At 38.8% G+C, this 143,349-nt stretch overlaps 8 protein-coding genes across 25 annotated transcripts in view; 5 read left to right on the top strand and 3 right to left on the bottom strand.

Moving 5' to 3' along the window:
* Positions 1-1,200: 1,200 nt before the first annotated feature.
* LOC146315651 (uncharacterized) lies at positions 1,201-6,061 on the bottom strand. Of its 3 annotated transcripts, none has more exons than XM_084735872.1 (6): positions 5,725-6,061; positions 5,057-5,251; positions 4,199-4,365; positions 3,886-4,035; positions 1,858-2,030; positions 1,201-1,779 (listed from the first exon to the last, which is right to left on the bottom strand). In XM_084735872.1, the coding sequence occupies exons 1-6, from the start codon at positions 5,908-5,910 to the stop codon at positions 1,328-1,330; spliced, it is 1,323 nt and encodes a 440-aa protein (XP_084591998.1). In that variant the 5' UTR covers positions 5,911-6,061; the 3' UTR covers positions 1,201-1,327. The 3 variants fall into 3 exon arrangements, with proteins under 3 accessions (XP_084591998.1, XP_084591997.1, XP_084591996.1); XM_084735871.1 differs by having other exon boundaries at positions 1,201-1,776; positions 4,199-4,368; positions 5,725-6,055; XM_084735870.1 differs by having other exon boundaries at positions 4,199-4,368; positions 5,725-6,055.
* A 9,640-nt stretch (positions 6,062-15,701) lies between these two features.
* On the top strand, positions 15,702-22,212 carry thumpd2 (THUMP domain containing 2). The gene is given in 11 exon segments (XM_084736587.1): positions 15,702-15,934; positions 16,474-16,612; positions 16,946-17,506; positions 17,632-17,765; positions 18,045-18,122; positions 18,627-18,679; positions 18,819-18,906; positions 19,318-19,389; positions 19,792-19,906; positions 20,914-21,034; positions 21,319-22,212. Coding segments are annotated over 11 exon segments (1,860 nt in total). The 5' UTR covers positions 15,702-15,823; the 3' UTR covers positions 21,707-22,212.
* Positions 22,213-23,810: 1,598 nt separating this feature from the next.
* LOC146315653 (mitogen-activated protein kinase kinase kinase kinase 3-like) lies at positions 23,811-74,054 on the top strand. Of its 12 annotated transcripts, none has more exons than XM_084736649.1 (36): positions 23,811-24,048; positions 41,069-41,126; positions 41,734-41,824; positions 42,083-42,147; positions 42,307-42,362; positions 43,184-43,231; positions 44,196-44,238; positions 44,491-44,563; positions 45,466-45,597; positions 46,045-46,107; positions 46,334-46,415; positions 46,813-46,929; positions 47,399-47,473; positions 50,015-50,093; positions 50,260-50,318; positions 53,797-53,859; positions 56,820-56,872; positions 57,303-57,341; positions 59,924-59,998; positions 63,188-63,239; positions 63,414-63,792; positions 65,737-65,843; positions 66,874-66,915; positions 67,154-67,238; positions 67,393-67,472; positions 67,621-67,681; positions 67,813-67,930; positions 68,106-68,164; positions 68,415-68,518; positions 68,914-69,085; positions 69,206-69,274; positions 69,408-69,500; positions 69,710-69,780; positions 70,329-70,384; positions 70,495-70,548; positions 72,204-74,054. In XM_084736649.1, the coding sequence occupies exons 1-36, from the start codon at positions 23,950-23,952 to the stop codon at positions 72,289-72,291; spliced, it is 3,060 nt and encodes a 1,019-aa protein (XP_084592775.1). In that variant the 5' UTR covers positions 23,811-23,949; the 3' UTR covers positions 72,292-74,054. The 12 variants fall into 12 exon arrangements, with proteins under 12 accessions (XP_084592775.1, XP_084592784.1, XP_084592776.1 ...); XM_084736658.1 differs by having other exon boundaries at positions 63,414-63,615; XM_084736650.1 differs by lacking the exon at positions 70,495-70,548.
* Positions 74,055-79,102: 5,048 nt separating this feature from the next.
* On the bottom strand, positions 79,103-98,505 carry arhgef33 (Rho guanine nucleotide exchange factor (GEF) 33). 2 transcript variants are annotated; one of them, XM_084736624.1, is made up of 17 exons: positions 98,314-98,505; positions 94,218-94,261; positions 91,270-91,434; positions 89,685-89,806; positions 89,216-89,361; positions 88,864-88,986; positions 87,476-87,602; positions 86,067-86,199; positions 83,736-83,843; positions 83,467-83,559; positions 83,069-83,217; positions 82,854-82,943; positions 82,564-82,742; positions 81,106-81,566; positions 80,788-81,012; positions 80,273-80,415; positions 79,103-79,659 (listed from the first exon to the last, which is right to left on the bottom strand). In XM_084736624.1, exons 1-17 carry the CDS (start codon positions 98,363-98,365, stop codon positions 79,530-79,532), a joined length of 2,490 nt encoding a protein of 829 aa, XP_084592750.1. In that variant the 5' UTR covers positions 98,366-98,505; the 3' UTR covers positions 79,103-79,529. The 2 variants fall into 2 exon arrangements, with proteins under 2 accessions (XP_084592750.1, XP_084592748.1); XM_084736622.1 differs by having other exon boundaries at positions 91,270-91,476.
* Positions 98,506-103,302: 4,797 nt separating this feature from the next.
* slc17a5 (solute carrier family 17 member 5) lies at positions 103,303-116,006 on the top strand. 2 transcript variants are annotated; one of them, XM_084736441.1, is made up of 11 exons: positions 103,303-103,510; positions 105,780-105,976; positions 107,693-107,926; positions 108,134-108,221; positions 109,009-109,095; positions 109,498-109,616; positions 112,317-112,478; positions 112,865-112,997; positions 113,107-113,254; positions 114,109-114,199; positions 115,555-116,006. In XM_084736441.1, exons 1-11 carry the CDS (start codon positions 103,426-103,428, stop codon positions 115,690-115,692), a joined length of 1,482 nt encoding a protein of 493 aa, XP_084592567.1. In that variant the 5' UTR covers positions 103,303-103,425; the 3' UTR covers positions 115,693-116,006. The 2 variants fall into 2 exon arrangements, with proteins under 2 accessions (XP_084592567.1, XP_084592568.1); XM_084736442.1 differs by having other exon boundaries at positions 103,440-103,562.
* Positions 116,007-119,203: 3,197 nt separating this feature from the next.
* On the top strand, positions 119,204-124,750 carry eef1a1a (eukaryotic translation elongation factor 1 alpha 1a). 2 transcript variants are annotated; one of them, XM_084736726.1, is made up of 8 exons: positions 119,204-119,451; positions 120,781-120,964; positions 121,094-121,273; positions 122,173-122,469; positions 123,234-123,384; positions 123,547-123,803; positions 124,124-124,358; positions 124,466-124,750. In XM_084736726.1, the coding sequence occupies exons 2-8, from the start codon at positions 120,821-120,823 to the stop codon at positions 124,588-124,590; spliced, it is 1,389 nt and encodes a 462-aa protein (XP_084592852.1). In that variant the 5' UTR covers positions 119,204-119,451; positions 120,781-120,820; the 3' UTR covers positions 124,591-124,750. The 2 variants fall into 2 exon arrangements, with proteins under 2 accessions (XP_084592852.1, XP_084592853.1); XM_084736727.1 differs by having other exon boundaries at positions 120,784-120,964.
* A 2-nt stretch (positions 124,751-124,752) lies between these two features.
* On the top strand, positions 124,753-129,780 carry cgasa (cyclic GMP-AMP synthase a). The gene is made up of 5 exons (XM_084736725.1): positions 124,753-126,750; positions 126,909-127,122; positions 127,369-127,626; positions 128,671-128,770; positions 129,333-129,780. The coding sequence occupies exons 1-5, from the start codon at positions 125,701-125,703 to the stop codon at positions 129,661-129,663; spliced, it is 1,953 nt and encodes a 650-aa protein (XP_084592851.1). The 5' UTR covers positions 124,753-125,700; the 3' UTR covers positions 129,664-129,780.
* Positions 129,781-131,891: 2,111 nt separating this feature from the next.
* Positions 131,892-143,349, bottom strand: part of ddx43 (DEAD (Asp-Glu-Ala-Asp) box polypeptide 43) — a 15,034-nt gene continuing 3,576 nt past the window's right edge. The window contains exons 4-16 of one of the 2 annotated variants that reach the window (XM_084736729.1): positions 142,652-142,747; positions 142,095-142,176; positions 141,176-141,335; positions 136,107-136,225; positions 135,840-135,950; positions 135,596-135,737; positions 135,262-135,362; positions 134,499-134,586; positions 133,890-134,017; positions 133,615-133,724; positions 133,224-133,362; positions 133,030-133,117; positions 131,892-132,591 (exon numbers count right to left, since the gene is read on the bottom strand). In XM_084736729.1, the coding sequence (XP_084592855.1) occupies positions 132,397-132,591; positions 133,030-133,117; positions 133,224-133,362; positions 133,615-133,724; positions 133,890-134,017; positions 134,499-134,586; positions 135,262-135,362; positions 135,596-135,737; positions 135,840-135,950; positions 136,107-136,225; positions 141,176-141,335; positions 142,095-142,176; positions 142,652-142,747 (1,559 nt within the window). In that variant the 3' untranslated portion in view covers positions 131,892-132,396. Of the gene's footprint in view, positions 132,592-133,029; positions 133,118-133,223; positions 133,363-133,614; positions 133,725-133,889; positions 134,018-134,498; positions 134,587-135,261; positions 135,363-135,595; positions 135,738-135,839; positions 135,951-136,106; positions 136,226-141,175; positions 141,336-142,094; positions 142,177-142,651; positions 142,823-143,349 lie in introns of both variants that reach the window. The other variant, XM_084736728.1, reaches the window with a different exon arrangement.

Raw genomic sequence — 143,349 nt, forward strand, 5'->3', positions numbered from 1 at the left:
GTTACCTATCAGCCTGGTCTCTGACTACAAGTAAGAGTGAACTTTTACCTAACATGTCTCTCGGTGTGAGTTTCTCTACTGGGCCATTACAACATGATGATCAGTGCCGAATTAAACATTTTAAAATAATAGGTGTTATGCTCCTGAGATTTCATGTTTACTTGTCAAACATTTCTTCTATTTTGGTATTGGGCAAATATAAAAATAGAGAAAATGTATACAGCTGAAAATAGGTGACACACGCAGGGGTGTAGCACAAAATTCTGGGCCATTCACATAATCTGTGAGCTGCTTTCCTCTCATGTTTATCATGCATCTTTTTTTGTTTTTGTTTGAGCCAACATAACATGGATCTGTAGTAGATGTTAATGTACGTGTGAATTGTTCATATCAAATTAATCAAGTTGTAATAAAAATGTGGGATTTAAGCTTAAATTTGTCACACATTTGACATTTAAGTCACACCACATTTCAGTCCTCCTCAACATATTGTAACCATGGTAAAAGTATAACACAGTAATTGTAATACTGTGAGTACTGTGTCATACTTTTACTATGGTTGAGCTTTGCTTGCAGTGGTATGTTTAGGGGATCATTATTTTCTTATGTCTGTGTTTATCTTAAGATAAAAGACAAAGCTAAAAATATACTGTATTAGTTTTCTGACACCTACGTTGAAGAAATGCTTCATATACTGCATGATAAACTGAACAAGACTTCACAAGAGTCGTGTTTTATTAGAAGAAGACAAAAAAGATCTGCTTTCAAATAAGTGCTCACCTACGGCCTACACTGCAGTCTATGTAAAGTTTCAGTACAGTTTTATCCATCTTAAAATTCAAGCTGCGTCTAGAGACAAATCCTAGTGCAGCGGCAGACTAATCATTTTGCACTTTTTGTGAGAGGTGAGAGCCTATTTTACTTTATACAAATGTCAGTATAAATTCAGTACAAATTTCAAACGACACTCTTATACACACAGATTTTGAGTCTATAGCTTTATAGGCAACCAAAGACTTTCCTTACAACTTTTAAACATGATATTGACTAGTAAATATGTGTCAGTATAATGTCCAAGTTTGAAAAGCCTGTGTCAAACACACTGAATAGAAATAACATTAAGAGGCAAATGTCATATTTGGCCAAGGCTGATGTTCCTGTTGTAGTACACAGCACTGCAGACAAATCAGTAAAGCAGCCATCCAGTGACCAGTTTTAATAAATTACAAACAAGATTTCAAAAAGCCTTCATATTTCTGAGTTTAGTTTAAAGTCACTCTTCATAATCGCTTGGCATCCTGTGATTGCTGCTGTCTGGTCATGGCTTTCATGTGCTTGTCGCGCCGTGAAGATTGTGATCGAGGCTCTCATCCGGCTGCGTCTCTACAATACTCAGTTTCAGTCTTTCATCTCTCTGCTCAGGTTCCTCTGCTTCTTCTCTTCTTCCTGTCCTCTCCGTCTCACTCTCATTAGTACCTTTTCCCGTGTTCACTCTTCGTTCTCCATTTATGGCTTGTGGTCCGTCTTTAAGACGCGCTCCATCACTTTGTTCCGTCCCATCTCTCTCCCTCGTCTTGTTTTTACATGGCAGAGTTCTTAGTGTTCTCAGATTGTCACTAGCCTGGATGAAGTAGTTCTGCAGCTCTGCAACAGGTCCCTTATCAGAGAAGAAGTGCTCTAGGTAAGCCTGGGCGTACTGATCTGAGGTGATCAGGTCCAGGTTAATGGAGGAGGACGCAGAGGTGGTATCAGGCCCAGAGACTTTCCCTCTTCTCCCTGCTAACATCAGTTTAGTTTGGTTAAATGCAATTCGATTGAGAAATTTGCAATTTTCTTGGTTACTTTATGAAAGTCTACCTGTCTCTGTCTCCAGGGTGGACAGAGGGATGGTCACACTCTTTCCAGTCTCTCTGTCTGTCACAGTGAGTCCCGTCATGGATCCCTCCTCTGGCGCCTCATTAGAGGGGTCACATGATGCCACAAGACCCCCATGACACTTCACGACACACACTGTTTTAGACTTATAACGCCTTGAATGAAGAGATTTGAGGTTGACAGGATGGGCGGAAGAACAGAAAACAGAAAAGTTTAATCAATTATTTTATCATTTAATTCAAAACTGACTAATTTATTTGTGGATATGTCACTGTATGAAACACTTTGTGTTCAACATCTTTCATAAGAAGAGCTTGATAGAACTCTATTGTTCTATGAAAAATATAAGTTCTGGAGAAACCCTATTGTGAAGTTTGTGGATGACGCCACCATTATTGGGCAGATTTCAAACAATGAGACTTCGTAACAGGAAGAAATCAAATGTCTTGCTGATGGTGCACAGAAAACAACCTACTGCTCAACATTTGCTCTACATCAGAGGAGAAGGCAAACTTCCCATGACATACTCTTGCTAACTTGTTCAGATGAGCAATAGAAATGATCCTGACTGGAAGCAATACAAACTGGCATAAGATGTGCACCGCCCAGGACAGGAGGACTCTGCAGTGACTCATTAAAACTGCCCAGAACAGCATTGGTGTTCATCTACTGAGCATCAGTGATATCGGGGAGGTGAGGTGCCTATACAGAGCCCAAAGTCCAGCCCAGCCACAGCCCGTTCACCCTGCTGCATGAGCCAGCTAAATTAACATGTCAGAGTTGTTTATCCACAATTATACAGTACATGTACTGAAAACATTTGTGATGCAGTCATGCACTCACATTTTGTATTCACATAATGTTATTGATTGAAAATATTTTAAAGGAATCCAATACCAACTGAGTAGCTTGTGTGATGTATCGATTGTGCAGAATTGATCCACCCTACCTACAGTGATGAGATGTTGTAAGCTTAATGGGTGAGGGGCTGTCTGATGGTCACCTGATTTAAAAATCCATTGCTGGAAAAAAAAAAAAAGTACTATGTTTTGACTTCCATGTTTTTTCCCATTTACTCACATGCTGTTGATCATGTCATGATTGCAGCCAGTGCCTGTCAGACTGAATATTTTACCGTAAGCAGACGGTCTAAATGTAGGCTGAAAGTTAGCGGCCAGACTTTTCTGACAGTCTGATAGCTTTTTTGTGTTTTTGCTGTCAGAGTCAGAGCAGGCTAGAGAGCTTGTCTCTCCAGTAGACAGCCGGGCCCTGTGTGGCTGTGGTTTCCACTGTCAGTGTGCTTTATTAGGCTCCTGCCTCCACTGAAGTGCTGTGTGTTTGCTGTCTGACAACATGCTCTCAGAAATTCTTCAGTGTTTGTATTTGGACCGTATGCTGCTGTGTAGTACACTTCCAGCACAGGCTGTCCACCTACAGTCTCCAGCTGCTCCAATACATCATCAGTGAAAAGTAGACTCCATGGCAGTGTGACCGGCTTATGCAACTTGACCTGTTGCAGGCCAAACATGTTTTATTTAAAAAAAGAAGTAAACGAAAATTTTTAATTTTCTGAGATTATATCTAAATTGTGTGCAGTTTTAAGTATATTTTTCTGAGGAAACTGTTATGCTTGTATGTTTAGTCACTGGTGCTATGTACTCTAGAGTATTATTGTACTCTATGTCAGAAAAAATTAATTAGAAACAATGTCCAAGCATTTTCAAACCCCAAGTCATTGCCAATATACAGCACAAACTCACTGTCTAAAATTGCAATTTTAGACAGCAGCATCCCAGCCAAATTGCAAGTGTCAGCCAATCATGGGTCAGAAATGAGCTGACAATTGGCCAAACATGTAAATTAAAAAAAAAAAGATACAACAATGACAAGATAAGCACATACTCGTGGCATATGGAGCCAAAATCCTACAAACCCATTGCGGCACCATGTAAACATGCTGGCTGGGAAGCTATTGATGCAAAAATGTTGATAATTTGATTGTTGTATTACCTGTAAGCAGGTATGATCTGTGCCAGGTCTTCCTTGTATTGCTCCAGTGCAGCCCTCGCAGCCAGAGGTTCAGCCTTACCCTCGAAACAAGCCAGGTGCACCAACATCTGGGTGTTAAATGCTGCTCCACTGGCCCAGTGCCTCAGAGACCTGGAGGACCAGACCGTGTAAGAATTAAACTACTACTCCACAGTGGTCTACTGCATTTGACTGTATAGCACTTTTCTCTCCTCCGTGAAACTATTTTGCCTCACGTGCTGCATTCTTCCATTCCCTCATATGCTGATACCATCCTCTATATCACTGTCCTCACCTGGAATCACAGTCTCCCCCCAGCAGACATGTCTTCAGCTGGGTGAGGGTGAAGCTGAGCTGGGCTTCAAGTCTGATGGAGTCCTGGATCAGCTTGCTCTTGTCGTTCAGGTTGATCCTACAGCGCTTCAGGTACTCCTCCATCACCTCCTGGAGCTCCCAGACTCTCTGCTGGAGGTACAAATTCATGCACAGAAATTTTAAATTCAGATATTCTGTGTATCAGTGTATCAATAAATATCTGCAGGCAAACACTCAGGCTGGGCTGCACAAACAAGGATGAACTTTTAAATTGGATTAAATTATGGTTTAACTTTTAATTCTGTGGCACCAAACTTATTTGGCCATATTTGGACAAGTATTTCTTAAAGGAGAAGTTTCTAACTAGGCTAACTATTTTGTTAGCAAACTAGCAAACAGTGTTGTTTTGTTAATTTTTTTTAGCTTGCTAGAAAACCATGTAATATTTCATTAACTTTTTAGCTAGCTAGCAGACAATGTAATATTTTGCTAACTCTTCAGCTAACTAGCAAACTAATGTTTTGTTAACTTTTAGCTACGTAATAAACTGTAACATCTTAACTTTTTAGCTAGCTAGCAAACAATATGATGTTTGTTTAAAGGTGGAATAAATAATTGCTGTGTGTAAAGGCACCAGAAAGACAGTTGATTGGCTAGCATCATTCCTAGGATGTCAAATACCAACATTTTAGGTTGGTAAAGCCTTGCGAGCACAACAAAATAATGAGGAGATAATAAAGTACGGGCGGAAGGATTTTGCTAAACTCTTAAGCAAAATCATTTTTTTGGTGCAACCCAGCCTAAGTACTGTCAGTCCCTGCATTATTCTGTACATTACCTGGCATGATGATGACCCCGCTGACTTCCCTTTCACACCTGATGACTTTTTTGATGAAGTGTAGGCCATATCCATCACCATGGTAACCACTAATCCCACCAGGCCGGCCAGACGGGGCTCGTCCGAGAAGGTCGACAATCGACCGATCAGATCCCTCAGGTAGGTGGGCGCCCTGTTCCCAATGTCACCCTGCAGCTGGGTGAGAAGAAATAAATGGCAACTGTTTCTCATCATCTGTCTCAATAAAAACGCCAAGTGAGTAGATTGCTCTCCCTTGTTTTTAAGAAGCGTGAGGAGCATTTTATCATCATCATATTGCTCCTTGTTGGCAACTGTATTGATTTGTAAACTCTTTACAACCCCCAACAGGACCACATTTCTAATACTGAGTGGTGCTTCATTTTGCACAATCGCTCTTTCTTAACTGTATCAAGGCAACAACATCTTTTCCCTCCTGTTCATCTCCATCTCCACTTCATGACTGAATGGATTTGAAAATGGGATGGAAGGGGAAATCAATGAGTAGTTCACCCACTCAGTGTATTTGTGAAGGAACAGATCACCTAATGTTTTGTGGTCAGTCTCCTCAGCGTTTTGCTCATATACAGTATCATCATCATCATCATCACTCATATATACTGTCACGCTCTCTTTTAAATCTTAATAACCTGTTGCAGTTGTTCCTGGAGGCCGGCCCGGGACTCAAAGCTCTCATTGTGATTGGCTAGAAGAAGAGGGTGGACGACTTTGAGGTCAGGTACAGCTCCGCCTTCCACCATGGCATCGTAGAGGATGGAACCAAGTGCATCCTTCACTTGAGAGAGCTCTTCTTCTGATGACACCAGCTGACCCATAATGATATTTGTATGTGTAATGACAAACCAGAAAACTTTCTTAATTTATGGCAGCATCTGAGGAAGAACAGAAAAGAGGGAAAATACTATTTGTATCTGCATCCAGGTACAGATAGGCACACAGCAGCTTTTTGGCTATTTACACCCAATCCCCTTATTTTAACTATAAAAGCAACAAATTCACTGTTCTCAACAGGCTGCAATGATTAACTGATTATTATTTTCAGTTTTCAGTCACAGTTTGGTCAGGTTTAGGCAACTACTACTACTTGGCTAAGTTATGAAACAAACAACTAGGTTAGGATTAGGACACAAAACTACTTTGTTAGGGTATGGAACAAAACTACACAATTAGTAGGTCTGGTTTTCTGTCACAGTTTGGTTAATTTTAGGGAGCAAAACTACTTGGCTAGGCCATGAAATTAAACTAATTGGTTAGGTTAAGGACACAAAACTGCTTTGTTAGGTTTAGGCAACGAAACTACTCAGTTAGGTAACGAAACAAAGCCACTTAGGAGTCAGGTTCAGGAAAACATGCTAGATGCTATTTGCATCTGTGCTGGAATAGTCAATGCGGCTATTTACGCCAAAGTGTACATAGCCAACAATGCTTCCTAATCCTAACAATTTTTAATAACTTAACCATGTGGTTTTGTTGCCTAAACCTAACCAAACTGCGACTGAAAACTGAAAATAATAATTAAAAAGTAACAGCTACAGCTGATATGTGTCTTCACACAGTTTGTACACAGGTACAGAAAGAGACTTTTACAACCCAGGTGCAAATAGCCACATCGGCTACTCCAACCTGGGTGCAAATAACATGCTAAATACTAAACTGCAGGTAGCACAGCACAAATACAAACCTTTAACACAGAATATCTAGTGCTAATATAGTGAACCACATACCCAAATGACATAACAGCCAATCTACAGTCTGTGTTTTCTTATTTACTTTTTATAAACGTCATATACTGTAACGTTAAGGGTTTCAACACAAACTCTGAATATTTGTAGTCTTCAGGACACAAGTAAAATATATTTAACTCATCATACCAGCAGCTGGATGTAATATTTCCCAAATACCTCCAGAATAGCAGCCTAACATTTCAGTCAGTGAGTTGTGTTTTGGGCAGCCGGCCTTTTCTGTCTCCTCACCTCCCTTCTTCCTCCTCTGTGCCCCTGCTGCAATGAAGAGATAAACCAAGACAACACAGCGGCAGAGTGTAGCTCAGCAGTAAACCTACACCTCCCCCTAGCTGCACTGACTGGGAACTGCAACCGCTGCAAATGTTGGAGAGTTTGTCATGCCTTCAAGGCCAAGGACGCCAGCCTGTCAGGGTTTTGTCCAAGTAATCTGAGATGTCCCCACCCTGTCTGCTGTTGGTGCACGGAGAATCAAAACCCCTGAGATTAGTTTTTTTGCACCCTTTCTTGTGGTGCTATCTAAAAGTGAATGTATGATAGTGAAATTAAACTAATCCTCCTTGTGCTGGGGGACTCCCTGGAAGTAGCCGGAGGTCCTTGGGAATGAAAGTAATAGCTAAAACTCTTTATGGCTGTGTTGAACATCGGAAAAATAGGCCAAGGGCTTTCAGCTTTTCTATTTAGCTAAATGGAACAGTGGCCTTGGTGGTGGTGTGATGTTGACTTTTTTTACTTGATAAAATATGGGACAAGGGGATTTGGGATTTTATGTAGTGTGAAAGATGTTCTTTGTTAACTGGGACAAGGGCTTGTTCACTGTCAGGCCTCAGAGTTTTGTGTGTAGCCGAATGAAATGTCCCACACAGTGTTGTGGACTGTAGACCAGGTTAGGGTGGATTTCTTGACTGTTAATTAGATTAAATGTGCTAGACCTTCCTCCTCATACTGTAACCTTTTTCTTCTCAACCAATCATATTTGATGTAATTTTGCACTAGATTTTATTTTGTGTGCTGACTTAAAAAAAAAAAGAAGGGTGGAAGCGACATCCTGCAACACTATTTTGTCATATCATTTAGGTACAACCAGTGGTGGACTCAGGTTATCTGAGGGACATGGGCAGAAAAAAATAAAAAGGGCCCAGCTGTATGTGGTGTGGCACCAGCACAATGAAAGTCAGGATGTGCTGTATCACAGGGAGGGCATCCAAGAGGGCAGAACATTAGTTTACTAGACCCAACATGCTGGGTAAATAAACAACCCAGCGCTGGATTACTTTTACTCAGCATGTTGGCTTGAACAATCTCCCCAACATGCAAAAATAGGGATGGATCAAAACCACTTTTTCATGTCTGATGATAATGCAACTTTCAGTTTCTGCCAATACAGATACCAATTCAATGCCGTCTTTTTCCTCCTAAACAACTACGCTTGGTTGTACAACCCTACTCGTTGGGTCAAGTAACCTAACCTAACTTTTCTTTGAACCCCACGCTGGAGTTGTACGATCAACATGTTGGAGTGATTGTACAGCCCAAAATGCTGGATCCTGGGTCAAATTAACCCAATGCTGTTGGGTCATATAATTATCCCAACCCAGTGTGCTGAATAGTTATTCTTTGCTGGATAAAGGTAACCCATAGTTTGAGTCATGTATTTTAAAAGACTATAATGTTACTGCATTTTTTCATACTCATATACTCATATGTATATTACTTTATTGCTGACCAAGATCCTACATTTCCCTTTCCCTACATTCTAGGCTTGCCATTTATTTCAATGTATAGGACAATATTCAGCTTGCAGATTGTCTAAAAGCATGACCAGAATAGTTTAAGTATATTCTCAAATGATCAGCATGCTTTCATTTTCCACAAAAAAGTACAGCATTGTCCATGTAAGCATACCTCTAATTTATGTCCTGATCACACTTAATTTAACTCTAATTAGCACATTAATGCAGGTTTATTCAAGCAAAGTTCTCAAAGAAGGTCACATCGAGTTGTTGGCAAAGGTGTGGAGAGGCCATAACCATACCCTCATACTGTTGTTCCTGTCAGTTTTTACAAGATCATTGGACTGAAGGTAAACATCAAGATATTGTATTTCAATACATACTCTCTTCAGGGCCAGAACACTTATTTCTGGATAGAGCAGCTCAGTTGCTCTCTCACCAGTCTCATAAGCACCTCTTTAGAAGAGAAGAAACACTTAAGGAGATAGAAAACAGCAGAAAACAACAGGTGTGAATCATAAAATTAATTAAAAACTGGTTTTACCTTTGCTGCCTCATTGTCACACAGTCATGGTTCACTGAAAAGAACAGAAGCATCATTAATGTTATTAGTGACACCTGTGTTTTTCCTGCTGATAAGTCAAAACACTTCCAGCTGTGAAAAAACCTAAGGAGGGAGATGATTATTGAAAATAACAAATGGAGATGATAAATCATTGGATTAGGAGTTACGTTAATTTGTTTAATTAAGATGAACTTAGATAAGAAAAGAAGACATATTAAGAATTTGGTGTGCACATCGGAGGTCAGTTTTGTAATGAATAATAAATGTAAGTAATTAATATATATTTTGAAAAACAACACTGGTGAGATAGAGACAACTTAGTGTGCTGACTTGTTTACGGGGGGAGACTGGGGATGGTTGCAACAATTTTGCTTTTTAATTTTTTGCTTTGTTATTCAGATACTATTTGGGCTACATAAACCAGATTTTTAGACATTAAACTTACATATATCTGTTAATTATCTGTACCATTTAAAGATGATTACATATGACACATCATTCACAATATTAATTTGAAAGGAAGAGGTCAGATGATGCAACTGACCCCAATCCTGGAGATAGCTGCTGCATGTTAAACATACATTAAATTTCACCAATTAGCTTTTGCTTTTTTGTAAAAAAGCATAGTCTCAAAATATGCATTGGTTTACAATAATAGTGTCATTTCTTTATATAGTAATATTTTAGAATTGTTTTATTTATTTATTTCTTTATTGTACAGAATTGCATCTGTTTGAAAAACTGACTTTTATCACATTCCAGGGTGTGAACTGTCTGATACAATTTATTTACCTCCCAGTAACTGTTTATGTTGAAGAAAGCAATACACATTCATATTTGACTGTTATCCTTTTATTGTTCCAACAATGACGTGTTTATTTTGAAAAATACTCATGTGTGGTCTGAAGGTCAGTCATGACGAGTAATCACGTCACTTAGACATTAATGAAACAAAGATTCAAATAAGTACATTTTGATTTATATCAAAAAGACAGTCAAAACAGTTTGACAAAAATATCACTCATGAAAAAATTACTTTCATACCAAGAATATATCAATAAATTAATCAGTAATGCAGCAGCAGGCGTTTAATATGTCTTCTGTCTTTCCGGTAAGGAGAGAGTCGAAACTGAGCATGTCATCATCAGCATGTCTCTGATTGGTGGAATAAGACCTTTTGCAATCTTCCCCTGTTGCAACCGTCCCCAGTCTACCCCTAAGTATATACAGTAAGTGTCACAGTGAATCTGACATTGAAATGTTGATGTTTTAAACATTGAAGACAGTGGCCCTTTAAGTCACCCACAGCAGGCACCAAACAAACCACATGCCCCACTTTGTCCTCCTCTTCCTCCTCTTCCTCCTCCTCATCTCCATACATCTCTCTCTCCTCCTCCAGTCTGCTCTCCATCCTCCTGCTCTTCCCTCTTCCTCATGTTATTGTTGACTTTGTTAGCTTCTGTCAGTTTGATGCTCTGTTTACTTGCTGAGCTTTGCCACTGGGACTGTGTGTGTGTGTGTGTGTGTGTGTGTGTGTGTGTGTGTGTGTGTGTGTGTGTGTGTCCATGGGTGCTTGCCCTGTTGATACACTTCACACTCCTCTGAGAGCAGTAAATATTTAAATGTGCTCACGTCACACACATTTACACACACATCAGCACTCAGAAATGTTCATGGATGCACAAATATACATAAATGGTTAAGTGGTAAAAATTCAGCCCTTCCTCTCTGGCGCACGTTTTTGCTCAGATGTCTTTGTAAAAGGTCTCATTTCCATCTGAGCGTGAAGTGGAGATGAAAGGAAATAAAGTATAGGGCAGCAGAGGACAGGAAAGAGACGATGACCGAAGAATAGAAGAAGAAGAAGACAGAGGGAAAGCAAAAGAAAGGGAATGAAAAAAATAAGGTAAAGGTGGTGTTGATAGAAGAAAGGGAGCTGGAGGAAAAAATGACAGATGGACTCAACCTACTCTACACAAACACACACACTCACACACACGGTCACACAAATAGTCTGGCCTTTTAAAAGACAGCTCTCTTGAAAAATCACTGAATATTAATCATCACAGACGGATTGTGAAATTTTATGTGATAATGTCACTCAAAAACCCGAGATTAATTTGCTATTACTGAAAAGATAATGAACTGGCGACTTGTCCAGGGTGTAGCCCGCCTCTCGCCCAATGTCAGCTGTGATAGGCTCCAGCAGCCCGTGACCCTTACGGAATAAGCGGTTACAGAAAATGAATGAATGACTGAATGAAAAGATAATTCAGGGAGTGGACCTATGACATTTGCATCTGTGTGAGTGTGAGTTTAAGTGTCTGTATACACTGTATGTGTGTGTATGTCAGCAAAGACAAAGGGAGGTTACTGTATGTGTGTCCTTAGCTCCATGACACAAATCCTTGTCAAATTCCACTGACAAAAGACTCTACTTTGTCACTGCAATTTTGATTTGTTGTGATGTCTTTATAGATCTGTGGGAAATTGTAGAGAATATTTTTGTGTACCATGTGTGATATATTTTGTGATTGTGTGACCAAACTTCATTCCTTGTCATTAAAATTCACAAGTTAACTGACTTGCATGGATGGAGTGGCCTAGTTTCCATGGTGGTTTAGTTCGTTATTGTATGATGTAAGTTATGTAATTTGGTCACATGATAACAGATAACTTTTTGCTGTGACACTGAGAAATTTGTTTACAACAAGGCTGGACATTCTATAACAATTATCCCTAAACACATTATTACTAAATTGTGAATATAAGAAAAAGCCTTTGACTTTCATGACAAATATTATAAATATAATTGTTAATTTTTAGGGTAGGGTTGGGGTTAAAATTCTTCAAGTCCCTCATAACTTTTTTTGGTGAATTCATTTTGTAAACAAATACCTTGTCTGTCATGACAAACAAAACTGTTTTCTGTAGTCCCTGATCAATATTGCTGTCCTTGTTTATTTTAAGCTTAGATGTTTTATGTTTATTTTTGACTTAACTCCTTTTGCTCCTTGCTGCATGTGTAACTCATTATTCTGAAGTAATTTTGCTCTTGACACACAGTGGTATGTCACTGTAATCTGAGGTGAGAACAATTTTCATTTTTTTCAGGCTTGAAAGTAAAAGAAAAAAAAATGCTCTATTTATGTAATAAGACTGATAAGTAAGTGTGTTGAATTATATTTTTTTTTTCACAGAATAGATAAGAGAAAATGTGTATTTTGATATCTAAACCAAAGAGCTACCTTGTGATATAGCTAGCAAAAGCACAGATATCACTGGGGCAACTTGTCTCAGTGCTTTCAGGGCAAATGGTCCCATGTGACATGTGAGCACAAAAAGTGTGACAAAATGCCCCAGTCTCCCCTACACTACATAACTTCCGTGCTGGTACTTCTGCTGCTACTCCAAACTGAGGGCGGGCTGACTGTAGGTAATACACTGACTATGGATAAGTACCTCATACAACCCCACTTCAGAACATATGAACTATACCTTTAAGGTCAAACGTGTGCTGTAAGTCTGCTTCTGTGTGTCTTCATCCATGCTCAGCTTTAAATCTGTACTTTTATCTTGCTGTGTTTGCAGTTTTACCGACACTGTTTACATTATTGTCCCTTTAAAAACTCATCAGCCTTGAGCTCTAATAAACACTTTACAGCCAACGCTGCACTAATTAGTCCAGCATGATGAAGTTGTAACACAAAACTACTTTGTCTTCTCGCTGCCCACTGTTCATGTATTTATTATTTTCCTCTCCATTTCTTTTTTTCTCTACTCTGTGCCTCTTTCCTCTCATCATCATTTCTCCTCTTCCCTTCTCCTCCATCCTCCATTTTCTGTCTGCTTTATCACCCTCCCTCGCTGCGATCATTTATGGGGTGTGGAGGAGAATAAAAACAAGTTTAATGTACAGTAATACATCACGCCATGGCCGGTGTGCCAGGCGGCATCCATTTTGTGGAGCTGCTGTGTTCACTTAGCAGCAGTGGGGCTAATTATTGCAAATGGCAGCTGCTGAAAGGAGTATTAATGTCTCCTTTCTACATGGATACATCCAATATTATGGGCTGATGAAAGTAGTCACTGGATAAACTTGAAAGAGAATGAGAGTGACAAAAGGGGAAACCTGAATTTTATCTTGTTGGGTAAGAGCCCCATAAATCCAACTTTATCCATTTTAATTAAAGCTGTCACTGCCTGTAATAAGCACCTTTCTTGCAGCCTATAAAGTTTATATCAGGGCATCTGACTGTGGGTGGCTGGATGGTAAATATGTGACAATGTGTCCAGTATTTTTGACAGAAAAGAAGCAAACAGGAAAATTGTTAAGAAATCTATTTTATATTCCAAAGATGAAAAAAGTCACTTTCGGTGCTTTGCTAGATAAAACATTACGTGCCAAATGGATGATGGAAGGCATTCGTCAAATAAATGTAATGTAGCGGAAAAAATAAAACAAATCCATTGTCAGAGTGGGGATTCTAATGACACAGTCATGAAACATCACCCATGTTTGCTGAAAACTACAAAACTGAAAACAATTTCTGTCTGCTGGTCCAGTTTGATCCAGACTGAAGTATCTCATCAACATCCACTGGATGAATTGTCTTGAAATTTTGTAGATATTCAGCGTACTCTCTGATTGCATGACTTTTCATCTCTTAAAATATCTCAGCTTTCACAAGATGGATTGGCACATTTTTTTTTTTTACATTCATGACATGCATGCTAACACACTAAACTTATATCGCGACCAAAGTAGACATTAGTTAGTATTAGTTAGTATTATCATGCACATGGTAACAAGCTGATGTTGGCATTTAGCTCAAAGCACAGTTGTGACCAAATACAAACTTACAGAGTCTTGTTTAAACAGACTCCCAAATATAACATGGTTTCTGTTGTGATCTGGCAACTCTAACAGTCAAGTAATGAGGATGGACTATCATTACTGGGCTTGCTTTAAAATTGAAGCTGAATGCTCTGTAGTAGAATTAATTAGAATAGTGTTTATTCCAATAAAATGAACACTAACTGTTACAATGTTCAGCTTAACTAAAGTTTCTTTCATCCAAGTTCTAGATGAGACTGAGTGTGTTATTTTGTCAGATTAAGTAATTATGGTGCCTTAAATTCCTGCTGTGACTTTGCCAAGAGACAAAGCAACAAATTGAATGCAGTCATAGCGTGCTGCCTTTCACGAGCTGCATGACTGTGCAAAGATGACCAGAGGTGGTTTGAGTCTTGAGTCGGGGGTCAAGAATGTCAGCGATCAGGGTGTACAAATTCATGGTGAATATCATAGACATTGTCAAAGGAAAAAGCAAAAAAGAATCATTTGTTCCCTCTGGGCCTTGAAACATCAAATACGTAGAGTGAGCTTTCATCCATTATGACACACCAGATGGGATAAAATGACAAAGTACTGGGCACATTTTGAAATGCACATTTTTCGTTCCTAATGCGCCACGTTTGTTGGATCAGACCAGTATCAGATTAATATTGTGTAGTCTATTTACCTTTTTTTCCACACAGGAATTCACACTAAAAGATGTGTTAGTAAGTCTTTTTGACAATTTTTGATTCATGGTGGCTTTGAAGCTTGGATTTCATTTTTATTTAATAAGTTGTTGAATCAGTTACTCATTTGGAAATTCATTTTTTGTTTTTTTGTTGCAATATTCATACAAGAAAATAAAAAAATGTAGAGAAATTACATTTATTCATTCAGTGGGAATCCAAGTCCCTTCAGCTGCCTTTGGAACAATATTACGTCAATCTAAAGTACCTACTTTACTTACCATAATTCTTCACATTGTTACGAGCAGCATCTACACTGGCAGGTCACACCAACCTGTCAGGCAGCGTTTGAGGGGTTTACGGCACAAGGCAACAAGCAGAACGCTGTTCATCAAATAAAGCAAGAGGATTAAATATGTTTGGGGTCATTAAAATGTCACAGAGAGAAAGGAAGGAGATTAAAAAGTGTTAGAGCATGAGGGGGCAGGAGGAGAGAGAGATAAGACAGGGATTTAGAGGGTGAAGATAGAAGGAGGATCTCTGACTGCAGTAGATAGAGAGAAAAAAGTGAGAGTTGTGAAAGTAGAAATTTCTGCTGCAGGGTTTATTAGGAGTCTCCTATCAGCTTTGGAAGAACACCTGTTCAGGGCTGCCTCCAGGTAGGCCTGATACACTGCAGCAGAGGCGGATGAGTGTTAAATGTGTGTATATGTGTGCGCACATTTGCTGTTTGTTATTGTCTTGTTGAAAGTATGTGTGAATACCTAATGTGTGCACAGATGCATTTGAGTGTTATGTAAGTGCAAGCTCCCACTTTAATAAAGTCAATCATCAAATGACACCAAATTTGACACCAAACCAAACTGATATGAACATGTCTGAGCTGATTATTTTATTATACTGAGACAAATGTTTCGATTAATATACATTTTGTTTCTGTTTATAAAACCAAGTTTCTAGTTTGTTGCATCAGTGACTATTTCTACTGTTTAAGAGAGACCCCTGCTGGTCGTGACCGGTCACTGCAGCGTGATGACGCAGTTCCGTTTCCCATGTAAACAAGAAAGCCAACATGGCGGCTTCCACCGTTAAGTGAGAGATATGGCAAACTTCTAGTAGTAGATGTAAGCGTTTGTTGACGCCAGTTTTCTTGTATAACACAATGGCTGAACCGAGAAGCGAGGAGACTGTAGTTCGCTATTTCTGCACGGCCGGTAAGGGGATGGAGCATTTCTTAACGGACGAGGTGAAGAAGAAGCTGGGAGCGGAAGATGTGAGTGTTTCTTTGAAGTACGAGTTCAAAAACCCCTGCGCCATAAAGTCACATCATTTTATAGAATATGATCGACAGAGATGTGAAGAAATTGACATTTTATAAGCCCTTTGTTTTGTACTTCTTTGACCCCCCAATGTGTTGTCAGATGTTAGCTAAAAATCCTAACTTAATTGACTTATGATGGTATATGTCCACATTTTGTAGCTGAGCTAACGTATGTACCTTTACAGACCTTTTTTACAGCAGCCATTTTGACATGAAATAGCAAATTAGACACAGATGTTACCAATGATACTAATTAAGGTTCAATTAAAATGATCTGTTTATATCACAGAGGGTCATCACGTTGCACCACCATGTTTTTACGGTAGCCACTAAATCCTACACACTGGTCCTTTAAGGATATTTCAACAAGATACTGGCAGACAAGACAGTTATCAAGGAGGCATTAAACACAGGATACAGTTTTCTGAGTCTTTTGGCTGCAGGGTGAGGTCTGCAAACAGTGATGTTTTGATGTTTTGTTGTGTGTACAGGTGCATCACATGCCAGGTAAAGTGTTGTTCAGCTCCTCTGCAGGGATCAACAGAGTCATTGAGCTCAAGGCTGCAGAGAGACTCTTTCTCCTGTTGAAACATGACTATCCTCTGCGACTGCCTGCCCACACCAGCCCAGGTACCAGCACATCAAATCAAAATAAATCATTAAAGTAATACAAAACAGTAGGGATGCCTTGGCAGATAATAAATTGTAGACCTGTCTCTCAGTTCTTATGTACCTTAGAAGTACATTACTCCATATTCATTTTAATGTAATGATCCTCAAATCACCTTGGATCGCCTGTTGTACTTGATAAAAGTGCAAAGATATGGTTTTAATCAAACCAAAATTCACAATAATGGCATCATGATAGTGATCACTAAAACAAAAATTCCATAGCAAAACAAACCTATTCTGAATTGCAGTTCCTAATTACAATTTCTGTATGGTTTTCTCTAATATTCATAGCACAGGCATCCAATAAGTTGCGGTTCAGAGTGCTGGATAACTGCAATCAGTGGATCTGTGCTCTAATGACATGGGACCGCCTGCAGGAGGAGCTGGAACGCAGGCGGTCTGCTGTCAATGCCACAAGCACTGCTGTGGGAGTGACAACGGAGAATGAGGAGGAGAGCAGGAGCAAAGAGGAGAAGTGCAGTGTGCAGCCTAGAAAACTTACAGGAGGACAGAGGGAGGAAGAGAGTGGGAATAGTAGGCAGAGAAGTGGTCAACAAAATGGACCACAGACACTGGAAAAGAAGAGAAAGAGGAAGGATGAAGAAGAGGAAGAGGAGGGGAGGAGGGGTGCAGCTCAGCATTCTAGTAGTCAGAAGAATGTAGAGAAAGAGAAGAAATCTGAAGGAGAGTTAGAGAGGGGAATGGAGTTAAGCAACCAAAGAAAAAATGATAACCAATTAGTGACATCAGGAACAGACCGTGAAACACCAGGACTGAACCTCAGTGTGGAAACTGCCAGCAGAGGGATGGATGACATGGAGGACGACTCTGCTGTAAAAAGTCTGGAAAATGGTAATAAGATAGATCATGTTTTGTTTTATTTCAACTTGGATAACATCAACTTTTAAGGTTAACTTCTGTTTTTATTTCTTCTTTATTTCCGTCTATCTTCTCATGTTTGGCCCCATGTATTGAAGTGAAGACTACTGGAGGAAGAGATAAGATACCACGGCAACCCAGGAGGGTCGAACTAGAGACGTGTCCTGATCTGATCTCTTTTAGGATCAGCTGCAGTTGTACTGGATCTCTATCCCGATACTTTACCACACAGGTAGTGGAAGTTACAAATGTACACAACAAAGCAGTGTAAAGTTAGAAGTATTGGGCCTCATGCATAATCGTTTATTCTAATAGATTTGATCCTAAATTGTGTGTGCAAACAATTTAAGAACTTTTGTAGCATTCCTCAATACTTTTATTAAGAATTTTAAGAATTTTTTTATTCTCCCGTATACACAGAAAGAGGCTCCATATTCATATTCAGTTCCATGAATAACTGTCTGTTATGTTCAGAGGAATACTGTCTCTTTGAATATTGTATTTCATGTAGGAGGTGAGCAAACTGATCGCAGTAACTGTGAACAGAGTGCTGGGCTGGAAGTCTGATCTGAAGAATCCATATCTGGAGGTAAACTTCTCTACTGTTAAATATCTTCCTGGTTGTATTGATTTGTGCCTCTGCAATTTAAAAGAAAATGGGCCTCATTCACCAGTGTCTTCCTAAGCTTTTGCTCAAATTTGTTTTTAAGAAAGGTCCTAAGAAAAGTCTAACTCAGACGCACAAAGATGTTCTTTTCTGTGATCTTATAATCATGAATCCCATTGTCCAGAGCAAGAGCCAGTCGTTTGTAATTAGCATAGGGAGACACCCCAGCAATGCCCATATAAGGACATGTCAGCACTTAAACTGCTCTTGAGCGTTTTTAGATTCTGTTCTTACCTAAGGAAAAAATCCCACATAAGAAAAACATTGATGAATGCCAGAATCTTTGTTAACACTGCATCAGTGGGTTTTAAGAACAGTTAGTGAATGAGGCCCAGTGTTCTGTGTGTTTTTATATATTATGTTTAAGTAAATACATCCTCTTTGGTGTTGCCTTTCCTCATAAGTTTCTTGCTCTTTTTTTTGCAGATAACTGTTTATTTAAGTGACGACCTCTTCCTGCTGGGGATTCCACTAACAAGGTTACATTCTCCACATCTAACACTTACTTACTAATGACTATGTGCTGTCTTCTTGGAGAGTGCATCAGAGGAGCAGGCTTTAAACAGAGACAATTCATTAAGCAGTCATAAGTTATTGCTCTGTGTCTCCTTCCTTCAGGTTACCTCTGGCTAACCGGAGCTACATCAAAACCACAGGATTGAGGTCTACTGTAGCCTGGGCTATGGGCTCATTAGCTCAGATACAGGTATGAACATACACAGGTGCTGGGTGCCTGCTGCTATATTCTTTATCTGTGAAGAAACTACTTTATTATGCGCACCCTTTTGTTTATATATGCAAATCAGAAGACATTATTCAATAATGCAAGCAGGGGCCTTCGTTTCGTTTTGTTGTAGAGATATACCATATAGAGTTTTTGTTTGCTCTACCAATCACCTAGAAAAGCAAGGCAGGTTTAGACTCATTAAATATGACCAGTGAGTCCTCATTTTGAAACTTTTAGCTTTTCTGTCTGTCATCTGTAACTCGCCAGTCTGTATGCTGAAGCATTTGCATACACACTGGTCAGGCTGTGATGTAATATTACCTTCAGTCACTGTCACACTGTGTGCAGTTGACCGAGTGTACATGTTCTGTGTTATCTCCTGTTTCCCAGCCAGGCTCCTGTGTGGTCGACCCAATGTGTGGGGTAGGAACCATCTTAGTGGAAGCAGCACAGGAACACAAGGTCAGGACAAAAACCTGCACACAGTTCCTGTATATTTGAAAAGTGTGAAAAGTAAAAGTTTGGGAAATGGACAAAATACACAAAGCATTTGAAAAATTATATCCACACATTTTACTCAGTTGTTGGCCTGTTGTTTGTTTCTCATGTATTATGTATTAATGCAAAGAATATTGTTTTCATATATACTAGTAGTCTTAATTAATATATTTCCCAGTTATATGTGTCATTTCTTATGATTTATTCGATTTTGTTTATTGATTGCCTTTCATTTGACAAATCATCTATGGACTCAATAGAAATATCAGAGATTTTGTTTTTAGAAAATGAATATGAAGATTAAAAGTATAAAATGTACACTGTCACTATTATAATCTGATCTGTGATTCTCACTGGGATCTTCAGAACGTTTGTTTCCTGGGTGTGGACATTGAAGATGGACAACTGCAGAAGGCCAATGAGAACATAGAGTTTGCAGAGCTGGGAAACAGGATACACCTGCTGAAAGCATCATCTATGAGTAGGAAATCTGCACAACATGATCACGGCAGTAATGTTAAATGTTTATCGTTAAACCTTTACATTTTTGGCTTTCAACCAATGTTCATATCCTGAAAGACAGACAGTAGATACTTAAAACTTGTGTATATCGTACTGTAGTAAATGGTCAAAAGGTCAAAACTACAGTATTATAACAATAGATGCTAAAAACATTCTTGTGATCCGAAAATAATTATATGAAAGAGTGGGCAACAGTAAAGGAAAAAGAGAGGAGGAAGATTTTTTTTAAACTGTGCATTTATGAGAATAAAGATGAAATGATGAGAATAAAGTCAGAATGTTGAGAATAAAGTAGAACTGTCAGTACATGTGCCAGACAAAAAAAAAAATAAAATAAAATAATAAATAAAAATAAATCAGAGGAGGAAGATTTCACATAAATTCAAAATGGCATTTTAGTTCAATTCAGAAAATTTCAACTTCCCCTCATTTTTTCCCCTTATGCCAGGCCATAATACTCTTCTGTCTAATGATCATGATTGTACATATCATACAAACAGTCCAGGCTTTATACACATTTCTTTGATCATCATATGCCTGCCACTTTCAAGAGTTTTATTAAACATGCTAGCTATTGTGTTTCGCTACACACATTTATATATAAAATGACATTTTATACATAGAAAAATGTGTTGCTTTCTTGTATAAGAAGAAAAATCTGCCTTAGAAAACTCTTACATAGAGACAGTTTTAAAGCATGTCAGTAATATTGTAACACTGTTTCAAATGGAATAATTAAAGTCATTAGTCATTAAATAAAATAATGAATCTCGGGTGATTATGCCTTTTGCTTATCCATAATTCTAGTCATATTGCTTTTAGAAGCTGAACCTTTATTATTAGTTCACACTGGGGATCCAAAGCAGCGTGTTTTGGACGGGAGTCAGTGAGTGGGAGGTGAGAGTGGATCCCGCTGTCATGTATTAAATTACCTCTTGGCTTGTGTGTCATTCTCTGTGTGCGCAGCGCTGCCTCTGCCCAGCGCCAGTGTAGAAGCGGTAGTCTGTGACCTCCCATTTGGCAGGAAGTTTGGCACCAAAGCAGACATGGCTGCCAACCTGCCACTCATCCTCACTGAGATGGAGAGGTTTGTCCCTCTGTGTGTCTGTTTGCGTTGTTTATTTTAGATTTGTTCAGTGAATCAGGAAATGCTACTGTGAGTATTTGTGTATGTGTTCATGTATTGTGCAGCATTCTTAGCCCATGTGTCAAGTTGTACATCAGAAAGGATCCTAAACTGTATAAAAATGGGGATATTACATTTCTCCGTGTTCATTTTAAAGTAAAACTCCTATAATTTGTCAATAGGACTATTATGATATATTATGTCTATCAAAAAACATTTTTTAAATATTTTTTTCCTGTGTCTAGGGTACTGTGTGTTGGTGGTACCCTGGTTCTACTCCTGAGTCCTCAGTTATCCTGTCAGTTGAAGAAACTCCTGGCACAGAAAGGCACTGGACCAACATCTAACCAGGAAACAAAGCCTCAGACTGGGACACAAGAAAACTGCCCTTCTCCTTCTCCGTCTTCCCCAAAGCAGCAGACTCTCCAAATCCACCAGGGGAACAAATCCCAACCTACCCAGGAAACAGGCTGTCAGTCTGGACTACAACATGGTGTCCCTCCTTCCCTCTCCTCTCTGAAGCACCAGGCAACGTTCAGAGTCAGCTTAGGCCTAATAGATGGGCTCATCCATAAATATGTCAAGATGGACACTTGATCAGTGTTGGCGGAAGTTAATTTTCAAAGTAATTAGTTACTGTTCTTTGTTACTTTGTATGGAAAATATGTTGAAGTGCCACACTTAATTAAAACTACTTTTTCCCTGCAAATAATATGAAAAAATATTTTTTCAAACAATGTTGAATTTTGAGTTGTGTGACCTGTGCATTGAAAATGTTGCCATTCCTGGGTTAAATCCTTTATCTGTATTCTCATCTTGCATTTAAGTGCAATTAAATCTTCTTAACTGCAGTTAAGAGAATCTGACTTGTGACGTAAGTCTTGGATTGTACTTTCACAGAATCAGCCCAGACTTTTTCTACTGGAGTTATGTTCTTCGCAGTTCTTAAAACTGTCTTTGGTACTCAGCCCCAAACAAACTGGTTCCTACTGCCTACTGGGACCTACTTAACTAAATGTAAATTTCATAAAGTGGCTCACAAATATATAGTTTCACCTGTAAAAAAGGCTTATTGAAATGGCACTGAAGTTTCCAGCAAATGTTACTCAAACAGGAATAAATGGCATGTTTGTTGGGGACCATTTTCAGCTTTTATTTAGTACATTTTTAGTACTTTTGTGAGTATTAATGTGGCAAGACGGTGTACGTGAGATTGACTTAAAATATGACTCTTGCTAAAGAAGATCCAAGTCACGTAGTGCAATGATGTAGCTCATCGGTGTGTTAATAGATTTGAGATCTATGACAAAGAAGAATAATTTATATCAGACTGTTGGTGTTATGTTAATACTAGAACTGGACAATATATTGATATTATATTGATATTATGATATAAGACAATATATCGTCTGAGATGTGAGATATTACATTGTGATATGGCACAAGTGTTGCCTTTTCTTGGTTTTAAAGGCTGCATTACAATAAAGTGATGTAATTTTCTTAACTTACCAAACTGTTCTAGCTGTTCAATTATCTGACAGTCATTAGATGCATGCTACTGATTAATTATTTATCATAAATGGCATTGAATTATTATTTAGGGAAAGCCCCGACAGTCATCTCTACAATATTGTTGAAATATTCAAAAATATCCCGATGTTTGGTTTTGTCCATATCGTCCAGACCTATTTTGTACACTGTTGGGTAATTTAATCTGCAGCAATGCATCTTATTCTATAACATTTCTGTTCCATTGGCGACCTGTGGGCCATTTATAGAATATAAATATGAAAAAAAAAAAAAAAACATTGTTGTGATTTTATTAGAAGACCCTGCTATTATTCTACATTTATGTGGTGTTTACATTTTTTTTTTTAGAACACTGTCATTTTTTTAGTTGGCTAGTTATGCCATTCATTGATTATGTCTTATTCTAAAAAGTTTTAACTTAGACTGTTTAAGCAGATAGAATTTAGGAGAGTCAAACTGAAAAAATATATTAACAGGCTACTTGTGATTGCAAGGTACATTATTTTTTCCCAGTATGTTTTGTACATAATGTTTGGTATGGTATGTTATTTTAGAGAAGATGTGTATATTGCGATATATATTGTGTATTGCAGTATAGCTTAAACATATTGAAATATTATTTAAAAGCCATATCATTCAGCCCTATTTGACACTAAGAAAATGTGGAATAATGCAAACCATATCATGTGAGTGGGTTGTAAAGAGTTTAAAGTTTTCTGTTATGGCACTTTTGTTTTGCCTGTAACACAAACCCCTTATAGGCTGAATCACAATGTTGCCATCTGCCAGTGTTTAGCCCTGCTTAGCCCAGTTTTATATTGCTGGGTCAGAGGAGGCCACGGGGCTTATTGTTTTCATTCATTTCCCTGTTAACTGTAAACTTCCCATGTTTTGCTGCCAGTGCAGATCAGAAAACATGGCTGGCTGCACGTTCATTGAATTGATCCAATAGTGCTGGAACTGATAAAGTGAATTCAATATAGGTATAGGGAAACATGTTAATTGTGTTTTCTCTTGCCTTTTTAATATGTTAATGCACAAATAAATTAACGAGTAACTATTTTCTCTTTTTAGTTCATTTTATCATCACACGTATGTCGCGAAACGAGTCGCAATCTCAAATCCAGCAGCTCCATCTCCCTGATCCATCCATGGATCAGATCTATGGAGAGGGTACGCCATGATGTCCATTGCGCATGCTCAATGCGCAGTGGAAGCCATGTTGGAGCTACATTGGATTCGGGCTGGGATTTTCTGACGCCGTATGTTTTTCTTAAAATATCTGTTTTCGTACATTGTCGGAGTTCGTCAACCGTGCGCGTTCGGCGCCGTAATCGGCAGTGGACATGATGAACTCCAGTGTCGACCTGTCCCGGCGGAATCCGCAGGAGGATTTCGAGCTGATCCAGAGGATAGGAAGCGGCACATACGGAGATGTGTACAAGGTAAAACTGCAGTGAGGGAAGCAACCCACGGAGTTCCATTATCGGACACGGACTGGTTCGACATTAATGGGTTTCCTTTGTAGCTCAACAGTGTTGACACAACAGCAGGAAACAGTTTATATCGCTCCGCTTAGCTCGTTTCTGAATCAAATGTCTTCTTCGCGTTGATGTTTAATGATGCAGTCATTTGCTAGCGTTACTCTTGCATCCTGTTCCATTGTCGGACACAGCTACGGCTGTTTATTGACTGTGATTGTTTTGGCCTTGCATCCCGGACTATTTGAAGACATTGTGGACATCCTGGTTCTCGTTAAAGAAATGCTTATTAATAGTTAGGTTCTCAGGTGCCGAGAAGTCATTCACGTCGTTGTGTGTAAACATGCAGTTGGAGCTCGGGTGCACAAATCTGATTTTGTCGAGCAGAAATCATCCTGACAAAGTCTTTCATAGATTTAACGTGAGCGCCCACATGCTTGTTTACACGCTGTAAACTGTGGTGTAGATATTATGACGATTAGCTACCATCAGCATTAATGATGAAAGATTGACTGAGACGTGTCCGATAATAGACGTCTAGCCGCTAACTGTTAGGCTAGCTGTCCGAGAACGGACGCAGCTAACCCGATAGCATCTAGAAGCTAACCAGGCTTTTAGCTGTTTCGTGGGAACATTGTGACAAAATGACAACAAGCAGCGGCTTGGTACTTGTAAAGGAACACAGAGTGAAGCACAGACGAGCTAATAGTTTCACCATTAACTGTATTATTGGAAAGCTTTTGCTGAATTAGTTGAGACTGTCTCCGTTTTGCGGTGACAGGGACTGACAGCTGCCTGCCTGGAAATGCAGTTTGGCTAAAAGCGCTCAGCGCTGAACAAGCTACAACAACAACCATAATATCAACATATTTTATTGTTTTTATTCACGTTTTAACGCTAATATGAACCAGTTATCGTCGTTATTAAGGAACTGGGATGCTCCTTTGTGTGTAGACTGTCAGATTTATGTGGCGTTATAGCTGTTATCTGTGGTCCTGCACTTCACCAAGGGCCTGTGCAGGGAGCAGACAGCCTGCATCCAGAAGGAAATGAAGTTCCTGAATTACAACCAACTCCAGCACAGTTACATTGGCTATTACTATGTTTATTATATGTTGAATACAATAATTGCAGTCATAATCATATAACCGAATTTAGCATAATACAACACAGATGCACAGAAAGGCTGTGTGACATGTCATGCAAAATTTATAGGGTCAGAAAACAGTTCAGTAATATTGCTCAGCATAAAAACAAATGGCATCATGCAGGTTGGGTTAAAGTCCCTTTAGAATACTGTTAACACCGTAACACTGTATCAGATAAAGAAAATACCACAAAGATCAAGTCTTGCACATTATTGAGTATGAAAAACAACTCATGAGATGTTACTGATGCTTCATTCTTGGTGGTATATGGAGACATGGTTAGGTGTCAGTCTTACCTGGTTGATTTTAGTTAGGTTATGTAAGTTAAACATCCACTGTGTTTACCTGTGCAGTTGTTTGTGTTGCCGTCACTGTGTTGAGGAATTTAATTTCACCGCTGTGTGAGGGAGAGGCTTCTGGCAGACTGGAGATTCATTAAACACTTTAATAGGGCTAGATGATGTTTGGTTAACCTCCAGGCTCTTTGTGGTAATTAAAGGAATACAAATGTTTCCCAAAGACCGGCGGGTGTGAAAGATTTTGAACACATAGCTGCCATTATTTCCAAAAGAAACTATAAAGCCTTTTTTAGTATTCTTGTTATTTCCTAAAGTCCATCCACCATCATTTAGAGCCAGGTGATATGGCTTATAAATAATATCTCATTTTTTTTAGGATACTCGACAGTACACAATAAATATCTCAATTAGAGCCTGACCAATATGGGATTTCTGAGACCAATACCTGTTTTAGAGGGGTAAAATGCACTGATTATTGATAAAGTGGCTGAATTTTTGAGCTGGAATAAAAATAGATCATATAGATTATATATTTTATTTAACCTGTAAAATAATTTAACACACGCATCATCTACCAATTGCAGAAATTAACAATGAGAAAATAAAGAACAGGCTAAATAAAAATAAAGTAAATAGCTAAATATACATCAGTACAGTTCAGTATCAGTAAATTGCTGAGAATTTTAATACTGCCAGTCGATTAGGGGCAGGTGCCAGAGAGCTCATTTTGTCCTTTAAATGTGCTAAATCTAAATCAGTCATCAAGCATCAATTTCTGCTTTATATAAAAAAGTTTTTATATTGTTGTATGGCAGTAAACATATACGCCAATGCCGATATAGGCCCCTATCAGTCCAATACTTGGCTCTAATCTCGCTGTAAAAAAATAGTCAAATCAACTAACCGATTATCAAAACAGTTGGCAATTAATTGAATAATAGTTTCCTAATCTATTAATTGTTGCAGCTCTAAAACATATGATGATCTTATATATATCAGTATTGCATCAGTATTGTAGGGATGACTGTTGGTGCGTTCGCAATACATTAACACAGTGAGATAAAATAAAACAAACGCTGACTGTCCAACTTACTGATGAGTCAACCAGAGTTGAAATGCGTTGGTGTATCCATGACTGAAAAAAGGATTTTTAAATTTATCATCAAAATGCCTTGGAGTGTCCCAGACTGCAGTGCATTTTATCATTATCACCCTGTGCAGCACTCTTTTTAAAACAATGAGACTTTGTATAAATAATCAGTAATGTGGATAAAGGCAGATCAAGCAGTCTGATTAGTTCAGAAAATTAAATCACTTCATAGTAATGCAGCCTTCAAAATTGTGCTATATCACCATATAATGATATCCAAAATCTAGCAATAACTAGTCTCAATATAATATTGATATATTGCCCAGCCCTGCTATCAGTTATCGTTACTTTTTTCCTTTTTTTGTGTTTTCCATATTGTATCTCTCGCTGCTGCAGCCTATCTAGTTTGTTTCTAATTTAAGTCCAGTATCTTGCCTTGTTGCGGGCACATACTGGAGGTCTTGCAGGCAGGATCTCTTCAGCAGGCCAGCAGCTGAGAGCGAGCTCGCCTGCTGGACTGGTCACACAGTGTACCCATGATTAATGTGCACTCATGTTAAAACAATTGTAAGAAGCAAAAAGCCTTTCATCTATTCTACATAATCATGACAGGATTATTAGTAAGAAGTATTCAGTTTTGCAGACAGTCTATGCATCCCTTCATAAAGCTGGTATAGTGCAGACAGCACATTTATGTGGCTTATGCTCCAGTTCATAGTATCAGTTTTGCAGAAGGACATTCGGGGGCTCCAACCTGAAACCTCTGGATTAAAGGATGTGCTCTGAAGCACCAGGGCACTCGGTAAACCTCATTGATGACTATATTTGGTTCTATGGCTGTGTGAAAATCTGTGGCTTGGGTAGGAATGTTTGAGCAGGAAACAAAGCGTGGAGCTTGTTTTCTCCTCTGTTTGTAGTCCTGCCTCTTTGTCTGTGTCCGTTTGAAACTGAAGGAGGATTGGCTCATAGTGAGACCGGCCTCCTGACCACCAGATCACAGGTTCGATCCTCCAAAGAAGGTTCTTGGAGGGTACTGTCAACTGGTATCCTTTATTTTTGCAAGTGAGGTAATCATATTTTTAAGCTGAAACTATTTAGTAGCACCAAAATTCTCCATTGAAACTCGGACTAATGAAATTCTTCAGTCTCTCCTGAGGGCAGGGTGAGGCACGGTTGACTTCTGCAAACACCCCTGAGGCTGTTTAGTAAACAGACAGTAAAATACAGCATTTAGGACTGTGTAATATGTTTTGCACTGTATTTCTCATCATAATAATTGACTTAGAGCTGATGAGTTAATTGCGAGAAAACTAGTTGCCACCTGTTTTGATAATTGATTAATTGTTTCAGTCATTTATGAGCAACAATCACTGGTTCCTCTTCTTAAACGTGAGATTTTGCTAGTTTGTCATTTATGATAGTAAATGAAGAGTCTTTGGATTTTAGCTGTTGTTTGGAAAAAAAAAGCAATTCTAAGACATCAATGTGGTGATGATTATTTTTTTAACACATTTTTTTTTTTTTTACATTTTATAGATTAAACAATTAATCAATGAATCCTGAAAATAATCAGGAGATTAATAGATAATGAAAATAATCATTGCAGCCCTACATTGATCATTAATATATATCAGAATTTCATTTTACACATAAAAAAAAAAAAAACCCCAAAAAACAGCTCCTAATTGAAATTTCTCCCAGAATGATCCTGAGATACTTGTGAATACATGTCCACATGGTACTACATCTGAGCACAAATTATTATTGGAAATAACTAATGATTTTCAAGTTTTAAACCTGCATTAGGCTACTTCCCATCTATTTGGCTTGAAATACGAGTGCAAGGCAATAGTTCAAATCATTCACACTTTAGAACTCCTGCAGCGTGATGACAGTAAACTGTCTACCTTTGTTTACTAATCTAACTGGTGTGTGATGCTTTAAACCAAAGAAAACCAAACAGACTGAAAAAAAGAAATGTCTGATGTTGATGAGCCTGGCCTTCTACAAAAAGCCGCCTTGCTCACTTACATTTAAGGTGTAGTTCAGATGATTTTATGTGGCTTGTATGAGGTACTTACCGATCAAGTGTATTTGCTACAGTAGATGGCAGTTAGGAGGAGCACAGAGGAGTACCAGCACAGAAGATAATCTGCTGTTGACAGACAAAAATAATCAATATCAGTTTAAGTGCATGCAATATTTTGAATATTTTCACTGCTTTACCTTGCCAGACAGCTTTTCCTTATGGGAAACCATTATTATGTAAGCTGAATACCAACCAAACTCCATAGAGGAAATCAGCAGTTTTACCCTGCAGAACACAGTGTTTGCTAGTCTACTGCTGCCACAATCCATCAGTTTGTTTTTGTTATTGTGTGACTTCAGTGACTACGGACTATACTTTTAAAACACAGAAGACATAATAACACAAATAAACTAGCAACTAACAAACTAGCAACTCCTGTTCTGTAAGGTAAAATGACAGATTTTGCCGAACTAGTTTTGTTGGTTTCAAGAGAGTAATATTTGGCATATGTAACAGTGGTTTCCTGTTAGTAAAGCAGGGATAGGAGTTCATTGTTTAGCTTCAGTGCTGGTACACCTGTCTGCTTCTCCAAACTGGGGGGCGTGTCGACCAGCATCTACTGTAGTTAATACACTGACCATGGATACCATGCCTCATACAACCAACTTCAAATAATCCAAACTATCCCTTTAATGCACTTCCACTTAATGCAGGTGGACTGAAGAGGTGACAACACCTTCTTTTGCTGTCCCACTTTGTTATTCAGACTGCTTCAAAAGAGCTTTAATAACTGCCAGTATCAGGTTAATATGTTGCTTTGCAGCCAGGAAAACCTGCTCCAGGGGCACTTCTGTAATAGCCGCACTCACTGAAGGCCAAGTATTTACCAATACACAGGATGTGACGTAACTTCTGTTGTTTAAATAAGATGACTGCTTCATTCTCTCAAGGTGACAGTGTGCTTGTGGCCGCGGATTGAGGAAGTACAGGCAGACGACGGCCTTCAGTGGGGATAGAGATCAGTTAATGACAAAATCAATTTCAGCGGCAGTGTGTGCTTTAGAAACGTCCCAGCCATCTGGGTATTTTTGGCCTTTACGTAAGGGGCAAGCAATGCTACTAGTCTTTATGCCTCTTCACTTTTTCACTGGTTTCACTCATCAGCCAAATATAAGTTGACACGGTTAATTGCGGCATGTATGAATATAAATTAAAATAGCATGATAAACACAGTAGATTCAGACATATTTGAGCAGAACATCCTATGCAAATCCCCTTAATCTTAATTGAAATCTTATTTATTCCAGATTTTATAAGAGTAATTACTTTGATTTGATGCTTCGTGTGCACTAATAAAAGTAACACAAGCTTCATCATGACTTAAGTCATATTAAGTCGTATTCTGTGTATGTATTCACTCACTTATAATGTATTGAAATAAAAGACTCATGTACTTAACGGTGATAAATGTGGTGACAGCAACAATTTCCTCTGGCCAGACCTTGGTGTGTGTGTGTGTGTGTGTGGCACAGCTGGGCAGCCATGGCGCAGGAATGCAGGAATCTTCACTTCCTCCGCATGTGTGTGTTCGTGTCCTATTGTTTCACGCTAGTCCAGCAGCCTGCAGCACAACACACGCACACACACACACACACACAAAAACCCAGATGATTGTGTCGTCACATGCATTGACACACATGCACAGATGGCTGTGGAGTCACAATTCAAGCTGCTGGCCCAGAACCATCCTGTTTTTCTCACTGTTCCTCCAGTTGTTTTGCTCACTGAGTTGGACAACGACACAGACAAACATTCACCAAAGCAAGGTTCCTCCTAAATTCCCCTTTGGTTTTAGAGGCAGATCAGAAATTTAGTCCCCAACCTGGCACTTTGGTTTCTTTTCGTTAATGTGCTGTGTAGGAATTTGTCTCTGTGCCGTTGTTGCGCTGACATATTGGTAACTTGCATAGTTACGCGGTAATTAATGATAGAGTGTGGTGGCAAGGGACAAAACCAGATGTACAAGTAAAAACAGTCTTCTGAAGTCATTTTACATTCAAGCTTTGTGGTATTAAAAGTCCAGTGTGTAAGATTTACAGGGATTTATTGGCAAAATATGACAATTGGAACACCATATTCATAAGTATGTTTCAACAGTATATAATCACCTGAAAATAAGATTCTTTGTGTTTTTGTTACCTTAGAATAAGTCTTTTATATCTACAGATGTGTGGGGACTCTTCCATGGAGGCCACCATGTTGCACCATGTTTCTACAGTAGCCCAGAACAGACAAACCAAACTCTGGCTCTGGACGCAGCCTTTCACGTTTTGAACCCAAATGTTGGAGCCGTCATAAGTTCTCTGTAAGCCTGGGTGATATAGCTGAAAAGTTTATCATGATAGTGAAGTTTCATATCAGCAGATATAGATAATTATCTGTCACGTAGCCTGTGACTGATGACATGTTGTGTTCGCTACGTAAAAGTTTACCCTTCTTTTTTAGGAAGTGCAGAATAGATTAAGTTAAAAAAAACTGACTAGTGTGTGTTACAAATATGTCTAATATGAAATGTTTTATAATCCTTCCTCTGGGCACGCTGTCTGAATTGACATATCTACCTCCTGGTCAAACCACTTGCTGTATTTTAACTATGTAAACAAGTGGCCTAGCCCATGTTCATTATCTTGAGCCAAGCAGGGCACAACCAGCTGTTTAAAAAACAGTTTAACCACATTTATAAAGTTTAATACAAGATCCTGTAACATATATTTGCTCCTTTATCACAAAGATTAACAAAATACCTACAAGCATAAGCTGTATGTTTGCAAAATACCCACAGTGCTGACAGTGAATGGTATTGGGAGGTTCAACACAAAGGAAATAATGGTGTGACAGGTGTCACAGGTTCCCCCACTAACAGATGCATTCACAGCACTATGTTACTGCATGCGAACTGGAAAACGTTCGTGCAGCAGGTTTTACTCTTCTGAAATGGAGAAGCTGCTCCTGTCAGTCACCAGGTCTGATTCTGAATTCTAGATTTAGGAGAGTAAGTAATTACAGATTTCTCTGTTAATATTCCATTGTTATGACTGAACAAAGGTTCAGTAAATATTTTCTCTATTAAAGTATATCAAAAATCTTTCCAAATATATAATATGCAAATTACATACTTAACATAATCTGTCAAATCAGATATGATTATATTTTATTATTACATTTTCATATTATTATATTTATAGTATTATGGCTGATATTTATTAGCTATAATTTAATTATCAGAATAATTATTAAGAATATAAATGGCCCCTTATCTATTTATTGTGCTTTCCTAATTACCATGGCAAACAAGAATGCACATAAAGGAATGTGATACCATGATGAGTTTTTGAGATGCTTAACTCTCAGAGGCAGATTGTTTCTCAGTTTTCAGCCCTTTTCTTTTTTAAAGATAGTTTAGGCCTGAACAAATGCAAAAAATACAAATAAAACTCTCTGGATAAGGACATTCCTATGCTGGCTGGTACCCAAATTAAGTACTGTATCATGCAATGATGGACGATGCTGCCTTCAGCTAGAGAAGACTATCACAAACGAAAAGCTGCATCATCGCTCAGACCAGGGAGCAGATACTGCTCTGAAGCTTGTTTGGAGCACCTTGGTCTTCATACCTCTGCTACAACTCTGCTCCTGAACTGGTTTAGTAAATCTTGGCATCATATTAGCACAAGTGTCAAATCCTATTTTGAGATTGTGTGCTCATGTGATGGAGTTGGAGTTCTCAGAGCTGGCCTGGGCTGAATAATTGTCTAATACCAGCTGAATTTACATGGAGTCAGGAATGTTCACTTGTTGTCTGGACTGTTGTTGCATGTGATGTGAAACAGTCTCTGTGAGTCCTCTAATACTGTAACTACATGCAAATACAGTGCAATGAACAAGGCATTCATATGTGGTGTTTGGGTGGGTCAGCATACAGCAGTGTGTGAAGTGTGTGGTATGTGACTTCACAGCACAACACTAAATGTGGATGCCACTGATGCTCATTAATCTCACCAAACATCATGTGCAATAGTCCTTTTGTTAGAAATCAGAGTTTGAAGCACCAACCTCAAACTTGTTTCAAGAATGTTTTCAGATTATATGACATCATTGGAAACAAGTAGGGTCGTGAGTTCAAATTGCTTTAAGATAAGTTCTCCAACCAAATAAAACTGCGTTTGGCAGTAGCGTGGTAATTTTGTGCCTTTTGTGGCAGTGATTTGCAGTTGAGCTCCATTTCAGTGATTTCCTTTCAGCCCAGTCGAGTTGTAATGGAGACAAATGTCAGTATATTGCTATTGGCAGGGCCAATCACTTGCTTTAAAATAGAAGGATTTCAATACTTAATGAAGGATTAAATGACTCCTCCGGGTCGGTGAATTTGCAGGGTGTAGAAGACAGCTTTGAGTGCTTAAAAGAAAAAGTTACTTTGCTAAATTGAAGTGGCCCTGAGAGGTTTTGGATGATCCTTGTGTGTGTTCTGTCTGTGTATATGTGCACGTAAGGGGGTTTTGAGTGAGTGAGTATTTTGTAGAGAGACAGGTGTTTTAATTAAAACACTTCATTGCATACAGCTTTTCACCTCACCTGTTCCCCTCCTGGGGCCATGTGCTCGTAATGGCTGAGCTGTGGAGCTGTTGAGAAAACAAGCTGCACAGTTGTGCCCTCACCCCTACCCCAAACCTAAGCTTTTTACTTAAGGACTGCACAATATGGTTTTAAAAAATCATTGAGATTATTTTGACAGATATTGCGATTACAATATGACCAGGACAGGCCAGGACATCTCTGCAGCACTACAATACCTGATTATAATGCTGTTTTGTCATGCATTTTTCTTTCACCAAAAAGTTGCACCTTCTATGATTTGGATATCACACTTGACCACGTTGCGATTTTGATAGTAATTAATTAATTGTGCAACCCTATTTTACTTGTAGTATGCACTGCCGCTGCTTTGATGTTGCATACAGTTGACCTCTCCACAAGTCCTGCCCCTTTTCTCTCTGTGTTCCACTTGTGCAAGCCTGGTACTTGGCAGAACCTTGGTCAACTTTCTCCTTTGCTGTTTGGTGTGTGCTGGACACAAAATACAAGTTTGATTTAGTTATTATTATACAACAGGATTGAATAGCGAGATTTAGATGTACCTCCCTCTTTGCTCTTCAATTACTATTAAAAAAAAATTAAAATGACAAACAGTAGTCAGCTCATTTATATTTAACAAAAGTTTGAAGACGGGTAAAACAATGTTGCCAGGGGACCTGTAAAAGTGACATATAGGACTGTATAAGTTAGCTAATGTTGGCAAAATGCTGTTTAAGTAGTGACTGTACATTAACAGGCTAGTTAGCTAGCATTTTGCTAACATTAACTATCAGGCTGCTAGCTACCAATTATGTAGCAAAACACTAGTCGACTAGCTAACTCCTCCTCCAGGAACATCTTGTAACCATCTTTGAGACGCTGTGACTCATGACATTGCACCTTTAACTTTAGCCCTCTTGCTCACACATCCATCACAGACTTTAATGTGAAATTCAAAGTCAAAAGAAAAAGAATATAACTTGGAATGCAGCAAAGTCAGCTGTCATCTGTCTCTCTCAGTAACTTAACTGATATGACGTATCATATATATTTCACCTCCCAGAGGATTGTGGGTCAAAATATCCAGAAATGCATGCTGACTTGCATACTGCAAAATAAGACCAGATATAGTAAGACATCCTGGTATTTTTAGCATTCTGCCTCTCACATATATTATAGTTAAATGCATAGGCATAGTAAATAATGTGGGCATTTCAACACACCCACGCTCTTTTAAACTCAACTCTCACAGTAATTAAAGGATGTTTGCTCACAAAGAGAGACATCCATCAACTGTTGACCCTCCTTTCTTTGCTTTGAATAAGATGCTTCATCTTGTTATTCATACGCTTCAAATGTTAGTTAACCAACAGAGGGAGATATAATCTTTCATCTGAAGTGAAAAATTGCGAGTTAAAGGTTTTCACATGACGGTGGTAATATGAAATCTAGGAAATGCATGTCAGTATGTATCATTATGTAATGTCAATAAATGAGGTGAAAACAAGGAAAAGGCCATTTCTGCATGGGCTAATGCATTAGTTATCTTAAGGGTCAGAGAAGCGTGTTTGTGTTTGGAAGGCCAGGTGTTTGAAACCTCAGATCTGTCGGAAAAATCTCGTTAGAGAAACTGAGTAACCAGCTACTGTTGCTCCAGGCCAGGCTTTAACGCCCCGACTCACTGCAGTGGAGCTGCTCATTGGCAGCTCCCTCGTTTGTGTGTGTGTGTGTGCGTATGCGAACCCCCCTGGCTGTTGTTAGGAAAAAAGCAATTTTAGCTATTAGTAAGCTTGTCAGTTCAAATAAGGGTTCAGAGATGTCAAGAGACAGATTGATAATGAGGTGATAAGTGAGCATGAGATTGAAATCACAACTGAAAGTTCAGCAGGAAAGTTTTCTAAGTTGTCCTGGATTCCATGAAGAGATGAAACACTATGAAAATTACATTTCACAATTAGGCTTTTAGTGAACAAAATGATCATCGCCATATTCAGAAAGGACGGATACACGCATTGAAATGATTTCACCAAGTTATGAATTCTCTCAACAACATCAACAGTCATTGCAATGTCATTGAAAAACTGGAACGGACATTTTTCACTATTTTCTGACATTTTATAGGTGATGCAGCCCAATAGTAAACATGATAATTCATTTTAGTCCTTGTTGATATTTGATAACTGCTAATAAATAAATCAGTGCAATGAAATTTCTGACGTTTACCCGACCAGGCAAGGAAAGAAAAACATAAATGTTCGATTACTCATTTTTTAGGAAAAAAGAGGTAAAAAATACTCTGATTCCAGCTTCTGGTTTCTTTACTCCTCTGTGGCAGTAATTTGAATATGTTTGGATCGTGGACAAAACAAGACATTTGAAGGTGCTATTTTGGGCTTTGAGCCTTAACAGTTTAATCAGCAATGAAAATAATTATTAGTTGCAGATCTTATTTCTTTTATCTTTTTCACTACCCCTCCAAAAGGACAGCAAACACACACACAAACAGAAACTAAGTAAGGCCCTTCTTCAGCTAACAAAAGCAATTTCTTTAGAAAATATTTAATACTTATGTGAGTATATGGATTGGTGAAAAATTACATGTTGCAGTATCACAGCAGAGACTTACTCATGTCTGTACAGAGTTAGGCTAAATGCTCTATGATATGTTTTTTTTACGAAAGGCCAAAAATTAACATGAGAACATTCAGAGCTGATATATGATTTAATCAGATAAGCAGAGAGCTGAGAGTGAGTGAGTGAATTTTCAGACATGAACCTGTGACCTAAAGTCACTTGTCTCTGCTACAAGAGCCACTACCCTGTCGTGACCTCTGACCTTATGTCTGTCAGTCCGTCAGACGAGACGCCTGCCAGGAGTTAACCTCACAAGACTGCTGTCGCACTGGATTAACTGCAGATACTAGCATGTTTGTCTGAGCTGTAGTGAATGAACATTAATTCAGTTGGGGCGAAGTGGAAAGCACTATAAGCAAAGAACTTTAAATGGCGAGGGTGCATTGTTTATTGCTGGATTAAAGCTCAAGCTGAGTGGGATGATGAGCATGGTGAGCTGCTAGTGCTGCTTAGGTTGTTTGTTTTTCATGGTCAGAGAGAGGAGAGAGTGAAATGCCACACTGATCCTCCACTGAGCAGGCCATATGCTGAGTGTATCACACACACGCACACGCACACACACACACACACACACGCAGCCTGATAGAGGTGTTACTGATGGATGTGAGCTAAATTTCTCCATTACTGCGTAACAGAAGACCACATCCAGCCACTGCTGATCTGGCAATAAAAATCCATGGAAACAACTCCCTTCTTCAAGAGTCGAGCCTCAGCTTTAAGGGAAAATGAGCATTAAAAAAAAAAAATGTTGGTCCTTTTTAAAGTCAAGTGTCATTAGGTAAAATTTCCAAAGTAGGGCTAAGTATTTAACCTAAATGTTTTTGGGTACCAAATAAAAATGTGTCCATAACACAGGATGTCTTTTTAAAATCATAATATTGACCATTTTAAGTAGCTGTAAAACTCAGTGTTGAATGTTTGAAAACTTTGACTTCTTCTGTTAAGTGGAAAAAATGTTTGTGTTTCTCAATACGGAAGCTGAGTTATATTTGGCAGAGTATGCCCATCCCTGTTGCTACATACATGCACGGCATCAATGGCTTATTGTCAGCTTAATCACTTCTCTTGTTGCTTTGTGTCACTGTCACCAAGCATCCAGTCACCTGTGCCTCAACATGTAGGCCTAACAGTGAAGGCACCCAGGCTGCGTTTATGTACTGTTGCCGTCATTAGTAGTCATTCATTTACGTGACATTTTAGCTGTTAGTTTTGGGGTTCTCACCCAGAATAACTTAAGATGTGCGGATAAACTTTGCCTTTTGTTTTCCCACCCATTACAAGTAATTAATAAGCAACATATTTTTATTCAGAGGTTTGATAATTAAGCGGATCATTGTTTGTTCAGTCATCGCTCCGTCACCAAATGGATTTTCCTGAAATGTCAGAGAGTGATGGATTGCACTGCTGTGTGTGGCATTTTCAGCATTACACTGAGAAGCCCAAAGAGGTTGTCGTTTATTTATTTGTACATAGACCATACAAGAAAACTAATTGGAATGGATGCTGATGTCTTTGATTGCGTTTTCTGAATCACATAGGTTTTGAAAATGTTTGGTTGTCGTTTCTATTAAGCCCTAGGTAATTTAGCTTTGCTTGTTATCAGTTCATTATGATCAGGCCTATATTTGTGCCTTTGGCAGCACAGACATGGCTTTTGGGAGAGGAATACAGGCGACTCCTCAAGGACACTTAAGTGGACCTTTTAGGTACCTGGTGATCCACCCTGCAGCTCCTCTGTTACACCAAGTGGCATGTCTCAGTGGCAACACCACACAGCCTGACTTGACTTGACTGGCTGGCTGTTGTGACTGACTGACTAACAGTGGCACTGAGCGCTATGAGTCATCTCTGGTCTGTCTGCTGACTGAAGACACACTGTCTCTGCTCTCCTCTCTGCTTCCCTCTTCTTCTTCTTTTCTCTTTGCGTCTCTTTGTATCTCCTCCTTCCCATCACAGCTTTGTTTTGGTGTGGGTCGGCCTCTGTTCTTCACTTGATCCTCCTCTCAAAACAATCTCTACCTTCCTGTTGGTTGTTTTTAATACTACTGGTTCATTTGTGATAGTGTAGCTGTTTTTACTGTCGTTATTCTTAAGTTATTTCTTTTATTTTGTCTCCTTATCATGTTTCTTCAGTCCATTTGTGTTGGCAGGACCTCGTTGGTGAAGTTTTGAGTTTATGTTGCTGCCACTTTGTTTTTTTCCCGAAGCCTTGCCCATGAGGGCTGTCACTGCTCATGCTGACTAGGCAGTTCAGTTTGCACATTATGCATCACTGTATCACAAAAAACTTAATGGATTTTGATGTTTTGTCAAATCTTCTGATGGTGATACTGTCATAGATTGGGGCATTGATTATAATTTAATGTTGTCTTTCTATTGTACAACACTTTAAGTATTTTTCTGGATTTTTTCCCTATTAGATACCGTAGAAGACAAAGAAAGATGGGATGATGACATGCAGCCAAGAGGAACAAGAAACCCCAGTACTTTAATATATGATTATCATTATTGTTATAATTATTAGTGTAATATGTAAGATTGCATGAGGCTTAAACTGAACTTCAGTTTAGTGGTAAAAAATTCTGTCAGTTAATGTTGATACGCATCTAGTCAGACTTTTCATCATAGGGAAAACTTGTTTAGTTTGTGTAATGTAATGTATGTGATGGTATCCTCCAACCATTGTGAGCTGCAGTAGGATTGTGGCTTATGACTTTCACATTTCCTGCACACAGCACTCATTTCCTATGATGCATTGCTGAGAGTTTAAGTCTGCTTGTTCTATGTTCCAAAATGCAAATGTTACTTCTTTTTAGTGTTTGCTCAGAATATGATTGTTTATGAAGACTTCTGTAGGTAGTTGTCGTTTTTTATTTTTCTGTTTGCACCATGAGTGCTGTGGCTGGTACATTTCTTCTGTCCAGCTGTGTTTGAGTGAAAGAGTGTCCATGTCCTGAAATGAGTCCAATGTCAGAGACTTAATGGCTAAAAAACAATCCTGCTGTGACAATTTCACAATAAAGTGAACCGACCAGAAAGTAAAATGTCATGTTTTTTTCTCTAATGTTGGATAAATATGACTGCGAGTCTGCATCCAGGATCAGGGTAGATAGGGGTGTTTGTGTCAGTCTCTCCACTGAAACTAGAACTAATGAAACCATGGAATTAGACAGCATAGCGAGAGCTGACACATTACTCCCAGGCTGGTCATGGTTTTGAAGTTCATGTTTTGTCTCGAATGTTGAAAGTCTTGGTTTTATCAATTAACATGAAACGCCCTCTCTGTTACACACACGCACCCTCTCATTCTGTCACACATACTTCAGCAATGTCACACACAGTCATATTTGCACATTCTTGGCCTGAGAGAAGCGAGCAATTCATGCCTCCTCTGAAAGACCATCCTTTATTCATGTATACTTCATATAGAATTCCTCTCCCGCTGCACCAGCAGTCCCGCTAAATGTAAACACAGCTTGCTATTTCTAGAAGATCTGCCTCGGTATCCTGCAGAACCCCCGCTTTTTGACAAATGTCAGCTTTTTAGGAATTCAGGAAAAACTGTCTCAATTTCCTGCTTAAGTCTGTCGCCCCGCCTTATCTGAGTTTGTATTTTGAATGAGTTATGAATGAATTTTGGCTTTTTGAATCTGCAGAGCTGGCTGCACACAACAGTCTGCATTTAAAAGCAACAGAGATGCATTAGTTGATACTATAAAGGACTAGGAATTGTGTTCGTCTGACAAATAGATAGCCTAATTGTATAGGCCTAAGCCTTTCTGAAATGTCATTAAAGTATTAATTACACCTTTCCGATCATACCTGCTGTTTCCCACATGTCCCACATGTTTCCATCATAGCTGTATGGCTTTATGGCAAGATGCTGCAGTGGTGGGAGATGTAGTTTCAGGTACTGGTGAAAAGATGTAATATGATGCAGGAATGCAAATGTGAGCAATAGATCAATTACTTATTAGAAACCAAAATACTAACTTATTCTACTATACTTTCAATGCTACGTGTTTAAAATGACACAATGTATGTTAATTATAATATCGAAATTACTGAAGCTATAAAAAATGATGTGCTCATTTTAGACCTCAGTTTAGTTCAAGTCATGAAAGTTATCCCGGCTGAAATCATTTTATTCTCTACGACAGTCATGCAGTTAACAGAAAAATGCTGTTCAGCTTATGAAGTAGATATAAAGTAATCGAACAGAAATATGCAAATGCACATACCTAATCATGACAGTGTGTTCCACCAGATTCACCTTTTTGCCAAATTTCATATTTCAGACATCATGTCAAGAAGTGACTTTCAGACTTCTTGTGTCCGAGGCACACCAAGAGACAAGCCAAAATCTCAAAACACACCTGTATTCATATCCATGCAGAATAGCCTTTATAACATGTTATCACTGTGTAAATGTTTATTTTTCTTTACTAATACCAAATAAAATTTGACAATTATATTACTTATGAAGCACATATTAACAAAGTTATTCAAGAATGAATTTGAAACTTTGTAACATTACATTAAAGCAGTAACACACCATTTTAAACCAGACAGGTCACAAAGTTATTATTTATTCTGTTTTTAATTGGCTAAACCCTGACCCCATCTTAAACCTTAACCAACCAGTGGGGGCAACGAGGACTAGCCAATCAGAGGCAGAGTGTGGGTGGGACAAAAATAAGGTGTCAATCAGGGCCTTTGATGTGTCATACACACTTAAATAATTCACAACATCCAGCAACTGCGTGACTGACAAAACTGGGGTTCTCTTTGAAGGAAGCTTTTTGAAGGGTATTTTTTTTCTTATGGTTTAGAATTTGCCAAAAATCTAATTAGTCTGAGTGAGTGCAACTCGGCACACCGTATTGGAACTAGTTGTCTGTCTGCATCTTATCTACGTTTGTCCATCCTTTCACTTTGTGATCAGTTGGCTCCGACACAAACCATGTGTACATTTTATTTTTTGCACTGCAGTTAGATGAAAACAGCTACAGCTTCTCTGTCTTTGTGTCTTCTAGTTCAGTTTAGTGCAACTCAAATGTACCTGGATGTTATGTGACTAAAACTGCTGCGTCTTGGCTGTGTGTTTCAGAGCCTCCACTCACTCGCCTCCTCTCCTTTTCCCCCCATTTAGGCTCGTAATGTAAACACAGGAGAGCTGGCTGCCATCAAAGTCATCAAACTGGAACCGGGTGAGTTATCTCATCTTTCTTGTCTTCTCCTTATCTCCCTCTTTGCTGCTATATCTTCCTCTCTGTCCCTTTATCAACTTTTCTCCCAATTGCCCTGTCATCCTCAATGCTTCTGTTTTTCTCCCTTTTCAGCATTCTTTTCTTCACATTTCTCTTTCATCAGAATCTTTTTCACAAACTTCTTTCCCACACTCTGCTGTTTTCTCCCCCTCACCCTGCACTTGCATATCCTACCCCTTATATCACCGTCCTTATCCCCTCTCTGTCCCCATATATTATTTGCCCCTTTTCCTTCCCTTCTCCTGCTTTCCATGTTCTGCTCTTCCGCTAAAGAAAATAAAACATTAAAAAAACAACTTCAGACATTGCAAGAAGTGTGGGAGTGTGTCATCACTCTGTTGCTTAATAAGTAAAGTCTTAAAGTGTGGAATTTAAAAAAGGAAAATATGTTGAAACTTCCTCTGCTGCTCTCCATCCTCTTGCACTGGCTTCCATCAGTCTTCTTTTTTCTTGTTGATTTACAGGCCTAAATAATGATAACTTTAAAATACCAGAATATCGCTTTAATAACAACGTGTGTGTGCGCGTGTGAATGTGTTCATTCCAGGTGAGGACTTTGCTGTCGTCCAGCAGGAGATTATAATGATGAAGGACTGTAAACACTCCAACATTGTAGCCTATTTTGGCAGTTATCTCCGGTAAGTGTGAGTGTGTGTATGTGTGTGTGTGTGTGTCAGATTTACACTGAATTACTTGTGATTGTTATTAAAGTGTCTGATATTAAAGTATTTCACCAGAGCATGCATGTGTGTGTGTGTTTGTCAGAGAGAGAAAATAGGGGAAAAGCTGGTGTGTGTGAGGAAGTGGAGGACAGATGGAGGTGTGCGAGTGTGCGAGAGGAAATTACTTCTGTGAGTTTAGCATGAAGCTGTTCTGACAAGGTGTTCTCTGTGCAGGAGAGATAAGTTATGGATCAGTATGGAGTACTGTGGAGGAGGTTCTCTGCAGGATATCTATCACGGTAAGAACAACGTGCATCCCAAACACACACTCATACACAGACGCATTTTGATGTTAACCATGCAGTTTTTTGTTTGTACCTTTTCTCACTCTGTGACATCCATCTCTCTCTTTTTTTTTTCTCTCTCTCTGTTTGTCCCTCTCTTGCTTTTATTTCCAGTAACTGGGCCTTTGTCAGAGTCACAGATAGCCTACATGTCACGGGAGACCCTGCAGGTAACATATACAGTGTATTTATTGTCATTGTAGTTGTTTGCTTGAAATATTTCTGGAAGATTGGTCCTTTGTTCAGCTGCCCGCATTTCTCTCTCTACAAAAAGACACTAAAATCACGTATGACTGTAATTCTTTATGAACTTAAGCATTGTCTCGGTTGACAGATTTGGCAATTTTATTTATTATTTTATTCACACACACATAAAACTGTGTAAAATCCAGATGAAAAGAAAAAAACAGAAATATGTCAGGAGAAATCAGAAAACCACAGGCTTATACAGTGAACCCCTTAGGAGAAAAAAAGCAAACTAACTAAGAATAAAAACTAAGTAATAATTTCAGAAAAATGCACCAACAAAAGACAACTAGAAACACCCACAAGCAAAAAATGCTGTACCTTAATCAAATTCTGCTTTGCAGATGCTCCATATGCATGATAAAATTGAAATATTATCCATTCAAATTGAAACAAACATTATAAATAAATATTGAGACAAGACTGGACTTATTCCCCAAAGCACCACAGCTGCATACAATTACAGAAACCCTGTTAAGTGTTAGCGTTGTGCATTTGAGCCAGTCATCTAGCAGAGACAGATGATGCATCTGTGCTGCCAACTGTAAGCTGAGCCAATCTCCCAAACATTTGATTTTCATTTAACCAGCGATTTGTTCTGGTGAAAAATATCCAAATATCTCCTTTTATAAATATTTAAAAAATTGAGCTCCATTCTGTTTTTATTTGTTTTCAAGTCACATGGTTGCTTCATTTTATTCTGCATGTGCCAGTAACACCAGTTGCTGTGTGATTGTGTTTACAGGGTTTATACTACCTACACAACAAAGGCAAAATGCACAGAGACATCAAGGTGAGTTTGGAGATATCTGTCTGGAATATGCATGTCAGCAAATCTTTAAATTCTTAAGGGGACAGTTCACCCCACAATCAGAACAACATATTTTCCCTCTGGCCTCTTGTGGTATTCATCCATCTAGATTGTTTTGCTGTGAGTTCCAGCATTTTGGAGATATCAGTCTTAGAGATGTCTGCCTTCTCTCAAATATAATGGAACAAGATGGCAGTACACTTGAAAAACTCAACAACAATGTCTCTTTCCAGAAATCATGACCCTGTTAATCACAATGATTTACAGACCTTGTTGTGAGCAGTTTCATGTAGGAGCTACTTTCTCTTTACCAAATTGCACTTGCCAACCGTATCATTGTGCTAAAGGAAGAGTGCATCTACTCATGGACGAGAGGTTACAGCTTAGCCTAAGAAGACGCCTTTAATGTTTACATCCTCTCCTGTCATGAGCACAAGCCTCTCGTCCATGAGTAGATAAACAATATTCCAAAACACAGCAACTCGCACCAAAGTGAAATATACTATATGTGACTTTGTTTAAGGGTGGACAACGGATCGCTTTTCAGTGGTGTAGTTCAGTGCAATGGCAAACAAACTACAGTTTCAAAAATGTTTCCAGTGTCTTCAGCTGTAGCATTATATAAAAGCAATTGCTTTTCTGGTAATCATTTATTTTCATTATCATTGATGGCTAAAATATTGATTGAATTGATGATAATTCATGAAACTATAGAAAAGAGTACAAGCACATGTATTTAATGACCAAATCATTGGTGCTGTTGGTGTTTGTGACAAGGAAAATTATTATTGATTCATATCTGCAGGCTACATTGATCAATAACAAACCACTTTGCAACAAACTTGTGCTGCTGAATGTGCTTCTCAAGTTAATTTGAATTGACCTGAAATGTGTTTTTTTTGTGTGTGTGTTGGGAACTGATGCGTGGCATGTATTTCTCTGACAGGGAGCCAACATCCTCCTGACAGACAACGGCTATGTTAAACTAGGTGAGAGGAACACGCGAGGCTGCTGCAATTTCCTTCTGCTTCAAAGGACTGAATCTGAATGGCGCCAGATTTACTGACTTTGTCTCACTCCTGTTCCCTCCTTGTATTTGTTTCTGTTATTATTCTACCTCTTTTTTATTTATCCTCTGTCTTCCTTTGTTGTCATTCCCTTTTAAATTGGTTAACTCCTTACCCTCACTCTTCTTTCTTAATCTCTTCCCCCTTTTTCCTCTCCTCTCTGTCTCTCCACAGCTGACTTTGGAGTATCAGCCCAAATCACAGCAACTCTAGCCAAGAGGAAGTCGTTCATTGGAACTCCGTACTGGTTAGTTGTACTTGTTTTTCTCCATCAGTTCCCCTTATACTGAATATGAATATGCATGCAGGTAGAGCACACGTATAAAGACCTACTCCATGTAAGAGGTGATTGATCAGTAGGGGGAAGGTGTGAATTCAATAAGTTCTGTCTGTCAGGCAGTGTGAAGGAATTTACCTGCAGGTGTCATGCATTTATTGCGTTAGCTAATGGCTTTCAGTGCAACTGTTCTAGAATCAGATTATTCAACCCTTAACAAAACTTGTCTGACTTGTTTTCTTCCCACAAAAGTATAATTTCCACATCAAAATCATTCAAAAGGTATCTACTCTCTCATCCTCATTAAAAATTCCAAAACTATGATATGCAAATTTTGTTCTTTTCTAATGTTTTCCTACTGGACACAAGATGTCTCCTTCTTCACTGCGAAGTCCATTCTCAGTTTATGTGCACTGGCAGCTTCAAGTTTCTTGTATAAGCTGCAGATTTTGGCCAGGATTGACCTCCAAAGTAGATGTGATGTCACACTAATTTCAGTGAGCACATAGAAATTTTACATTTCAGCAAATGAATGTGAAAACAGCCTTCTAATGTAAATTGTAGGCACAAGGGAAAAAATATTTTTGAGTTAAGAGGGATGTTGATAAACCTGCAATAAAAAGCATTTTTGGTACTCTAGATAGGCAGAATCATGGAAAAGACATAGTTTCATTTTCATGTTGGAGTCCCTGTGTCCCTGTGTGAGAAACACACATGCTGTTCATATGCTGTTCAATTAACCAGATTTAGTACTTGGTAAAATGAGCACACATTTTACTCCAATTCTGTCCCTCTTACCGTCTGTTTTTTTTTTTTTAATGCCCTCCTTCTGTCTTCCCTCCGTCACTCTCTGTCTCTGTCTCTCTCCATAGGATGGCTCCAGAGGTAGCAGCAGTGGAGAGGAAAGGAGGTTACAACCAGCTGTGTGATATCTGGGCTGTGGGCATTACTGCAATAGAGCTGGCTGAACTACAGCCACCCATGTTTGACCTGCACCCCATGAGGTAGAGGAGAGTGTGCGCTTGAGTGTGTGATGGTAGCAAAGTGGACCTGCAGTCAGTGTGAAACAATATAAAAAAGGAAAGGCAGTGTTATGGCAGTAATACCTTACTTCACAAAAGGCATCACTTTGTTTACATTTGTGATTAACTAAATACAGAACCATCCATTCCTTTTGTGAGTCAATAACTGATTTTAAAAAGGCAAATACACCTTGATAGATGTTTTGGGCAAAAATATTGGTGTTCTCACCAAATGTATCAAGTTTTCAGTGTATGCTCTACAAAGTATAATAGTTTCCAGCATTTGCTGTATAAACTACAATAGATGCTTCAGTGGTAGCTCCTCTGTTTGACCTTGTCATTATAACTGCCTGGTTTGAGGCTCTTTCTCCACACAGCAGTACTCCACTGTAAAGACTTGTCGATTAATCTTCCTCTCTTTTTCTTCAGGGCTCTCTTCTTAATGACAAAGAGTAATTTCCAGCCACCTAAGTTGAAAGATAAACTGAAGTGGTAAGAGACTGCTTTGTCTATGATGTCTTTGTCCTCCTCACTCATCTTTACTGTTTTCACCCACTGAGATACATTTACTGTAGATGCATGGCTCTGTTGTTGAGAGTCTTGCCCTTTGCCCATTGTTGAGTCTGATTAAATCTGTGCTTTACTTGTTACAAGGCTGAAGGATTGACCCATTCTTGTCTCTTTCTTTCTGTCTGTTCCTCTCTTTGCTTGATGGCAGGACAAACAACTTCCATCATTTTGTCAAACTGGCTCTCACCAAGAACCCAAAGAAGAGGCCCACAGCTGAGAAACTGCTGCAGGTGAGCAATAAAGCAGCATATTTCCAATTCTTTGAAGGTAGAATATGCAGCACTGTTTGTAAATGCACCATTTAAAGTTGGCCCTCCTCCCCTGCTCAACAAATGACAGAGACGTAGTATGTGAATTCAGAGAGGCAGTGGTGTTAGCAAGAACAAAGAGGCCCACACCTCTGCAGAAAGCAGGATTTAGTGTGAACACAGCTGAGGCAACCCTCAGTCTCTTTCTGTATGTGTGTGTATATCTCTCTTTGCAGCTCTCACAGACAGAGAGCAGAGGAGAGGGAAAGGGAATCACATCTTCTCACAGCTGAATACTTGAAAACCTGCAGGTTATTTAAGTAAAAAGTTATTTTAAAGCATCTTTCTTATTGGCTCCCTCTCTTATCTTGCCTTCCAGCACCCGTTTGTGTCCCAGCCTCTCAGCAGGACGCTGGCGATAGAGCTGCTGGACAAAGCCAACAACCCCGACCACAGCACCTACAATGACTTTGACGATGATGACCCTGAGCCAGAGGTAACCTTTGACCTTCTTGGATTTTGCTTTCAACACAAAAGTGTCATCAAGCTTGCTGACAGGTCAACATGTGGTGATTATGTTTTGCTGGATCTCGCTTCTTTCCCTTCCCCTTCGAATCGTGCCCTTCTCTGTCCTCATCATTAAATTCCCTCTTCATCAACGACCGTTCACCCTTCTCAACCTCAGTCCCTCTTTTCCCTGGGACATGTGACTCATCTTTCTGCTCTTTGTCCTTTCCCTTCTCACCCTTTTCTTTCCTCGCCTCTCCTTGCTTCTCTTTTTTTCACCTCTTTTCTCTTCTTTTTCACTCATTTCACTCTTCTGGCCTTTTATCTTCCTCTTTCCTCTTCTCTTCCTCCTTGTAGCACTTCCCCTTTCTCTCTACCTTCCTCTTCTCCTTTTTTCTCCCTTCCTTTTCTCCTCCTGTCTTCTCGTCTCCACCCCCCATCCTCTACCTCCTCCTCAGTTTAAGTACAGGGGTCATTTCCTACCCATAAGCCCCGGTGCCCGACGTGCACCCCGTTTCGTGGCCCGTATAAAGGTACCGATGTGGGCTGCGGTGTCTGCAGTGATGTCATTCTAACACAACGATAGTGGCGGTTGTTTCTTCTCTCGGGGGAGGACCACAGAACTGAATGAATAGAAACTTGAGTTCCATTCAGCTCAGTGTCTACTGGTGTTGTCATGGAAACTGGCATTGGCATGTGACATTGGGACAGCTGATGGATTATCATGGCAGTTGCATAAACAGTTTAACATACTTGTATTTAGTATTCATGCTCCTCTGCCGACATGCACATCACCTGGTGTGGTTATATTTTTATAATCATTATGGAATATCGTCAGTTTTTAAACATTTAATTTTACCTGATGAACACCACACTGCTGTTGATTTTAGTATGGCTCTAGTAGGGCTTTTTGTTGTTACTAGTATCCAATTTGGGAAATAGACTTAATTGATTTTTTTGCTAAGCATTGGATGAGAAGATTGATTTCACTCTTTTGTCTGTGTGGTAGATATGGAGCCAACAGCTTAAGTTACCATAATGACTGGAAAAACAGTAAAACAGACAGTCTTGGGTTGTCCAAAAGTATCAAAATCTAAAAAATTTTATTGTAGGAAGGGTTGCATGCAGAGAGAGCCAAGCAGGCTGTTTCCTCTCTTTATATGACAGTGCCAGTCTTTTTCAAACTTAGGGTCACAACCCCAAAATGGGTCACCAAATGACTCAGTCACATGCAAACCCTCTTTAGTAACTGGGACCTTTAGTCAGCTGCAGCTGTAGAAGGTAACAGGCCTTTAGCTGAAGTGGACTAGCTGAAGGCAGTGTGAAATAAGAGACAAGAAGCAGCTCTCAGTGACATCAGCATAGAGGACAAGAATTGTGAAAACAGGAGTAAAATACAGCTGGAGTTAGGAAACAGCACCACAGCTACCTCACTGATGGTTAAATCTATAAACCAGCACGAAAATGGCACTTAGACTACCAACATAGACCACCATGTTCTGAAAAGACATCTTACAAACACAAAAAGTAATATTTACATTTGGAACAGCAAACTACTCAGTCCAGCAACAAGGTATGATGGGAAATGTTGGCCATTAATATAATATTTAAGTACAAAGTCTTGTTTTGATCTACTCCCGTTTGTCATGATAAAGTTACTGCTGTTACAAGTTCAAGTAAAAAGCCCTCTAGCATTTGATTGGGCAATGCAAGTTTGTTATGAGGTGGTGAGAAACTTTACAATCAGTTATGTGGTTTTTTTTTGTGATTGTGGGTCCTGGGGAGACTCCAAATTTCTCCTTTGGCTCTCGAGCTGAAAAGGTTTGGGACTCGCTCTCCTATGCTAAGCCAACCGCCTGCAGCTTCATATTTACTGCACACGAGAGTGGTATCAGTCTTCTCTTCTGACTCTTCAAATGTTTTTTCCCAATATATCAAATTATTCCTTTAGTTTCTGTATAGAATTTTACAACTTTCTAGTGCTGCTTACTTCCATGACAACATAATTGCTCGCTAAATGTCATCAATAAGGAACAAATCTTTTCATTCTAGTTCTGTGGCAGCGGCTGGCCAATAAAGAAATGGCTCAATTCATGAAGATGGCTACCAAAATGTGACATCATCACACTCCAGTTCACCACGTCCACTTCGAAGTGTATTTCCAGACAAATACTGTTGACATTGTGGTTTGCCTTTGTCCACTTGACTGCCAAGGCTGATGTCAGTTTAAGTAACTTTGACCTTACAGAAATATTTGAACAATCAGAATCTTTCCTCTTGGCAGTTTTAAAACACAGGATACAGGATGCATTTTGAAAATGGTGGGGGGTGCTCAGTTATGTCAGTTATGGAAGCCATCTACATCTACCTTTGCCATTACGGTTACTAACCATGAGTTGTGTGTTATGATATTGAACCGCATTGCACCTATAAGATGTGGCCTTAAATCTATTATCTATTAAATCTATTAGAGGGTCTCTGCAGTAAACTGATGGATGCATTTTTGTATTGTCTTGGTTTGTGTTTGTCCAGTGCTATACAAGCATGGTTTGAGGTTGCTGTGTTTACAGTTCATTGACAAGGACGAGTTTTAGACTAAATATTGAAGACATGATGTAGAGTTTCGTAGAGAGCAGATCAGTAGATAGTGTGTGATGCCAAGACCGCTGGGGTCAGCTGTTTGCTGTAAGGGTTGCCTATATTAAAATATGTGATCAACATGCTTTATGGCGCTCAAAGACTATCCTCTGTCATATCTTAGGCAACGTATAGAGGATATATTACTTTACAGGCACTCATGGGGGCTATTTCAACACTAAGGGAAATGCTGATATTGTTTCCAGGAAGGTTTGTCTTTTCCGTCCACTTTGTTGCTATGTTTTGGTTTTCTGGTTGCAGAGTGCGGCTGGCTGTTTTGCTGTGTCATCATATCCCACCCACAGGAAATAGCAGAGGGATTAGGGTTTTTTTTAAAACCTATTGTAATTTTCTCAAGTACCATGTAGGCTATGTATGTGTCTTTGAACAGCTTTTTGACTGTGTGTTCGTGTGTGTGTCTTTCTCTTTCCTGATAGTCTCCGGTCTCTGTTCCTCATCGCATTCGTTCCACCAGCAGGAGCGCCAGAGAGGGAAAGACTCTGTCTGAGATTAACTGTGAGTTCATACACAAGGTCAACACGAACAAATACACTTTCAGTCAGAAAACTACACAGAAGGGACTCTCTATTTAGACTGCATTTTCCAATACCATGTCCTCTTTTTTTTTTTTTAATTTCATTGTTTTCACCCGTTTTTCTGTCTCCTACTTTATCTTCTTCAGTTGGTCAGGTGAAGTTTGATCCTCCATTGAGAAAGGAAACAGAACCTCATCATGAACCGGTGAGTAATAAACTGTGGCATATGTGTAGGTGTGAGCGTGTGGGTGAGGGTGTGTTTGGGTGGTTTTCACTTCACCAGCACCAGCATGGCTGATCCTCACCTAATCACAGGAAGCACCCCGACCAATCCATGTTGTTGTCAGTCTGTGTTGAAACAAACAAGAAGCCCATCCACATAGTTCACTCTGGTAGTTTCAAAACTTATATAGGTATGTCCCAATCTATAGTCCCAAAATCTTTTGGTGGGATTAATGCACTGCATGCTGATTTATTTTTTTTTTTTTTATCTTAACCTGATTTTTGGAGTAACCTGTTTCAGAGAGCATGTAAGTTGACCAATACTGTGGTCACATGATGCCTTCGACAGGGTTGAGGTCATTTCCATCATCATGGCAGATTTTATTTTGGAAGGGTCGATCTCACACTATATTTTAGATCAGCACGTGGATGTATTAATACACGAGTGGCTCAGCTATGGACAAGTCAGGAATACGGCCTTTGATTGATCAAAAGACTGAGGCCAAGCCATCATGGGATTTCCAGAGTGCGGCCAACAACAAGATGGAAAAATGGATAAATAATCAGAGAAGACATTCAGTGTTGGATTTATCATCATGGATTTTACCACGTCTCCAGGAAGGCGCTGCAGTTCAAACCTGGATTACAACATTTCTGAAAGGGATGCAGTCATACTGGAGCCGACATTTTAGGCACAAAGGTACTGCTGTTGTTAGCCTTTCCTGCTCAACTTACTTCGGGGCTAACCCTCTTCACTGTTCCAGCAGTTGGGAAACAACAGATGAGACTTTTTCATGGTCCTGAGAAACAGCAGCGTTTATTAACTGACACACTGTAACCTGTACTGTACATTTACTGCCAGACTGGCAACTCACTGCTAAGTCTATTTCTTAAGGAAGCCACACTACTCTTATAACAGTATCCTTCAAACTGGCCCAATAAAAAGCAATTTTACATAGGAATGTAAGAAAAAATCTGTATAGCTTGAGATTGTGCATACAATTATCCAAATTAGTTTTCTTTGCAGAGTGTCTTGGCTCTTCTTTAAGGACAAGGTAAGGAGTTTAGATGCCCATAAGAAGCACAAAGTGAGAACCAGTTCTCCTTTGTTTCTAACGGCTCCAGATGGGGTGGTACAGGCATCTGATCAAGATCCTGGACACCTTCCTGTGGAGGAATTCATGGAATGTCCAAATCGGAGGAGACCCTTGGATACACCCAGAACATACTGGATGGACAGGGCTCTATTATAGTTCCTAACTGACGCATACAGAGACCACTGTGGACACCATGGACATCTATACTATTTATACTACCTTCTGGAGTCTGCTTGGAGGAAGAGTTCCATGCATGAACAGTAGATCAACATCTGTAGTGGCCACAGAGGAAAGTCCCCAGATGAGCCCATGCAGTCACACAAACTGGGGGTGTGGAGTTGTCTGCACAGAGTCCATACAACGAAATTTACGTCACACAGACCCTAGCAGACCCTCGCATATGTGCAAAGGGGAAGGTATAATTTCGGCTGTAATGTGACCCACCTGGATCTCCCTTTCAATGTTGGACATGGCTAGAGAGAACAATGTCTGAGCTTTTTTGACCTGGATCAACAGCAGATGTAGCAGTGGGTGTATTTGCATAAAGAAATAACCCTCTTCCTTCTGTCTTTGGCATGGTGGTTACACCTGACAGTCAGACAGCAACCTCCAACGCAGACGCAACAAGAACTGTAAAGCACTGCAAATATGACATTTCTTGCTGTAGTGTCTAGTGATTTACAAGCCTGGTTTGATGCATATCTTCCAGGTTAGATAGAAATTCAGGGGCAGATGATGTCTTCTTGGTTTTTGTTAGCAGGAAAATTGTTAATGTATGTTTTATACTGGATTATGACATTAAACAACGGTCATTTCCAGTTTTGGTCCAAAACTCAGCAGTGGCCTTGAAAAATGTGTGTTGTTTGAGCCTCAGTAGCTTGTTAAGTTGATTTTCTAGAAACTAAAGCTAATTCTTCTATTGCCCATCACTTTTAGAGCTGGTGAAAAAAGTTTTACTTGTGGACAAATGGGATGGTGCAGGTTCATGCCCAACCACAGTGTCTTGTTTTAAGTCCCTCACTCCCTCCCACTTCTTCTGTCCTTCTTTGCACTTGCACCTTTTCCACAAACTCCCTTTTGTTTTCCTCCTCCCTTCTAGTTAGCTGAGACAATCTGTCCCAAAATACGTCCTTCTTTCCTCTGGCCTTCTACCTATTTATCCATCAATTTGGAATAATGTTCTGAAAAAGTGTAGCTCTGTCATTCAGTCATCTCCATTCATCCTTTTGTCCTTCAGTTTCTGCTCTCTCGCTTGGTTTATATGTAGGCTATATGTAGAATTTAAAAAAATCAAAAAATCATTACCACGTTAATATTGTTATACTGTTGATAACAACTGACCCTTCCTAAGTTCTGTCCCTTTTTGAACCTTGGTAAAATTTCTCCTTTCTTGTTTTCTGTACCTCGACATGCTGTGTGTGAGGCTGTTTGTAAAACACTAGCTAACAAGCTAGATAATCTACATCAATCTTTAGCTAGGTAGTTACATTTTATAGTTAATGTTAGCAAAATGCTAGCTAATTAGGTAAAAATCTTAAATAATCATTGGCTAGACAGTTAGCTAGCATTAGTCTTAGCCTTAGTTAACTTAAAATGTGACTATATGTCACTTTGATGGGTTTTCTTTTCAACATAGACAAGCCTAGCATGTGGCATATCTAAGTACAGGAAACAGGAAGGGAGAAAGTTGACTGAGGTACCCAGCTCACTGAACTGTCTTTGAAGCACAGAGTAAAAAAAGGGTGGGAATTAGGAAAGGTCAGTCACTGTTGTCAGAAGGATTGGCAGCAGCATTTCTTGGCATCGTTTGCTCATAAGAGACTCACAGATGATACAAGGAGTCAATGGCTTGAGCAACATTGAGTAACAAGACAAACACGCCCATAGCGACACAATGGAACTTTGATTAAGGTAACATATGGTCTCAATTCAAGAGAAATAGTGCCAAGAACATTACTGGAATATGACAGAGGTTACTTAGTTTGTTATTTATTCACTGAAGGAGGCTACACAAAGGTATCTATATTTGTTTAGATTTTTTTTAAGCTTCACACAGCACTTATGACAGATTCATGCAATTTATATGTCTCCTCCTCTGTTTTGCTGATTTTAAACCCTCATCTACACCAGTTTACTCCATCCATTCCTCTGTCTCTACCCCTGTTTATTCCCTTTGCTTTTCAGATTAATATTCCAGTATCTCCCTCCCCCCTCTGTCCTCTCCTCTTGCTGAGGCACAGACTTCAGAGACCATTTTGGCCTTAATCCATTTTTCATCCATCATCTTCCATCCCTCCCCTTTCCCTCCATCAGTCCGGGTTAATGTATTAACTGAGGTCTCTCTCGCTCTGTCTTGCTGACCAGTGTGATTCTGAGCCCTATCTGGACTGTGTTGAGGAGCTCTACTATACCGCGAGATCTAATCTGGTAGTACTCTCTCTGTCAATCTGTCTCTCTATCTTTCGGCCTCTCCCTCTGACAGCTACATTGACCTTTTTTCTTTTTAATTTCCAATCTTTCCTCATTTCTCTAACCTTATGCCTCTTTCTTTTTTACACCTCTGTCTTACTCCCTCCATATTTCTTTTATTTTTAATCTGTTTCTGAAGGACATGTGTCCTTCATGTCCTTCTTTTGGCTCTCTTGCTTTCTGAGCCCTTGCTGCTGCCTCTTATTTATTTATTTATTTATTTATTTATTTATTTATTTAATTAATTAATTTTCCAGAGTGCTGCTTGTTTTGGCTGCTCCATGTCCAACATGTATTTCTGTTCATTTTCACAGTTTTGTTCCATCTATTCTGGTCCATCCATCTGTTTCTGTTCATTTAGTTCATCTTTTTCCAGCCTTGGCTCTTGCCTCACTAACTGGTGTTGTAGTTGTCATGGTGATAAGAGTCCTTAGTGGTGTTGTTCTTTTTGCTGTTTTTGGCTATACAGTACATACACACAAAATTTAATGCTTTTTATATCAAAATTTAAAAACACACACTCGAACTTTTAATATTTGCTGTATCTGATATTTGTTGTTACACATCTCTTAATATTTCTCTCTTCAGAATGTCTGTCTCTCTTCCGTACACTACTGCTTATATGTCCTCTAACCTCTTTTCGTCCTGTAGTTGATCAGAGCAATGAGGCCTTTTTCTTGTGTGTGGGTGCGTGCATGTCTGTATGATGTTTGTCTGTGTGTTTGTGTGTGTTTTCCTCTGCATGCCTGTTGTATTTTGTCTTTATCTTAAAGGTGTTTTGGTGACACAATGCTGCATTCACATTGTGGCTTTATTTAAAGTCGAGATGAAATGAACAGTGACTTTTTAACCCATTCAGTCCACATCCCACACATCATATTGTGCAGCTGTTCAAAAAATCTTTTTATTCTTATTTCAAAATCCTGTTTTCTCCTTGTAAAATAAAATATGACATGTAATTACACAGGCTTAAACCAACCATTAATATCATGACGTCCACCCACCTATCAGGCTTCAACTTTTTGCAGCACAGAGCTTGGGTTATGACACGCCCACTTTTCACCATTCAAATCAAATTCCTCCCAACGTTATGTCCTGCCTGCCTATACTGTTTCAATCGGCAATATGTCACGATGCAGATGCTAAATAGTCATTTCATCTGGACTTTAATAGATCATTCATTTCAATCAGAGAATGATGCATAACTCAGACTGCTGCAGGACAAACTAGGTTGTGTTAGTTTGTGTTTTTTTTCACATCTGGCACATCCTCTGTGTAGTATTTTCTATTAAATTAAATAGCCAACGAGCATCAGCTAATTGTCTGTTAGCTATAGACTGAATCATGGTGACACTGTCAATTCTGGAAACTATAATGTTCAAAGATACTTGGTCACAGTGGTCCAGCCTATCTGACATTTCTGCTGCTTATGTACTGCGTTGTTTTGTTATCATCTTTGATAAACCAGCCTACAGTGACGTCTCACCGCCAGCTGGACTAACTCAGCCTGAAATAACTCTGAAACTGGGTGCTATCACTTGGTTTATTTCATGTAACCAGCTTTGACGTCTGAGTCTGGCTGCAGTGTATGCTGTGAAATAGCGATTCCTTCATTTAGTCTTTGTTTGAGAGAGAGAGCATGCCGTGGTGTCTGACAAGAGACTGAATGAGTAGAGGGAGCGGAGGTATTGAGAAAACTGGAAAACCTAACTGCCCACACTATAATACAACCCTGCTCTGATTGCTGCTGCAACTTACTGCTTTGGGTTAAACTCAAGCTTTGATTTTCTTTAGTCTGTGGCTCAGTGGTTAAATTAGGTCTCCAAATTAACATTAGTGAAAGCATAAAACATGTATTAAATTTTTTATATTTACTTTCTCTGGCTTCTCCTCTATTTTTGCTTTTTTCTTGTGAAATACTCGTTACTCCAGTCTGCCTGGGGCTTAAAATGAAACTCTTCAGTTGAACTGGCCTCGGTTCATGTTCACACAGAGGCCGTAACACGATGACAGCTTCAGTAGTGAATGTTGCTTCATATTAGGTCGTCACAAGCCAAATAGGTTGTCAAGAACTGGTTTGTCTTATATCAACTAAGCAGAAATTGAAAAAAAAAAATACTGCAGATATCTACATGTGCCAACCTGCTATTCTCGTTACTTCTTCTAATGATGATTAAGTGGGATTACAGCAATTGCTTTACTCTATTGGAGTCCAGAAAAATCTGTGAGAAAAAGAGACGCTGACAATTTTGGTTAAATTATTCAGTTAACTATCTTGCACCTAACATTTTATTTTATAGTGTTTATTGGATCAGCAAACCTGTAGCAGACCTTTTTCACAGCATCCATTTGTCCATGAAACAGTAGGATAAACACAGGCGTTACTGGTGATACTGATTCAGGTTCTGTTCCATTCAGGTCAAATGCAGTCAGGGAGCTGCTGTTGTGCATGTTGGCTCACTGAAAAGGCTCTATTACACTAAATGGAACGATACCTTAATTAGTATCATTGGTAGTATCGTGGCTAATATCTTCTTATTAATATATATTCTTAGGCCACAATGTGAACTCAGCAAGAGTGAGATCTATGCACAGTTAGCTGTGTACATCTGTGTATGTCTGTGGTTATGAGTGAAACGTAGGGTGAAATTGCTGTTTTTATTGGGGGTATTGGTGTTAGTGCAGGCTGCTGTAACTGTCACCACAGCCACCGCAGTAGCAGCTCCTGCAGTAATTTGGCAGTGGAACAGGCATTTCAGATGTAGTCACTGTGTGTATGTTTGTATGTATTCTGGCACTTAGCCAAGATCTTCAGCCCTGTTTAGGTCTCTGAAGGAATCAAACACATTACACTTTCTTTAATTGGCCTGTTATGAAGTATTATGTCACAGTTGTAATGTAATTTGTTTGTCTTGTAGGACTTGCAGTTGGAATATGGGCACGATTCACCAAGTCTACTGGGAGGAAACAAGTAAGCCTCTCATTCACTGTATCTTGTCTCTATCTTACTGTCTTTTTCTCTTTTTCTTTCTTTCTTTTTCTTTACACCTTCCTGTCTCCGATGCTTCATTTTTCTCTCATCCTTTTATCTGCAGTTGCAGTTAGGCTAACAGAATGTGAGATCTAGAGAGTTTTCATGCTGCAGGTTTGATGATTTATTCATAATTGCAGCTCGGGGATGTTCTGTAAGCCGTGTGTTGGTGTGAGCCTTCAAGTGTGCTTTGTAAGCAGAAAGCTCAGGTTCAGATCAGGGCAACAGAATGTCCTCCACAGTCTGGCAAGGACTAAAAGCATGTAGATTGTCAGTGTCAGTGAATTAATTCAGAAATCTGATATTTATTTTTTATATCTTTGTCATATTCTGTCATTTATACCTTTCTCCTCACTTTTCCAACAAACAGGAGTCTTCTCAAATCTGTGGAGGAGGAGCTACAGCAGAGGTAAGTCAGACCCCTCTTGTATCTTGATTTATCCACGACCTCCGGATTTGCTGGTGTTCTAACTACACCCACCCATCAGCCAATCATTGTTAATGGCAGGACTAATCTTGGCCAATCACACGCAACTAACGCTGTTGTAATGACTCCTGGCTGTCACAGCTCTCGGCACTTTGGATTCTTGTGGGTTTCATTTTCCCGCTGCGGCTTGCTTCACGCTTTGATGTGATCAAGAGACGGCTGTGCTTCATAGGGGCTTCCTGCAGAGCATGGCTTACACACACGCAATCACACACTCATGCGTGCCGTCACACACACAGACACACACACATGCACGCGTGTACAATTATTTAGCCAAAGTTGCAGTGGGTGTCTTTAGCAATTTTACTGGCAAGTCTGTGGAGACATTCTTTTTACTTGCCCCATAGATAATGATTATCACCATTCTTGTGCTTTGCTATTCGTATGAGACATTCCTTATGCGACAAATGTGTTTCACTGAATTCTTTGGTCTGCAGAGTTACAAGTATACAGAGAGTTTTCACACATATAAACAGAGGGTACAAAGATGTCCTCTAAGCATTCCCTTTTCAACACTAGAGGCTAAATTTGTCAATTTATTTCCCTGTAAATCCTCATTGTTTAAAAGCCAGGTCTCCTGAGTCAATGTTTGACATATATAGTGTTAAATTAAAAGTATTATATAAAGCTATTTGGCTACACTTAGTTTCTTTAGTGTGAGTTGCACCCATTTTTATCTCTTTTGCAGTAGAGTAGATAACGGTGACCTTGTTTCAGTCTTTGAGGTTACTTCATCATTACATCTCCCGTGTCAGAAAATGTGGGACAGTCGATCAACAGTTTACCAATTTATGAATAAAATGCAGTTCATGTTTTTTAGTGTATATTAGTGCCTGTGATGTGGATGTTACTGTGAAGTAAATACAAGTGGCAGAATGTCACAACAATCACCTAAAAAGTAGATGAAAGTGGCTTTTTCCTATTTAGCTGTAACAAACAGATGTTTTTTATTCTGATATGGTGATAGCAAACTAATATTATAGCATTTATTTACAGAGGCTTTTAGATCCAGGTCTGGTCCTGAATGTTCAGACTGTTGCTTTTTTATAACACTACATACAAGAAAAAGAATATATGGCATGTAATCAAAGGTTCCAGTTAGATGGCATAAATGTACAATAAATTGATTTGAATTGAGGCTTTCATAAATTAGACATTCTTGAAAAGTTGTCCATGAGGAAAAGGTGCTGTGTTTCAAAATAGAAGTGCTTTGTTATTACTGTAAATTCTCAAATAAAAGCTGGTGTTTAAATAATGGCTTAAAAAACAGAATCCTCCTCCTTCCAGGTAGACTTTTACTTTAAAATATTTGCAGAAAATAATTTCATTCATTCAGTTATATAGTGAAGGCGATCAATATTTCTGTTAAAAAGAGATGTATAGTTGTGATATGATATAATTCTGTTGTTTTGAGCTGCAACAATTAGTCAATTAATTGATTAATCCATCAAAATAAAAGTTAGTTAGTTAGTTGCCAACTATTTTGACAATCAATTGTTTCAGTCATTTTCTCAAGCAAAAATGTCAAATATTTGTTGGTTTGAGCTTCTTAAATGTAAGGATTGGCTTCTTTTCTTTGTTGTTAAAGACAGTAAATGATAAGTCTTTGGGTTTTGTACTGCTGCTTAGACAAAAGAATCAATTTGAAGATGGCTCTTTGGGCTCTGAGAAATTGTGATCAACATTTTTTGTAGTTTTCTATCACATTTTAAAGACTAATGATTAATTGAATAATCGTGAAAATAATCGGCAGATTAATAGTTAATGAAAATTGTTAGTTGCAGCCCTGCAGTAGTTGTATTAATAGAATTAATGCTCTGGAAATGTACATAATACTGAATTATTCAAAACACCTCCACATAGAGGAAGTGCTGAGCTTGCATCAAGAGGAAATTGAAATAGCAGCAGATTAGAAAACAGGGAGGTGTCTTAGTAAAACATTATAAAACATGTTTATAAAACAGAAAATCAGGATGTCTCTAATTAGTGAGATAAATAAATATTTGAGAATTTACGGGATATAAATTGTGGTTAAGTTGTTATGAATTGACTGATTAGAGGTTGTCTGTTGAGGGGTGTGTAGATCTGTAAGGACTGTACAGGTTTAAACAGTGCAGTTGAGCTTAGAAGTATCTGTTAGTAGCTGTTGTCTGGTTTTTCAGGTCTGTAGGAAAGATCCATCCATCCAGTGATTTATTGATTTTGTTGGGGAGCTCTTCTCTTTTTTTGTTTGGATCTGTTCAGTCCTTTCAGATCTGCCAGGGTTCAAGGGTTAGAGGTAGTTTGTGGACCGAGCTTCACTCAGATCTCCCTCCCCTTCCCCTCCCTCCTCTGTCCTCTTCCTCCTCCTCCCGTTGTCACCTTTGCTTGCTCCCTTTCTCCCTTAACCTTCCCATCTTATACTCTCCCTCCCTCGACCCTCAATTTCTATGCTTTTCCTCCCCTTCTCCCAACCCTCCGTCCTCCTTTCCTCCCCACCCTCCTATCTTCACCTCCTCTCCCAGGGGCCATGTGGCACACTTAGGGGATGATGAGGATGAGGATGATGATGGTGCAGATGATGATGAAACTCACACTCAGTAAGTTCTCTCCCAGTCTTAGAACTGGAAGCTTCTCCCTCTTCGTCTCTCTTTCGTTCCTCATCATTGCCTCCCTCGTTTCAAAGAGGAAAGGATGAGGATGAGGAGTAAGACGCAGAGGAGGGCTTCCTGTCTTTGCCACAGTTTCATCCACGCATTGCTGTGAAGCATACCCCACCATCACGCCACATTTGCCACCTGTGTTTTTGTGTGTGTTTACAGCCTGTGTGTTTTCTATGCTGTCTTGTGTGAAGTTTAATATCTACTAACAGTAACCCTAACCCTAATCACTCACCTGGAGGATGTTAATATAGAGGTTTTTTGTTGTTTATTTGTCAGATATTTCCACATTTTACCTCCATAAATACACAGGCACAGGGAATAACTTTATCCTTGACTAGGTCCACAGCATTAAATGGAACATTGTAGTTATATAAACCCAGCCACATATCAAATTCTGGCACATCGTATCATTTAATTTTCACTTGATTCTCAGCTATTTTTGATGCTTAAAATATGAGTTTTGGGTGTAGTTTCGGTGCCTCTGTAACTGATCCTCATGACCTTGACTTCTTATTTGTTGTTGCTTGTTTTGTTCTCCACTTGCATCGCCATCTGTGTGCCTCCTTGCTGTGTGTGTGCGTGCGTGTGTGTGTGCGCGCGCACCTTCTGTCTTCTCCTGCCTCTATAAAACTGTTTATTTGGCGTCCAGCCTCATCCCTCATTGTGTAAAAGCCAAATGTCTGCAGCAGACCAGAGTGTTCCTTCTAGACATATATTTTCCACTGCAGTCAAATAGGCCTTGGTGCCTAGCGTGCGCACACACACACACACACACACACACACACAGCACAGAGATAACAAAAATAGAAAGACCCTGAATTTTTAGATTTACTGCTACCAGTAGTTGTGAAAAATAGAAACAGAATGACAAGTCCTGGTTATAAAGATATTGAATAAGCTCATGTCGTATGACCCTAAATGCACCATGACACAGCAGAGGACTGAAGTAGCACCCCTGCAAATGACACCAAAACTTTGTAGAGACTCTCAGCATAGTTTCTATCACATGACTGTTTGTACAAACACATTCCTGCCAGTGTGGCGGGCGGTCAGATAGCCTTTCCAGATTTACTCACCAAATGGAATCTGATTGGCTCCCCTGACTGACCTTGATATCACCGATCAGACTATTTAGAAGGAATATTGGCTGTTAGTGACTGCGGCAGACCGATTGGAACACCCATACCAAAAATCATTAATTCTGTAGCTCACTGTCACTAAAAAATATTTTGTGCTTTTGATAATGACTAAACCAGTATTGATCCAGATCCAAAAATAGTCACAAACAAGCTCCTTATCATTTTCCAGTCTTTCTAGATGCTTTTTTTTTGGCCAACTTCTCCAATTTTTCACCTGACACTGTGTTGTTGCCATTTGCCACCCACCACATGTCACATTCAATTCAATGTTAAACACTGAACAAGCTCAGAGGTGTGAACTATACTGTGTCGATAACTGATCAGTTTTTACTGATAAAGTTTACATTGAGGAGGGTAAGCCGTACATCTGTTGACCATCATTCAGCTGAATCATTGTGTCTCATTTTTGTTGTTGTTTCTGTATTTCTCTTCACTGTGATTGGCTCTCTGTCTCTGTTTTGATTTGTGTGCTCTGATTGCTTCTTTGTCTGTCCGTTATTAACAAGTGGCTCGACAAGTCTGCAGTCTGTAAGGCAAAACGGATAAAGTCTCTGTGAATACAGTGCTGGTTTTTCTGATTTATTGAATCATTTTTAAGACATTACAGCTGGGTTACACCAAGATTCATTTTTAAACCCAATTAAATGATGGTTCAACTTAATTCTGTTACGGCAAACTTTAATACTAGCTTAAGAGAAAAAGATTATATTTGTGCTTCTCCTTTAACCTCAGTTTAGTTTTTTCTCTAAACTTAGTTAATATTTAACATTAAACTCTAATTTAAAATGTGATCCAGTATTAATTTTAAACTTTCACTCGAAAGTTGTTAAGTTACAACTCTAACTTAAAATAATCAAGTTCATCAAAGAAAGCTAAGGGACAGAGCTAACCCACTGGAGTTTTATGATGTGTCTCTTCTTTCTTTGACTGTAGCTGATCCGTTCAAACAGTCTGCCAGTTGCTGCCAGGCAGCTTCTTTTTTTCCTTACTGTGCTGCTGTCCGTTTTTTAATCTTCTGTAATTTGGCCATATTGATCCATTAATTCAGCCAGCAAATTTATCTCAAATGATAGGAAATTAGATCTTCTCTTGCCGAGCCACCATGATGAGGCTAAATATGCTAGCGGTAATTAACTTTATAGCTAATTAGAAAGCAAAATAATGTTTTATTAAGGAACAGAGCAGCCAAAAGTTGATGGTTTCCCCCGTCTTTTATATTTCATGTGTCCCAAAAGCACTCAAACTGTTTTTTTAGTTGTAATTTGGGTAAGCAAGCATCTTCATATTAACCAAAGCCTGTTTCATCAATAAACTTAGATTTACTAAGCTGAGATTAGTTTTTAATTGTATAACATTGTACTAATTTTAAGCCTAGTTTTGTGAAATAAAAGTAAGAATTAATCTTTGATTAAATTAATCATTTTTTTTGGTGGAACTCAGTTTGAGAGGCGTTTACCTAAAATTGTGGTCTTGCTTGATTCAAATGAGAAAAGCTCAAAGACTCAAAACACTAAAAATACTTTGACACTTTTTCACTGTCAGCTCTACTACTCTCAGAGACTTTATAAATGCCCCATCTGTAGTTGTTCGTATCACCTCTAGTTTCACTTTGTATGTAGTGCTTAACCTTTGGAAATAGTTCTCTTGTCTGTTTCAGTGTCAGGCTATGGTTATACTTGTCATTTTATCTCAGGGTTTCTTTTAATATCTGATCACTCCATAAAATAACAGATAATACAAACTAGATTTTAATAGAGGCACTTCTTTGAAACTGGCAGTAAGAATTTTCCGATTTTATTTTATTATATGATCTTATGAAATCTGTCCTGTATGATCAATGCAAAAACTGCTTTGAAATGGCAAGTTAAACCATAGCCTCAGTGGTGAAATGTTGACAAATGTGAATATTGTTTTCAGTGCAATTCTTGGTTGTAATAAACATTAGTTGTTAGTCTATTTTATGAGTGTTTGTCTTCTCATTCTTCAGTAAATCAAGCACTATCATGAGGCCGAAGGTCCCACCTCCGCTTCCTCCCAAGGTACAAACAATCACAGGCATCAATCAGCTAGATTCAGTAATTTATCATTTATAGATTGATGTAAAAGTTCATTTTAGTCTTATTTTGTCACATGGTTGTTTTAGATTTTAAAGGATTTTACTGTCCAGAACATAAGAAATGAGCTGACGCTTTGTTCTTTGTATTTCCCTCCAGCCCAAGTCCATCTGCTCGTCCCAACCACAGCAGCAACAACAAAAACATGACGATAGCCAATCACACAGCGAGGACGACGGAGGAGGGGGAGGGACCATCAAGCGCTGTCCAGTCCCAGAGACGCCGAGCCCCGCCAAGCCCTCCAACGTCCCCCCACGTCCCCCGCCCCCGAAGCTGCCGCCCCACCGCCGCAGTAGCCTAGGTAACGAGAGCCCCAAACGCACGGACGTCGAAAACTCTGCCCCAGAGGATGATGGGAGCTTTAGGCATTTCTGGGAGTGGCTCCACACGCCTCACACAGAGGAGGAGCTGGAGGAGGCGTGGGAGGTGCTGAAGGAGGTGAAAGAGGAGCAGGAAAAAGAGGAGGAAAAGGAAGAGAGTAAGAGCAGCCACTTGATAGATCGGTAGTGTCCACAGACCCCATCCTCCCCTCCGATTGGTTGTGTGGTCTCCCATTAGTCAGTCCACGTAGTCTGATTTCTTTGTTCCATGAGTCCATTAATAACAGTCCTTCAAATTCTTTTGTTTGTAGCTCCTTCCGTCCATCAGCTCCTGCTCAGTATCAGTGTTTGTCATTTTTTTTTTGTGAAGTCTGATTGGTTGTTTAACCCAATCAATCAAAAGCTAGTAGTCTGCTACCACTGCCCCTCGCTTCGTAGGAGGAAGAAGGAAGAGGAGAAAACATCGTCCTGGCTCATCAGAACTCAGGCAACAACATATGATAGTGATATGAAGGCATCAGGAATGAAGTCTGATATCTATCTTTCAGTTTGAATACTAGTATACACAGACATCCCTGCTCCCGTGTCTTCTAATAATATTGTTTCTCTGTTTTTGATTTGTTTTATTTTGATTAAATTTGGTATTTCCTGTTCCTGTTAGCAGCTTTTTAAATGTTAATTCAAAAAAGTAACTCCAGACATTAAAAACAGTCACATCAAGGCATTGATTCAAACAGTTGTTTGTCTTGGATGGTAACAGACCAGCACATGAGAGATAGAAACTGAACAGGAACAGAAACAAACTCTTGTAACCAAACCAAGGAATACACAAAATATCCAGTATGATTGGAGTACTTGGATATTCCCTGTATTATTATAATGTCTACATCACGCCAAAAGATCTTTTAGTTTATATTTTCATTACTTCCACTGGTGGAAAACTTCATTCTATAAAAGCCACAATTCTGTAAAGTCTACCTTGGAACTAAAAGTCTGCTTGATCACTAAATTGACTACGAGAAGGTTGGGTTCATATAACGAGTTGGCTGTTATTTGGCAGATCTCTTTTGTGGAGAATTTAAAAATTGGTTGTGTTTGAGAAATGTACACCAAGTATTTGGATACTGTAAATTGAAGTAACTTTGGTCAGTGGGATCACATAGATTAACATTAACGTTAAATTCAGGGATACACAATGTTGGATTTCCTCTGATATTCCAATATTTTTCAACTTGTTTCAGCAGGTTGCTGATACTGGCAGATGCAGACATAAAATTCAATGTACAAATACAACAAAAACACAAATTTCTCATTATGATTGCACATTGCAGACATACTGGCATCACGTGTGCATAAAGCACCATCTTATCAGTGATACTGATAGAAGTATTTGCTTTGGGTCAATACCAGTATTTAATTTTAAAGCCTTTATCAGCTGATCACATGCCAATACTATTGTGCATCCCTACATTAAATACATGAAAAAACATTGAATTAGAAATATGCAGTTATGGTGGAATGGTTCTGTAAGCCTTTAGCAAGCACACATCAGTGGAGTTGCACTGTGTGTGTGTGCATATGTGTGTGAGTGTTGTTTTCCCATGACAGGAAATATTTTTATCCATAGCCCCAGATACAAGCTATTGCAAAAAAAGATATTTTAGCATTTTATCAGCCAACTCAAACCTTCTTAAGAGAACAGGGTGTGAAGATTTGTTGGTTACTTGCCAGAGAGTTTGAGTGGTAGACAAACCTACTGGTCATAAATGACCAGTATTGATCACTATCTACTATTTAGCAGGTTATATGTGGTGCATTAACACCTTCCTGTGCTCATGACTATATTTGATCCTCTGTATTCTTCCTGCTAGTCTGCTCCCTCCTTCCCTCCCTCTCTGCTCCCAGTAGTTTGTTTCTTATATGTCGTCAGTCCTGCAGATTCGACTGCACTCATTGAAACCAACTATAAGTGTCAGTGTGCAGCTTAGTCTATTTATGTTTTGTTGCTCACTTTTTTCCACCAACACGCAGCTGCATATTCACACACTCACCTTGTCTCTTGTTTCTCTATCACACTCTGAGTTGTGTATCTGTTGTTGTAGGAAATGGGCTGAACTCTCCTCACACTGGAGACAGGGACAGTCCAGCAGACAGGCAGTCCACTATGCCCCCTAGTGTCCCCATACGGAAAGAGAAGAAGGACGTTCCGGTAAGTGGGCTTGACTCCACACCTCCAGAGATCTTTGAGGAAAATTTAAAAAAAATTGTTTTCAGTGAAACCATTACTAAAACTGTTAATAACAGACATAATGGGCCAGTTTCACAAACACAGACTTTGACTCTGGCTTAGATATGACAGAGAGTCAGACTTTAGATAGATGTCTAAATTCATCCGTTGCACCAAGCAGTTATGAATTCTGGGTAAAGACCTTTATTAGAACAAAAGAATGACCGATGGAGTGACCGCATCCAGCCACTCAGCTCTGTTCACCCCAGCAGAAAATATGTCTTTTGGAGGAATTCAACAGCTACAAGGACATTTTACGTGGAAAATTTAGCGAAGACTGTAACAGTATGAAAAAAAAGACGTAAAAAATATAGTACAAGATGCAAAGAAATTATTACTCTCTCCATAATAATGCTAGCAAACCACAAATTATAAGCCATGTTTTCCTCTTTTTTTGTTGTTGGTGGCAAGTTAGAAATGAATGGTCTTAACTTGCAAAAGACTAATCCTTGAGCAGAAGACTGGTCACAACACTATAGACTAGTCTAAATCTAGTCCAGTCTTTGTGAATCCAACCCAGTGTTGCAAAATGCATACATCAGACCAGCAATAAGTCATTGAAGCCCACTTGTCAAGGCCACACCCCCTTTTGGGGGAAAGATTGCAGTTTCACATAATGCGAGAAACAGGAAATTGCTGAAAAGCTGCTATGTTGCATATTATAAACAAATAAAAGCACAAATCCATCTCAGTCTCTGTTCTCCCATTCTACCTGGAAAGGAAGGGGATCCCAAAAGGCAAAAAACGATAATTCTTTTTTTTTTGGAAGCTGTGTTTATACCCTTTTGATGACAAAAAATATGAATTAGTTTCTGTCATTTAAATTATGCTGAACCTTCAGTTTCATTTATTCTCTGCTTGTCAAATTGTGACACTGTATTTAAGATTTACCAGGATCATTCATATGCCAGTGCTGACTAACTGTATGCGTGTTTTCTTCTGTCTGTTCTAGAAACCAATCAGTAACGGCCTCCCCCCTACACCCAAGGTCCATGTAAGTAACAGCCTCTTTCTGCTCTACTTAAGAAAACAGTTACTGTGAATGGTGTCGTGCAGAGAAACACAAATTTTTGTATGGGAAATCTGTAGGAGTCTTTGTTGCATTTCACTCTATTTTTTACTCTATAGCAACACTCATAGGAGAAAAAAAAACACTGTGTCTGAGCATCATATTTTGTATGCAGAGCTCATCATTTGCATCATATTTCTTCATCTCCTCCTCATGTTTGCAGATGGGTGCGTGTTTCTCCAAGGTGTTCAACGGCTGTCCTTTGAAGATCCACTGTGCCACTTCCTGGATCAATCCGGACACCAGAGGTAATGACGTATGGCGTCATGAGTGTGTCATTAGTTACATCCTAAACCAAACTGTCCTGCTTCCTGAGGTAATTTTTTTTGTGTTGTCTTGTGTGAGCTGCTGCTTTTCTCTAAAAAGTGACCAAATGTTTTTTTTTTTTTTGTTGTGTTTCAGACCAGTATTTGATATTCGGAGCTGAAGAGGGAATCTACACATTAAACCTTAATGAACTGCACGAGACCTCGATGGAGCAGGTGAGACTGGAGATGCTGCATTAAATAAAGTAGTAATATACTTTATGAAATGTGGGTTGGTTAAAAAAGTCAAACATTTATTCAACCTTTGAAACTGCTTCATAATGCTCATTCACTGCACCTGTCTCTACCTTGTATCTGTCTGCAGCTCTTTCCTCGGCGGTGTACTTGGCTATATGTCATGAACAACTGTCTTCTTTCCATATCTGGTGAGCTATAACATGTCGGTGTGATGGGATCATTTGGATGTTGAATATACGATTATTCATTCTTCACTTTTGGCATCGTCTTTTCTGATCTCTCTCTTTTTTTTAACCTCTTCTGTTTTCTTCCGCTCCAGGAAAAGCCTCTCAGCTGTACTCCCATAGTCTCACTGGTCTGTTCGAACAGGCCAGGCAGTTACAGAAGTTACCAGTAGCCATTCCCACACACAAGCTGCCTGATAAGATCATTCCCAGGTAACTCTCCGAACAGGAGGTTAAACTTTTGACCAACTGAACTGTAATCCTGCATATCTGTCGTCAGTCACATGAGATTTAAATAACTTCCAGTGAAAACAGAACAGTTTGAATCATTGGTGCATCTGGTTTTTTTTTTTGAGGGATACTGATTTCTTTGTTTTTCTGTTTATAGGAAGTTTGCTGTGTCCAATAAAATTCCAGACACTAAAGGGTGCCAAAAGTGCTGCGTAGGTGAGTTTTAGTGAAGAAGGATTTTCATATTTTGTCACTAGTCGTACTGCTCAATTTGTGGCTCTGCAGTGCTGCAAGACTGACTTTCTTAAATTGTGATCAAATATGGCCTTTGACGCCTATCTACATAAAAAAGTGGCATGTTAATCTGTTTATTATCCCATAGAAACATTAGAGTTAGTGCATAATGTTTTTTACAAGCTGAAACCATTATAATTGTTGACGAAAAACTGGTTTTGTTTCCGTGCAGTTCGTAACCCGTACACAGGCCATAAGTACCTGTGTGGAGCCTTTCAGTCTAGTGTCATGCTGTTGGAGTGGGTGGAGTCCATGCAGAAGTTCATGCTCATCAAGGTCAGTGTTTGCTCTTTAAAACTGCTCCTTTGAGTATAAACATGAGACACAAGCCTGGTCTAGTATCAAAGCTTTTCTGAGATTATAAAGTTCAAGCTCTAAAATGATTAAAAAGGCAGTCTTCAAATATAGTTCTCAGCTGCACTGTCAGTACTTCTACTTCCTACTCCAAACTCAAGTACTCTCTCCCAGCCCTGGTTTTTAGGAGATCGTGATACAGATGAACTTTCATCTTCTTTAAATATTACACTATTGCAAGATTTCTGTCAAAAGCATGACAGTCTCTTGCAGAACACTCTGTTAACTTCCTGTCTTTTTGTCAATAGTCTTGTGTCCTCTGAGATAACAGAGGCAACTTCTCTTTCTTACCTACTGTCTCCTCATCTACTGGACAGAACATCGACTTCCCGTTGCCGTGTCCGTTGGAGGTCTTTGAGATGTTGGTGGTCCCGGAGCAGACCTACCCTCTGATCTGTGTGGCGGTCAGTAAAGGCACCGAACTCAACCAGGTGGTCCGGTTCGGCACCGTCAACCCCAACTCTACCTCCTCCTGGTTCACAGAAGCAGGTGAGAACAGTGAGACCGGCTGTGTTGTGTGAATGCAGCAACACTTGATTTGCTCTGAGATGTTCCAGATGTTGTGTGGCGGCCAAACTAAGTGCTCTGCTGTCATCTTTCCCTCTGCAGACACACCACAGACGTGTGTGATCCATGTCACTCAACTAGAGAGAGACACTATCCTAGTCTGCCTCGACAGTGAGTACCATGAAAATGTTTTGACACGTCTGTCCATCAGCACTGTGCAGCTTCCACTACCTCAATCTTTTGCAGTTGATATTACAAGAAATTCATTCTTCCGTTCTCCGTCTCTCCCTCTTTCTCTCTGCAGGGTGTATAAAGATAGTGAACCTCCAGGGAAGGTTGAAATCCAGCAGGAAGTTGTCAGCTGAGCTCACCTTCAACTTCCAGATCGAATCCACGGGTAAAGAGAAATAAATAGCAAAAATATAAGTCATGACATGAATATGGAGGCAGAGTGATTCAGGGGCATGAACTGAAAGAATGAGCAATATTTCTCATAATTATATGTAATTGAATCTTGTAGAATATTCTAGTGGATTTATACAATACAAGCTCGTTTGTGTATCATAATGACAATCTTTGTTATTGTTTACCCTCGTTTCTTTCCAGTTTGTCTCCAAGACAGTGTCCTGGCCTTCTGGAGGCATGGCATGCAGGGGCGGAGTTTCAAGACCAATGAGGTGAGATCAGTACTGAGCCATCTGTGTGTGTGTTTGTGCCCAGTTAAGAAGAAAACACACAGTTAAAGTGACCTTTGTACCATGTGCAGATGTTCACTTTTAGGTAACATAGCAGGATGTTATTTAATCTCAGACTGAAATAGGATTGTGATTATCATCATGTTGCTGCTGAATTCCCAAAACATGGATATTTTTTTTTTACTTAGTTTTTATTTTAGTTTCAGCAACTTATCTAACTCACAATTTTCCTGCTGTATGTACAAGGCTTATTGATAATTTAACAAAGTGACTTTAAAAAAAAAAAAAAAACTTTATTTCATCTTGAGGTATTTATGGTTTGAATAGAACAAAAGTATAAATGATAAAAAATGGTAAAAATACAAAAGATAAATAGAAGAAAAGAAAAAGGGGGAAGGTGGAAGTCAGAATATCAGATTTGATCAGTAATCCAACAATTTCATACATGTGGACTGATTTGTCCTGGCGAGCTCTGACCTTGACTTTGCACTTCTCCGCCTGCTTTTCTCTTTTCATCATTTATTCATCAGATCACCCAGGAGATCTCTGACAGCACACGCATCTTCAGACTACTGGGCTCAGACAGGTGAGAACCCCCCCCCCCACACACACACACACACACACACTCCTCCTTACTTCATACACACACACACTTAGTTCGCTGTTAACATGCTCTCTGATGTCTCACCACTGAAGACGTGCTGACTGTAGAGATCCAGAGGCCGAGGACGCAAGCCTCGTTCTGCGCAGGTACACTCACTGCTCGCTGGTTACTGCCAGCTGAAAATTCTGCCTCTTTCTGTCGGGACTTTCATGGTCTGCTTGACACCGGATGTGACTGATCAGGAGCTTTAAGACTGTCCAAGAGGAGGAGAGAGTGTGTCTTACAGGAGACAGCAAAGATTTGGATGGATTTTACCTGTTAAGTCGTGACAATAAAGACACAAAAATCATCTTTGTCTAATCTGCTGCTGGCCATTTTAAGCCTATATTTTCCTCAATCTATCATCTCTCATGATAAATACCCAACTGCATGTTCTTTAAAAAACTCAGAGTAAACTATAATGGTTACACATATTGACAGCAGTATTTTCTGTAGCGTAATAAACATCACGTTTTAGGGTAATGTAGAATTCGTTAAAATGACGACAAAACATTTTATTTCAACATTTTTAACAAATTTGCTCCAAGAACCATCATAGAAATTAGTCACTACCCTACAGGAAAGGGATGGAAATGAGCTTATCTAAAACATAATAGCATATAGAAACATACAGCTTAATGTAATATGTGTAGTGATATAATAATATAATACCTCCAGCAGGTGTTTTGTTCTGTTTACTTCTTCTCCAAATGTGGCCTGCGTTTTGTGTATGTAGCTGCGGTGGTTGCTTCCGCTGCTACTTTTTGACATTCTTGTGTATTTTCTTTAAATTGGTTAAAAAAAAACAAAAAAACTTTGCCATTTGATTTAAGTAAGGGTACTTTGTGTCAAAATTTGAGAGGTAACAAATTATAGATGCAAATTCTTCAATTCTTTATTAATTACTTGTAGTTTAATGTAGGCAAATTAATAGCACTCGAGACCACTTACAAAGTTACTTTGACAGAGACAATGATAGTTGCAATCAAGATGCATCTACAAGTATGCAAAAAAAAAAGTAACAACATAACTGTAACATGCATGCTGTCAATATGACTGAAACAGGTAAAAAAATGACCACATTTTCTTTGCCTTTTGTGTAAATTATTTAAAAAAACATTTTAAATGAAAATACAAACACTTTTTAAGAAATATGGGATGCCAGTAGCTCTGTATTTTTTTTATTCAACAGTATTTTTGCACGTTTTGCACAAGAATTTGAAAACTGACGGTCTTAGCAGTTCTAGTGTTGAATTAAGGGCAGTAAATGTTGCCAGTAATTATTGAACTACCAATAACGTTGTGTAGACTGGGTAATTTTGGTGTCTGTTGTCCCATTACTGAGCAGCTGAGTCCCTCTGAGTGATGATGTGCGAGTGTGTGAGCCTTTGGGTCCCTGTTAAAACAGTATTAACAGCTTTCTTCCAGTTTTCCTCAGGTCAGGTTATGATCAGAACAAGTCACCTCCCTCTGCTGCTTCTTTCCAAATAACAGAGCTTTTACAGGGCTGGACCATATCCTGCGTGGGTTGCTGGCTGTCTGTACATATTACTACAGTAAATTCTGGGCTTTTATTGTGACTTAACGCTTCATATTCATCAGGGTATTTTATTTATGTCAGAAAAACTAATACCTGGGTTCTGCTTAAGTCTGGGATTAACAGGCGGAATAAAGGCTGATTAATGCTTTACCTTCCCTTGAAACTAAACTGGATGTTGTGTGTGTTTCTGCCTTTGACTGTGTGTGTGTGTTTGTCTTGCAGGGTGGTGGTGCTGGAGAGCAGGCCTACAGACAACCCTACAGCCCACAGCAACCTCTACATCCTGGCAGGCCACGAAAACAGCTACTGAGACGCACGCACACAGACTCACACGCACATAAACACACTTCTCTAAAACAGCCTACCACTAATGCAAACAAGGGAGTGAGCAACCGGGAGACACACTCAGCCCTCAACCCCCACTGCTAACCCACCCACCCAACCTCCTGTCGGCTGGGAGATGAGCCGTTCGTGGGTGCAGAATGTGGATTCCTAGTTGCAGACATTTAAAACGCACCGCAGTGTTACATGTGTATTAGTTAAGCGTGTTGTAGTCAGGTCGTGGAGCCGTTTCTGACAGAGCGAGGGTTTAAAAAACTGGCGATCTAAGGCCGGTTTGGGTTGAGATTGTCAGGGAATCTCTTCTCTGCACCTTTCGAGAGTGAATTCAACCCAGAATCCCGCCTAATACCATCCCACCTCCCAGTGTGCGTACTGCACACTGGGAAAACAGCACCCAGCACAGAAGTCTGACTTCAACACTACTTCTACTACTAGTTCTACACATACTACTACTACTACTGCTACTGCTATTTGCGCTAAAGCTTCACAGAAGAGCCATCTTGCACAGAAAACCTTCATTGTCCTTTCCTCTTTCCTTTTCTCCCCTTTTTTTAACTACACCTTTATTTATTGTGGCATGATGTAACTTTAACAACCAGGATGGCTTTCCTGTTTTATTTGTTTTGTTTTTTTTTTAAAAAAAAAGGATAAAAAAAAAAGAGAAAATAGACTAATTAGCTTTGCCACCTCTGCTAGCATCGAATTCCAGTACCCATCACCACACCACACAAGTGCTTAATTGACCTCTATTTAATTGTTGTAAATATAAATGTAGTATTTTTTTGACAGAGACGAACACTAAAAAGACTGGTCATGTAGATAGGCGTGTGTATAGTTGCTCTGTACAACTGTGGAGACAAACAGAGACAGACAGACAGGCGTGGAGGAGTGGCAGGAGCTGTAAATTCACTTCCTGGTTCCCCGATCATGTGACAAGGGTCTGGAAGCACAGAACCCCCCTGCAGTCTCCCCAGGTGGACAGCTCTAGTAATCGGATATTACTCTAATAGCAATCTGGAGCTCAGGATTGGACTGAGTGAACACAGGAAGCAGCACTGATTGGTCATTTTTCATTTTGCATGCGTCACCATCGAAAACCTCCTGCTCGTTTGCACCATAGCAACAGTCGTCAGGGCAGCAGACGTTACAAATTCTTTTTAAGTTTGTTTCTCCTGTTTTGACGAAATCCTTTTCATTTTTTTAAATGCTGTTTTAATCAGAAAACTTTGTTCTTTTTTTTTTTCGTTTTTTTTTTTTTATTGAACCACTGGTGTTAAAAATTTGCACAGAGAAAAAGGTATTTGACAAGCAAATGTGATGTCATTATAATATATGACCTTGTGTGTATGCACAGTGTGTGTGTGTGTGTGTGTGTGTGTATGTGTGTGTGCATAGACATAGATTATGCACATACAAGTGCATCATGTACAGATCTGGTCTTTAACAGGTGACAGTTGTGTTTCTGCTTGAGGCCACTTGAAAAGAGCAAAACAAGACAAAGACTGGATTTATACAGAAGGAAAAAAATCATTTATATTTATGCAGTAAACCTGGTATATATACTGTATATTAGCTGTTAGCATCAGCTCTAGCATTAAATTCAACTTCTGTGGAATTCCACGTGGGTGGAGTTGGAGAAAACACCTCCCATGTGGTGCTCCTAAGAGAATAAAACAAACGCTAAGAATCATTTCAAGATGCTGCTTGAAAATGATCTGTCAAACTAGGAAACGATCACATTTAGACCAGATAAAACGTATGTTCTGCACAGAGTAAAACAAAAAGTCCAAGGACCAACTCCCACTGTTAGCTAGCTTCTGTTCTACTAGCTTCCAAAACTCGATTAATATAACAGATATCTGGTGTATTTAGATTTTGAGCTAGCATAATAGTAGATAACCATGTTTCAGCTTCTTCATAAGGAACCATTAATGTCTAAAACACTGAGCAGTGACTTCTAGCAGAAGAGAAGCTAGTGAAGAAGTGGGGCGTGAAATAAAATTTTAAATTTCTGTGCAGTTCCAAATGTTTTATTCACTTTAGTCATTATCGGAGACATTTTAACTTGAGCTGTCATCGCTGTAACTTTTTTAAAGGCCGACATCTGTACGAGGAGTCACACTACATGCATGTCTATGTGCCCTGTATGGTGTGTAGGAGAGTCTACATGTGGCAGTACAGTACCAGTCTTTGCAAGCTGTGACACTAGAGGTCGCTTCAGAGGACGTGAACACTAGTTTAGCTGAACCTAAATGAGACACCATCGCTACAACGCAACTCAGACAGAGCTGAAACATTTGGGTTCGTTTTTTCAAGTGGGCCACTTTGAAGAATTTCTTATTTTTGCCATAAAAATACAGTTTGAAGGTTCAACTGAACAAACCAGCTACAAGATGAACACTTAACAAAGTAACTAAAGTCAATTTAATGTGGTATTTTTTAAGAATTTAGGAACAGAACCAGATTTTAAAATCCAATTTCTAGCTGTTTATTTACATCTTGTAGCACAAATCTCTGACCTAAAGTCACGGTACTCTGGGCTTAAATGCAGCGTTACAAAAACAGACTGTAGACATCAACAAAGCTGAAATTCTAATTGACAGAATAAAAGTGGGAACAAATGAAAGTATTGTCTTTTAAATTTTAAAATGTTGTGGCTAACTATGGAATGAATGGAAAAATTATTAATGGATCACAGTGTTTCAGCTCTGTCTTTGGCATGTCACTGAAAAGGCGGTTGTAAAATTGGACGTGTCGCCGTGTCGGTGGACTGACAATTTAAGAATGTAACAGCTTTCTGTCCCTCCTTTACTTTTATCACCCCCTTTGTATGGTGAAATGTCCTTCCAGTGCTCAGAAAGCCGATAAGTCATGATCTCGACCTTTCTTTGTCACTTAACCAACATGGACGCATGTCCCTCCTCCAAACATTCAGTGACAGGAATCACAACAACGCTCCTACACACTATTTCACCATGTTTTCATGGTGGTTTGTTTGTGGATCCTCACAGTGGATTGCAGCTCCTGATGCTTTATTGCACTGTTGTGGTGAAGTAGCTAAAAAAAAGCTTAGTCTAGTTAAGTGTAGAGAGCCTGAAGCCACTGTGAGGATATAAATCATTTGTCTACTTTTATCGACTGTGCACACTTTTCTTGTATAAAATGCCCACAGAGTGTTGCTTTGCACCTGGATAACAAATGTTAGAAATATGAATTGTACAAGACATTGAGACACTACACTTGTTTGCCATGTAGTAAGTTTGAAGAGGACAATGTATTCCTTAATGTGGTGCCCTTCGTAGTAGGACTCTAAGAACTGGGTTGTACCAACAAGGATTAATTTTTTAAAACCTGATTAAATCATGACTTAACTTTAAATTCTGTTGCACTAAACTATTAAGCTATCTTAAAATTAATAATTCCATTTAAACATCACTTTAAACTTATACTTTTCTGACGGATCAAGAACCTTGAAGAAAGTTAAGGGATAGACTCAATCCAGTTTAGTTTTATGATCAGCCAACAAGTTTTTCTCAAGGCATCAGAAATTAGAGCTTCTCTGCCGAGCCATCATGAATAGGTTAACTAGGCTAACTAACTTTTTAGCTGGCTAGCAAACAGTTTAGCCTCTTTTTTTTTGCTTTGAAGCTAGTGAGCAAAAAAATACAACATTTTGTTAACATTTTAGACAACTAGCAAACAATATAATGTGTTGTTAAGGACTACAGAGCAGGCAAAAGTCACTGACTTCCCCTTTTTTTTTATATTTACTAGCTAGGTACCAACAGGCTTGATTTTAATTTGAGTGAAGCATCTGCATATCAGATTATCCAAACTGAGATTAGTTTTGAATTGTGCAGCAGAGCTCTCACAAGTTTAAATCTGGATTTAATCATTTTAAATCTCACTTAACTAACATCTGATTTTAACTGGTCTTAGATTAAATTAATCTTTGGTGGTATAACCCAGTCTGATAGATGTAATTGAACCACAAATCAGCCACAGAAGAGATTAATGTCAAATCAGTTGAGTTCTACTGGTGAACACTGGAGCTGATCAACTTTTCATGTTCAAACCAGGAAGGAAACTGTTTCACAATTTACATATTTGAAACAGGGACTGTTATCTTTAAAAAAAAAACAACAACAAAAAACTTTAATGATCAAAATAAATATTAAAAATTAGCATCAGTTTGACTTGTCTTGGAAGTGAATAGCTACCCTGGATGAGCTGTTTAGCCATGATTATGCCAATACATGTGGTTTTAGCCAATACCCATAAATACAAAAGTGTCATAGTTTCAGGGCTTAAACCAAGTTTTATTCTCACAATCATACTATTTAACACAAATTCTTCATCCGTTTGTACACACATTGTCAAAAAGATGTTACCAAGTACGCTGAATAGCCTCACGTTAACATCATCAGTCATTAAGCTTAACTGATCATTTTCAGATCGAATTCATTTGACTTGACTGGTTCTTCACCACTTGACTGGTTAAAATATCTGATGTCAGCAGCTCTGCGTAACCAAACCTGCAACCTGTATCACACATCCCTTTACACTGGGGCTCAGCTGATGTCAAAGAACATATATTTTACATTTGTAATGTAATGCCAAAATATGTAAAAAATTTGATGGGCAAATTTAGAATTTAGCCTACCTCGTGGTTTTGTCCTACATGAAAAAACAAATGTCTGATTCGACAGACAGCCATCAACAGCATATAAGGTTAGAGTTAAACAAAAGATGTTCTCTGAGACTCATTAAAATGTCTTTGTCCTCTCAGTCGACGTATGTAAATGAACAAAAGTAACTAAAACCTATCACATGAAGACAAGTGAATGAGAAATTCCTCTGAAAATGACTTTATAGTTTTCTTTGTTCCCTAAAATACCCAATTTATTTTAATATATTTTGCATTATGAGCTCTCGAGCCTATAGAAGAAACATATACTGTATCACAGCTGCACGTCTAAATCCATGGCAAGTATGTGTTGATTTGGTTGAAACAGACTAAACAGGCAGTCCTAAAATCTCATACCATTTTTTCTGTTGGGTGTGGAAGTTTTAATTTTGGTGAAACTGTCCCTTTTGCAGACTAACAAAGTGTCTGTGGGACTGAATGATGCTTTGATGAACATTTCTGCTGTCACAGATGCAAGCTGAATCTATAACCCCCTGAAGCAAGTGCCAACATGGCGTTCCGTTGTGGGTGTTGCTGAAATGTTAAAAAGTCTGTTTTATAATGTCAGCTACTCCTGGGTCAAATCACATGTGAAAATAATTCAAAGAGATTGTTTTAAGATGGCACGGGCACCAGATATGTGGATTTTCTGAATAAGAATCCTGTGATTAATAATACTAGATTGGAATTAAGATCATTGCATCATTGCCTGTTCTTTCTGGCGCCCCTAGTTTCCATGTGGTAAACCACTTCTATCTGGTGCTCCAATCAGATTAAAGCAAAGTTGAGTTATTGTTTGATCCTCCTCCCAGTTTAAAGCAAAACACAATACGTCTCCTCTGTTCTGTCGCTATTACATCACCTTTGTCTTTTGTTTTCATAATGCAATGCACACGTTATGAAATGTATATAGTGTAAAATAAAAATGGGTTTGTTTTACATACTGTATAATTGCCTATATTTTGGTTCAGAAGTGTAACAGATTTATGAGATGACAGGTTAACACATTAAAAAGAAGGAACTCAGCCATCTGGTGTCTTTTGGTGGTTATTTCTGACGGGCCTGTTTCATGGAAGACATCAGTGTGATAATAACACCAGTGTAAAAAATAAGGCTGCGAGCAGCAACGAGGGGATTTCAGAAAGCCGAGCAAAGTCGTTTCAGCCGTTAAATTCTGTTTGAAGAAGGAGCGAAATCAGTCACGCTTGTTTCACCATCACACAGCCTGCACTCGAAGCTTTGATCTGAACCCTGAGAACTTTTTTTTATACTTTGTTATGGGTATGTTGTGGGCAAGCCTATATGGAGATAATTAGATGTGGCACACCCATTTTTTCTCATGTACACCCGCAGTCTCTTTTCTGACTATGCTAGTGGGATACAGAGGCCAAAATGTGTCTCGGGGGATCCAGAATATTATTTATAGTATTTATAACATTATTTTTATTATATCATGCTTTAATAATCTAGTGATTCAAACAAAAGGGACTGGCAACATGACAAATTTTCAGTGCAGACCTTTTATTCAACATTCTTAATGTCACATTCATATCTTTAAAAAAACAATTCTGTTCAATGGATAGAAATAACTGTCACAAAGAAAAACTTTTTTGCCTTTAGACAAAATGCTCAAACGAATACATATAAACATATACAAATAACAGCAGTTTAATGTTTGTTCTCCTGAGTAATATAATCCATATGTACAATATAATAATTTCTGGTTATGGCTGAACAGGTTAAGCAAACTGACTGGAGTGAAACCCATACAAATGAGAGTCAGAGCCTGTTGAATTGGTGGAATAGTTACATTTAGGACCACTACATGTTCAGAAAATTTGCTATTTCCCATAGAGAAATCCAAAGAGGGGCTCACCTGTCAATATACAACTTTTAACAATTAAGAAGAGGTTTGCACAGATTCGAAAGTTTGGGTCCAGACGCAAAAAGAGCACAAAGGAAAACAAAATAAAATCAGACAGTCGTAATTTGAAAAGATGACTTTCCTCAACTTGACTGATCTAATGACTGACGGACGAATCAAAGCATGCATTTGTTCTGGGTCTGAGATGCTGATGGTCTATCGTGACCTCTAGAGGAGGTAAATGTCATATACCTGCACCTTTAACTGTACTTTTACCTTCTGTCATATTTAACCTAAACTGACTCTAAACAAATGCAACCTAAGGCACATTTTTACCTCAACCTCCTGTGCCATTTTTTGTGTGGACAAGTGATACTGTACAAAACATGAGGAATAATTCAACCATCAGTGCTGTTTTAGCATGGGGGAGAAGTGTGTCATTCAAATAAATACCACATTTACACATGGAAATGATGAAAAGAAAAGTTGCTTAGCTAAATGGTTTATACCTGTTTATATTACAGCATTTATATAACAGTTGTACATATAAAAAACATGTTGTAGCTCTTTGGTTTGTATGTATGCTTAAACATGCATGTGTTAACACTTTATATGTGATCAGTCTGTGACAGTTTGTGTCTGTGATAGAATGGTGTTATACAGCTGTGCCACGGTTTATCTCCAGATGTACCAGTTTGGAATTTTTCCCTGGTGTTTCATGCTCGCCGTTGTTTTGGTTTTCTGGTGTTTTCTCGTCTCCTTTCTCCTTCTTCTCATCACCGCTCCTGCAAGAACAAGGAGCAGGGTTAAACTTGATTCCTCCATGTCAGTGGTAGTATTTTCAAAAGTATTTCTAAAGGTTGATGCATTTTCCACAAACTTTGATGTAAAACGATGCGGCTTTTGAAGGCTAAACTTATCTTAGTATGTGGCTTTATTAACATGTCAGAGTTACCTTTATTTCAGTCTTTCCCTCCTCTTACCATCTCTCAGAAATTCTTGAGAGAACTGACCTTTTTTTTTTTTTTTTGGAACCTATGCTGTATATCAAAAGGCTAGCAAACTAGGCAGCTGACTTTCCTCAATAGTTAGCTATCTAGTTAGTAAGCATTTTGCTAACATTAGCACATTTTAGGTGTGAAAAGTTCTAGATCTCAAAATTTGGTTTTCTTTTCAACACAGATGAATCTTAACACATAGCAAGTACAGAAAACAGGAAAGGAGAACGTTGACTTGAGGTTCCACCAGTTACCCTGCTTGCTCAGCTGTTATTGGAGCACACAGCAAAAAAGGGGCGGACCTTCGGAAGCATTGATTCATTTGCTCTCTTTCAGTCAAAGCAGCCATAGTGAGAGGAATATCTCTGTGCGTATTTTCATGTTAAATTATTATTCTTACTTCTTCTTGAAGAGTTTCTTGAAAGAGCTCCTGAAGCCTCCTTTGTCTTGCTTCCGACTTCTTTCACTGAAGGGGGTGTGATTATTCTTCTCTCCGCCAGTCCTCCACTTTGACTCCTCCCCCCACGATTGGAAGCCAGAGTCCTGGTGGGATTGGACACAATGTAATTACTTCAGTTATTGTGTTACTACTTTTGATATCATTCATAGTTTTCCTGTCTCCAGAAGACTATGATGGCAATATGTATGGCTGAAAAAAGGATTAAGGGCATTGTTCAATTTTAAAGGTTGCTGTTGGGTTTAAAACAAAGTGGGAGAGAGATCTGTCAGTGTCTAATGCACTATGCTGATTTTCTTCTCGTGAGAATCAGCAGTTTTGTGACCTTCCAAGGTTTCTCTATACAAGTAAGTGAATCCCTATCACTTTGGGTAAGAGTGTTGATTTAAAATAATTGTCCATATAGACAGATTAATGAAGAGACATATTAATTTGTTCACATCTTTGATGAAACCCACAATGCTGAGCAGCCCATGCAGGTCATCGCTCTGTTTGTCGGTGTCCACTCTGTTCACCAGGGGGCTGTGGACCTTCTGCAGTGGGGTGGGACACCCTTTGCTGCCCCTACTGCCCTGGCGCTCCAGCTTGGCATGGCTGCCCAGTCCAACCCTATGGACATGGTCTGATAGAGGAGCACCATCAAGACCACTCACCGTGTTGTCCATCTGAAGGCCATTCAGTGACTAGACAGCAGAGAAGATGTACGTTATGTTTATTCATACATGTAAAAATTAAGTTGGAGATCTCTGTACGTACATAAGCACAAATAAGCTCACCTTGCTCTTACGCTGGCTGGCCTGAAGGGGGCGATGCAGATTGCGGCGCATCATGACAGCTTCATCCGGAGAGACACACCCTCGGTTTGGCAGTTTGCTGTAACCATTACCCTGACTTCTACCATTTCCAAAGACATCACGGGTTGTTGACACATTCGCTGCCATTGCATGATGCGATGCTGAGGGCGCCTTGGGGCACTTCACGAAGGCAATGTCAATGGAGGAATCTGAAGAGGCAGAAGAGCAGCGATCGAACATCGTGACATCATGAAAGGCGCCTCCCTCCTCTTCATACAGGCTCTCCATCCCTGGTGGGTCTGGAGGAAGAAGGAACTCCCCAAGGGCGTCGGCCAGAGCAGAGCCCGGTTGAACCTGACGAAAGTCTGCAGGTCTTGGGGACAGTTGATGCTGACACGACATGGACCTCTCAGATGTCTCACTCTCTGGAATGCTGCCAAGACCTGAAAGCCAAAGGTTGGTGGACTGGTTGACTGATGGTGCAATTGACCAAAAAGCATTTAAGTGACATGGGTTGCATGTCTGTTTCTGAAGAATCCCTACATGGGATACACAAAGTGACATCTCCTTGAGAATACCATTACCTGGATGACTGAGAAGCTTCACGTACATGGGACAGATACTGTACCTGGGTGCCAAGATGCACAGAGTACCCAGTCTTGTTGCACCAGGACATTGAGGCCTGTAACCCTGGACTTAAGGAATTCATGATTTGAGTGAGGTTCTTAACATTTACCAGATAATGTCTGATTTCACTGGTGGTTAGACTTTGGTATAAGACTTTTTTAAATTCTATCCATTACCTATTTCTTTTCAGTCTGTAAGACTAAGCAGATCTTCCTTTATCAGATCAAGGTTAAACCTTTAGATGTCAATCATACAGGTGTGCTACTCAGAGGGATTCATTATGCTTCAAACAAAGTTGTATGAAGTGTTGTTGTAACACATCTAAAGGCAGAGTGTTTGTAATTGCTCTAAATTTCCATACTTCAATGCTGAGCAAAAAGCCTGTCATCATAGTCGAAGTACAATGAATCATACAAAGCGATGGAAGTAGTTTTGTGAAAAATGAAAAGACAGAGCTTGAATGAGGGGTTCAAATCCTTCCTACTTTCCTGCCTCTGATGCCTGGCAAATCCCTGGGTATAGCTTTGTTAATGCTCATGCAAGACAATGTGGTACTGGCCTCATCCATCACAACGGCTTTCAGTGGGTCTGCTGGTTGGATTATGAGTTTCAGAAAGCTACAGAATTGGTTTTCCAGCAGTGTTTGACAATCCAACAAGCATTTAATTTGAAGCCTACTGAAGCCTCCCAAGAAAAACCTCATAAAACTCATAACATTCATGTCTGGCCCCAAAGTATAATGTCTAGTGAATCAAAAACCACAGAACCACAGATCATCAGTTACAACATTTAGAAGCTTATGTGACCACAGACCTGCTGGTTTGTGGTTCTGTGAGTCCAGGTCGGGGCTGAAGAACGGGAGCTGGGAGGGCCACTCTGTGCTGTAACAGTGAGTTTCTGGATCCTGGTCCCGATCCCATTCCTGGAAACGATGAGATTGGATCTGCTCCAGAAGACGCTGCTTGCTGCGCTTCACCTGGTTTGCATGTTCTCTGTGAGGGATAGATCATTCAAACAAGCTGATTCATTAATATCCTTACCTTGTTTGCAACAAATAAGACAGACAAAGTTATATAGATAGCTAAAAATGTAAAAACACTCACAGCATGGCACTACTGCTAGCGTACGGTGAGCTAATGTTATTAGCTTGAATCCCACTTTCCACTGTCTTCAACAGCTGTTTCATGGTAGACCTGCAGGGGACACAGAGCAATGCTTTACCTTATTTTGCCAGGTTTAAATACTGAGAATGTGTCTTGTTTTTACCTCTTAAGCATGCATGTCATGTTATTTTTTTGTTTGGTGTAGTAATCCTGACCTTTTCACCTCCTTGCGGTTGTGCAACAGAAGCTCCTGGTTGTGCTGGAGGAGGTGTTGGTACTGAGCTGTGAAGGACCTCAGCTGCTGGATGCACACCAGCAGCAGGTAGTAGTCTGGGTGCTCTGCCTCTGTCTGCCTCAGCAACCCCTGAACACACACAGATATATAACTTATTCATGTTTGCACATCTCTGAGCAGTTGCTATTTTCGGTTTATTCTCCACCTGTAAGTTTGTTTGTTTTATTGTGTGACTCTGGTGATTCCAAGCTGTCCTTTTAAAACAGCAAAGTCAAATATGTATAAAATGTGCTCTGAGGTTTGATCTTAAATTGACATGGTAAACCCTTTTAACTGAAATTATTATTATATAGTTTGAAGTGCGTGTGGCAATCTAACCTGCAGCAGCAGCAGGTACTCAGGGATCCTCTGAACTGGTTGAAGGAGCAGAGTGTGGAGGGAGGGTTTGGATTCGTCGCCCGTTATGTCGATCTGAAAGAAGCCCAGTGCGGCCAGTCGGAGCAAAAGAGCACCACAGGTCAACCAATCAGGATGGAGGAACAAAAGCAGTTAGAACAGCAGGTATAAGCAATGAAATCATGTCATGTCACATTCTCTTATACTATTCAGTATCATTATCCCATATCAGCCTTATCCTTTTATGTTACCTCCAGGAAGGCAGAAGATTTCATGGAGCTGGAGGCAAGCATGGTGACGACTGACAGACAGTCTGGGAGCTCCTTCAGGTACGACACATAATAGTCCAAGAAATCACTCTGTAAGGAGACAGAAAGAGATGCTGTCTGTGTCTGTATGTGTGTGTTCATGTATCATCCACACACATCATCCACGTCCTCTCCTCACTTCACTGTCAGTCTGTTGTGACTGATCAGACCTGATAAAGGCCCTGGTTTTGGATAGAAAAAACACTTTGACAAACACAAAACAAGCCATTGTTTAAATTAAGCATTTACATTTTTCTGAGTTAAAAAAAAATCACCCATTTATTCATGATATGTGCTCTGCTGAGGTAAAATACTTTCAGAAACCTCACGAGAGGTGCAACGGTGTGAGATTTTCATTCTACAAGAACTATCTCAAAAAATATCATGGTATATGGTATACAATATTATACAATTATTATTATTATTATTATTATCAGTTACAATGACCCTTAGAGGAAACTGAAGGCATTTTGGTAATATATCAAATAATTATACCAAATAATATTTTTAATAACAATTACATGGTAAAATTCAACACTGTACATAAGCAAATGTACATGGGATGATAAAAATGTTATACTGGTATAATTTGCAGGCCTCCCACTAATTCACATTAGATATAAACATATACAACAAACTAAACAAATAAAAATGCTTATGAACATTTTCAAGCAAAAACTGACTAAAAAGAGCATAATGATATGAGTTTATATTTAGACGCTTTACTTTCCTTGTTTCTTTAATTCTTGCTATTTTTCGTTCCTTAAGCTCTCAGACTATCAGTGAGTGAGGACCCATAATGCACTGTGAGCCTGACTTAGTTTTTTTCTAAATGAATAGGTGTTCAAACCAATTATTGCATTTCCTCCCAGTCACTCAGAGCAGATTAGCCACATATAGGCTTTAATACTATAGACTCCTTAACTTCAGTGTATTGTGTCTGCTTTTGGCTTTCAGCTCGGTTTGGCTGCCACTAACATTACAAATCATAATAGACCATTTTTATACTTTCAACAAAGATTTTTAATACTTCCCTGGAATATTTTATACGCTATTGACATTATTACGGCAAATTTACTTCCTAATTTTAGTTCCCTCAAATGGAAAGGAAGTCCTGAAGTGCACTCACAGGGTTTTTAATAGAAATATTATTTTTAGATGTAAAACCATTACATATGCATCACAATTCAGTGTCTAGAATAGAATACTTGTGGGAGGATTCAGAGAATTGTCATTTTGTCATTGTACAGTGATAACAAGCATCACTGTCTTTGTGCTGCATCTGTAATTCAGTTCTCAGGGTGGCTCTGCTGGAATTTGACATTTCATTTTAATTTCCGTCATGGCTGCCAAAGCGATTCAGATTCATTATAAATGGGCAGTCACAAGACCAAACCTTTTGACCCCTCCATATTAACTAGCCTTGAACAGCACTGTGCATTGTGAATGTCCAGATTTAATTTACAAGTGAATAAACTAGAGGCCTGGATCTTTTGTATTTGGCTGTTAAAATGTGGTTGTTAAAATGTCCATAGAAATACCACATATCAGAGATTTCAAGATTAACAAACTGCTGATGGTCATTTTGGAGGCTGTGGTTTGTGGTGGTGGTGGTGGCCTTGTATTGAATTGCATTATACCAAATGATTCCTTTTTAATATTTTGTCCAGTAGCCAAAATATTACATAAATAAAAAACACAGTGAAAAGAAATTAAATCAGCTGTTGCAAATGCAAGACTGGTCAAGTTTATTGGGAAATTAAAGATTTTAAAGGTATTTAGTTCATATCAGTGGCCTATCAATGGAATTCCACTATCATGGTTTTTGTCCTACCTTACAGCTGGAAAACAATTTTCTTTCTATTAGCAGTTTTAGATCTCCCACATCCCTCCTTTCCCATGCTATCCTTCATTCTCTGTTACTGAGGTAAAAAAAAATAATCCATACTGTAACTCTTGACTCCACCTTCTGTTTTGACACTCATATCAAATACATCAACAGAACAGCCTTTTAACACCTGAAAAACATCTTGACATGTCCACATCTACAGAAATGTTATAGGAGAAATATCCATCTGGTGAAATGCCCCTATGTGGCATCAGAGCACAGTTTGGAGACTTAGCACTTAAAAAAATTGAATCCAATGTCAGGTAGAAAAGGAGATGCCAAGATTTGACCCTACAAAAAATGGTGAAAGACATACAGTAAAATGCTTGGTAGTTCATAAAAAAAAAAATACTCATACTGGATTCAAATTTCTGCTTGCGGTCTACCTCTTTGCTGGTGAGCCTCATAAACACATCCCCCATGATGCCTTGCCACTGGCATTTGAGCACACGTTCCTGGAGAGTATGGAGGAGCTCAAGGTGCTGCTGGATCAGAAACCTCAGAGAGCTGGGAAATGGACTAAAGATGGTGAGAAAGAGAAGAAGGCATGAAAGGATAAAATAATGATCTTATATAAATCACATCAGAACCAACATGTACATTTTAAAAGCACGTTTAAGTCATTTTTTCACTCAGCTAAAATGTTTTTTTTCCCTTTTTTCCAGCTTTGATGAAATATGGTTTTATTTATGGAGGAGGATTAGAGGCACGTGAAGATTTTTAGTCTTGAGTTTAAAGTCAGGATTCTGAGAAAAAAGTAAGAATCCTGGGTTTAAAGTCAGATTTCTGAGAAAAAAGTGAGAATTCTAAGAAAAAAGTCAGACTTCAGAGAGGTGCCACATGAAAAAAATGTTTGAGTCCTGAATTTAATGTTAGAGTTCTGATTTTAAAGTCACTTTAGACTTAGAATTCTGACATTTTCTCTCAGAATTCTGACTTTAAACTCACATGTGGTACTAATCTGTTGCAGTGAATTTATTTACAATTATTTGTGCATGCAGTAAATTATTACATGGAATCTGGTACGGCTGTGGAAAAGAGAAGACTGGAAAAAACAAGTAAGGGTGCATTTTCAGCTCCCAGAACCGGCTCATATACAGAAGTAATTGCAAACATCCTTCATATTTGTAGTTTCATGTGGGCCTAATATACTGAACTTTCTTACAATTATTGAGCCATCTTATGTGACACACATCTGGCAGAAGTTAAATCAGCTTAAAACAAATGAAATTATTTATAAATACAATTGAATCCCACGTTTGCACCTTTTCATTGGTGCTTCTGGACATTGGGAACACGTGTTCTGAAGCTAAGCAGTGATTACATTAGCAAGCTGTGTTGAGTCTTTTTTAAAAGAGTATCCTCTCTGTCTCACTGGTGTTTATGACCTGCTTTTATTTAATTAGTTTATTTCCTGTCCTTCCCTCACCGTGAGCTCTCAAATTAGATCAGTAGCCACTCCTAGAATAAAGTCTGAGTGTGTGTATGTGGGTGGTGTGTTTATGTGGATATGAGTAAGAGGGACAAAGAGAAATGACTGTAGTCTGTGATATTTAATACGTTTATTGCTCATAATGTCATCAAAGAGATATTTCTACATCAGATAAGGTTGGTGATGTCTGGGTCATTCTTTGTTTCCATAGTTTGTGCATGCACCCTCCTTTCTAGAAAGTTTAAATGCCTCCATCTTATTAAATTACCTCCTTACCTACTTTTGTTGAATTTTCATTATGTTTAAGATTTGGAGATACTGACTGTCTGTAGCACAGTTGTCTTTGTGTGTCCATAGGTTTACCGTTTGTCTTTGGAAGCGATAGCTTCTGATCCATTAAAGGAGATGTTGGCCTTCAGTAACAGAGACAGGTGGGACACATAAACTCTCTCTGACTCCAGCAGCTCCAGAGCCACTCTCTGTCTCTTATCTGCACACACAAACACAATATAAGTTTAAACTGTACGGAGTTACAGATAAGTCATATGGTCTTCTTATTCTTTCTCTTCAGACTGTAAAGGCCTGGCATCTAGTGGTGCTCAGCGCTGAACTGATCCAGCCCTCTGCTATGGCTGGTCTTTGGGGCCTGATGATGACTTAAAAATTGACATCATCTGGAATCAAAGACCAGCAAACAGCAGATGGCAAGTTCAGTTTTACCCCTAGATATTAGATTTCAAACAGAATATGTGATTTTTGGAGGGGCTGTTTTAAGGGCTTTGGACTGTGATCTTGACTGTGTTGGCTAAAACTATGATTTTGCCCAATGTACAGTATTTCCTGTCAGGTACAGTCTTAAACCATGTAAAAATTAAAGACAAAGTTGGACATTTTGGGAAATTTCGTCATTCTCTTTTTTTTTGCCAAGAGTTAGATGAGAAGATTGATACTACTTTCATATCTCTCCATTCAATTTGCAGCTACATACATTTAGCTTAGCTTAGCATAAAGATCAGAAACAAGTGGAAACTGACAGTCCAAAGGTAACATATCCACCTAGCAGCAGCTCTAAAGCTGAATAACACATGACATCTTGTGTTTAATCTAAACACAAAATAATGCTTTTGAAATGATTTGTGGTTTTACAGTTACTTCATCCTGACTGGGCATAGTGACTTCCTGGGGACCTTTACTGGTTGCCTGGCAATCTTAAAGGGGTAGTTCACCTAAAAATATTGTATTTTATAATTTTGTCATTATCTACTCACCTTCGTTCTGACTAAAGGTCAGATTTTGTTTTGCAGTGTCTCCCAAACTATTTAAGTGAATGTTGACTAGTTTTTTAAAAAAACTGCTCATCTGGTGAAATCCCAGTCTCCTAAAACCCCTAAACCCCTAAAGGTCTCCTAATGTCACATCATGGCATAATCAAACTACATTGTTTGTTATTGTTTTAATATGAAATAGACCCCTACCAGCATAAGTCACATATTGTGTGTTCTACATATTGTATTGTATTTTGTTACCTTTGGACAGATCCAAGCTAGCTGAATTCCCCTGTTTCCGGCAAGACAGCAAAAAGTCGTATTTCTCAAAATGTCAAACTATTCTTTTCATAAGTGGGCATCTATTGTGTGTTTAGTGGTAGGCCTATTAGCAACCAAACTGTTCGTAGCCGTGTTAGCAACAGTAGTACTAATAGTAGTTTTATGTAGTAGTAAATACTAGTTGCATTAACACATATTTCTTACTGTTTTCAGTCGGGCTGCTGGGTGTGTCTGTGTCGTCTCTGCTGTTCTTCCTCTCACTCCACCCTGGAGATTTGGACTGACAAGCCCTCTGCTGCTGGTGAGCCTCCTTCTCAGAGGTGGAGGCTGCAACACACACACACACACACACACACACACACACACACACACACACACAGAGAGAGAGAGAGAGAGAGAGGGAGAGAGAGAGAGAGAGAGAGAGAGAGAGACAAGTGTGACTAAATGGCTCTTATTTATATATATATACATATATACATACATACATATACACACACACATAAATATCTTATTGAGTAAAAACACGTGAATGACACACACACACAGAGAGACTCACTGTGTGTTGAAGTGTTGCTCCTCTGTGGTGAGCCGTTGTTTGGCAGACTGGAAAAGAAGTGTTGAATAACACTGAGGTCTGACTGGCTAGGCATGCAGATGTGTTCATCCCCTGATGCTGTTAGCACATCTGCCTTGGAGCCTTTTCTGCGTTTGGACCAGTCAGCAGTAGAAGGAGAAGTACAAGAAGATATTTTTTATTTACCAAGTTACGCAACACAGTCTATCTTTTTGCCCCCTTACCAATAAACATTTGTATTAGGAGTTCAAAAGCCCCTCTGTAATAATTTCAGTCTGTGCCTTGCTAATGGCATTCAAAAGGTACAATTAAAGTAATATTAACTAATGCTCTAGCTATACAAATAAATAATCACAAAAAGCAAAATAGGAACATGATATATAATTAAATGTGTTTTTGTGGATGAAGCTGTATCCACAGTACATCCTTACTAAGTCTATTTCAGCTCTACCTGTGTGGAACAGAGAATATATCTTTGGTGTTTTCTGCCTGCAACACTTCTATCCTCTTCTGCACCTCCCTCTGTCTGCTGGACACGTCCTTTATGTGGAACAACACCACATTCAGCTCCTCCTGCAAGCAGATTGTACCAAGAAACTGCATTAGTGTAACTGCTGTAACTGATAAGACTGACAGTCAGTGTCTGAGCTGTGTGTTAAACTGTGAGCCACACGGTCAGATTTTGGAGGAAAAGTTTGGGGATAAACCAACAAGAGGGCAACTAGAGCTAAATGTTTTATAGTTTTATGATGTCAGACGATGGAATAAATACAGGAAAATCACATCCAACATGAAAAACTTCTTCAGTAAAACAAATATTTAGTAAGGAATGATGGGATTTATGGGAAATGTATTCAAAATATCACTAAAACTAGAATAACTAAACTAAACTAAAAGAATACCTCTGGTATCACAGTTTGCCAGTTGTGGATCATCTGTGGTGTGAATCATTACACATGCAGTCAGAGGTGCTAACTAGAATTATAAGCGGTTCTTTGGCTTGTCTCCAGAACCCTTTTTGGTTTCTTTTATAAAAGTTCTACTTGGAACCCTTTCAGAGAGTTCTGCATAGAATCCAACATAAAGGTTTCGTCCAGAACCCCCTATGAGATGTTCTCTAGAGTCTAGAGAACCTTTCTTTGGTATAATGTTCCAACAAGAACCCTGTCTTGAGGTTCTATCCAAAACATTTTCACCCTCTAAGGGTGCTAACAGGGACCTGGCCAAGGTGTTCTAATGAGAACCCTTTTTATAGCACAAGGGTTTCATTGAGCACCTACACAGATAGTTCTGCCAAGAACTCTACATATGCTCTAAGGGTTTCCATCAAGAACCCACCCAAGGGGTCCTCCTAAGAGCCTGTTTATATTTGAAGGGTTTCATATAGAATCCACCAAGAGGATTACACCAAGAACTCTATATTTACTCCTAGGATTTTTATCTAGAACCTACCCTGGAGGTTCTACAGACAACCCATTTATATTTCAAGGTTTTTATCTAAAACCCACTCAGGGGGATCTATTGAGAAGCCTTTTATATTCCAAGGGTTTTACCTAGACCCACTCAAGGAGTTCAAACAGGAACCCTTTTATATTTCAAGTTTTATCTAACGAGGACCCTTTTATATTACACATTATGTTATGAATGAATAACCATTTTGTGTGTAGATGAAGTTGGTGTGTTTTGTCTGTGCAGATAAATGTAACAGACACTAAGAAATTAAATTCCACAGATCTTACAACATGGACTGCACAGAAGATGTCCATGCCTGTCAGAATGTCCTCTACTGTTGAATAGCAGTGTGAGTGTCTGAAGGAGCTGCCTTCCTATCTAATAAATGAAATTAGTTTACAGTTTCAACAGAGTTCCAGTCAGATGTTCCAAATTATGTTACAGTGGCCTCTCCTCCTCACCAAGAATAGACTGTGTGTCTGTGTGTGTGTGTGTGTGTGTGTGTGTGTGTGTGTGTGTGTGTGTGTGTGTGTGTGTGTGTGTGTGTGTGTGTGTTTGTTTTCACTCTGTAGCGTCTCCAGCACCTTGAATGTGTTGAGGGAGTTCTTCAGGCCCATTATCTTATCATCGACGTCAGTCTGATGGGCCTGGAGTTTCTCCTCCAGGCCCTGGTCCCTCTGACGCAGCTCGCACAGCTCCGTCAGGGCAGCATGGAGCCCCTCACGCAGCTCAGCCACCAGGCCCTGCAGCTGCATCACAGGAAGCAATGGGAACACAGCGTATGGGCTGGGCTGCACCAACAAGGATTAATTTTTTAAAACAAATTAACTTTAAATTATTTTGCACCAACTTTTAAACTATCTTAAATTAAGAAAGATTAAATTTAAATCTATCTTTACACCTCAGTATAGTTTTTACTCTAAAAATAGATTAAATTCAATTCTCTTGCACCAAAGAGACTCTTATTTGAGCTAATCTTAGATTAAATTAATCTTTGTTGGTCATAATTTTTTCATTAGCCTGTCTTGGGGCTGTTGATTGCTTCAAATGTTCTAATGTTTCTTCTTTGATGTTTTTCGGTGTTTCCTCAGTAGTGAGTAGATTTACATCAGCTTTTCTGTGGTTGGTGCATCTAAATTTTAGTCCTTTTTGTGTAGTTTTTATAACTGAGAACAAAACTGCTCTAATACTAATTTTACTTTCCTCTCTTCGCCCCTTCATCATCATCATTTCTTACATACATGTCTTATTTTAAATGGTCATTTTCTCATCCGTTGGGGGAATTTCTCATTCTCATTCTTTAATAATATCCAATAAGAAGTGGATTCTTTATCTGCCTCCCTTTTCCCCTGCAGTTCGCCTTGGTTTTCATTCATAGCTGATTGAATTTATTCAGCAGGGATAACTGAATCAGCTCATGGGAACATAACACGGGTTGAAGCAGCTCTCATTCGTCCAATCTTTCCATCTCTGTCTTGCTCGCTCTCTCTGTCATGTGAAAGGCATCAGGCAGCAGACTGAATAGAGCGTCTGTCCTGTTTGCCTTCTCTTCTTCCTTTCTGATGCTATCACTGGTTAACAGTGCTGCTGCACATCTTTACACATGTAGGCTTAAGATGCACCACAGTATTTATTCCTCAAAGATCTCATTATTTAATTAACAAATGCAAATTTAGCTAAATTTTCTTTGAATCCTTTGAATAAGTAAATAATAGTGTAATTTACACACTAAATATTTATTAGTTCATGAAGACTTTAGTAGCCTCAGTGAACCCTATTCAGAACTCAATTTTAAAACAATAACATTTAGTTTTTGGCAGCTTTTTTGAGTTTGTGACCACTAGTATGCTAAATGTAAACTTCAGGCTAAAAGGCTAAACTTTTCTATGCTAATATACATCAGGTCCACACACTTGCACAATGCTTTTTCCTGAAAAATTCATGCAACCATCTTAACTTAATTTGTTCTGTCATACACGGTTAGTGTAATGTGAGCATTTCTGCTCGCCTTTGTTCTGCCATGAGCGGATATGTGCTTATTGAATGTCATAAGACCTAATGCAAATTTAAAACTACTACAAGGAGTTTTAACTGGCTATGAAACTGCCTCAGTTTTATACTGATGCCTCTGTATGAACTACATAAGTAAAGGAAACACAGCTGATATTCCAATGGTCACTTAAAAGCAAAGCCACAATTAGTGCTCGCTCAGCTTGAGAGCAACACTATAAAGAAAAGAGGCTTTTCTAATCAAAGTGCATGTGGTGTGAAAATGTAATGTGCGAAAAATTGTTTCATGTTACTTGACTTTAAAGCTACTATAAAAACTGTGTTGATTTTGCTGTGTGTATAACCACAAAATGTATAAGGTCAAAAATAGAATCATCTAAATAAAAATATCTCCCTGCTTTTTTTTGTACGACTCACTGTAACTCACTTAGGAAAATGTAAACACGGGCTCGTATCGTCTGGTTTCACGGAGAATCCGCCCAGGCGGCAGACATCAAGAATAACTATACAGAAATAGCAGATCTTACGGTGGATGATCTTGTTAACCTCTCTCTGCTCTTAAACTGATTTTAACCTGCTGCTAGCCTATCTTATAACATTTACTTTTCAATTTTTCACGGCAAAAGTTAGATTTTGACCATATAATATGTAATCCTGTCAGGATCTCATGCAAACATTAGGGTCGTAAGTCACAGAAAGGTCAAAGGTGAATCCAGTCATGTGAGTGTGTGCCTGATTCTCCTCAGACATTGTTGGACAGAGGAGGAGAAACTGGTGTCCTGCAGTTTAACATCCACTTCTTTGATATTTATACTCACTGTGCTTAAGGCTTTTTTATATTTGTAATTTATATTTGATGAGACAAATAAACCGAGCCTGGGTTATTTTAAGGAACCTTCATATTGTGTTGGCCCCTGTGGACAAAAGCGGTAGTTTTCCACCATAATAGTAGCTAAAATTGTCCATCCTTCCTTTTAGCGGGCTAACATACTAATCACTGTAACTGTGCCTATGAAAATATAAACATGGGCTTGTGTCATCTGATTTCACGGAGAATCTGACCCGAAGCAGCCATTAAGAACAACTATATATATAAATAGATGATCTTATCGTGGATGGTCTTGGTTTCTTATGTATGTCATAAAGAGGCATCCTTATTGAACTGAGATGGTTTCATAACTAGTAATCAGTGGCTTTAAAGCTACAGATGAAATAATATCTGTTGTAGTGCTGCAGGTTCAAAACAGAGGACATATTGTAGTGATGTGTCTTGCCGAAAACTAATAAACAGCATTTAAATGTTTGAAAAGTCGAAATAAAGTGTAAAGGTTTTGCCCTCTCCTCTAATCAAAGTAAGAGGTTAGTTTGTCAATTGTGTCATATCTGAGCTGACTGATGAAACAACGTTCATTTAAACATTCATATTGACTGTCATTGTTAATTTCTCTTTTAAATCCACCCCGTATGAGGCGAAGGCCAAAAGGTTCCTTAAGTTACGTGAAAAAAAAAAGTTCTTCATTACCTGAGCAATCTCCAGGTTAGCCTCCTCCACATTTTCTTCTTGATCTAAACAAGAAAAAACAAAACAAAACACAGGCAACAGATGAAAAATGTTGATTGATTCCCTTATATAATTACTTGTGCTTATGTTTATTAGCAGGAAAGGAAAAAGCATGAATGGATGGTCCATTTATAGATTAGATATGTTTAAAGGTATATTATTGACTTTCCTGAAAAAAAAAAAAAAAGTAAAACAAACAATGTATAGACTCATGAAAACAATCCTTCTTAATCATCACTTTAAACCCACTAGAAGTATGTAGTGATGTCTGTTTCTGCAGAGACCTTTTGCCTGCATTTTCTCATTTTGCTGTGGTGTGTAGCCTTCAGTGAATAACACAGAGTGTGAGAACAAGACTGTAAAAGCATTTATCAACTAACAGTTACATTAATGTTTCCATCTCTCTCCTCTGCTCTCTGTCTGTCATGGATGTATAAAGAGCTGCAGGTCTGTGTCTGTGTTCGTCCAATGGCAGAGCTGAGCTGCACACACACACACAAACCGTCATGAAACAATCAGAAAACAACATTTTATTATTCTGATTCACAACTTTGCTCTCACTAACGCTGCTCCCTCACTTACTGTCACAAGAAACCCAATTTCACAACCTCTTGGTCCATTAATTAAAGCAAAAAAAACAAAAAACATTGTGAATCATATGAATTAATTGATACAAATTTAAACATATTCTCTTTAGAGTGACCATTATTAGAGGTGTTAATATCTGCACTGAACTGAACAAGACCAAAAGCTGTCTCCATCTAACTTGCAATATATTAGTCTTAAAGTTACCATGAACTCAAAATTTTACCACATGTATGTTGTGCTATAAGTCATGTATATGCCAGAATCTGGCCCAAAAAAGTCATTTGGTAGATATTCTTGAGTATATTTAATGGCATTTCAGAGTATTTCTTTTTCTGCAAAACAAATTGAAACTGTTGATGACTCATCCTGCACTTGAGGGCGTTACTAACTTTGCATCCAATGAAACGCTTCCTCACTACTGATGCAGCTGAGCATGAACGAATATATCCATTCACTGGAGTGGACTGCTGTGTTGCAAAGAGAACAGACCTCTCTACACGAAAAGCAAAACTTCATAACTTTATTCACTGATTTGGGTGAAACCGGATCATATTTTATGGAGAAAATATTTTCTGGTTTCCAGTCTGATGTCCTCGGCTTCTTCTCAGTGATTTAATTGCAGTTTCCTTATGGCCAGATGGCTTTAGCTTACTTGTTGCTAAAGTTGTTAACTGTTAACTGTTACCTGATATTAGTTGGCGACAGCACCAGGCTCAGCAGCTAACTACTACTTATGAAGTTAACTGCTGTTAGCTTGGTAAGCCATAAGCCAACTTCGGCACTTCAGCTTATTTCAAAACAATAAGCAATCTGCTAGCTGTTTCATGGGAACTTTATAATTATTATCCATGGAACAGAATTGTCATCTTTGTGCTGGAGTGTGTGTCTGCATGTGATGTATTAGAGGTCAAAACATTTGCACCAGGCTTCATGTCAAATGTTTTATGCCACAGTAGTCAAGGTTGGAACAGAAAAGTTTATGAGGGCTTCAGCAGTCATGTGAAAGTGCTGCACATGCTAGTCCTTCTCAGAAAATTCATCTGACTGTGTCAAACAAACATCATTTTTGTGTCCTTTCATTCATTATGTGTCAATCTTCCTATTATTCTTGGTGACTGTATCTCCCTTTTTCTTTGCAATTAAAGCACCTCCAGGAAGTGTTTCTTGATGAAATCGTGTATCAGTTTCTTCTGATTTCTTTTGCTTTTCAATGATTATTCTGCTGGAGGAAAGTGCTGCACAATGAGATTCAAATTTATGATGATTTCCTCTTAATTGCAGCGCAGTTTGGGACAATTAACTGGTTGTATGAGAGCACAATGCCTGTTTGTTGTGGGAATGTCAGAAGTCGAGACGGCTGTCAACATTTCCAAGGGTCATCTGAAATACGCACTTAACATATATTATCATGCGTAATTGCTCAGGCCTGCAGGCACAATGAGCCACGTGTAGTTTTACTGCATAATACTTCTTAACTGTGAAAGAGCAAAAGAAGGGATATACAGTTTACAACAAAGGGGTCTTTCTGTCTGCAGGATATACAGTATGACAAATTTCCTCTGACAGCTTGGCTTTGTTCTCAGCCTCAGATGTTGCAGGCCAGAAAATGTTGGCATCAAGTTGTCAACATTAAGATATAATGTCCCAGAATGACCTCAAGCTTTTAGACAGAAAAAACAAAAGGACGTGGTTCTTTAATTGGAGTACTGGGGAACACACGTGATGTTCCCCGCAGTTCCTGCTACAGGTTAATTAAAATTCATTTAGCAACAACAATACAACTAATAGTGTAAAGTTAAATAATTTCAAGGCACATTGTCGTCTACATGGAATCCACTAAACACTAATATGTGAAGGGGTTCAGCATGATTCATGTGTTGTGTAGTCAGACACTCTTATTAAAGATTGTATGTTTAATCTTTTAAAACCTGCTGTTGTTCTTTTCTTCTGGAATGATGAGGTTCAACATTTCTTTACTTTCTACCAGAGCTAGACTGATAAATCAGCCGGGCTGATGTTATTGATCGATATTAGCTTAGTGTGGATATATCTGTTGAGGCCAGACAGATATATCTATCAGCTGATATTATTGGCCAATATTGGCCCGTCACAGCCATATCAATTAATGTCAGTATTTGTATATATGTTGTCTGATATGTGCCAACATGAAAACTTTTTTAGTTTTGAAACAACAGGATGCAGATTTGCTTTTGTTGCTGTTTTTAGTTTTATACATAGCATCTGATGCAAATTTGATCTTTTTTCTTTTTTTTTTTTAGGCTTTTTCTATTTCAGACTTATTTATAATCATTAAAATACCAGTGAAAGTTTATTGTTTCTTTGCCTTGAGATCATTTTAGACATTAAAGTTCATTGTTAAACTGTAAAATATCCTGCGCCCATAACACGTTTGTCACAAGTGTTTGACAGACATCATTTATTTAGGGATCATTACAAAATCAGCCAACTTAACAATGCTGATATTGGCAACTGCCCCCCAGAAATTCCAGTATCAGTCAGGCCATTATATATGTATCAGTGTATGTGTCACCTGACAGTTGAAAAGTAATTGCAGCACAGGAATGCTGAGGATAAAATATGTCTCAATTAAATGGTTTCTCAACCATCCACCATTAAATGACCTGCTTAGAACATATTTTGAAAAAGAAAAAGAAAATAATGGTACATCGAAAATGCTTGAGAATGTTCTGTATGTGTTTATGTAAAAATAATATCAGGTTATGTGTTGTTATTGGATTTTTGTAATAATTCAGTATTGGCCCTCAAAGTTCAGTATCAGTCGGAGTCGATTTTCTACTGAATTCCTGAAGGGGAAATTCTCTCTCTTTTTTTTTTTTAAATGTTCCTTTGCAGATTCAGATGTTGGGTGGCATGGTAGCTTACTGAGGGAGGGGCAAATGTTTTTGTGTGTGTGTGTGTGTGTGTGTGCTAAAATGCAATAAATGTAACAGCTACAGAAAGAACTGATCCTATTAAGAGTGACATCTGCCATCAGCAATCAGCATCATTCAAATTGATGATCCTTTGTTGGGCAAAACCTGCTGCATTTCAGATCATCCACAGCTAATCCAAGAAAATAAAACTTGACTGAACATTGAACATGAGATCACTGCAAATTATGCAAATGTATATTTTCACACAAGATGTTAAACAAAGGTTGGACTCTTCTTCTGAGAAGAGAGATTTGAACCTCAAGTGTGACAAAATCTGAATCTTCTCTGTTTTATATGTAAAATAAATTTGTTAATAAATAATAATTAAGTTAATTAAATAATCATTTTCAGTATCGACATTTTACAAACTAGAAAAGTGGAAGTGAAAGAAATAATAAAAAATAAATTCACCTAAATTACCCTAACTATTGGTTGCAGCCTGAGCACAAACCAGAACCATCTCTCAGATCATTTGTTCAACAGTTACAGCTCAAGTTTTTTGACACCTGTTTTACCTTCCGGCACGTCTTCCATCTGGTCTTCTGTTTCTGTTTTGCCATTCTCCATGTTCAGGTATCCTCTCCGGTCTGGTCCAGTCTAGTTCACAGCTCTCCGATTCCGAAGTCCTTATCCAGCTCGAGATGACTTCAGTCCGCTCCCCTGTCTTGTTCTTTTCCCTCTGAACAACCCTGTCCTTTGCTGTGATCACTCACTTTCTCTCCTCCAAAGCATGTGAGTCCTATGATTTCTCTTTTGCACAATAAGGCCCTTGTCTTCAGAGAGACGAGGGACAGAAGGGAAAGATCAGGAGGAGAGAGGGAGACATTTGTTCATCATACAGCCACTTACTGTAGCGAACTCATTAGATTCAAGGAGGCCTGACTGGCTGCTAATGAGGATGATATACACAACACCACTGATCAGCATTACTTGGACTGGAAAACTCAGTTATTGCAGTGAGTAAAAGGGAAACTCGCTGATTCTAGATTTCACAGTAGAAAAAAAAATCTGAAAAATGCCTGTTTGTAGCTGCTGTTTCAAGTCTAGATGGGTTTTAAAAGTGTGTGTTGGTAGACTTTGTGTGTCTATACTGCTTTTTTCTGTTCCACTCATTTGCCAGATCCTTGGGACCAGTGCAGCAAGCTGTAATTAAAGCACTTAGATATTATCACTTTATTGGGAGAAAAATATTATTATACACATTTTCACATCTCCACTTGTCCAAGGGTGAACCCCGCCTCTCGTCGAGTGTCAGCTGAGATAGGCTCCAGCCCCCCGCGACCATTCGGGAATAAGCGGTTACAGAAAATGGATGGATGGATGGATTTTCACATCTAGCGGACACAGACAACATTATCATTCATTCAGAGTTGTGATTACAGCGACTTGATTAATCAAAGTCTAACATTTAGTCTCTTTTTAGCTCTGTTTATTAATGTCCACCAACTCCTGGGAAAAATATCAGGGTCTTTACCTGGAAGCTTAAAGTTCAGTTTTGGGCAGGCAGCGTACAGCGAGTTTATCAAAGTTTTTGCGTAAAACATCTTCCTTCTGTGGCAGGAAATGATGATGATGGAAGCAGTGCGTGTGACAGTAACAGTAAAGTTGCAGACTTTAAAGCTAAAATACGTAACATTAAAATGTCTGAAAACATTAGAAGTATGTTACATATTTTGTTAAGCTGTGTATTTCTGTTATTCCAAAAGTTTCCAACACGGGGCTAGCTGCCAATCACTTTAACTTCTGGGAAAACACAGGAGGGTTTTTTGCATTGGCAAACCTGACAGTGTAACATGAATAAAACTTTCTAAACATTACCATGTTCATGACCATGATTTTTGCCTGGGTCATGTCAGATAGATTTTCATTAGCTATGGTGGTTGATGAAAAGTGAAGATAACGACTCCCATGATTCCAGACAATTTCACAACATCACCAAACTACATATATTTTTTTTAATGTGAGAGAGACCCTACCTAGCAGCAGAACATTAAAAAAAAGGGGGAGACAATTGCTCACTCTTTGCCGACAGGACCCCCACAGGGGGTCTGCTGCTGGCCGGCAACATTGCCCACTGGGCTGAGTGCGGGCAACTCCACTGCAGGACCACACATGCCCTGCATTTCACGCTGGTAACAGGGCCTTCAGTGGGCTGCCAACACTGAGCACACTGTGGGCACATTGTGTGGGTACACTGAAAGCCCACACAACCAAAGGGTGAAACTGCTGCAGGCTCCACATGGGCTAACCCATGGTGGGTGCATGTGGGATCTGTGTTGGCAAGCCCACAATCAGTTAAGAATGTGTTAAAACAAACAAACAATATGACTTTGACTCTGCTTTGATATCATTGAGTGTGACAGTATTAGTGCAGTGCAGTTCCATCCATCCATCCATTTTCTGTAACCACTGGAGCCTATCCCAGCTGACATTGGGCGAGAGGCGGAGTTCACCCTGGACAAGTCACCAGTTCATCACAGGGCTAACACATAGAGACTGATACTCACACTCACACTCACACCTACGGGCAATTTAGAGTCACCAATTAACCTAACATGCATGTCTTTGGACTGTGGGAGGAAGCCAGAGAACCCGGAGAGAACCCACAAAGACACGAGGAGAACATGCAAACTCCACACAGAGAGGCCCTGACCCTGGGGGATTTCGAACTCAGGACCTTCTTGCTCTGAGGCGGCAGTGCTAACCACTGCACCCTTTTAAGCCCATATAATATTTTCTTTGCAAAATCAATTTCTTCACTGTAGATCTGATTGATTAAATACAGCAATTTCTAATATGTCATTATTTAAGATGGCTAGACATCTGTGTGTGTGTAATAATATACAAATATTGTGTCAATTTCACTTTTCTACCATAAAAAGTAAGGTCAGATTATTGAATAGTTAAATAAACAAACATGCCAATTTGACCATGAGAAGGTCAACATCTAGCTTGATATTAGACTGAACTGTAAACTTGTTGCACTCCGTTATCAGTTGACTAGGTTGAGTGTGTGGATACAAACATATGGATCCATGTGACTAACATCCTCAGCAGCTAGAGAGATATTGTCCGTGTGTATGCTTGAAAATCAGTGTGATAACCTTTTGCCTCATGGCTGACAAAAGCCATGTCTGTCCATGTCATTACCTCACTGTAGTGGAAGACTGTCTGTCTGTCTCTCTTCATGTAGTCTCACTGCTTTGGCTTGTCCTTCTGAAGCCTGGAGACAAACAGCTGAGCTGCTTCTCATTTCAACAACAAACCTGTGTTTCAAAGTTACATCATTCCCGCACATCATCTGATTTTGGTTACACATGAGTGTGTGCAAGGGGATGTTCTGTCCTTCCTCTCAGTACAAAAAAACTAAACAAAACGTGTCTTATTCACGAGTAATTGAAATAAGGTTCTGAGAAAAAGACATTTTGAATATTTGCTTATTAGGATCTGAAAATCAATTTAATTTTGCCAGTTCAAAATATTTTTTGAAGTTTAAAACAGTTATGAAACCCTTGTTTTATTGTTGTACAAGTCTTTTACATATTCTTAACTACTGTTAATGTTATTTATCTCCTGTTTTAATATTTATCATATTGTTTCAAGTGTATATATTGTGTCCACCAAATAAGGTGAACTGGGAATTCATTGTACAGAGGATCACAAATTGCATTAATCTAAATCAGTTTCTTTACACACAAACACAATATATATAGAGATTTACACATATATTTAAACATAGAGATATGGAATTAAATACATATTAATTAAATCTAATTTGAAGGAGCTACCAGCTACATCTAAATGCTCCGCTGTCTGTACCTATGCAACGTTTCATAATGTGTGGGATGTTAAGATCAGTCAAAGCAGGATTGAATGCATTTTATGACCCATGATGTTATCATGGCAATGATTCAACCCTATAGTTGGGTTGCAACAACAACGCTTAAATTTTAAACCTGATTAAATCATGTATAACTTTAAATTATGTTGCATCAAAATTTTAAATAGTTTAAATAAAAATTTTTTTTTAAATTAAACCTGTTAGTTTTTACCCCAAACCTAGATTTAATTTAATTCTGTTGCACTAAAACTTTGAATTCCAGTTTAAACTGTGGTCCAGCACCAACTTTAAATTAACACTGGATGAGGAGAAATTAAAGCATCTTTGCCGAGCCATCATAAGTAGACTATCTTGGCAAACTGACTTTTTAGTGAGCTAGCAAACAATGTAATGTTTTGTTAACTTTTTAACCAGCTAGCTGAAAGGAGATTATTTTTTAATAGTGCAACAGAACTTGTTGTACCCCAGCCTATTTTTTTTTTTTTAACTTACTGAGGTCCCATGCACTTTCTCTGCACAGTATGCTGCCTGTGTATTTCCTGTAAAAACTTCAAATATTCCTTATTTGCTGTGCAGGTCTCAGTCTGAGGGAACTCAGACTATCCAGTCTGTTGTGAAAGGAGACAATGTCTATGGCCTTTTCTGATGTAGGCAGGCTCGTGTGCACTGCATGTGTTTTCTTAACAGTCAGACAGTTATAATAAAGACGGTGTTGTGTCCTGGATTCTTGATCTGAGTCTAATATGGTTAGACAGAAACCGGGAACTATGAGGATCACAGTGGTAGAAAGGTCAGAACCCTTTCCCCTCTTATTCCCAGCTCAAAATGGCATTTCAATGGAACATTTTTGCTCCTTTATAAACAAAGAGAACAAAATATTAAAATTCACTTCATGAAAACCACTAACTAGATTACTCAAATGCACCACAGATGGGACCTCACAATTTGATAAAATGCAGCAGCCACCTCAAGGCCCTTACAAAAATTGCCAGCAATGGCCAATCGCCGATAGTTGATATATTTGTCCAATCACCCAGCTCCAACTGCAGAAAGATGGTCCATCCACTGAGTGACAGTGTATGAGTCTGTTTCCACTGGTTAATTTTAACTTTTTCAAGTAAAACTCACAGTTCTGGTAAGTGAGTGAACTTATATAGACACTTTTTGTGCTGCATATTCAGTGGGAAGTATAACCAGGAAGTAAACCGAGGAGCTAGAAAACTTTTTCGGCTTCCTGAAAACTGGTACCATTCACTTACATCATTTGGGAGATCGTGCAATGCTGTTTTCCAGAGAAACCCCAGCAGTGTTTTCAAGACTAAAAACACTAAAAATGACCTTCAGTCAGCATGAGGGTGAGCGGATAATGACTGGATGAACTGATGACTTGGGTGAACTATCCCTTTAATGTATACAGCGCTCCACCATGTAAATTAGTTTTTTATATCATGTTCTATATATTTTTTATTTTCATCTCTTCAACCAATATAATCAATAAATGAAAGATGAGAAAAGCTTGTTATACAACCCTCTTGTGTCATGAAACATAACTCTTCTTGTATCTTTGTGTTGTTGACTCATCTGCAGGCAAAACTCAGGGGGGAAAAAAACCTGCATTTAATACTTCCGGTCTGGTGCTTCTCGTCACGTGACTGCAGTTCGCTTGTGTGTTGTAGAGTGGAGCTCAGCTGACTGACGAGGCTCCGGTGAAGTTTTCTCCTCCTGCTGCTGCTGCTGTTCTGCGTCTTATCTTGTGATGCATTAGACTCGATAAACTGACTGAAACATGGAGCGGTACGGGTCGGACACTGAGGGGGACGAGCAGGAGACACCGCTGCTTCACCGAGGACACGAAGACAAAGCCCAGAGAGGTGAAGGAAAAATATCTCTAGCTAACTAGCTAACAAGCTAACAATAAGAGAGGTTCGTTTGAGGTAACATATGTTTCAGAGACGCTGGTTTATGTTCTTTCACTGGGAAGGAAAACCAGTATCCCTCTGTCATGTTTCATGTATTTAACTGGTTTGACTTTTAGCAGTCGTTTATCCGTAAAGAAACATTATTAATAGCGTGAGCACCTGCTAAATCTTAATTAATTTAATACAACACGGCTAACCTAGCTGTTAAAGTGCCTTAAAATACCAGTTTAAGATTTAGCATTAGCATTACTTTTATTATTTCATTAGTAGCTGCATTGGATCACAGTAGAGTTTATCAGTGTTTATTTTTGTATCCAGCTGTTCTGCATCAGCCAACATATGTAACAAAAACTAATCATAACAATGTTTACATTTAGCACCACAGCTATCATCTAGCTAACTTATAGAAAGCTTTTCTTTGAGGGTGCATATGGCTTTGTTTACCCAGGTAAATCTGTATAAAGACTTTAATTAGACTTTTCCACTCCTTTTGTACACATGCTGACATTTTAATGAGCCTGAGTCACGAGTTTATCACTCGTGTTATGGTTATACATTATGAGTTAGTCAGCAGAGCAGTTTAGCTTTAACTTATATAAATAAACCTGAAATTATGTTTATTATGTGAGCATGGTCTGCTAGATAAAGAGTTGTGGTGTCATTGTCCTTTATATAATCTAAAGAGTAGGAGACAAGGGGCTGTCCAGTTTTAATGTGGTGGTTTACATAATGACTGTCATATCTGCAAGTAGCTGCTCCTCATGCAAAATCCAGAGACTTGCTGTATTATACACCAAAGTTAGGTATGGAAGTAAAGGAGACAAGATGTGGAAATAAGATGCCAAAATTCCTGTAACAACTACTTCCACTGGACAGGAAATTAATTAGTTATAAACTAGAGTACAAGACTTACTTAGTGGTCAGTTGTCAAGTTAATATATTAAACATTTGCATTTAACAGCATTGATTTGCTCGTTGTTATGCTTTTCATAATTGTAACTAGATTAACAGTATGTTCAGTCTGGGTTTGCATGTGTGTTGTCTGTGCATTTTCTTTAACTGACAGTTGAACATGTCAACAATCAATATTCATTTCATAATCAGGCCTAATGAGATAAAACAGTTTAATTTATGAAGCTCAAAATAATAAAACAGTACTATTTTTGTCCACCTGTCCTTATTCAATAAATGATTCCACCAAACAAAACAATGTCAAGTGGGATACAGTTAGTGCTATTTCTAGACTAATAAGGCAGACCAAATCAAACTGTGAGTAAAGCTGTGAGCTCTGGAGAAATGGCACATAAAATATACTGTACATTGAACATAAATAATTTTTGGGTTGTTAAATTCTTAATTGCTGTTAATTAATTTATGAATCATCATTAATATCCCTAATCCATCTTTTGGGGGGGGGGGGGGGGAATTGTAGATTAAAATAAGTATAAATTCTGAAGATAGAACAATATGCATTTGCTTTCACTTTGCCATAAATGATTGCTTATTATAAACAATTACTTCGCTGACTGTAAAAAAAATGCAGATGGATGAAATCATAGTTGCAGCCTAAGAGAAGTTATACTCAATTCAGTGAATAAACAAGCAAAAGACTGAAATAATGCAGGTGCAACAGTTTCTAAAAAGTTACAGATCATCTATTTTGAAGTTAAAAATGGCAAATAAAACGTTTCCCTGTTTTTTTCTGTATAGTGCAGGGTCTGATGTTAAGGGTTTTTTTTTCACTTGCCTGATCGGGCAGGTGCTTTAGAAAATAGTGAAAAACGTCCATTACAGTTTTCCAAGTCCAGTGTGCTGTCTTTAAATGTCTCATTATGTCAGTCTAAAATCCAAAGATATTCAGTGTAATATGATAACAAATTAAGAAAATATTTAAGAGGCTGAAAACAGCATTTACTTGGCGATTTATCCATTATCAAAATAGTTCAATAGTGTAATTATTTTTTTTTTTACCACCTTCCCAACATTTTTCTTGCCCCAGGTAAGTGCACAATCCTTACTGTTGAGTCCTGCAGTGACAGAAGAGGTGCTCCTGATATGATTGATTCTCACTATACTCATGTTGCCTTGCATTGCAACAACACTTCTAAGAATATTACCCAATACCTTTTCCACATAATGTCACTGATAACCACAGCACACATACAACGTCATCTGCCAAACAGGTCTCATTCCCATTATTTCATTCTTCTTCACCCTGCAGCCCCAGTATGCTGTTCATCACGCTATGGCCTGGCGTTGCTCTCCTGTTTTGGCTTCTTTGTGGTCTACTCCCTGCGGGTGAACCTCAGCGTGGCGATGGTGGACATGCTTAACAACACCCGCCAATCCAGCACCAACCACAGCGGCCCGGTATGTCCTGCTCATGCCAGCCCGGCACGGCCCAAACACAACCACTCGGTGAGTGAAAACATGACCGCAGCAGAGTAAGTAAACAGCTATAGCTGAAACATCAAAAGTCAGTAAAGCATTTTTACAAAATCTCACTCTTTCTTGTGTGTTTCATGGTGCAGATTGAGAAACTAATACTTCTATGAAAAAGATTTGGATGCTGAAATAACTTCAAAATGCACGTTGAAAACAATGGCCATGTTTTTGTTTGTGTGCTGTTCATGGAAAAAACCTAAACATGTCAGCATTATGTGAATCAGGAAGCTGGAACAGTTTGTCAGTCTTGGGGGGAAAAAAGCAGCATTCTGGACTAATGCACAAATTTATCCATTCAGTTTTCATTCTGGTATGATATGGCAACATAATAAATGGGAAATTATAGCATGTAAAGTAGGTCACCATGTTTAGAAAAAGTTTACTGGACTATGATTTGTTTTGATTTAATAGTTAAGTATATATCATTCACCCCTCCCTCACTCATCTATGTCAAGGGACCCAGGAACAAAATGCTGCTGCAATCATCCAGAAGTATTCTTGCATTTATGTAATAGTTTTGCAAAGATGTTGTTATTTTGTTTGGGTTAGCTCATGTGTTACATTTGATAAGCTGTGCTGATGACCACTTCTCTACAGACATGACATAACACAGCTAAAACACAATCCACAACTGAAATCTACTCTTTACTTATTGCACTAAAAGAAGAAACATGCAGGGCTTAACAATAAGGAATGCTACTTGACTGGGGCAAGTAAAATGCCAAGGCAGGCTAGTAACAACTCATTTGCCCAACTGGGCAAGTGGTAAAAATGAATTAAACTAATTTGATAATTGATTAATCATTAGTAATCACCAATCAAATAATGTGTCATGCAAAAGTGGCAGAAATGCTGTTTTCAGCCTGTCAAATATAGAGATTTCCTCATTTTCTCCATTCAATATCTAACAAAACAAGACACTGAACAACTGGGATGGGCGTTTTCACTCTTCTGACATTTTAGAGATGTTGCAGTCCTTGATTAAACATGACAATCAACTTAAGTCTGTGTTCTTTTTTGATAACCACTAATAAATAAAACAATTTGTACAGAGGAAAGTAAAAATTGACATTGTGTCATTCGTTTCCTCACATCATGACTCACTTCTTTCCTGACCGGGCAAGATAATTAATGAAATACTGGCTTCTCAACTTACAGTACAGGACTTGTCATCAGTTTGTCATTCTAAAAGTATAATGTTGTCGTCTTGCCCTTGTGTAGGTTCAGTGTCCCTGCAGTTTGCAGGCAACTCGCCTGAGCTTTGAGTCTGGGGAGGAGGGAGAAGGGGAAAATCACTTGCTTCAACCACAGACCATTTATTAAATATGAATTCAACCTTTTTCAATTTAATATACCATCTATGGCTCCAACTCACTATTTGGACTGCACTACTCATTTTTAAGCACAAGGGTCTTTCATATTTCACTTTGTAAGTGTGTGTCTGACTGCAAGTGTGCAGTAGCTTTGACTATGCTAACACACTACCTGTCAGAGATGAACTTAATGAGGAACACAAAGGCAGAGAGAACACATCAGACAGATAAAACAAACACAGAGACTAATGAAATAATGTACACATGTATATGTAAAGAAACAACAAAAACAAGTGTTTAGTCTTTATTCAATAAGGTTTCATAATATTAGATCAAGCTTAATTTCTAATATAGTTCTCAACCTGTCCCCTCACAGGCCAGTGTGTACGACTGGGACTCTGAGACACAAGGCTGGATCTTGGGCTCCTTCTTCTATGGCTACATCCTGACACAGATCCCTGGGGGCTACCTGGCCGGCCGTTGTGGACCCAAGTGGCTGATGGGCTTTGGAATCCTGGGAACTGTAATTTTTACGCTGCTCACCCCTGTGGCTGCTGACCTGGGTGCAAGCTACCTTATAGCTGTCAGGGTGCTGGAAGGCATAGGAGAGGTATGGAATCAGGTTGTTTAATTCTGATATGATTCATGACAGGATGACACAGAAAGTAGAGTCATAAGCATCAGCTGTGTTGCAGCCAAATGTAAAAGCTGCCTTTTGCACAAGACAGTAATAAAATATTAATGAAGTTAGACTCAGACAGCCAGATAAACTACACTCCTGCAGTCCTGTTGACATTCTTGTTGTGTTTATCTTCAGGGAGTCACATTCCCTGCAATGTACACCATGTGGGCAGCGTGGGCCCCGCCACTCGAGAGGAGCCGGCTGCTTACAATTTCCTACATTGGTAAGACACCCAGACACAAGGAGTACAATGTAGAGCTTCACTGAATGTCATTTCATACATTCAAAGATTCTGTTGAGGCTTCAAACGAAGCTTCGAATGTCTGTTATCATATTTTATTATTTGTAACCCTCTGTAGTTATTGGAAATGTTTGGATCACATGAGTTGGAAATGATCCTACACAGCCACCAGTTGAATCTAACTCTACAAATAGTATAATACTAACGATAATAGTGTCGCCTAATCTTTATTTACATGTGTGCAGAAATACTGGGTTTTAACAGAATAAGTAGACTTGCAAAAGAAGAGGCTGTGCAGCATTCAAATGTCGTTTAAAAATGTGTCACATTATGAACAAAACTTCAGACTATTCAGTACAGCCTTAGTACAATATCAACACAAAAACCCTGCAAAACCTGTTTTTATTTACACACAAACAGTGCAAAAAGAAGCTCTCTTAGATCACCTGACAGATTATTTCATGCTCCACTATTTTCTGAACTATTAATCACACATTACAAGAAAACGACAGATTAATCAACAGTGAAAGTAATGGTTAATTGGAACCCAAGATTTAGGTAGAGTGTGAAAGTTGCTCTGATATTATCAGTGTCACCTGAACCATATGTACTTAAGGGGCTGGACTTGGCCTCCTCTTTCACAACATCAGCTGTGACATATTTGTTAGAGTTGACTTGTCATGCTGTTTGTTGATCATTTAGTAGTTACACTGTGTGATTTCAAACAGCTGTGTGATACAGATGTTTGTTTTTCTCTCTTCCATCCCAGGAGCTCAGCTGGGGACAGTAATATCTCTTCCTCTGTCTGGTGAAATCTGCTTTTACCTGGACTGGACCTATGTCTTCTATTTATTCGGTAATACTCATGGGGGTGTCACTGACGGAGGGGTGTGCATATTATAATAACTAATGAAATTAATGGAAATCATGCAAGTGGCCTCTTCATTGTCACAGAGGGTTGTTTACTCCTCAGTCTTCAGACGAACTGTTTCCAGTGTCTCTTCCTTTGTTCCTCTTTGGTCTGTGGAAATGATGATTTAGCAAGTTGAGGAAGAAAATGTGCTTACAAATGGAACTACTGCAGAAGTCCAGCTTTACTTATTTGCTTGTTTGCTGGGTGAACCACTGCCTCCATGACTACTTTAATCACATTCTTAAAACACTAATGTTAATGTTAAAAACCATAAAAAAACAGTGTCTTGTGATACATCAACATAGTCCACACATCTGCTCAATATGTATGTGTTTGTGTGTCCAGGTGCTGTTGGCCTGGTGTGGTTCGTCTTGTGGGCCTTTCTTGTCTTTGACAGTCCAAACACTCACCCGCGGATATCAGAGAGGGAGAGACTCTACATCACCAGCTCACTCAAGAACGAGGTAACGCTGGAAACCAGACTACAGTATATGTCCTGAATTTAAAAAAAAGGTTTCTCTATATATACATATATGTATATATATATGTATATATACATATATATATATATATACATATATGTATGTATATATATATATATATATATATATGTATATATATATATGTATATATATATATATATATATATATATATATATATATATATATATATATATATGTATATATGTATATATATACATACATATATATATATATACATATACACACACATTCACACACATTCATCTTATATCACGTATAAGTGTACATCAGGGTATAACTAGACTGAAAATCCAGAAAGATGCTGTGGTGTAGTTTTCTTCATGTTTGAACTTGCAACTTTTCAAAAGTTTGAAACACTGGTGAATACAGACAGGTTATTGTGGGAAATATGATTAAAATGTCAACTTATTGGACAGATAAATTGAAATTTGTCTTAACAGAGTGACCAAAGGTGGATATTTATTTTTCTTTATTTGCTTTTCTAGTTTTTTTTAACTGGGTCTCATATTGAGATAAAGTGTGTAACAAGTAATATAGAGCTGCAATGATTAATCATTATGAAATCAGTCGCCAGCTATTTTGGTCATTGATTAATCAGCTTGAGTAACTTTTTGAGAAAAAGCTCCAGGTTCTTAAATGTGAATATTTTCTGGTTTCTTCACTCCTTTATGACAGTAAACTGAATCTCTTTGGGTTGTGGGCAAAACAAGACATTTTGGGGCATCTTCTTGGGCTTGGGGAAACACTCATGGAGATTTTTCACCATTTTTCGACATTTTATAGATCAAACAATTATTTGATTACTCGAGAAAATAATCACCAGAAAAATCAACATTATAAATACCCTAAAAAGTAATACACACTTTAAGAAAGAGATAAAAATGGAATATTTAATATAGACAGAAAGGCATAAGAAAATACAGGGGTGTGTTTTTCTGTCTGTTAATTAGAGATTATAGCCCTAATTAGCAGTTTGACATATGATGTACTTGTTTTTTTAGTTTGTTGCTAAGACAGTAGCAGCAGAGTGCTTGCAGGCATTTCCCGTCCAGTACAGTCATCAGATAGTAATCTTACATAATCTCAGTGTATTGCAGCATTTTGTTTTCTTATCTGTCTCACTCAGCTGTTAGGTGACAACACTACCCATTAATCTACATTTTACTGTGACACTCAGAAGCACAGCTGTATACAGCCTGACTACTGTACATGTTCAACTTCAACCCTTGTATCTGTGTTTTAGTGCAATCTGCTGCAACCTATAAAGATCCAGCAACATGAATGACTTTTCTGTTGAAGCCCTTGTAAAGTGTCCCTGATTACATTTAGTATACAATTTCATTGTTTTTGAATTGAGTAAGACATGAATATGATGCAGCACACCTGTATGAAGCCAGTGTGAATAAGTATAACTGTGATTCTTTACTGCTTGATTTGGTCCACCCTTGTGTTCTGAAAGCAGAACACAACCAAGAAGGCAATATCAAGTAGGAAAACATACTGGCACATATCTGGCCACCAGGGGGAGAAAAAGCTAACATGCGAAATGAAACCACTAGTATGTAAGAGGAGAGCTGGAGGATGGATTGGCAAGAGACAGAGAATAAAAGAGCATCTTGTAGGCTGATTGTTATTATTGTATACATTCAGTGCAGATTAATCACATTAAAGGGACAGTTTGGATTATTTATATATACATGTATGTATGTGTTTTTGTGTGTATATATATATATATACACACACACACACACACACACATATATATATATATATATACACATACATGTATGTATGTGTTTTTGTGTGTATATATATACACACACACACACACACACACACACACATATATATATATATATATATATATATATATCTATATATATATATATATATATATATATATATATATATATATATATATATATATATATATATATATATATATGTATATATATATATGTATATGTATATATCAGTTTAAGTGTACTCTATATTTAGAATGTTTTCATTGCCTTACCTTGCTGTCAGATAACCTTTTCCAATGGGAAACTGTAGTTATATAAGCAAAATGTGGCAGCTGTAGACCAGCTACTTGTGTCTTCTATGAGGAAAAATGAATGTTTTTGTCAAAGGAGGCTGGTTGAGCAAGAGAGCATGAAATTTGGCTTATATAACTGCAGTTTCCCATGGGAAAAGGCTGTCTGATGGCAAGGTGAGGTTGTGAAAATATTCTTAATATAGTGTGCACTAATAAAGATTCTTTTATGTGGCTAAATTTGTTATGCTGCTGACCCTGTCCACAGCAGTAGATTGCTTAGCTTCCATATTGGTACTGTTATCTTCTCCAATCTGGTAATGTGCCAGCTGTCATCTACTGCAGATAATTCACTATTGACAGAACCCCACTTTAAATTATCCAGACTATCCCTTTAAACACAGCTGAACATAAAATATTCATATGTGTTTAGTTCAATATCCTTCTAAAATAAGAGTAGCTGTATGATTTTACTTTTCCTTCCTTAGTCATTTGAGTACACAAGACCCACCTTTTGGGTAGTTGGTAGTTTTTAAGAATGGATGCATTCATTAAAAACTCCCCTGACCAATCTTTTCCCTATTTTTTCTCTCTTATGTGTCTTCTGTATATTTTTGTGTCCCAGCTGTCCACCTCAGCAGGTTACATACCCTGGCGATCCATAGTGATGTCCGTTCCGCTTTGGGCCATCGTTGTGGCTCACTTCTCCTACAACTGGACCTTCTATACCCTCCTCACCCTGCTGCCAACCTACATGAATGACATACTGGGATTTAGCATACAGCAGGTGAGGTCAACAGGGCTGGTCAGGACTGAACGATTTTGGAAAAAATATCTAAAAATATCTAACTGATGTTTTAAAAGGTTAGATCAGATTTACTGAAGTCACACACTTACACACAAACTAACAGATCAGTACCGACTTGTGCTACATTTTTTTGTTACTTTGGAGAGGGCAATACTCGGCATTAGTAACAATAATATATGTCATTAAAGTACAAACAGACAAACATCGAAAGGAAGATATATGAGTAAACCAAAAGTCATCACAAAATGACGTTGAAGAAACCAAAGTATCATGTTCAGTGTAATCCAGAGTCAAAAATAATTCTACTTACTGATCAGTATAAAAAATATTCACATCGTGGTTTTGTCTCCTTCTGTCCACAAAAGAACGGGATGCTGTCAGCTCTTCCTTACTTGGGCTGCGGTGTGATGGCTGTGCTGAGTGGCCAGCTTGCAGATTACCTGCGGGAAACCTGCCGCTACTCCACCGTCAGTGTCAGGAAGTCCTTTTCCATTGTTGGTAAGGAGTGGAAATATCACACAACCGACTACTGGCTTTTCACTTGAGCGTCCAGTACATCACATCTGCTACTGAGGATATTCTAATCGCTACTGTGTTTTTTCTGTAGGCATGATTGGGCCGGCAGTGTTCCTGGTGGCAACTGGTTATACAGGCTGTAACTACGTCTTGGCTGTGACCTTCCTCACCATCTCATCCTCTCTGGGCGGAGTGTCAGCCTCTGGCTTCAACATCAACCACCTGGACATCGCTCCATCGTAAGATTTACCAAGTTCTATCATCAAAATAACCTTTTACTATAAGCTTAATATTACACATGAAAACCAAACCAGAATATTTACAATTTAAAGGAAAAACAAGTAACTTTTTTATGTCTTAATGATTTTTTTTATCTTGTAATTACACAAAAAATCAAAAATTCATCATCACATAACAAAGATGAGAAAAGGTGTTAGCGTAACTCTAAATTTTAGTTGTAAAGTGATTTCCTTGCTTGTTAACCACCACTATGGAAATAATTGTTTTGTGGATTATAGTATTATTCCTTGCAGTCCTGAGACCTCCAGTGTCACAGATGCATTCAGACGTCCCACACAAGTAATTCTGTTGTCCCATACTACAAGTTTAGTTGTTAAATTTAAGAATCAAAATTTTGCAGTAATGAAACGTAATCTTCCTCCTATGACCAAGGTGATGATTTTTAATAATTATACATCCTGATAGAGTGCAGGACTGTTTTGTCATATGAATCTGTGCAGACAGTACTCAGTGCCCACAACTAAAATTTGTCCCTTAAGCAAAATATTTCTCGAAACTGAAGGGTTCATCCTTCTCTAAAGTGTTTAGACTAGGGCTTTCACTGTTCCTACAGTCATAATACAGTACATGTGTACAGCAGCATGTAAGGGAATACTTAAGTAGTTGAGGAAAAACACCTAGATATTAAAGGGGTTTTCCTTACTGGATACCTTACATCCTGAGGAAATCCCTCTGGAGACTTTATGCACCTCCTTCTTTCCTAATGCATCCTTTACGCAACTGGGCACAGAACATTTTAAAATACAGTGATTACACAGAGGCTTAGGATCTCTCCCTGGTGTTGTGTTTACAGGTATGCTGGAATTCTTCTTGGAATCACCAACACCTTTGCCACCATTCCTGGCATGGTGGGACCAGTCATAGCAAGAGAACTCACCCAACATGTAAGAAACTCCTGTACAGTCACACGCCCGTCAGTATAGGCATGACGATGCATTAGCACTTACATTTTGTGATTATGTGTAGGGTCAGCCTGAGTGTCCTGACCTATAGTGTCCCTGGATAAACAGATGGTATCCTTACTTTGGCTTGATGCTCCATTTCCTATCTAATTGGTTTAGTCAGTACAGGATTAACATGTTAACATTCAGCCACAAGGGGGCACCCATAGACCTTTATTAAAAAGCAACACAATCAGCAGTGTGTGTCTTTCTGGCTTGATGATAAACAATACAACCTTGTTTACCTCGCTTCCTGTGAAGAGGACTGTTGCATTCTAGCATACAGTGCAGTTTGAATAGCATTTACAGTTTCTGAAAGATAATTTACTTTAATGTGTATGATCAAAACACAATAGGAAGACATGGCTCTATGCAGTCCCTGCAGTAATGTGATGCATTGTCATCGTGCATCACCACACAGATGAAGATCATTCATTCAGATAATCAACAATTGCACCAGGTGAAGATGAAAAAAGTCAGTAACCCCATTAACCAATCACTTCATCCTTTAGATTATTAAAACTAGTTACCTAACCCACATGAAATATGGAAAAAAAAGTTAAGTGTGTTTTACTTTGTGGACAAAGTTAACATGACCTTACATACCACAGTGTGTCAGTTTTAACATTTTCACCATTATATTTAAATTATTATTTTAGGTACATTTGATCCTTTTTCTTAATTCAAGTTTAACATAAATATAACATGTATAGTGTTGTTTTTTTATGTGTAATTATTGAACATACTGGTGAAAGTCTACTGTTTCAGTGCTCTGATGTTGTTATCTGCCCTAAAAATCCAGTATCAATCAGACTCTAGTGTGTATTTGTGATTGTTAACAAAGAGAACTTCTGTTATGCCTGCTCAACTCTTTAGGGAAGTCCGTGGTTTGGATTAGATTTAAATGATTAGTCAGGAAAGCCAAAACTAGCCGTTGGGATGTCTTGTGATTTGTCATGATTGTCTGATTATAATTTGTTCTCAGTGTTTCATCTTTAAAATGCATGATTTCTATTTTGGTATCAAAAGAATGTAGATTCTGGCGCAAAAGACATAAAGAGGTATATTTTTCATACCAAACCAGCTTTTCTTTTCCTAAACCAAGGAAAATAAAAAGTTCTTAGTTTGTTGTAAATTTGTAAATTGTTGACTCAGAACAATTGTAGGACTGACAGGGCACCAGTGATTTTAGTATGTAAATGTTTCACAGGATGCACCGCTCATCCAACGAGGGCTGTATCTTTTTACATATCAAATTAAATCCATACTCATTATCACCTGTGCTGACTGTCCTCTAGAACACCATAGAAGAATGGCAGACTGTTTTCTACATTGCTGCTGCCATCAACCTTTTTGGAGCAACGTTCTACTCCATGTTTGGCCGAGGAACGGTGCAGCCCTGGGCTGTCCACACGTCCTACTCTCATGGAGACTGAGGCAGAAGACGTGTACCAAACTCTATTCACCTGACGAATCTGAATCTCAATCATGGACTAATTTAATGGGTAATGTCAGCGAGAGATGTTCCAGCTGTGCTGATAATTCTCAAAGCACGGCTAACTAACAGTGAGTAACAGCCATATCACCCTCGAGGATGTTCTTTACTGTGACTGCAGGGACTCAAAAGTCTGTTTACAGATAAACCTGCAGTCACAGCAATGAACAGAGAAGACTGCAGTTTTATTGGTGACTATTTCTTGGAGGCAAAAATAATTACTGAGCAAAGCAAACAGCCACAGTCTGCATCTGCAAGAAGAGGAAGCTGCTATCATGCTCGGCATTAACTGAAAAAGGGAATGTATTGTTACTTTGAACCTGGAAGGTCAGCTAGGCTAGGTTAGCTTGGATGGCTACATGCTGTCTAAGCCTTGCTTATTGTCTGGCATTACAAATACAATGGTAAATAAGCTATTAAAGAGAAAGTATCCCAGAGTAGTTCCTTTTGGTGTTCAGGTTTGACGGTCAACTTGCTAAGCTCAGTTGGTATTTCTGCCTCCAGAGCACTTCTGCTTTAAAATATTTTTCTAACCTAGAGCTCCACAGTACACCCTCTTGAGTTTTATTACCACACTGTAAAAAAAAAAAAAAAAAGAAATGCTGAGGTGACTCATTTCTGCCTTCACTCGAGCTTGTTAACTGAGTGAAGGCTGTTAACTTTTGAAAGTTTTGCCTACTAAAATGTTTCATTGAGACAATTTTCTTTTCTTCTTTAGATAAACTTGAATCTTGAAACCCTCAAAAATGTATTTAAAAAATGGTTGAGTGAAAGTGAATAAGGATTAATGATTTAATATTTTCAATTTCAACAATTTCATTTTGAGGCACCCAAATAATAATGTTCTTCTTGAAATACTAATTCAGATTAGAGTCTTTACGTTTTTTTTTTTTTTTTTTTTTTTTTTTACAGTGCATAGTAAAGATCTTCACTCTTAACAGGGATGTTTTTTTTTTTCACTTGTGTATGTGAAGTTTGGGATAACAGAAAATATGATAACTAAGTGCCAATAAGTGTTGTGTTTTAGCATTTAAAAGGTTTGCCCAAAAACTTACAAACATGTCATCCCAAACTAGACACACGTTTGATAACATCTTTTTTGAGAGAACCTTGTGACGGCACAGGCACAAAGCGCACAAACACTTGCTTGGGAAAATGCCTTACAGTGAAGCCTCTTTAGAATGATTTTAAAGCTCTTTGTCCTCTATGTGATTGCAAATGGACCATTTTTGTATTTACTTGTCATGTGGTGCAGTTAAGGGATTTTATCGATGTATGTTTTATGTATTGTTCTTTGAGGTTTTGTCCACCAGGCTCCTCGTTTAATTAGCGAAGCAGCCATTAGTTAATGCATATGGAAAGCATGGATCATTTATATTTTCAATCTGTAACACTAAGACGATGCTAAGCTGTTGGTAAAAAAGACAGAAGTGCTTTGAAGAGGTTCATGGTGGACACAGCCTTATTTTATTCACAGGATTTGCACTTTGTGTGTCAATTCTCAGGTATCTTATGTCTTACAAGGATTGAAAAGGATGTTTATTTTTTACCACATTGAGATATGAGTTCTCAATTTTCATGTGTCAACTAAATTAGATCGGATTTTAAAATTATTTCAAATTGCACAGTTAACACCTGAAAATATGCAGTAGTCACCATGGCTGGTGGTAAATTTGAATTCTTAGCTTTTTCATCAGTGTGGCCAGCTGATTAAATATTTTTTTGTTTACACATGTATGATACTCTATGTAGGTTGTCCCTTTATAATGTTTATAGAGGGATAAATCAAAATCAAGCCATAAGGGAAAACATTTTGTCTTGGTTGTAATTTCTGTCAGCAAGTAGCAGCAGCATCATCCCAGTTTCAGATGTAACGCACTTGTGCCTTATTACATTAGAATAAACTTGGTCAGACAATTCAGGATTCATTCTATCCATGAAGGATTCACTCCGTTACTGCTTTTTATCATTTCATTAGTGTCTATACAGAGAGTAAAGGGAATTAAATTTGATGTATATACATATACAAACTGTACTGACATGGTATTCATTGCAAATGTTCAAGCTGGAAACATTCCAGAAATGTCTTAAATCACTGTCATGTCTTGTAAATACTTCATCATATACAGCTCTGCTCAAATCTGATATTGTGTTGAGTTATTATTTCATTGTTTAGCCTCTGTCACAGCTTTCAGCTACCTACAGAAACAATGTGCTTTTTATTAGTGCAGTTGTAATTAGTTTGAGTCTTGAATGAAATTTGGTGGCAAGATCAGAATATTCTGAATGAACAAATTCCATATAGTTTTTTTTTTTGTGAAAGACACTGGAGAGGGGCAAAAAAGCTGCATATGTCTCTGGTGCTGCAGGTCACTGACCCCAGATCTAGTTTTGTAATAGCACTACAGGCCAGAGGAAAGAGATGCATTTTTTTTTATTTTGTTTTCTTTCTAATACAAAGAAAGTGGTTTGGGAGATTCTACTGCAGACAGACATTAGTTTGTACATTAAACTACTCACAACAAGGTTGGACGGATCATGACTTTTGGAAAGAGACGCAGGTTTTGAATTTTTCAAATGAATTTTTTGGTACTTCGAGCTCCACAGGACTAGTATCATTTAGTCCCATTATATTGGAGAGAAGGCAAAAACTCTACATCTATCTCTAAAACTAGGCAACTCACACCAAAACAATTTATGAACAGCACTAGAGGAAACACGAGCACTTTTGGTTTTGGGGTGAACTGCACCTTTAAGTCTGAGCTACTTTTAAAGACATTATAAATTATTGGGTAGTTTAATCTAAAGCAATGCATTAGATTGTATAAGATCAGCATATGTTTGTATTATATGAAAATTTGCGGTAAGTTAATTTAGGGAAAACATGTATATCAAAATATGCACTGAATATGGACTAAAATAGACATTATTCATAAGCCTTATTACCCAGTCCTGATAAAACGTATCACGGGATTAGAAAAGGTTTCTTCAGGGCATGATAACTCAATTTAAAGCAGTATGTTTACTAAGAGATTGCTCTCCCTTCGTGTTTGCCTGTTTCTCAAATATGCATCTTGTGATAAATTAGCAGACGGACCTGCGGACTGACGCGCTGGAAAGCAGTTCAGGGCATCGGGGTTAATGTTAATCCAGCTCGGGAGCGTCTGGTAAGGTGAGCGCTCCACCTGCTGCGCGCTTCATTTGTTCCCCGCGCGGCTTCAACCCGTTTCACATAACCAACACCACCTCTGAAACACACATCCAACTTCTATTACAAGCAAAACCTCTTCAAGTATCTCTTTAGTGACCCACTTTCATTACTGGATATAATGCTGCAGCTTGGGGAGCGATTTTACGCTCTGATAGGGAGCAGCAGTCAATAAAAACACGATGCTTATGCCTAATTACACGTATCTACTCTGTTAATGTTTACACAGACGCGCTGAGGGGCTTTGTCTAATATATTTTGTGAGGAGACCGTGTAGAGGTCCTGTCCGATAATGGACGCTCCTCTTCGGTATCTGTGTCCTATGATAAACTCGTTTACGGTAACCTCTCCTGGTCCCTCGCTGTGATGATGCGCAGCTGCGGGTGCGCGCAATTACGCAACACCCCCTCCTGTCCTGTGCGCTATAACCGGATCAGCGTCTCTCTTCTCCGCTCCGGTCCTGCACCTAACCTGACATCGGGCAGCTCTCAGGTACGACGCGGTAAATGAAATTAATGCATTGAAGGGGATTTTGTTTTGGATGCTATCATGGAAACAAATGAGCGTCTTCTTCAGCGGATCGGTCTCCAGGCGGTGTTTAGGGAATATTGTTGTGATGCAGAAAAGAGGGCAGACGGCTGGTAGTTAATACGCGTCCCGGCGCCAGCAAGCGGGCAGATGATAGAACATGGCGGAGGGTTGACATTTCCGTTAAATCCTTCAAACATTAGATTTATAGCAGTGGCTGTGCTGTTTTTTCCTCATTGCTCGTCGTTTTATCATCATTTGTGCTTTAAAGCGCACTGCGGCAGCTGTCGTGACGTTATACACGACAGATGAAATAAATGCGCGCATGTAAATAGGTTGTCTGTCCTGGCACTGAGTTCACCTGAGCAAGTCTGGCCAAGATCAAGTGAGGGGATTCATGTTACAGTTGGATTAAAGCGTCTTTCTATCAGGTGCAAACTGCATTCAGATTAAATAAATCTCCACTCACATTATTATTACTCTAAAAGATCTGTAGTGCATGTGTGATTTCTTATATTTAAGGTCAACACTATCATTATAACAGTCCTGCAGAGTTAACATCAGTGTGTCCTCTCCTCTGCATTAACCTGTGTGCAGAACACTGCAGTGTCTGAGAAATGGCTGCTACACTATCAGTGGATTGGACCTGACAAAATGGTGGATTCTGGCTTGGAATGAAGCGTTAGTAAGTCTGTGGCTGCGAAAAGAGGAGGACGGTGCTGCTGCGAAACATCAGAGCCAAATTGTTTTGATGTGTGCAGGGAGGACAGGAGAGCAGGCTGGATGACAGAGAGGAGAGCAGGGGCGTGGATGGATGGACAAATAGAGAGTAGGAGGGGCAGAGGGTTTTGTTCTTGGCGCAGTTCAGTGGCCATTGATACAATTCCTAATCTTCTGAGATGCACCGTCTATTGACAGTCTGGAGCCGTCATCATCAGTAACCTCCCTTTAATATATCCAGAACCGACAGCATAAAATTGATTCATCTTTTCTTCGTGCAGCATTTCAAATTCTTCCTGCGCCAATCTCTTGGGGAAGCATTAGCACTATTACTGTTTTTATCTCTATCCTTGCAATACATTTGCTTACTTTGACTGTGTGATCTTGTAAAGTCCGATAGTATTAAATTACCAAAAATCTTTATCCTCGCTTATAGCAGTAACAAAGTATCTTTTTAACCACCATTCTGCTCATATGAGACCTTTCAAAATCTGTCAATTACATGACAGGTTTCTGTTTCTCGCCCTGCAAGCCACCTGCATGCTGTACCAACTAATTTGATACTGGTTTTAGCAGACAGACTGTTTCGTGACTTCAGCCAGCTCCAGTCGCCATGGGAAAGGAGAAACTCCACATCAACATTGTCGTGATCGGCCATGTGGACTCCGGCAAGTCCACCACTACAGGCCACCTCATCTACAAGTGTGGGGGCATCGACAAGAGAACCATCGAGAAGTTTGAGAAGGAAGCTGCTGAGGTAAGAAGATACAGGCAAGAGGAAGATCAACCAATTCTTTTCCTCAAGATCAAGGTCTGCACACCTCTCAGTGTAAGATGAAAGCCATACCAATCATGGCTAAATTACTATCTGTGACTTTTTTCTCAGATGGGGAAGGGGTCGTTCAAGTACGCCTGGGTGCTGGACAAGCTGAAGGCAGAGAGGGAGCGAGGCATTACCATCGACATCTCGCTGTGGAAGTTTGAAACCAGCAAGTACTACGTGACCATCATTGATGCCCCGGGTCACAGGGACTTCATTAAGAACATGATCACTGGGACCTCCCAGGTGTGTAACATGAGCATGCTCTGACATTCTGTATGCATTACATGCCATATGGCATTGTTGTGGGGTCCTTTTGTGCCTCTGAGAAAGACTGACCAGCAACTCATCTATGGTGGCTTGTCCTGAGAGCAACAGTAGAACAAGCTTTTATTCCTGTGTATAGCCACAAAAGTCATAATAGACAGCATCCAATAAGTAGCAACAAGATCGTTCACAGGTGAACAGTAAGTTGTTCATATTGTTGCATTTCAAGGTTGTATTGCTGCTAAATGTGGAACTCAGAACTGATATCAAACAAATGTTTATCAACTTTGTACCTTTTAATTAACCCTTCCTATGTACCTCAACTTTTTGGTCAGTGCTCCATTTACAATTGAGCAAACTCAGAACCTTGGTCAGTTTAGTCCTTTCCTGGTTAATGTACTTAGGTATGCTGTGAGCTAGACCAGACTATGTTGAACAGAAAACTAAATTTTGAAGATGGTTAAAAGATGTTGCTACTGGGATTCTAAAAGCAACATATAGTCACATCTTAAGTTAGCTAATGTTAGAAAAAGTCAAGCTAACTAGGAAGCTAATTAGCATCAATCACTGGCTAGCTAGTTAGCTAGAGTTTTGCTAACATGAGCTAGCTAGGTGGCAAATGTTTGGCAAGCTAATGCGACCCTATATGTCACTTTTAAAGAAAAAGGAGAAAGTTGACCCAGTGCCAAGTTTGCTCAACTGTTATTGGAGCACAAAGCAAAAAGAGATGGGACTTAGGAAAGATCAATCTTGTAAGACATGACTCACCTTGACTTATTCTCTTAGAGTTACACAATAAACTCTGAACCCTAAATTAATCAGTTCAATTTTCAAAGCTGCTGTGCAACAACAGTGATATTTTCTATTTGCATCTTCAGGCAGATTGTGCTGTGCTGATTGTAGCAGCTGGTGTGGGAGAGTTCGAGGCAGGTATTTCCAAGAACGGACAGACCCGTGAGCACGCCCTCCTGGCCTACACTCTGGGAGTAAAGCAGCTCATTGTGGGCATCAACAAGATGGACTCCACCGAGCCAAACTACAGCCAGAAGCGTTACGAGGAAATTGTGAAGGAAGTGAGCACCTACATCAAGAAGATTGGCTACAATCCGGATACCGTTGCCTTTGTGCCCATTTCAGGCTGGAATGGAGACAACATGCTTGAGCCCAGCCCCAATGTAAGTAGAACACATAGCAGAGTAATGCAAATGTTAGAGGAATGAATGAGATGTACACTGTCTCAAATTTGAATACTAATTTGTATGACTGGCCAGGGATGGGTGAAGTTGTGGCTCAAAGACTAAACAGCCACTACTACTGCTGTTCCAACTCAAATAATCAGAGCAGCATAAGAGCATGAGTAACCTTTTTTCCTTTGAAGTACCATAGGAGTGCTATGGAGGTCTATGTAACTCCTGGTAAAGGCAGTAGCACAGGTATAGAAGAGCCACAAAAACCACAAAACTGACTTAGTATGTCAGTAACATAGCAATATCTAGATTAAGTTTGCTAACATTAGCCACCATAAGAAATAGGGTATTCTGTGCATCTTTCAGCAAAATGTAGCTGAAATCAGGTTCTTCTCAGAGACAAAAAAGGCTGGAACACAACTTATCAATTTACAGCTTTAACAGGGGCAAACAGTGTTTCAAGCCATCATGAGCTTTTGGTCATACCAGACCAAGTACGGCTATAACAGCAAAAGCCCCGAGTGTATTTAACTGAGCAAGTATGAATTCCACCATCTGTCATTCGGAATGGCAATTAAGTGTTACTTGTTCATTTCAAAAGTTATAGTCTTAATTCTAAACATTGAGCCAGTTCAGTATTTGGTCAAAATTAGCTACCTGAAAATGTAGTGGTGATCATATGCGTAAAACCGCTTAAACTACAATAATTGTGTTAAATGTATAATATAGTACATTATCTTTTTTTTCTCTAGATGACGTGGTTTAAGGGGTGGAAGATCAATAGGAAAGAAGGCAATGCATCAGGGACCACACTACTGGAGGCTCTGGATGCCATCCAGCCCCCCACCCGTCCAACAGACAAACCTCTACGTCTGCCCCTGCAGGATGTCTACAAGATTGGAGGCATGTAGTGCACTGACAAAATTGATAAATAGGTCACCCTTCTTGTTCAGAGAGTTTTACCAAACAGCAGACGTTTGGGTTTTTTAAGTATAAGTCTGAGCTACCTTTATGTTCCTTCAATGTTCTTCATTGAATGTTGTCTGTGGTGAACTTTCTTCTTAGGTATTGGGACAGTGCCTGTAGGCCGTGTGGAAACAGGCGTGCTGAAGCCCGGCATGGTGGTGACCTTTGCCCCCGTCAATGTGACCACTGAGGTCAAGTCTGTGGAGATGCACCACGAGGCATTGACCGAGGCCCTCCCTGGTGACAACGTGGGCTTTAACGTCAAGAATGTGTCAGTCAAGGACATTCGTCGTGGCAATGTGGCTGGTGATAGCAAGAACGACCCACCGCAGGAGGCTGCCAACTTCACTGCTCAGGTAGACATTGCAAGAGATCTATTTATAGAAATGAAAAATCAGCATGATTTATCACATTCTGCTCTTCCTTAAGTCAGAACTATTTATAGTCTTGATAAATATTTGTTTTAAAATCTATATTTATGCTTCCTATCAAAAAAGGAATTTCTGAATCTCATTATAGCCTCAATGGACCTTTGATCATCACATTGCAAGCTTTTTAAAATTGCTACCACAGAACTCACTTGACTGGCATTGCTGGAAGGTGTCAGAATGAGACAACCACATCAATAATTACTTTTCTGTTAATATACCATCTATGTTGTGTCTTTGCTTTGTAGGTGATCATCCTTAATCACCCTGGCCAGATCAGTGCCGGTTATGCTCCTGTGCTGGACTGTCACACAGCTCACATTGCCTGCAAGTTTGCAGAGCTCAAGGAAAAGATTGATCGCCGCTCTGGCAAGAAGCTGGAGGACAACCCCAAATCCCTCAAGTCTGGAGATGCTGCCATTGTGGACATGATTCCTGGGAAGCCAATGTGTGTTGAGAGCTTCTCCGAGTACCCTCCACTTGGTAAGTTCAAGTGTAAGATACACTAGTGACATTGTGACTCCACTGTAAGTCATACCAGATCAAAGGATCACCTACGATATCTATCTTTACTCCTCTTCACCTTGCAGGTCGCTTTGCGGTGCGTGACATGCGTCAGACCGTGGCCGTCGGTGTGATTAAGGGGGTGGAGAAGAAGGTCTCCACCACGGGTAAAGTTACCAAGTCCGCCCAGAAGGCTCAGAGGAACAAATGAATGTTGTGCTACTCTGCCGACCCCAAGGTCTCCCAGGGCAGGACATCAGTCATCCAACTTCATCCTACAATTGGCTGCTTCAACTTAATAATCAAAGACTGGTTAATCATCACAATGCATCGCAAAAGCATTCGAAGGAAAGAAAAACTTAACTTAAGATCTTAAGTCCTTGAGGCGGCACTCCTGACTCCATTTCAGTGGTTAGATTACCATTACGTACAATGTAATATCAAACTGGTAGTTTTAAATGTACACCGTTAACTTGGTTCATGGCAATACCTTTCTGTAATATTGAGACATTGAATAATTCGAGGTACTGAAATGTATGACCTCTGGAGTGCAGGTACTGGTCACTTTACATGGTATATGTTGTCTTGCTTTTAGTGTTTGTTTGCAACTACATGGTGCTCTGTAGGAGCCTATGGCAAGAAGTTAAAACTATGTTCTTCTGAGTAGTAGATTAGCAGAACTTAGTGATTTGTTGTGTTTAAGCTTTAAAAAGCACTTCAAACTAATGGTCCAAATGTGTCCTTGCCGAGGGACTCAGAGTAGGCCACCTGTTAATTCTTAAGGCACTTTGATTGGCGTTTTGCCAACTTTGCACTTGCACTGGAGAAGCTTAAATTGGCATAAGCTACTGCACCTTACTGTAAGATGGCATGAGCCACTTTGCAACATTAAACATGTTTCAACCAAAATGTTGGGCTGTGGTCTTTAGTCTTTTTTTTCTGAGTGTGCTGCAAAGAGGTCACAGGGCAACAGAAGCCTTTAACTTTCCAATCCTTTAAGACAGGTCTGACAAAAATCAGAGCATGCTTACAATACAGACTTTTCCCCACAAGATGTCACTATTGGTTCATGAATGAAATAGGAATTATCAATGATTTTCAAACAAACTGCAAGATCATAAAGTACAAAAAAGTATTTGCCAGAAAAGGTTGTTTCTGTAATCTATAATGGCACAAAAAATTCTAAATATCAGTTCACTTCCATGTCTCAAACAGCCAAAGAGCAGTCTGCCAAATAGTTAAGGGGCGTGTTCTCATAAACTTACCGGAAACACTGAGTATAACTCTGACAGAGTGGTTTCATTCCTTTCATTGGTTCATCATGACTGGTAGAGGGAGACCACGCAAGGCAAAAAGTCCTGACACTAATTGTGACAACAGTAAAACTAAGCCTAAGGAAACAAAACAAGTATGTTTGACTGGATGTCCAGGCAAAGATTTTACAGAAGCGAGGCAGAATGGCACCACAAAGGAACAGAAACCAAAGGAGCAGAAAAAGACAAACCACACTGAGGAAAAGCCATCTGTACGGGGCGCACGAAAAGAAAAGACCACAAATCATTCCCCAGAGGAGATCAACAAGCAGGAAAGGACACCTACAGACAACACAAAGCCTCCTGTACAAGGCACAAAAGCAAAAACCTGTGTCAGCAGAGCCAAAACAGCAAAACAGTGTGCAGAAGAGATAACGAAGACACAGCCAGAAACAACAAAGGACACTACAAAGGATTCTCTGAAGACTGCAAAAGCAAAAACATGTGGGAAAACCAAATTAAAAGAAGAACTTTCAGAGGAGATGATGAAGATGCAGCCAGAGACACGACAGGACACCACAAAGGATAAGGCCACCAAAGCCAAAACACGTGGTGGCGAGGTAAAACCAGCAGTAATATTTGACGAGAAAACAATAAAGATGCAGCCAGAGACACTACAAGACACCACAAAGGATAAGGCCACCAAAGCCAAAACACGTGGTGGCGAGGTAAAACCAGCAGTGAAGTTTGATGAGAAAACAATAAAGATGCAGCCAGAGACACTACAGGACACCACAAAGGATAAGGCCACCAAAGCCAAAACACGTGGTGGCGAGGTAAAACCAGCAGTAAAGTTTGACGAGAAAACAATAAAGATTCAGCCAGAGACACTACAGGCTCGTGAACCACAACACTGGTGTAAAGACAAAGCTGCAGTGGACACTATCCTCTCCTCAACTCTGGCAAAACTGAAGATTAAGAGAAATGACAGATCAGATACTTCACAAGTCATCAATGAAATAATAAAAACCATCATCACCCATTTGAAACAGAACACTCAGTGCTTTAAAGACGTAGAAGAACCACTACGTACTGGAAGTTACTATGAAAATCTAAAGGTAAGTCACTATAGTTACCATCATCATCGCTTGAGGAAAGGGTTAATAAGTGGTGCATAGCACTCAAATTAGAAAAAAATAGCCATAATCAGTACAGTTGTTTGAACAACTATGTATTGTATAATTCATTATATACAGTAATGATTCTGTGCATACAGATTTCTAACCCTGATGAATTTGACGTCATGCTACCCATTCCTGTTGACCGAGTGACCACTGAACCATTTGGAGAGGATGGAGCCTTTTACAGTGTGGAATTAAAACGTGGCAACAGGACTCTGCAAAAATTTCAAGAGACCACCACTTTATCCGCCAGTAAAATGCTTGAGGAGTTCAGGGACGAAGTGAAGAAAAGTGTCAAGGGATTCAAAGGTGAGTACTTTTCAATGCGGCAACACCTTGAAGTTTCTTTAAGATGATGCTGAATGTCCACATTCACTGAATTCCAATCCTTCTGATTAAATTTTTACATTAATGAAACTTGTATTGTGGTTATAATATATGTCAGTGTTTAATGATGAATATTTAAAAAAAGAAATCCTGAAGAAAATGTCTGATATAGAAACACTGCACATAACGATAGAACATTTAACTTATGTTCCTTGTTTGTTCTTTCAGAATGGGAGCTGACAAAAAAGAAAAAGGGCTGTCCTGCGGTGACCCTCATCCGAAAAGTGCAATCAATCACCATTTCACTGGATGTTGTTCTCTGCCTCATGGTTAAATCAAGCTGGCCGCCTTTCACCAACAAAGGCCTTAAAATAGAGGGCTGGCTGGGAACCAAAGTAAAGCAGGAATACAAGCGAAAAGCATATTACCTTGTCCCAAAATATGAAGGCAAGGGCACAGTGGAATTAGATGGGGTCCTTGCTAAAGGTAAGTCTAACTTCTCAGTTGTTGAAAATCCGATTGTGCTTCAATAAGATATAATTTATGTAAACTATTACAGTGCTCAAGGATGCACAGTATGATCTGAAAAGGTCAAGATTTATTTTATAGTACAGTAATAAGACGTAAGAAGATGTATTTTGTATCAAATTAGATGAAAACTAGAAATAATGTGTAATTTGGGACTCATTACTACAGATATGTACTGTAAACATAAGTGAAATCACATATCTGCTACTTTAGCACATTTAAAAATAATATATGAACCAGATCTACCAAGTAAAGGCCAAAATTATTGAAGTAAAGGAATATTTTGTTTATGAGCGACGGTACATATTTATTGTAATACTGTAGGCAGATAATGTGATTTGATCAAAGTTGGCATTGGTCTTGGCCAGCTGTATGGGACCAGCCAAAGAAGATGCGTTGCAAGTAGCAGATATGCCATTTCACTTTAGTTTACAGTACAGTTCTGTTGTCATGTAATAACCCTCTAATAAAGTCTAATAAGGATCTAATAAAGAACATATCATTTCTAGTTTTTGTGCAAAAGTATAGCTTGTTACATCTCATTCATGAACTGTTAGGTGTACAGTGTCTAATTAGGGTATAACTACTGGTAAATAAAGAACACATCATTTCTCATAATTGTCGAATTTAATAAAGTACAGCTTGTTACATCTTATTAGTGTACTGTAAAATAAAGACTGATAATGTACTGTTAAAGTGTATACACCATTTGAGCTGTTAAAGATCACAATCTCACAAGTTGCCCAATACTATGGCATACCATGAGCTTAATTTTTCTGTTAAATTCATGCCCAGAGTCCATTCACTTGAAATAATTTTGTCCGTTCATGGGAGCATCAGAAGTGCCCACCCAGCGTACATTTACTGCGTTCTACAATTTCACATCTTAAGGTTACATCTTTTAGGTTTTGGGGCTTTCACATCAACTGTTTTATGAATGATGACTATAAAAAAAGAGAAGCCTCAAGTTCCTCTGCCAATTGAGTATTTTCTCTTCTATAGATGTTTGGCGGGTTTCATTCTCCCATATTGAGAAGGCCATACTGAAGAATCACGGATCGGAGAAGACATGCTGTGAAAAAGGCGGAGCACCCTGCTGCAGGTTTGATTTTAAATGTATTCCTGAAGTGAAAGTACAACACTGGATTTTCTATTATCAAAGTCATCGTATTTCAATCACACAGAACGAATCTAAAGGTACTATGAGAAGCAATGTCATTTTACTAATTGCTTCGTGTTGCCAGTGTGAACAGATTCTGCTCTGTTGGCAGGAAAGCTCATTGTTTAATTTTCCCTGCACAGTCAGACCCTGCCGACACGTCACTTGACAGACCATTGGCCCTAACACTGCATGCATATACAGAGACACAAACACACACAGGAAATTGTTTGTATAGGTGTTAAGAGCTGCCAATGTAAATGAGACGGTAACTCTGATTGTTAGCTACAACCCACAGTTAATGGTAAATACTCACTCACTCACACAAACTCTTCTAATCTTATTTCATGTCATCTCACTGTATTGGTCAATGTCCAAATGCATGCACACAACATGCCATTAATACAAATTTTCTGTATGCGTGTTTAGAAATAAACGTCACCATGTAATTATTGTCCTTGAGGGGAAAACCCACAGCAGTCTGTCCTTTTCTCTTTCCATACAGGAAGGACTGCTTGAAGCTTCTGAAGCACCTTCTCAGTCTGCTGAAGGAAAGGGAACCTTCATTTGACAAGTTCTGCTCCTACCACGCCAAGACCACGCTCTTGCACGCCTGTTGCTCCAGAACTAAAGATAGTGACTGGAGAGCCTCAGATCTGAGCCACTGTTTTCAGCTGCTCCTGATGGACTTTGTAGCCCGTCTGGAAGATGGTGAACTCTACAACTTCTTCATCCCAACTCAGAACCTGCTCCTCGGTCCTGGCCAGAAGAAGTGCACTAAACTGGCTCAGTGTATCAAGAAGGAATGTGAAAACGGCTTTCCCATTTTCAAATGACAACTTCACAACAAATACCAAGTGTTTACCTTGTGATAGCACATGAAACATCCTTAAAGTAAAAAGAAAAAACTGGGCTACTAAACCCAGCGTATTCTCTCAAGGAAGACAACATAATCAAAATTGCAATCGTTCTTTTTTTAACAATAACATTCTTGTGTTTACCCAATTTATCCTTATCCAGACCTATTTTTAATAAATGTCTTGCTTTATCATTTCCTGTGTTTTGGCACTTATATTAAATGTATGACAAGTGCTTCATAACAGCATTGCAAGAAGTGCTACATTTAAGTGAAAGAAAGAAAACTAAGACAATTTGTCAATTAATAACTATCTTGAATGATAAATAATTTTGTCACATCAAATCGAACTGCAAAATTAAATAAAATTTTCTTCTTTTTTTCTTTGTACTTATGTTTTTGCCTAATATGAGCCATCTTATTCTTCATTTGGGTCTTGCTTTAATATTTTTTAGTTTGCACTTTGTGGTCACTTTAATTTAATGGGTCAGCAATGTGGCACCAAAAAACGCAAAAGTGTGGGCAAGTAGAAGCCAACCACAACCATATAATCTTTTCCTGCCTGGCTTTACAACAATGTTGACCTGAAATACGCAAAGCAATCTTTACCATTTTTCAGTGCATACTCCTTATTACTTGTTACAGCACCACAGCCACTTTCTCAACAATCTATCTTCTCAGAATTTAGAAATAATAAAAAGCTGGTTGAAACCAGAGGCCTTACAATTACAGAAATGTATAAAATGGAGAAGATGTTTGATGTGAGACATAAGAATATACATCTAAATATTAAGGTGTTCCCTGAGCAAAACCAATTATTTCCTTTGAATTTCTTGTTTTATTTACTTAATTATTCCTTTTTCCTGACTTTCTTTTCAAATGTTAAAATTTCTCTATCAAATGTACCACTATTATTACGTTACTGTTGTTTTCTCTTTATTATGATAGATAGAATATGATTATTATTGGATTGGGATTATGAGGTGAGATGAATGGATGCAATAGCTGTTAAGTTGTTTGGCGCCTCCGTTTTCTTTTTTTTTTATGAGGAACTACTGTAAGAGACCAGGTATTAATAAAGAGCATGGAAAAAAATTAAGGTGTCAAAGTATGACAAGTCTAACATCTGAACTTTAACTAGTTTGTCAAGCAAGGAGTGTATTATCAATTCTACCCCTTTCCCATTCACTTCATCAAACCAAAACCGTTGCCTCCTCTCACTAGATGTAGCTTGAAATGTGATCTTACCTGAGGCTGCAGGCATCCAGACACACCACACAATGTGAAGAATCAGACAGCCAACCCAATCTGCAATGTAAAATATGAAAAGCGACATGACTATCCAGCTCATACTAGCATCTTGTCTTTTCAGAACAGAATGAAAAACATGTAGAGACTCTGGTGGAGGAAACTTCTGACATTAGGGATCCGAGTGGTTTTGACTAAAATGTGACCATGTCCAGATCTGTTGTACGTGACTTTTCGATTCAGTTTTTAATCTTTTACCTGCTTGACAATTCAACCACTCTAAAAATGGTAAGGGCATTCCTACAAGCAACTTTCATATTGTGCTGAATTGAATGCAAACCAATAACTGCCTGGAGAGTAGAAAGTACAAATTCTAAATGGAAATCAACAAAATACTTTGATTTGTGAGGAACAAATGATACGTAGTAAATGCACTAAAATGCTAAAAACAAACAAAAAAAAACCCTGGAATTTTTACGTTTGTTGTCCTTGATGACCCAGCTTCTTTATCAGAAGTGCTGACAAATTCTCTCACTATCATTTAGAAATATTAAATTTTACACTACTCTGCTCTCCTGAATTCAGTTGTTAAAACCGAACATACAAGTGCTGGCATGATCTGCCTCAGTACAGAGGGAAAGAAAACAGAAAAATGTGATAATTGTGAAATGTTAACAACTGTGTTCTGGTTAGATGTAAATCTTACATGGTCAGCGGAGCTGACTTCCTGTCCATGTACTACTGATATGCAGGGTACCACTTCCCCTGGAACAAATAATTTGGTTATTGGACAACTGAATGTGTTTTTATGATTAACAATAAAACATTTACCTCTGACATCCACCAGGCAAATCTTCAGAGGAATGGAAATGGTCAGAGCAGATTTAATCATCACTATACCATCAGTAAATATGAATATTACCAAGACCGAAAAGAAAAAAAAAAAAAAAACACTGGGTATCTCTTTAAAAGGAGAATTTATTCTGCACTTTTTTCTGCTCAAATCAAGAAATTACATAACAAAATATCACACTAAGCACTACTGTGGTAAATTACAGACAGAAGAAAACTGTCAAAATGTGTATTTTAAACATTTTTAAAACAGGACATGAGGTACAACTTCCTCTAAATGACAAGGAATCACAATCCAGCAAAAAAAACAACCTTTCAATCAAAATAAATAAAATTAAAAAATTAAATATACTTTCAAAAGAAATAATACAGTCAGGGTCAAATCCTGCTTAACCCTGTAGAAAAAGAAAAAAAAATGCAATAAATTGTTACCCAATCAGAATCAATTTTATTACTGTCTATTTATGCTTACAGATTTTCTTATAACTGTTTTGTCAAAAACTGTGAAAATTAAAGTTTTTATCTGTGCGGCCATAGTTCCATCTATGAGTACATTTGTGAACATGTGTAGGAAACATTGTGGTATGTGTGTACTTAGATGGACAATCGTGCATTAGAATCCCCAGTTTTGGCCTCGATCCCTGCCTCCTCTGCCTCCACCATCTCTCCTCCCCCATCCTCCTCCTCCTCCTCCACCTCCTCCTCCTCCTCCTCTTCGTCCCTGTCCTCCCCTTGGATCACACATCTCCTTCTCTCTCTTGTGCTTCTCGTATCTCTCTGCCATAAGCACCAGCTCCTCAGGGACCTCCTACAACAGGATTCACCAAGATTATGTTCAATTTACTGTTCACTTTCCTTTGGTTTGCTAGATATTTTGTTAAAAGTGGATAGATTCCAATAAGAACATAACAAATGCTTCCTAATTATTTGATCATTTAAGTGACCAACAGACCTAGAGCTTGTCTGCAGCTAATCTTGCATTCTATGGCTAACGTTTGTGCACATTCATGACTGTATGCTGAAGGACCTCTGGGCTTTGCAATTTTCACATTCTTGTGAATGTGATACCTTAAGGAAATGCCTTCAGAGAATTTCTTCAAACTTGACACAAACGTCCACTTGGACGCTGGACAGTAATGAACTGATTAGATTTTGGTGGTCAAAGGTCAAGGTGACTGTGACATCATGTCCATCCCAATTACATGGAAATAATATCTCAGGAAAGTGAACCGTCTGTCCTGCTAACCTGTCCTGCTCGCTCCAGGATGGGAATCAGCTCCGGGGCCATCCTCCAATTTTCTCTTGTTACCAGGGTAACAGCAGCACCTGAACGTCTGGAAGACAAATGCAACAACATCACAAACAAACCCAAGAAAAGCCAGACGCCAGCAATGATTTTCAATTAAGTTACACTTGGAGATTGTAGGAAACTCTTATTACCCTGCTCGACCAGTGCGGCCCACGCGATGGACATACTCCTCTATGTTACGTGGGAAGTCAAAATTAAAGACATGAGTTATGTCCTGGACATCCAACCCTCGAGATGCCAAGTCTGTGGCGACCAGGATACGAACTCGACCTGGAAAGAAATAAACCCTCTTATTCTCCAGTTAGTTTTATGATTCAGACTTTACTTGTGGTAGCTCACTGGCTTCGAGGTAAGAGCACCAGCTAAACACCAACATTTCAGTTTCATGTTCCTCTGTCAGAGGCAGGGAAAGCATATTTTATCACTGTCTTACTTTTATGTCTGTCTTCCAAGACACTTTGTAACTTTTGAAAACTGCTATATTAATTAAGCTTAAAGCAAATTTTCCTCATTGAAAAATACCTTCTTTAAAGTCCTTGAGAGCTTCTTCGCGGTCACACTGCTCACGGTCACCATGGAGACTTTGCACAGCCAGACCCTGCAGACACATGTCACTGGACAGGTCATCAGCCCTGAGATTACATGCATATTAAGACACAAACACATATACACAGGAAATTGTTAGAGTAGGTGGTAAGTGCTGCCAATGCCAGGGTGCCAACCCACTGTTGCTGGTAAATACCAATTTATTCCCTTGTTTACAAGCCATATATGTTAGTGACTGACTACCCACTCACGCAAGCTTCTTGCCAACAAAGACGATGACTTTATCCTGGGGAAGCATGTTTCTGATGAAGTCAAACACGTAGGACTTTTTCTCCTCTTCATGGATGATGAGCACTGTTTGTTGCACTGTGTTAACTGCCTAACACCCAGAGAAACACAAGAAGCATGTATAAACATGAATGAGAGCACACAGCACCTGAAACTCATTTTTTACAGCCATTAATTATCTGCCAAGAATAAATGAGGACATATTTTAGTCGTTTCTGTAGCAGAGAAAAAGGAATTTCTGAGCACCCCTGTCACTCCTCTGCAGTGGTCATGGTTTTGATTCCCACCTGTGTCCCTTTGCTGCACAGTGTCCCCTCACTCTCTCCACTTTCCTCTTTCTAAAGCTGTCCTATCACAATGAATGCACAAAAAGCCCTACAAAATATATATATATATATAAAAAAAAAAAACTCAAAACAAAACAAAAAAGAAGAGAGATTTCTCAACTGGTTTCATTTAATTGTCTCATGGTTGGAGACAGAGACACTGTCTCCATTATTCAGGTGAGACAGAGTAAGAGAATATTTCAAATATGAAAGACTAAGTCCCACCAAATAATGACCTCTACTTACCGCCAAGTCCAGAGTGCCCACATAAACCATCATGGGATTCTTTAGGTAAGATTTTGACAGTCGTCTCACACCGACGGGCCAGGTGGCACTGCAAAATGGTAGTTCAAAGTCAAAAAGGATGTTTATTTTTCAATTCAATACTGTACATCCTACATGTCAAAACCCAGAATTGCCACTTTGCAGTTGTATGCCTTCACCAACCAGTCAGGTTGTAGTTTACATCCATGTCTATCCAGACTCATAATATATGTAGTTAAGACTTTGAATGAATAATAATAAAAATGTATTAAGTGTAATTTTTTTTTTTGCAAAATGGAAGTTTTTACTACATACTGACATGTATGATTCCACAGAATAATTTCCAATGAGAAGTACATGCAGGCTTCACTTACGAGACCTTTTTTACAGAGAGGGCTGACAGAGAGCTTAACCTTGTGATGCCACAGTGAAGTTGACCTCTGACCTCTTGGATAGAGAGTCTTTAACATTAAATTGTTTTATTCTATTAGATATTTGTGTGAAATTTTGAAATAATTAGCATGAATTTTTGAGTTACAGCCCAAACCGTGGGGTCACAGTGATTTTTGACAACCAAATTCGAATAATTTCATAGTTCAGTCCAAGTGGCCTTTTGTACCAAGTTTATCACCAGCACAGAGGCATAGAAATCTCTACAGCACTATAAGGAACAGTGTAACAAAGTAAACTCATGCAGTCATGAGAAACATCTACTTTAAAGTGCTTCATGTGACAGGTCTCATACCTGGTCATGACAGTCTGTCGGTCAGGGCGGATGTCCAGGAGAATCTTCATAATCTGGGGTTCAAAGCCCATATCTAGCATACGGTCAGCCTCGTCCAGCACCTTTTCCCAATGATCAGAGTGGTTATTAAAAAAAAACAAACTACTGTCTGTACTCCCACACACAGCATTAAGTCCCACAGAATTTCAGAGTGAAGCACTGAGATTACTATCTTTAGAAATGTGACTCCAGCTAGTCCATAAAATGAAAAGAGTTACATAACAGACAGCAAACCCACCCAAATATTCAATCCCTCTCCCACAAAAACACACATGCATGGACACAAACAGCTGACCAAGTAGGTGATAGAGCGAAGACTGATGAGCTCATTCATCTGTAGATCATTTAGTCGGCCTGGTGTCGCGATCACTATGTCCACTCCGCTCTTAACCAGGTTGATCTGACCTCTCCTATCCCCTCCGCCATAGATACAGATACTAAGAGAAGGTATAGAAGGAACAGTCATCGTCATGCTGCCCCTACATTGCAATTAATTAAGTTCATCCTTAATGACTTATGATAATATAGGACTGCTGGACCTTGTGTAGCTCTTATAGCTGTACTTTTTGCACTCCATTTCAATCTGCAGGGCCAGCTCTCTGGTGGGAGTCAGCACCAACATGCCTGGACCACCCTGCTCATTTCTAGGTCTTTCAAGGAAGGACAAAAAGACAAAAGAGTTTCACAAACAGGCACAATTATCAAAGCTGCACACCAGTAGTTTATATCAAAGCACATTTGGCATCCTGATACTGAACAGGAAAGATAAAATGTGCTGAAACAGGTTTAACAGGTCTTATACTCACACAGGCTGTCCATCCATGTGGATGAACCCTGGCAGCAGGTAGGCCAGGGTTTTCCCTGTTCCTGTCTGAGCGATGGCAATCAGGTCCTCCCCGCTCAGTAACACAGGCCACGCCTGAGACTGAAGAAATAAACATCATTGTACATCGATACAAATTGAAATTGGTGTAAGAGTCGAAGCAAGTTACTGCTCTTTAAATATACAGTATTAAAAGGCCTTGTTTAGACCTGGCATTAACGTGTTCTGAGTGATCCAATCATAAGGAGATAGCTTGAGATCCAAACACTCAGATCACTTTCAGAGGTGTCTGGGCCACATGCAACCACAGTGTGCATGCAAAAGAAAAGAAAAAAAAAAAAAAGAGGAAGAAGAAAAAAGAATAAATCAAACTGTTGTTTTGAGAGTTGTTGAGTGAGGAGAAATTTTCTCAATTTTGTGAAACGCTGTCTACAACAAAGTTTTAATTTTTGGCCCTTTTTGTAAATTTGTCTTAGAAACTCCCTATTTATTGATTATATTATTTCCATGTTTACATCTTATATTCATATATTAATTACATACTGTACTATACTCAAGTATGATCTGTTTCTCATCTCCTTTGGGTGTGGGTCAGTTTGCAGGTCAGTTTGACCTTGGGTATGCAAAGCTCATTCAAATCAAAGAATCCTCCCTATCTCGAGCCTCTCACACAGGTAAACCGGAAAGAGGAAAGCTAAGGTTTGTGAGGATAGTTCCACCAGTTTTCAAGCTAAAAGATGAAAGGACTTTCATTATAACAAGTCTAATTTGATCTTTTTGACTACTGGGAGGGGTATGAGAGACAAGACTTTGGATCTTTTGTCTTTGAAAGACATGAGCACCATATGCATATTGACCAGCTATAATAAACTCTGGAATAAATGCTTTCTTTGAATTCACTTTATTACGGAAACTTCAGACAGGAGAGAAGCTCCGTGGTGTGCAGGTAGGCACACTTGACTCTTCCTCTCTCTCTCTGAGTCTCATCAATGCCTTTATTTGTCATCTTTGATGTGGAAACATCAGATTTCCACACAGTCAGAGAAGTAGCCTAAAGGTGTATCCTGTGCGTAGTTCAGTTATAAAATCCTGGCACACCTCAGACCTCTGCTGCTGGGCTGCAAACAGAGCAGGTAAAATATGAGGCTCATTATGGGCCTGCAGAGTTCAGTGTGGCACTGAAAAAAAAAGGAGCAAATAAACAGTCAATGGAGAGTAACAGACATTCAACTGACAAAACAGTGCTTGTGTTCATTTACATATAGACGGAGAAGTGAGATTCCATCACATGCATGCAGAGATGCATTTTTATGCCATATATGAACTCAAGTACTGTCCACTTATGATAGGATCACCAAGAACACATTTTATTATCAGGTCTAAACAGTCTATAAAGTATTAGATATGAAATGTAAGAATTGCAAAAAAATAAATAAAAAAATACAAAAAAAAACTATCAAAAACAATCTACAGATAGCATTAAAATATAGGAGTACAAATTTCAATAAATTACAGGAGTATCATAAAGCTTTGTTTTACAAAAATTAAGAGCAATTATTGGTACTTACAGTACTTAAAGAATATAGAACATTAAGGCCAAAACGCACTAAAGCCGCCTGACGCTCGTGTTTTGAAGCGCACCCATTGTTCTAAACGGCAGAACGCGCACTGAAAGCATCTTGAGCCACGTCCAACTGACTTGACACTTGCACTTCGAACTTGTTTCAATTTTGGAGCATCAAATGAGGACCCGGGCTTTTTTATCTGCAGCTGCAGTTCATGTTTGGGGAGAGTTAAATGGAATAAAAAAGATATGGACATGAGGAGCAAGTGCTGATTGAGCCTTAGCTCCACCTGAAAGCAGATTTAAGCAGAGAGCGACGGAGGGAGAGAGCGTGTTTTTTTTTTTTTTTGCTCCAAGTCCCATTTGTGTACTTTTAAATAATTAATTACTCCCTGTCAAGTAATCACAACTATGAGGAACTAGAGAGAGACAGTAGAGAGAAGGGAGGAAAGGAGGGGGATCGTGTGTGAAGAGCTGACTGATATAAAACTTTGATGATAAATCCTGATGGTACTGAACAGCTACCTGACTGAAATATCGGTCTGAAACAGACAGACGCTAATCTCATCCGTGAAACGTTTGTCACTTTGCTGCATTCTATTCTGAAGCCTGCAGTGTACTATAGAAGCTTTTTGGCCTTTAAAGTCAGAATTTTAAACTTTAAAATTCCAGAAGTCTATGGGTAGCTAGATATTCACTTTCACATGTGATCTTCTTGAGACTTGATGAATTTTACTAATTTCACATTAAGAAAGCATTTTTGTGGTGAAGTGAAGTGTACATATTCTACACTCAAATTTAAGAAATGTAATAACATACGAGCTCATATTTTTTAAAACCAGCATTTACGTTTTGCATTTGGAAACATTTTGCATTTTGGGAAATCTCTTTCCAAAGAATGAGACTGACTACTGATATTAATCTCATATTATGTGCATTAATTACAGAGCTAGACGGCATGTTTAGACCAACTTTGCATATGACATGAGGCAGGGGGGAAGATAGCTAAAGTGAAAAATCAGAACTACCAACACCTCCAGTGTGTCAATATTTATACATTGTATCTTAATGGTTTAATCTGTTCATAAACAGAAACATCAAAAAGGACAATTTATGATTTTAAGGATGGTCAACTGTTTGAGCAATTTCTTGATGAACAACAGACACAGAAACAGTGTCCCATAAGACTGTAAGCCCTGGCAAGAATGTACCCAAGAAAACACCTATGTAAGGGGAAGTGTTTTTAATGGTAACTGAACTGGTTAGTACAGATACTACTCTCACTGCACCACACCAGCAGGTATTAACAGACATGCAGGGTGCGGCAGTACAACAGCGTCACATGAAACACATACGGTAATTTAAGCTTTGTTACCGCATTACAGTTGGCTGTTCTATTGAAAGCACAGGCCAGCAATATTACGCTGCATCTGACCAAGCCTCTTATCATGAAATGAAAGTGAAACTAGAAAGGGAGAGAGAGAGGTGACAGTTTCATTTCTCCTTGCTTAATAGTCCTTTTTGCTCTCTATGCTTGTGTCTATGCAAAACTCAAACATGTCCAACTTGAGAGCCTCTGGAAAACTAAAGAAACACACTCAGAAACTAGCCCAAAATACACTTCTCACTGAAATTACAACATGTACATTGATCAAGTAATTCCTGTGATTTAAATTTAGATATTACAAAATACATGTCGGATTATTGTTGTCTGACTTCATAGCATAGGTGCAGTATGAATTAGGGTGAAACAATCTACAACCGCTATTTATGTACTGTACATTTCTGCCACTGGTTTGACCTCCAGCTTGTTCCATGAGATGTGAAGAGAACTCATGATTAATAATCAGAATAATACGATAAAGCATCTCCCTCCTGTGCAGTCTCTAGAGAAGAGACTACATTTCTCAGCCAAGGTCAGTTACGTGACAAAGTTAGAAGTTTCACAGCATACCCTGTGACATTTGGTGAAAGCACAGACAAAATGACAATTCTCAGGTACACATTTTCATCAGGGGTATTAGTGACCCATTTGAAGTGACAGAAGAGTCGCTGAGTTTGTGTTCAATGCGTGGCTAAATAACGCATATAGAAATGTACTGAAACTGCAGATTGTATTTTTTAGTTAAGTATGACAAAAGCATGCTAGTAATGGAAACGAAAAAGTACATTTTCAGCAATATTGTGCTTTGTTACAGTACTTGAACATTGAAGTAGCTTCCCTATGAGAGGACAATACCATCAGTGAGTTTGAAACCCGTCTTACAAGTTTCATGGATGTCCCTTGAAATAGAGAGTCAGTTTCCACCATTAATCTATGCCTGACTGGCAGGACAAGGGTTCATTATATATTTCTATATTGTTAGATTAGAACATAATCATAACCATGATGATGAAGCCCTTTGTAAATAATAATCAGAGGATAATTTCAATTCATTTCAATTCATTTGAACTCGTTTTCAGTGGAGCATGTCCTATTGAGCTGTATACTGAAGTTATAGGGGAGAGAAGGGGGAGAACAACGCAATTCTACATTTTCTATAGTTTGGTTAACTCACTGCTACTTAAGACAAAAAACCTTCTACTTCCATGTAACGCTTGATAAAGATACACCCAACATTTCAATTATTCAAAACAATGTATTTTTTACCTGTTTTATCTCTTTTTCTGTGTTGCAGACACTATTTAATGATTGAGAGGAGAAGATAAAGGGACCATCAATATGTCTCTTTTTTGAGTTTACAGAGTAAAAAATCAGTATCACACTTGTGTGACAACTTTCTGTGGCAAGTATGCAAGTCTGAGCGCTAAAACAGCAACTTGAAAAGTTTTTTTTATTGTGCAATACTCTACAAGGAAAACAAAGTCAAATTTTTATTGTTTCTCAAGGCAGTTGTGACTGAGTAATTATTCTAAGCAAAGGTTACATTCAAAAACCTCTAATTAGAGAAATAATGTACAAAAGAATGAATGAAATTTACTTTTTGGCTCAGCATACTGAGTCATCTTAGATGGGGTTTCATATGATTACGTAGAAATATGACAATTTTCCTTTCCTTTCTGTTGTTCTGGGGAGTCTGTAACCACAGAGTAATAAAAAAGGCTCAGTATTTCCTGTACATGGTGCCATTAATGCGGGTATTTCCAAATATGGATTTTTGTCTATCACAGGGATTACCCATAGCCACAGACACTGAGTAAGACAGGTCAATACAATTCAATACAATTTCTCTGACTGACAAGTTAATACTTTTACAGTAATTAACACAAAATATTAGGTTTCTGGGTTCTTGGTAATACAACTTGTTCTTTATCAATATCAACCCCAAAATAAACATCAACTATAACTGTGCAATATTGTTACACATCATTAAGTTCATTTTTGGAGAAAATTAGTTCTTTTAATTCTAATATATTTAGCAGTAATACTTCAAAGTGTGATTAGTGATAAATTACAAAATAAATTTGCCCAGATGACAGCCTCATACCTGGATGGGGGTTGGTTTGGTAAAGCCAACTCGCTCAATATTTTCCATGATCTCTGGATAAAGCTCAAAGGCCTCCAGAAAGGTGCGACAGGGATTGGGAATGGACCGTTTCTCCCCCTCCTCTTTCAGGTCATCCACAAAGATATTGTTATTCTCCTTTCTATGAAAAAAAATACAAACAAGAACTTTGTGGAACTGATTGAAAGGGTAAAGTGATTCCAAACCACAATACTGTGTTAGACAAAGAACAAGGACAATGTGTTTAGCTGTAGTTGTTATATTTGAGAGACCGCACTTAGTCCAAACTATACTGTACTCCAAACACCACATGAAAATCAGCTGTATATTGTGTTAGTTTCTTTCATCTTAGTTCACCTTTGACATCAAAATGATTTTCAATGCAAAACAAATGTAGAAATAGGTGACACTGACCCAGAGACAGACAGCTAACAGTCTTAATTCATTTGCATTTAGAGGACCTACAGATCACGGCAGAAACATAAATTTGGCCTTCTTGTCCTGTGTAATCAGATTTAGATCACTGTCAAGCCGTGGTGCCCAACTACTTTTCCTGTTTTCCCCAGCAGCACTAAATGTCTCATCCTAACTGTGAGGCCCTGATGACTGGGAACCACTAACAAATTCCAAGACGAGCAGGCGTGTGGGTGTCTACAAGACAAATATGCATACAGAATAGTTGAAGGATTACATCCGGACCAGCTTATATAACACACGAAGCGGTGGATAAATGGTGCCACCTATATGACTGAGGTTTGAGGTTTCGCAAGCTTGTCAGTAACATAAACATACACATAAACACAAAAAGGCCATGAAAGTACACAAAATAGTAGTTTTTGTAATAACAACTAACATTCTATATTACAATGTAGATAGTGGAAGGGAACACTGTCAGATTTACCTCCATTCACTGACTTCTTCTGCTGTGAGCATGGATACACTCACTGCCTCAGTGTAAAACTTCTTCTTCATGGGTGGTAGGTCTGAGGGAAAAGTATTAACTCATGGATGAGTTCTGTCGATTTTTGCAAATGAAATTCTAGTGCCATATCACAAGGATAAAGTAATTATGAGACATGAGCTAATAACAAACAAGGGCAGACAAAAATAGAAATTCAGTCACAGTAGGACAGTTTTGTTTGGACTGTATTCTAATACACTGAATTTAAAATGAAACAATGATCATGAAATGAAAGTGAGGACTCTCCACTCTAGTTTATTACATTCTATTAAGTGTGTGAACTATAACTCTTACACCCCTCAAGGGTAAAAAATGGCTATAATTCCCATCCTGTTTGACCAATATTGGTGTGACCACTAACCAAACATCATTAAAAGGGTAACGATCATCACTTCTTTAGCTCATTGTTCAATTTCAAATCCATCATGCTGCAAGAGGACAAAATCAACACTGTATATTTACAGTGTTGTTATATTTAACAATATACGAGCCCTCACCCTTCCACTTGAGTTCCTCATACTTGTCTTTGTTCTCACGGATGGCGTTCCAGTCCATGGCTACACGAGCTGGGGCTGCCTTCGCAGCCTGTAATTCTGTAGCAGACCAGACAGAGCCATTCTTTACTCCTACATCACCTCCTACTCTGTAGCCTCCTCTACAGTCTGCCCCTGTATGAGGATCCGAGACACAGATCTGTTAGCTGCAGGAGATTCATTTTCATTTATAAGCTGCAACAGAGCAACCACGTATAACTAAGTATATTTTTGGGACAAAAGATCAATACAGAATGGTACAGGGTACCTGCATGATGAGGCTCTATTTGACTCTAGGTTTTTTTTGGTTGTTTTTTGTTGTGTTTTGTTTTTTGTTTTTCCATTACAGAAAGTACCACCTACGTTTTTCCACATCACCTCGGTTGAGGTTCCAAGGAAGCTGAGGCGATACTAAGAGGGGGTATAAAAAGACCATCGATTGGTTGTGTGGCATGGGACATCCTGTACAAACCCAGCATTTATTTATTTACATTTTTAAACAAGATATTTAAGATATATTTCTCTGCATCTTAACTGTTATTAAGTTAAAACTCCAGTATGTGTGGTACTGTTAAAATTGTTTGCCTATTATTCACAGGGACCCTAGCTAAATTACAAAAACAATTCAATTCCACACTGAATGGGAAAGTCAGATCCTTTTA

Source organism: Lutjanus erythropterus, chromosome 14, assembly GCF_056507025.1.
Source record: "Lutjanus erythropterus isolate fLutEry1 chromosome 14, fLutEry1.hap2, whole genome shotgun sequence".
Classification (NCBI taxonomy): Eukaryota; Metazoa; Chordata; class Actinopteri; order Lutjaniformes; family Lutjanidae; genus Lutjanus; species Lutjanus erythropterus.

Excerpts from the sequence above, each read along its gene's own strand:
- eef1a1a (XM_084736726.1), top strand. The coding sequence starts at position 120,821 with ATGGGAAAGGAGAAACTCCACATCAACATTGTCGTGATCGGCCATGTG. Across the intron at positions 123,804-124,123 it reads CTGCCAACTTCACTGCTCAG|GTGATCATCCTTAATCACCC; the intron begins GTAGACATTGCA and ends TTTGCTTTGTAG. Across the intron at positions 124,359-124,465 it reads CTCCGAGTACCCTCCACTTG|GTCGCTTTGCGGTGCGTGAC; the intron begins GTAAGTTCAAGT and ends TTCACCTTGCAG.
- cgasa (XM_084736725.1), top strand. The coding sequence starts at position 125,701 with ATGACTGGTAGAGGGAGACCACGCAAGGCAAAAAGTCCTGACACTAAT. Across the intron at positions 126,751-126,908 it reads GTTACTATGAAAATCTAAAG|ATTTCTAACCCTGATGAATT; the intron begins GTAAGTCACTAT and ends CTGTGCATACAG. Across the intron at positions 127,123-127,368 it reads AAGTGTCAAGGGATTCAAAG|AATGGGAGCTGACAAAAAAG; the intron begins GTGAGTACTTTT and ends TTGTTCTTTCAG.
- LOC146315653 (XM_084736649.1), top strand. The coding sequence starts at position 23,950 with ATGATGAACTCCAGTGTCGACCTGTCCCGGCGGAATCCGCAGGAGGAT. Across the intron at positions 45,598-46,044 it reads TTTGACCTGCACCCCATGAG|GGCTCTCTTCTTAATGACAA; the intron begins GTAGAGGAGAGT and ends CTTTTTCTTCAG. Across the intron at positions 65,844-66,873 it reads AAGAGAAGAAGGACGTTCCG|AAACCAATCAGTAACGGCCT; the intron begins GTAAGTGGGCTT and ends TGTCTGTTCTAG.
- arhgef33 (XM_084736622.1), bottom strand. The coding sequence starts at position 98,365 with ATGGAGAATGGCAAAACAGAAACAGAAGACCAGATGGAAGACGTGCCG. Across the intron at positions 86,200-87,475 it reads ATCGCTTCCAAAGACAAACG|TCCATTTCCCAGCTCTCTGA; the intron begins GTAAACCTATGG and ends CACCATCTTTAG. Across the intron at positions 81,013-81,105 it reads CCAGCCAGCGTAAGAGCAAG|TCACTGAATGGCCTTCAGAT; the intron begins GTGAGCTTATTT and ends TCTGCTGTCTAG.
- slc17a5 (XM_084736441.1), top strand. The coding sequence starts at position 103,426 with ATGGAGCGGTACGGGTCGGACACTGAGGGGGACGAGCAGGAGACACCG. Across the intron at positions 105,977-107,692 it reads GGCCCAAACACAACCACTCG|GCCAGTGTGTACGACTGGGA; the intron begins GTGAGTGAAAAC and ends GTCCCCTCACAG. Across the intron at positions 108,222-109,008 it reads GCTTACAATTTCCTACATTG|GAGCTCAGCTGGGGACAGTA; the intron begins GTAAGACACCCA and ends CTTCCATCCCAG.
- LOC146315651 (XM_084735870.1), bottom strand. The coding sequence starts at position 5,910 with ATGGGTCAGCTGGTGTCATCAGAAGAAGAGCTCTCTCAAGTGAAGGAT. Across the intron at positions 2,031-3,885 it reads CAGATCATACCTGCTTACAG|GCGTTATAAGTCTAAAACAG; the intron begins GTAATACAACAA and ends TCTTCATTCAAG. Across the intron at positions 1,780-1,857 it reads CACCCTGGAGACAGAGACAG|CAGGGAGAAGAGGGAAAGTC; the intron begins GTAGACTTTCAT and ends AACTGATGTTAG.